The sequence below is a fragment of the Hibiscus syriacus genome, unplaced genomic scaffold, assembly GCF_006381635.1.
Source record: "Hibiscus syriacus cultivar Baekdansim isolate YM2019G1 unplaced genomic scaffold, ASM638163v2 tig00110949_pilon, whole genome shotgun sequence".
Lineage (NCBI taxonomy): Eukaryota > Viridiplantae > Streptophyta > Magnoliopsida > Malvales > Malvaceae > Hibiscus > Hibiscus syriacus.
The window spans coordinates 380329-504059 of NW_024062929.1; the positions used below are offsets into that span (position 1 = coordinate 380329).

Genomic DNA, 123731 nt, shown 5'->3' on the forward strand with positions numbered 1-123731 from the left:
TTTTAAGAGCATGGTTTTCAGAACCGGACCGGTTAGTGAACCGGTCTGACCGGTCGGAAGAATCGGACGACGTCATAATTATTTAAAAAATTAAATAAAAATACCAAAAATATTTAATAAAAAATAATTTTTTATATCACAAGTCATATTCAAAGCAAGTCATAACATATATAAGTTAAAAACCATAAAATCAAGTGAAACAAAATGATTCAAATTAATTATAACATAATATTTAAGGTAAAACATATTGAATAATAAATATAATTATATAACTATAATTAAAAAATAAATTTGGGGCTAAAAAAATCATAACAAAATGATATTGTTTGGTTTAATTTTTTTTAAAAACAATCACACATGGCTAAGAAACATAGAAGAACATCCCAAAAGTCTAAAGAGTAAAAATATGAGAACAAAACAATCTCACATGGCTAAGAAACATAGAAGAGCATCCCAAAAGTCTAAAGAGTAAAAATATGAGAACAAAACAATCTCACATGGCTAAGAAACATAGAAGAGCATCCCAAAAGTCTAAAGAGTAAAAATATGAGAACAAAACAATCCCACATGGTTAAGAAACATAGAAGAGCATCCCAACTAACTTCTATAAATAATAGAGGTAATTTGGCATTCAAAATCATGGAACCTTTTGGTGAGCATTGATTGAACTATTCTTTTACTTCAATCAAGCTCGAATTTTAGGCTTCAATCGAGCTTCTAATTTTTTTGAGTTTAAGCCTTTTCGAGTTTAAGTTTCAATATTATATTTCGAGTTTGAGTTGAACTTGATAATTTCTAGCTCGTGAGTTTGAGTCGAGTTGAGCTTACTTTTAAAGTTTTCAAGTTCGAGTCGAGCTCAGCAATACTCGAGTTCGACTTGGCTCGTTTAACAAATGACGTCGTTTGGTTTAATTTAAAAAAAAAACAAAATTGACGGTTTTTTCCGGTTTTCAGTCGGTCCGGTTCGAACAGTTTAGCGGTTTCGGCCGGTTCACTAGTAGCGGTTTAACCGGTATAGATTGAATCGGACTAGACAGTAATTTCCGATTGAACCGACCGATCCGGTCCGATTTTCAAAACACTGCTTAAGAGATAGAAACTATTCAAATATTTATGTATGATTAACGCCAGTAGTTTATACTTTGATGTGATCTCAAGTAGGACACACAGCTTTTGTCAAATACCTGAAAAAGGATGATAACGAGTTAAATAAACTTTCAAATGCCCAAAATTACAACAAACATAATTATTTGAAATAAGAAAAACAATAAATTACATCAGTTTACTTTTATTAAGAAAAATATTTTTCCTTCCTTTTTAATGTAATTTCGACATGTAATCGATATTTAATCATATTATAAATATAATAAATGTAATATCCCCTGTATAATTTGAGAATCAAATAGACATAATACATTACATTCGAAATTGTTCCACGTAAAAATAGAAATGAATTTCGGCCAACTTGTGATGGATTGAGGGGATGGGTGAGGTAGGGTGAACATAACTCGACTTGAAAAATCAATTTTTTGAGTTGACTCAACTCGAATTAACTTCGAGTTGTAAAATATGACTTATCAACTCGAATAACTCAAAACTTTTTTACTCTACTCGATTGAACGCTCACCCTTAGGCGGGGGCAACCATCCTCCTTGAGAAATTAAAATTATCATAGAATTTAAATTGTTTTTATGTATTTTATATTGAAAATATGTTTTTTCACCCCTTGAAATTTTAGAAGTTCAAGTTTGGCCTCTTAACATAATATTTTGTGCCCATCCTTAGAGCCAATAAGATGTATTTCATTTCATCCATATAATAAATTCGAATAATTTTATCTAAAATTAATAGTATATTGAACTCATTTAGTAGTCTTAGTGATTAAAAGGATTATTATTTTATCTGATATCAAATGATATGATCTGGTTTGATGTCCCGAATCATATACGTAGTTGCCCGATCGTAATTCTAGTAAGAAATCTCCTAGTGCTAAATTAAACTCCAAAATTGCATAAATATAAGCATAAGAATGAAATGATAAGAAATAATAATTGAAATTGATGGAATGGAAGGATTGATGAAGTTGTTTGAAGGTGAAGGAAGAGTGAGGGTTGTTGTGGATTAATGATAATGAAGGTAGATGGTGAAGTATGAATGGTGTTGTCGTGGCGAGTGGTATAAAGTTAAAACGGATTGTGCCCCTCTAACTATATAAGAGTTAGGAACCAATAATATAATAAGGTGGGAGTGAAGTGGGGGATATGGAATGCGACCCACTAGCTATAAAAGAGCTAGGTAGCAAGGATATAATGAAAATAAATCAACGAAAAATAAATGGTTAGAACAAGTAAAGAAATTGTAAATACAAAAATGGTGCAAATATAACCTTTGATTTTTTTAAGATGAAAGAACTACTTCATTTCTCTTTCAACTTTGCTTTGTATTTTTTTTCTTTTTTCGAAACTTTTTTTGAACTAACCCGGGAGAGATAATTTCACAATCTCACTAAATCAACCTATGCTCTGATACCAAATGATATGATCATGATTTTGTGTCTGAGTCATATATGTTGTTGTCCGATCATGATTCTAGTAAGCGACTTATTTGTAACTTGAATTCTTGAAAAATAACGCTGGGAAGAAATGATAAATAGATATGAAAGTGATTGTTGATGCTTGATATAAATAAGATCAAATAAAGGAAATGATAAGGATGGTTGTTAGGATTGTAAAGGTGGAAAAGGTAGTAATATGGTAAGTGATGGATTTATAGTTTATTAGAAATGAAATAGTGAAGTAGGTCGTGATGATATTGGCATGGATTTTGTAGGAATTAAAGGAAGGTGAATTGTGACCTACTAGCTATATAGATCTAGGAACCAACAATATAAAATGATGGATTGAAATGATAAGGGTGAAACGTGACCCACTAGCTATAGAAGAGCTAGGAACCAACCTATAAACAAAATGGAGAAATACCACAAAACAATTTTGAAGCTGATAAAGTTCTCAAAAGAACTATCAAAAAGTGCAACTCTCAAAGGGGTATTTTATAAATCAAATTGTCATATGTATGATAGTTAAGTCTAGCTCCACTTAGTTTCTCACTAAAATAGGCTATAGTGCATTACATTCCATTTCAAAAGTTAGATTAAAATCTGGTAAAGCATGTAAAGGAGCATGTATTAAACACTCTTTAATGTTATTAAAATACTTCTCTTATTCTTCCCCCAAAAGAAGTTAGAATTATTCTTAATAACACTTGTTAATGGGGCGGCTATAGTGCTGAAGTTGGAGACGAATCTCTGGTAAAAAACATGCGAGTCCGCGGAAGCTTCTTACTTGTAAAATATTTGTTGGTTGTGCCCACTCTTTTATGACTTTAACCTTCTCTTTATCAACCTCCAAGCCTAAGGAACTCACAACAAAACCTAGAAAAACAACTTTGTCATAACAAAACGTACACTTTTGTAAATTAGCAAACAACTTGTCCTTTCTTAAAACCAACAAAGCTGACCTCAAATGTTGAACATGTTCTTCCATTGATTTACTATAGACTAGGATGTCATTAAAGTAAACAACACAAAACTTTCCCAAAAAATGGTCTAAGAACATGGTTCATTAACCTTATGAAAGTAATTGGTACATTAGTAAGGCCAAATGGCATAACCAACCACTCGTAAAGTCCTTGCTTTGTTTTAAACACTTTTTTCCATTCATCACCTTCCCGTATCCTTATTTGGTGGTAACCACTCTTAAGATCAATATTTGAAAAGAGGTTAAAACCACTAAGCTCATCTAACATATCATTCAAACGGGGAATGGGGTGACGATACTTTACCGAATCTTATTTATCGCTTAACAGTCCATACATATGCGCCAAGTTTCATCTTTCTTTCGCACAAGTAAAACCGGTACAACACATGGACTAAGGCTCTCCCTCACGTAGCATTTTTCCATCAATTTGACCACTTGCCTTTGTAACTCCTTAGATTCCACAAGATTGCTTTGGTAAGTTGGTTGGTTAGGAATGACGGCACCGGGAACAAAGTCTATTTGGTGTTCAATGCCACAGATTGGTTACAACCCACTTGGTATCTTCTCCGGAAATAGTTCATCAAATTCTTGCAACAAAGATACAATAGAAGAAGGCAAAGTGTGATCAAATTAGTTTGTGTTCAATAACAATAAACTTTCCTTGTACAGCGAGTACAAATAATTCGTCACTTACCTTTGTAACTCCTTGGTTTTCTCAGGATAGCTTCGGTAAGATGGTCGGTTAGGAATGACAGCACCGAGAATAAAGTCTATTTGTTGTTCAATGCCACAGATTGGTGGCAGCCACTTGGTATCTCCTCCGAAAATAGTTCATCAAATTCTTGGAACAAAGATATAATAGAAGAAGGCAAAGTGTGATCAAGTTGGTTAGTGTCCAATAAACTTTCCTTATACATGAGTATAAGTAATTACTTTCCCGACATCAAACACTTCATCAACTATGTTTCTTTGGTAAGAACACTTATTTTTAGTCCCTCACTTTGCTCACTCTATTTTGTTTTTGCCTTCATTCTTGTCTCTCTCTTTGGCTCTTTCAAAACTCTCTCTTATGTGGATTTGGTATTTGTGAACTTGTTTTGGGGAAAGTGGAGCTAGAGTAATCTTTTTTGATTTGTGGGTGAATGTATACCAGTTGGTATACTCTTCATGCACAAATACATATCGAACTGCCATAACATCCCAAGTAAAAGATAACCAGCGTGCATTGGAACAATGTCACAAATGACCTCGTCTTTATACTTTCCAATGAAGAAAGTAATAAGGACTTGTTTGGTCACCTTGAGTTCACCTCTATCATTGAGTCACTGCAACTTGTAGGTATGTGGATTCTTTTGATGTTGCTAATCTGAGCTTTTCTACCATAAGAGTGCTAGCAATATTAGTGTAACTCCCACATCAATAATGACAAAGCATACATTTCCTCCGATGTAGCATGAGTTTGGAAGATGTTCTAGCGTTGTTCGTCTCTTTCGTTGGATTGCACGCTTAGGCTCCTTTTAACAATATGGGCCTCTACTTCTGCTGCAAACTCTAATTCTTCTTCATCTTCTTATATAGAAATAACTCATTATATTCTTCTTCTTCTTGTTCTGATTAAACTTCCCCATCATCATAAAGAAACATGGTTTTGCAATTTGGGCATTGGCTTACAATATACCCTCTTCCCAAGAACTTGAAGCATTATATGTCTCGAGAACAGTTTGGAATTATCGGAGCCTTACCTTTGCTGGTTTCGGCAATGGCCTTACTTTCTTTGGGTGGTGTGCCTCTTTTATTAGGTGGTGTTGGAAGACTCCTTTTATAGAAACTTTTCCACTATCTTGATGTTGATCCCCTATAGGTTCGTGTGGCACCCTTTCGCTTGAGTTGCTTTTCCACTTTCATGGCCATATGACCATGTCTTCCATATCCACGTACTGTTGCAACTCAACCATGTTCTCAATTTCCAGATTAAGTCTTGTAATGAACCTCGCTATAGTAACTTCTCGATCCTCATTTATGCTGTTACAGATCATAGCCACTTTCATCTATTTGTAATAATCTTCAACACTCCTATTTTCTTGTGTAAGCCTTTGGAGTCAGTTGAACATCTCCCAATGGTAGTGGGTTGGAATGAAACGCCTCTGCATCACTGTCTTTATTTCGTCCCATGTTGAGATAAGACATTCACTGTTGCGCCTCCTACTAGATGTCAACTGATCCCACTAGATTAGTGCATAATCCGTAAACTCAATGGTAGCGTGTTTTACCTTTTTTTAGTTTGGAGTAATTGTGGCACTCAAAGATGTGCTCAATCTTCCTTTCCTATGCAAATTAAACTTTGGGATCTACTTTGCCTTGGAACGGTGGAATAGTGATCTTGATATTGTCGAAGTTGTCATCCACACGAGGACAAAACCTTTGAGGTCTCACGCCTTGATTCTCTTGTTGTGAGGTGTGATTTGCTTCTGGTCCCTCAACTTCTTCTCCCTCGAAATATCCTTGGTATGCATCTTCTTCATGCCCTTGCTCTCGGATTCCTTGAGTGCGCTCTTCTTCAAGAAGATCTATACGCTCATGGAGTGGCTCAAAGTCTTCCCTCAGTATTCTTGTCAACTCTCGCACCATGGCTTGCATTTGTAAGTTAGGTACTCCTCCGTATCCTTGCCCTGAAACTTGAGAATTGTCTCTTTATTATTGAGACGTAATTATAAAACAAAAGAAATATAAATCCTCACCAAACACTCCAAGGAAAAGTCACTCTACTCGTGTTTCACTCGAGATGGCTTTTACCCTTAATATGCTTTCGTGCCTTTTTCCGCTCTTTCTTTCTTTTTAAGTTATTTGAGAACTCTCTCAAGGTTTCAAGTGGTCTTGTGGCCTTTTGGCTGAATCAAGTGTGGACATTCATCCTATGTTTTCATTCATCATCCTTTCATTCATTTGCAAGCAATGCAAGGTAGCTCAAGTCATCCCTCTTTTTGGACGGTATTAAGTCCGGTTAGGATCACATCATCGAATAACTGCATCTATAAAATGCATTTACATTATCAATGGTTAATATATTTACATAATCTCTATACCTGATCCTACGTCAATTTGACTACATTTTGATTCAATACATGATTGCTGAATTGAAGTTCAGAGTAATACATAATAGATTTTTCCCAACCCTTAAAGTTACAGTCGTCCAAACAATCATAAGCTTCGAATCTAGACATTTCGACTTTTAGCCCTACGTGGAGTTATTTTCCACTTCACATTTGTGATTGGAATGTGGTTGCACTGACCGTTTATTACCAAATTTTTTAACAATATAGCCATTATTATTACGTTTATTAAAATGATAACACTATTATTTCAATGCCAAATTCTCTACCACTTTACCAAATTTTATAATCTTGACTAATATTTATATTATTCCACCAACTAGCCCAAATATTTACTACATTTTCTAACCTGGCCCACTATCATATTGATAATTAACTTTGAACGGAACTTTCTAAGCATAATGATAAAATTACCTCTTAATGTTTGTATAAATGATTATTTTAGTTCTTATTTTTTTGGAATATTTTAGTCCTAACGTTTTAATTTTTTGTCAAAATAATCATATTAGAAGAAAATCATTAGTTGACTAACATTCAAAATATATTGATGTATGATATTTTTATATGTATTTAATTACTGACGTGATATATATCACATCATTATTATAGATTTGATAGAAAATATTAACTAAATCCAAAATTGTATAATTTTTTAAATAAAATAATAAGACTAATATTTCACGTTAATCTTATAATTATAATTAATTATTATATTCACATATTATAGAAATTAATTTAACTCAAAAGTTAAAATACATCATTAACATTATTTTATACATTAAAGTCTTCATGTTTAAACGTGCAATTATTAATTTATTATAGTGTGATCTTAGTTTTGTGTGAAGCAACATAGTGTGAGGAGGAAATTAACTATTTCGGGAGTGAATCATGGTTAATGAGTGTGTATACGGTCCGGAATTAATTTATATTTTTCTAGTCAAAAAGTGCACCTTACCTACGAAAGGTACGACCTTTCGCCTTATGTCTAAACTCGGACTTTAAAAACCAAGGACACATGACATGTCAACAATTAAACACTTGTGAAAATTTTATGTCAACATGTGTTTACCATTAGTCAACTAATGATTTCGTTCAATAAGAGTATTTTAACCAAAACTGAAAACCTTTAAGATTAAAATGCTAAAAGAAAAAAATTTGAGAATGAAGTAAATAATTATGCAAACGTTAGGCAGTAATTCTGCCATTATACCAACTTTCTAGTATTTTACCATTCAAGCTGTATATATACTAGAATTTCAAACCTGACTGCCACAATCAGCTACCTGTTTTGCCCCCCACCCCCTGGAGAATCTCGAAATCTTTCCTAAAACGGTATGGAATGGGAAAAAAGGATTTACAACTTGATATGAGTAAAATGAGAAAAGTAGTATACTTAAAATGAATGAGAAGTAGTATACAACCAAAACAATTGGAAGAGTGGGTTAAGCCTAAATGTTGCCATTTTAAGTTCACCATGTCTTTGCAACCAAACCCTCATTTACCGGAAAAACAAAGGACTGATTATATGCATACAAACAAACTTGATTCACTTGAATCCTGATGATGACTAAAACACATACTTTTGAAACTTGAAACTCGGTCTAAAATGAAAGCATACAAGGTAATACAGAGTACACATTTTAGGTTAACCAAAATATGGCTGCAAATGTACTTCCCTGCCGATATCTTGCGAGGAAAGGCTCAACCTACTGCTGTTTGTCTCGTCTTTCCACGGAATTCTCCCCATTATTCTTGGGCGTCCCAGGTGCGACCTTGGTGGGAGTTGAACGCTCAGACTGAGAGAAGAGAATCATGATTTGCATGAGAATGGTAACAACGGCTAAGCCAACTGCTTAAAACGCAATCCCTTTCCACGAGGATAAAAGTGAAGACCACAGCAGAAATTTGAGAGCTCCATAAGCCAAGAGACATGCCCAAGAAGAAACAACCTGATCCAAGAAAAAGAATGTTATCATGTTTAGTTCGAGAAGCAAAAGCATTTGAATAAAATCAAAATGAAGATTCGTTAATTTAACACAAAGAATCAAACCAAAAGTGGTTTAATCGGCCAACCAATATCTTGTAATGGTTGGTCACTAAAAGTGTCCTCAGCTACATGTTTATCCAACAGCTTGTCCTATACGAGAAATCGAATAGAAACAAAACCTTAAGTAGGAAACTAAATGCTTGAACTAGTATGCACAAGAACAAACATTGTTAACCATTATACAAAATAAGACAGATTCTCAACTTTTTCAAGGTGACAGAAATCCTTGTTTTCCTTTCAATCATAAGATTATTTCAGACAAGCAAACAAGAGCACCTAGAATAGCACCATGCTACAACAGCAAATAAATAGTACTCACTTTCTCAATAAACAGATCTTTACACCATTGTGCAACTGCCTCGTCTGTTTCAGGCAGTTCCTTCATAGGATGTCGCTTAACGTGTACATGCACCTGCAACCAACAGTATATTTTCATCAACTGAATGAACCAATAGAAAAGTCACTGATTCAATTATCAACTAATATATTTGAGATCAACCAGGTACTTTTTCATCAAAACTCCAAAATGACATGTTTCAACCATATGAAAAGAAGAGTGTGACACAAACATTTTCCTAGACTCAATTAGTTGCTTCACATAAATGATAATCCTAGCGACACAACCAATTGAAGTCGCCACACAGTATGAGCAAGTAATTAACAATTCTTATCGTGCCAATGACCAACAAAATTTTTGGCTTTCACCATTAAATTCTAAACCGAGAAAATATTAAGTTATGAAGCCTGCACATTTACTTCATGCTATCTATGGTCTCATCAGAGATATTTGACAGCATGATATGCCTTAAACTGAAAATAACTTTCATCATCATGTTGAATTTAGAAGCAAAACTTTCTAGCCTTGAGGAGATGTGGAACAAATTCTCCCAGGGCATATCAATATGAAACAAAATGAAAGCAATGTTAACATTCATATCGATAAATAATTATGCAAAAATGTTAAACTTGCTTTACAAAGCTTGAAGTCAAAATTACCACTGAAGATTGCCCCTTGAAAAGTCTAAGCATTGTAGGCGAGGGTGCTGTCATATCGTAAACAGCTGGAACAAATGAACGCATATGACTTACAGCTGAAACAAAACCTGAAGCAACAGAGACAATGTTATCAGGCATACATTTTCATATAGAATTACTATCAGTAAGGCCCACAAGATAAGTGGTCAAGAGGAAAATAACAAACTTCCCCATTACAAATGAGAAAATTAACACCTAGTCCAACATGGTTGACTCTCAATCCTAGGACTGGGTACACATATGAGGGTGCACAGATATATCATGGTTGAGGCAGGCTAAGGCGCTAAGCATTGAATAAGTGTGCCAAAATAGCAAGAAACTTACATTGGGTAGAAAGTTAGTATCAGCAGGAGGTTGCAACAAAATCTACCTAGATTAAACAGAATACTATATGGTATTTCAGGGAAGAAAGTTATCAACATGAATACCAGAACCTAAATTCAGGCACCTACATATCCATAAAAAAGTATAATTAAAAAAAGAGAACCGAGTTAGAAGGTAACAATGATTTCAAGAAATGGGAGCAGCAAGAATCTGACCTTTGTACGAGGAATTAAAACATTTCTAGGCACAGGCAATCTTTGTGAGGTTGCATATTCTTGAGCTGCTAGTAGCTTTGCTTGCATAAAGCGTGTTCCTTCTACAAAAAGTGCCAACAAAATGGTTGTGGAAAATCCTTTACACGTTGAAGACCTGCATGCAAATATAATTTCCACAGGATTCAAATGAGATGAATAAGGGTACTTTAAAAACAAGCATGAACGAACACACAAGTAAATAAGCAATTTTCATGGTCAGGCATATGCATAAAACCATGAAATTTCGACATGTGTATCCCAAATTTGAAAGCAAACTTTTACCTTCATCGTGCTTTCATCCTTGGCCCAGCTTCGTTCCAAAAACAGATACTCAGAGAACCACATTGGCCAACCTATAACCTGAACATATCGGACTTGAACTTATTATCATTCTTCACAAGTACACAAAAATGCAACATCATTTCTTCTCTAATAAACAAATTTAAAGATTTAAAATCAGAAGCATGCAGTGAAAACATCACATAGTGGGATGCCATGAGGGTAAGGAAGGCAAAAAATAGTTGACTTCAACCACTACACTGCACTACCTACGATGAGAAAGACTGACACTTAACTTTCACTGTTAAATATACCAGGCACGTAATAGCCTTTGTTTATGATGTTGTAGTTCAGATAAAGAAAAATTACTAGCTAAACAGAACTGCTTCTGAATCATGCAGACTAACTTCATGAATAATTTGCTAAAAATAAAAGATTTTCAAGAGACCAACCCTACTGCAGTGTAAAAAGAAGAAGCTAATGTGACAAAATAAAACAGAGGAATCTTGACTAGAGTGACTAGCTAGTTATCTTAATTTCCCTTTTCAATTTCAATTACAAAATAGCATGTTTATGTAGTGAAGATTAGCATCTAAAACGTTTACATAAATGAACATGTGCAGTAGAGGTCTGTCTGCAAAGGCGTATGGAAAAACATGTACACAGCATGGTCATCAGCTACAACCAATCAAAATTGAGGATTACATCGAAATATCAGCTGAAAATAAAGAGTTCAGCATGAAAACTATCTCACTGTTCAAATTAGATTCTTCAAACATATAATACCAACACATACCGGCAGGAATTTTGATGATTTCTTCATGACAGCTAATGTGCTGCCAAGACAACCTGATCGCTGCGAAAAGCAAATTCAATTGTTTCTTAGCCAGGCAGCACTTAAAGGGACAAAAGATCATGAAGTTAGAATGTCAAATAGCAAATTCTGGAAAGCGTTATGGAAGAAAAAATAATAATGGACTACTCAACCGAACAGGATACAAAAAAATTGGAATTGGAATAAATTAATTACAGACCTGTGCTAAAACCCATCCAAATATCACTTCTGTGATTGCATATGACAAGGGTATGTTCCTTACCTGGAAATTTTTAAAATATCAGATGATAAGTACACCATTTGAAAGAAAAAGTTTGGGATAGGGCAATACCAATTACCCATATAACTTGAATAAGTGAGAATAAGTTTCCCAGAAAAAAGAGATTAACATTACCCATTAAACTGAAGCTTTCACGATCAGCGAACACTTTAATCTGCAGAGAACAAAAGCTCGTTTCTAGGAGACTAGTAGACTTCTTAAGCTATAACATTCATAATACCAATTTTTTCATCATGAAAAGAATTTGGCTCACTAGCAGCCAATAATTAACACCTCAATGGCTCAATCAATATCTAGGAACATCTATCAGCCCTTGGAGAAGATAAAACTTCATAATAATTGTTCAACAGTTCAAGTCATATTTGCGCATATTATTGAGCCGAATTAAAAACTGCCAAATCTTTAAGCCTATGGACATCAAAGATACTAGTTGGACAACAGACTTTCAACCAACTAAATACTACTATCAAGTGGAGTTATCAGTCCCTGGAGGCATGAAAATTTCAACATTGCGCAAAAATCTCATTGTCTAACACATTTAAGTAACATCCCATCTCAGGTTGAGATGGAAAATGTCATTCCTATTTTTTGAAAAAAAAAATATGGCCAAACTGGAGTCTCAACGAAAGCAGTGAAAATCTTGGCATGGATTATATATCTTATTGCTAAGAAATAAGATTACTTTTGAGACTAACTGTTTGCAAGCATAGTAGGAAAAGGAAGGAAAGAAGATATTTCATCATCATAAATGGTTTTAGCATCTACAATATCTCATAAAGGATTTCAGCATTATATTATAAATTTTCAAAAATGCCCAAAAAAGAACATTGAATGATTAAGAACATACGACTTTAAACAAAAAAATAAAGGAGCTCATTAACACCTTAACTCCTGCCCACCAATCAATAAGCCAAACCAGTTGCAGCCACAACAATTTTGCCACCACCCTATTGATCTTTCTATATGTGTTCTTGGACAGTGGTCGAATGAGAACAAAGCATACTGCCTGGAATAAAGAGGAAAATCAATTGCATAACATAAAAAAGGTCACCAACAACGAGAAAATTTACACATCAGCCAACTATCAATTGAAACAACTTTGTCTAACAAACTAAATTCTGATTTCTACCCAAAAAATAAATAAAAGGCAACAAAAAGGGACTCTTAAACTCTTAAGTCTCATTTATAGCATCAAATGGTATCGTGAGGTAAGGCAAGTAAAAACGGTGACAAAAGCTGAATGTTTCATCAAGCTGAAACCTAAAGATTCTGATTTAATTCTCTATTTACAAATTCTATTAGCTAAGAAGTAAAGTAGATTCAAAACCCGGATCAAATGCAAGCTTCTTAATAATATCAGCTAAGAAACATCAAGTAAAAAATGAACAGAGAAAACATTTACCGGCATTTTCTTTCAATGCAACACGCAAATTTGAAAAGAAAACAAAGAAACCCAGAACCCAAAATCACCAAAAGAGGGAAAAAACCCACAAAATCGAATCAAAACATGAAGCAGATCACCTAAGAGGTTAGAACAAAAGCAATCCGAAAAAGAACCTGAATGAGATTAACAGCGAGGCCGGAGACGAAGAAAAGAAGGCCCAGTGGGACGATGACAGCTGCCGCTGCAATCGCCATGGACACCACAAGCACTGAAGCGCTCGAGATTCGCAGAGAAGGGAGGGTTTTCAGTGAGATTTTAGATTATAATTTAGAGGGTAAACTACACGGGATACCACCAAACTATGGTCATTAATTAATCTGACCATCGAACTATTTTTTATCTCAATTTGACCACCAAACTTTTTAATTGATTCAATCAGACCACTCTCCTTAAAAAAACGGAGAGTCCAACGTGGCTGCTGACTAAGCTCATTGTTTCCATGTTGGACATGCACCACGCCACATCATGGACATGCAACACGCCAAGTCAATTAAAACATAAGAAAAAAACCATTTAAAGGGCACCCAAAGTTTAAAATTCAAATGTTTTCTCATTCTAAAAACCCTAACATAGCTTCTGAAAATAGAAGAAACAAAGAGTGAAGGAAGAAGAAGAGAAGACTGCTTTGAAACATGGATGAAGAAAATGAGAATCAGATGTGCTTATGTGGAGTTCGTTCGATGCTAGCAACCGGATGGACCGACAAAAGTCATGGTAGGAGATTTTAAGGTTGTGAAATTATGGAAAAAGGGCTCGGGTTTGCAAGTATTTTTGCTGGTATGATCCACCAGTAAGTTATCGGTCAAAAGCTATTATTTTTGGTCTTCTAAGAAAGATTCGAGCTATGGAGGAGGAACAAAGGAAACATAAATCTGCTTGGATTTTGACTTATGTTCATGTTTTCTTTGTGGGAGTGATATTGGGAATAACAATCACTTAAGTCTTCTTTTTTTGTCTTCTTTGTGGGAGTAATTTAGGGTAATATTATGCTATGTGTTGTTAACTACATTGTATGGGTTAATAGACTTGTGTTAGAATTGAAGATGCAAGACTTGTGTTAGAATTGAAGATGCAAGACTTGTGTTAGAATTGAAGATGCAATGTATGTAACCTGTTATTTTCAGTGTAATGCTTTAAGTATTAATGAAATGAAATGTTAAATTTGTGAGATAGATTTGTATTAAGGAAATGCTTCAAATATAAGGATATAAAACATAAAAAAATGTCATTGAATTCATTTTCAAGCCAATATATGGCATACATCGAATGTTTGACCAATACACATAAGCAAATAAACAAAAGATTTAGAAAACAATTGTTTGGACATTCATAAGCTCTTTTCAGCTATCACCAAAAAACCTAACATTACCAGCTGATCAAAGTACTATAATGTGTATGGTCAAATGCACTACTTAAAATATCAAACAAAAGGTCTAGTTTTGTGGAGATGGCTGGCAGCCAGAAGTATCACATTTTTGCCTCTTTGGAGATGACTGGCTCAAAAAAGTTTACTGCCTAATGTGGACAGTGGGGGTGGGCATCCATCTAACAGTATAGCCTTGTGAAGGTGATTGTGCCCTTGGACTAGTTCTTTGATTTTGCATCGCAACTTGATTTGGTGTTGGAGCTTGTTGATGGGGAGACGATTGAGTGACACAACTATCTTGACTCAATGGTACATTGGAAGTGGGCATCCATCTAACAGTATGGACCCCTGCAGGTTGTTGTGACCTTGAACTACTTGTTTAATTTTGCATGACAGCTTCATTTGATCTTCTACACTGTAATAAAAAACATATACAATCAATAAAAAATTTAATCTAAAACAAATGCAAGCTAAAACAAAGTCAATCTAAAACATACTGCAGTTTTGATCTTCTTGCAGCAGATGTTTTGTTGGAGGGGCCTTGTATTGCGACCAACCTGACCCTTGCATGTTCTAACATTATGTCCAGAACCCCCACACTTTCTACATAATATTTTAACTCCCCTCTTTATCACCCTACGAGTATAAGGTGGTGCTTCATCAGCCTCCCTTCTTCTGTTCTTGTGTGGTCTTCCCGGTGGCCTTCTCAAGGTAGGTGGTAAGATAGGCTCCATTGTTTCAATAGGAGTCCATTGATTAGGATCTCTTACCGGGTTGATAAAATGTGAGTATATGTCCAATTGGGTTTTCATTAAGTAGCATTGGTCCAGAAAGTTTTCTGGGTTTTCATGATTCATGACTATGACATAAATTGCATGTATACAAGGAATACCTATATTAAAAATAATTAGTTATTATAAAAATAAAGAAAAAAAAATTAACATTATATTAATAAAACATTAAGTTACCTGTTTGTTGGGATTTTCGGAAGCTCGAATCGACAACTGGAATTGCTTGCAAAGAGGGTTGGGATCAGTTTTTGTGTTTAGGGAGTAAGGAGATTAAAAGATAGAGAATTGCACAGTGATTTAGAGTGGTTCGACTTCTCAACCAAGTCTACATCCACTACCTTTGCTCCTCACCAAGGATTTTCCAACAAATTCACTAATTTGTTCTTTCTTTTGAGGACAAAGAGATAACCTTACAACTCCCTAGTTTTTCCGGGCTAAACTAGAATCTTTCCCTAGCTTTTACACGGGATAAGCTAGAACCTTTCCCCTTTACAAAAGGATAAAATAAGTAAACAAGAAAACCTCTCTAAGGTAGGTGTTTACAAGATTGAGCTCACAAGAACAAAATATTTACAAGAGAAAGATTAAATAAGAATGAAAAACTCTTCTCTTGTGTTTGATTGCTTGGATAGTTGTTCTCTCTCTTCTTCAAGTGTCATTAGCTTGTATTTATAGCTTGGAATGTGTTTGATGTTGTATGTAGCCGTTGGGGATGTTTTGGAGCCATTTGGGGATGATTTTTCTACTCAAAAAGGCTGCCCATAACATGGTGCATCGGTGCACTATCATGGTGCATCGATACCCCTTCATTAAATTCAAATAAACTAGCCGTTACTAGTCGTTGCAGCCTTCGTGCATGGATGCACAGCAGGATGCATGGATGCACAGCAAGATGCATCGATGCACAGCCTTGATGCATCGATGCACAGAAGGATGCATCGATGCACTAATTGCATTCGGTGTTTGAGTGCATGGATGTACTAGTGCAGGTGCATGGATGCACTGCAGGGATGCATGGATGCACTGCAGGGGTGCATGGATGGATGCACTTTGACACCCTTTAGCATTTTGGCTTAAATCCGAATTTAATGGACTTTGAATTATTTTTGAAACCTTTTAAAACTTTGAATAAATTCAATTAAGTCCAAAAACATTATATTTTGTAAATTCAATTCAAGTCCAAAAACAATTTTGCCTTAAATTGTTATATCAAAACACAGTTCAACAATCTCCTCCTTTTTTATATAACAAAACATTTGAAAAATTGTTTTTTGGCAAAACTCCCCCTTTTTTCATTTAGAAATTGAATTTTTCAAACTAAACTTCTCCCCCTTTTTGTTATATAAAAAATAATCGATCTTTGAAGTTCAAAATAACTTTGGAGAGTAAGTGGTAAATTTGTGTAACATCCTTAATACTGGGTTAGTGACCAAATTGTAATATTTCAAAATTTGGTGATTAAAGTGGAATAGTTGAAAAGTTCAGTGATTTATTTGAAAATATTACCTTAAAGATGTTAGTAATTATAAAAGGTATTAAAGGGCAAAAGGGTCATTTGACCAAGAGATGAATTAAAATAATGATATATACATATATATATATATATATGGATAAGGATGAGAGATTTTCCAGAAATCTCTTCTCTCTTTTCTTCTTCATCTTCTTCTTCCTCCGTGAAAGCTCCAAGGCAAAGGTAAGATTCCTTGTTAGCTGATGATTTGTTGATTTTAAGAGTGGGTTTTGATCCTTAGGTAATACTTAAGATTATGGAAAGCTTAGGTTGTCCTAAAATCAAAAGTTAAAGGAGATAGAGAAGATTAAAGATTAGTGGTTCTTGAATGAAATTTTGAAATAGATTTTATAATAAGAATTGAAAGTTGGATTTGACTTGTCATCAATCTAAGTAAGAGATATGAAGTAATAGAATTGGATTTGAAACATGTTGCAAAATTGATGTAATTATTGAATTACATATGGAAGATAGGATTTTGAGGTTTAAGATGAAATAAATGAGTATAGATTGGTTTAAGTATGTGTACTAGAGTTAAGAATGAAAAAGGGGATGAAACATGAAGGATTTAAGCCAAAATGAATGAATTTTCGGGTTCAAAAAGAGGATTATGGGCAGAGTGCATCGAAGCATATTCATTGTACATCGATGCATCAAGGTTAAAACCCAGAAATTGTTTGAAGGTGTATCGATGCATTGGTAGTGCATCGATGCACTCTTTTAAAATAGAAACATCGAATGCAATTAGTGCATCGATGCATAAGGCATGCATCGATGCATCCCAATAATAATACAACATCGAATGTATTTTATGCACCGATGCATCAGTAGTGCATCGATGCATACCCTCATTGAAAGAACAAATTGGCATTTATCTTAATCTAAAGAGTGAACCATTAGAGTATATTAATTATAATACTAATATAGATCTATGTATGATTATGTAGATATAGAACGTGATCCCGTTCTGAATCAATTGAAGGATTAGAATCGAATCAAAGCAAAGCTAAGGTGAGTGCAATTTAATTGTATTTACGTTATCTGTTGAAAACATTTTGATATTTCGATATAACAAATTAAGTTAAATGAATTTTAAGATTTTCCAAAATGATTTTCTAAAGTATATTCGATAAAATTATTCGAATATCAAAACATTACTCCAAATATTTCAAAAATCATTTTTAATCCTTACTTAAGTGTAAAATTAAGTTTTAATCTTAAAACAATTTCAAAATAATCTTTCAAAGTATTTCGAACCATTTCAAAGCCAAAAATTCCAGATTGCTCAGAGGGAACCGATTCCCCCCCAAGGGGGTACCGATTCCCCCATGAATGGTTTGGCTCCGAGATTTCCAGAATGCTCGGAGGGAACCGATTCCCCCATAGGGGGTACCGATTCCCCCCTGTTCAACATTTGAATTTTACACTTAGGGAACCGATCCCCTATGAGGGGGAACCGATTCCCCCCACGCTCCAAGCTATTTTATTAATTGTTTTCACACTAAAACGGCTATATTATCTTCATTAATTATCCCCAACGTTCAAAAGTGATTCAAGGTGTATTTAAACAAGTTCTGAAGCCCTTGATCAACAAGAAATCATAGAGAAACAAGAGAGAAAGCATCAAACATCAAGTTTGTGCAAATCAAGCCAATTTTCCTTTCAATATTCATTTTGCTTTCAAGAACACCATTTGTGCTCATTTGTAATTATCTTTGAGTGTTCTTTTCTTGTTCTAGAATTGTGCAAACATCTTACCTTGTGAGGTTTTCCTTGTAAGTTTGCAAATTTGTAATCTTCTCTTTGGGAAAGAGTGTTCTCAAGAATTTGGGTATATTCTTGAGGGTGTTGTAAGGTTATCTCTTTGGCCTTAAAAGAAAGAACAAATTAGTGAATTTGTTGGAAAATCCTTAGTGTGGATAGCTAAGGTAGTGGACGTAGACTTTGATTGAGAAAGTCGAACTACTCTAAATCGTTGTGCAATTACTTTCAATTTTCTGCAAAAGCTTCCACCAAATTTTTAATTGCCAATTCACCCCCCTCTTGGCTAATTCCGTCAATCGATTAACTCAACAATTGGTATCAGAGCCTAACTCATTTGAAGGTTTAATCGCCTCTTGAGTCAATTCGGGAAGAGTTATATCGATTATCAAAGTCATCAATGGCCTCCGCTTCAAACTTCGACTCCGGTCTCGATTCGATGCCCGTCAACAAGCCTCCTTTCTTCAATGGAGCTAACTATGCTTATTGGAAGAATAGAATGATGTACTTCATTCAAGCAAGTGACATTGGAGCATGGAATGCTGTAGAAGAAGGATACATCAAACCTCTCACTCATCCAAGGTTGTGGAGTGAAGGAGAGACAAGAATGTTCCAGCTCAACTCCAAAGCCATCCATATCATTTTTTGTGCTCTTGGACCAGATGAATACGGAAGAGTTTCATCGTGTACAACCGCCAAAGAAATATGGGACAAACTTCAAGTCACTCATGAAGGTACCGATGAGGTAAAGAAATCTAAAATTAGTATTCTAACGCATAACTATGAAAATTTCAGGATGAAACCAAATGAAGATATCAAAGCTATGACGGATAGATTTTCAACGATTGTCAATGGTCTCAAATCATATAGAGAGATCATTTCAAATGAAAAGCTTGTGAGGAAGTTAGTCTACTCCCTCCCAAAATCGTGGCAATCAAAGAAGACGGCAATCATCGAGTCTAAGGACTTAACGTCCTTAACTCTTGAAGAGCTAATTGGGTCACTCCTCACTCATGAAATGATGCTCGAAGATGAGGTGGACCTCGACAAAATTGACGAGACACCAAAGGAGAAGGAGAAGAAGAAAAACATTGGAGTTACTCTCAAATCCACAAAAGATGAGAGTGATTCGAATAACGATGACGATGACGAGGAAATGGCATTGTTTGCTAAACGGTTCAGAAAAATGATGAGACCTTATCGAGGAAGAAAATTCAAACGAAATGAAGGCCTCAAAAATGAACCGAAAGAGAAGGACCCAATCATTTGCTACGAATGCAAAAAGCCAGGGCATGTTAAATATGATTGCCCACAATTAAAGAAAAAGGGTCAATCAAAGAATAAGCACAAGGCTCATGTGGCTACATGGAGCGATGAAGAAAGTTCCGATGAAGAGGAACAAGAAGTAGCTAACTTGTGCTTGATGGCATTTGGGGAAGATTATAAGGTAACCTCTAACTCATCCGATTTTGATGATTTATCCTATGATGAGTTATTAGAGGAATATAATGGGTTGGCTTCGGATTATGATAAATTATTTTTAAAATATAAAAATGATGTTTCAAAATTGAAAAATGAAAACAAACTCATATCCAAAACTAACAACGATCTTGAAAGTAAAATCAAAGACTTGCAAATCAAACTAGAAGAGGTTGAAAAGAAAAATTTAGATTTGCAAAATTTACTTTCAAAGATCAATGATGATCATCAAAAGAAAATTGATGATCTTAAAACTTCTTTTGATAAAGTTGGAACAAAATATTTTGAAAAATGTGGAAATTCAAAATCCAACTTTGTTAGAAAAAGTTTTAGAAACTACAATCATAGAGGTCCCCAAAGAACCTCTAATGGAAAAATCATTAGAAGTATGTGGGTTCCTAAAGAACTCATTACTACTAAAGATAAAAATATCCTACACAAATGGATACCTAAGGGGACTAGGATTTTGGAAACTAATGAATATGGACCCAAAAGAATTTGGGTACCAAAAATCAAAAATTAATCTATGTTTGTAGGGAAAGGAGCATTGCTACAAGGCACGGGAAACAAATTCAAATTCATGGTACCTTGATAGTGGATGCTCAAGATACATGACCGGATACAAAAGCCGGTTCATTGAGCTTAATGCCAAAAATGGAGGAGAAGTGACTTTTGGAGACAATTCAAAAGGTCACATTGAAGGTATTGGTACAATAGGTAATACCTCTTCCATACAAATTAAAAATGTTTTATATGTGAATGGATTAAAGCATAATCTATTGAGTATTAGTCAATTATGCGATAAAGGATTCAATGTCTTATTTGAAATTAATGGTTGTAAAGTCATTGACATTGCATCTAATCGGATTATGCTTATTGGTCATAGAATAGGAAACATTTACATGGTGCATTTAGATTCTTTTGATATGAATAATTTATGCCTAGTTTCTAAGGATGAACATGATAGTTGGTTATGGCATAGGAGACTAGGACATGCTAGTATGAGTGTTTTGCAACGGCTAATTCAAGGTGATTTAGTTCGAGGGTTGCCTAAGCTTAAATTTGATAATGATAAAATCTGTGATGCTTGTGCTAAAGGAAAACAAAAGCGAGTTTCTTTTAAATCCATTAATGATGTATCAACTAGTAGAGTTTTACAATTGATCCATTTAGATCTTTTTGGGCCAACTAGAACTACTAGCTTGGGTGGAAAACAATATGCATTTGTCTTGGTAGATGACTATTCTAGATATACTTGGGTTCTATTTTTAAATACTAAAGATGAAGCATTAGAACAATTCATCACGTTTTCAAAAGTAATCCAAAATGAAAAAGGTTACTCTATAACTAGTGTTAGGAGTGATCATGGAACTGAATTTGAAAATCTTGGATTTACTGAATTTTGTAACTCTAACGGTATTAGCCATAATTTTTCAGCACCTAGAACCCCTCAACAAAATGGAGTTGTTGAGAGGAAAATCGAACTTTAGAAGAAATGGCTAGAACCATGCTTTGTGAAAATAATTTGCCAAAATATTTTTGGGCGGAAGCCACAAATACCGCTTGTTATGTTGTAAATCGAGTAATGATTAGGCCAATTTTAAAGAAAACTCCATATGAAATTTTCAAAAATAAAAAGCCTAACATTAGTTATTTTCATCCTTTTGGATGTAAATGTTTTGTTTTAAACAACGGTAAAGAAAACCTTGGCAAATTTGATGCTAAAAGTGATGAAGGAATTTTTCTGGGTTATTCCTTAAATTCTAAAGCCTATCGTGTATTTAATAAAAGAAATTTAGTTGTAGAAGAGTCTATACATGTTGTTTTCGATGATAATTCCCTTCCGAGGAAGGATTCTTGTGCGAATGATGATGTAGGTGTTATAAATACAAATGACGTTAGACATGACGTTGGAGAACCATCATCAAAGGAAGAAACGAAAAATGAGGAAACTCATGATCCTCTTGAGAATCCAACCATTGAAGAAAGGGAAGTATCTTATCCAAGAGAGTACAACTATGTCAAGGATGGTGAAATTATAGGTGATCCATCAAAAGGGGTAACAACTCGATCTTCTCTTAGAAATATTTGTAATTATGTTGCATTTATCTCATGCATAGAGCCTAAGAATATTAAAGAAGCATTAAATGATGAACATTGGATTATGGCTATGCAAGAAGAGTTAAATCAATTTGAGAGAAGTAAAGTATGGACATTAGTTGAAAGGCCTAGTAATAAATCTACTGTAGGTACTAGATGGGTATTTAGGAATAAGCTTGATGAGAGTGGTAATATAGTGAGAAACAAGGCTAGACTTGTTGCTCAAGGGTATACTCAAGAAGAGGGCATAGACTATGATGAAACATACGCTCCCGTAGCTAGGATGGAAGCAATTAGAATGTTATTAGCATTTGCATGTTTTCATGAATTTAAATTATATCAAATGGATGTTAAAAGTGCATTTTTAAATGGTTTTATAAAAGAAGAAGTGTATGTGGAACAACCTCCAGGTTTTGAAGATTCAAAATTTCCAGATCATGTTCTTAAATTGACAAAAGCTCTTTATGGTTTAAAACAAGCTCCTAGAGCTTGGTATGAAAGATTGTCAAATTTTTTAATTGAAAAAGGTTTTTCAAAAGGAAAGGTTGACACTACATTGTTTTTAAAGCATAAAGGTAAAGATTTATTAGTAGTTCAAATTTATGTTGATGATATAATATTTGGCTCTACTAATGATGTTCTTTGCCAAGAATTTTCTAAGCTAATGCAAAGTGAGTTTGAGATGAGCATGATGGGGGAGCTCTCATTTTTCTTGGGACTCCAAATCAAGCAAAGAAAAGATGGCATCTTCATTAATCAAGCTAAGTACGTCAAAGATATGCTCAAGAAGTTTGGACTGGAAAATGGGAAACCTCATGACACTCCAATGAGCTCTTCAACAAAGCTTGACTTAAATGAAGGAGGTAAATGTGTAGATGTTAAATTATATAGGTCAATGATTGGCTCTTTGCTTTATCTAACTGCAAGTAGACTGGACATTATGTTTAGTGTTTGCTTATGTGCTAGATTTCAATCATGTCCTAAGGAATCACATTTACTAGCTGTTAAGAGAATTTTTAGATACCTTAAGGACACTCCTAGTTTAGGACTTTGGTATCCTAGAGACTCTAGCTTTAGCTTGCATGCTTTTTTTGATGCGGATTATGGAGGATGCAAATTAGATAGGAAAAGCACCTCCGGTACTTGTCAATTCCTTGGAAATATGCTAATTTCTTGGTTTTCAAAGAAACAAAATTGTGTTGCATTATCTACCACTGAAGCGAAATATATTTCAGTCGTAGTTGTTGTGCACAAGTTTTATGGATGAAACAACAACTTTTTGATTATGGAATTGAAGTAGGTACTATTCCTATCAAGTGCGACAATACTAGTGCTATTTGTCTCACTAAAAATCCCATCCAACACTCTAGAACTAAACACATTGAAATTAGACATCACTTCATTAGAGACCATGTCACTAAGGAATATGTAGTTCTAGAATTTGTTGATACTTTGCATCAATTAGCGGATATTTTTACAAAACCCTTAGATAAGGAAAGGTTTTGGACACTTAGGAGAGAATTAGGTTTAACTGACCTATCTTCACTTAGTGTTTAAAATAATTCAGCACTTTTAATAATACTGAAAAATGCTCATAATAGTAATTTTTGATTGCATTCATTGCTATTAGTTAGGGGGAGTTTATGATTCTTGATGAAAAATTAATTTTATGTTCAAATATCGATTAAAGATTAATTTAATTGTTTGAACATAATTATTTTTCAATATATGAGTTGCCTATACCACTAGAGAATATTAATTTAGCATTTTGAGTGCTTAAAAATCAGATTTTAGCATTTTGGTGCAGAGGGAATCGATCCCCCCCATGAGGGAACTGATTCCCCCTTTGAATGGGAACCGATTCCCCCCACAGGGGAATCGATACCCCCTGGGGTTCTGTTAAAATCGGACAGAACACCCCCAAAACCCCAAAACCTATTCCGCCGTTTCTCATCCTTAAACACTCAAATCTCCATTCTTGCCTCAAATCATTGATTTTAATCGGAATTCACTTCAAATATCATCTCCTAAACTTGCAATCATCATTAAAATCGTGCAAAAAACATCTAAATCCCCTCAATCTTCATATTTCAAGGTAAATTTTTCTAAACTCTCTATTTCATTGATTTTGAACATATGATTAGTTTTAATTAGTTCTAGGTTGAAATAGTGATCGGGCATTGATTGTTTAGTGATTAGAAACTAGATGTTACAACTAATTTCATCAAAAACACAAGAATTTTCCAAAATTTTTAATTTTTCGAAATAAAAAAAATGTTAATTTTCAAATTATTGTGTTTTGATTAAATTATGTTGTTGTTATGAAAACTATACATATAGTGTTTCTCAAAACCATATTTTTCAAAAGTTTTTCATAAACTTTGCCCATTAGGATTGATTTAGAGAACTTTGAAATATTGAGGACTCATTTGAGTTTTGGATTAATTGAATTGCATACATTTGTTTTTAAATTTGCAGTTTATTCAATCTATTCCGATTTCCTTCACCATGTCTAATCCTAAACGTGCTAGGTCTTCATCTAGTCGTTCTAGTCGTCAACCAAATCCACCTCCAAATCCTCCTCCTATTCTTCAAAATCCTATTCCAAATCTTGATCCTAACTTGACTATCTAAAATTCTTGTTTCAATCAACCGGGTCCTAAAGATTATCGTTTTTGGTTTTACCAATATTTTGACTCGTATAAGATTAGTGAAGAACGTATCCCATCTCTTCAAACTATGATTGCTATTAACTTTAAATATCTCCCTATCTTGCACGAATGGAAATTTGATAAACTTTTCGAACTTGAACCCGTTGTCTATCATCAACTTGTTCGTATCTTCTACTGTAATGCCGTTTGTATCAAAAATCGTGACAAAACCAAAACCATAGGAGTACGTTCCTACCTCCTAGGTCTATATTTCCATCTTGATCCGGATTACATAGCCAATGCCTTAGGCTTGGATAATGAAGGTTTATCAAATGAAAAACACGTTTTAGGCTCACGATATAAATGGAATGATAGTGCAAGTGTTCTAGATCTTCATGAGCGTTTTCTTCATCTCATGATCACTTGGTGGTTTCGACCATCCGGGGGTCGTTATTCTACTCTTAGAGCTTTAGACCTTTGGTGGTTGCATTGTTTTGAACACAACATAAAAATAAACCTTTCCGAGATTATCTTTGCTGAGATCGTTGAAACCGTTAACCTAGTGCCAAATAAGAAACTCTGTTCTTCACTAGTTTACGGTTGTATCCTTAGTAATCTCTTTTCTAAAGCCGAGCTTCGAGTTGGTCTAGATGCCGCTTTTCCTCTTAAGAAACAAATCAATCTTCTTTCTTTAACAAGAGCGGGATGGGTCAAAAATAAAGAAACCGGTGGATGGGTTCGATCTTCTGCAATTACTTCGGGAGCTAGTTCTTCACAAGCTCCACCCGAAGCTGACGAAGATCTAGAGTTTAACCAATTAATGAGGGATATCGATGAAGCTGAAGATGAGCCTGAGCAACCCGAGGAGCACGCACAACAATCGACTCAAATGCCTCCATATTTTCAATCTTTTATGGAGACATTTGATTACCGATATGCGACCATGGATTCGCGCTTTACTTCTATAGAGTCTCATTTATCCACAATGGGAGCTCAAAAATTAGAAATTCTTCGGGAAATGCGTGCAAATAATGAAACAACCAACGCACGTATTAATGACCTCACTAACGAAATGGTCGCTATGCGAGCTCGTTTTCCTCCTCCTGATCCGGATATGTGATTAAATGTTTTACTTTGTTTCCAAACTTATTGTTTTAACATTTTGAATATTTTTGGAATGTTTGAATTTGTGGATTGTGAATTTGTTTGGATTTATGGATAGTGTGAACTTATATGTTTGGTGTGATTTATTCATTATTGCATCATTTACATCATTATTAGCAATATGACCAATTTTACCATATCACATTGTTTATGAATATTGATTATGGAACTAATGGCTAACGGTTCTCTTGTTTGTGATCTTAGCAGCTTATGCATACATATACCTAATCAATTGGCTAAAAGTTTTTCACGTTTATTTGAATCTTTTTGATTTAACAAAAAGGGGGAGAAGTGTGTGCGTTTTAAGTGTGTTTTAAAATGATAAATGGGAGAAGTGTTAAAGTAAGGGGAGTAATTTCAAAACTTGGTTTCAAAATCTTAAAATTACTAAAATGTTTTGTTATATCAAAAAGGGGGAGATTGTTGAAAACATTTCGATATAACAAATTAAGTTAAATGAATTTTAAGATTTTCCAAAATGATTTTCTAAAGTATATTCGATAAAATTATTCGAATATCAAAACATTACTCCAAATATTTCAAAAATCATTTTTAATCCTTACTTAAGTGTAAAATTAAGTTTTAATCTTAAAACAATTTCAAATTAATCTTTCAAAGTATTTCAAACCATTTCAAAGCCAAAAATTCCAGATTGCTCAGAGGGAACCGATTCCCCCCAAGGGGGTACCGATTCCCCCATGAATGGTTTGGCTCCGAGATTTCCAGAATGCTCGGAGGGAACCGATTCTCCCATAGGGGGTACCGATTCCCCCTGTTCAACGGTCAAAATATTTGAATTTTACACTTAGGGAACCGATCCCCTATGAGGGGGAACCGATTCCCCCCACGCTCCAAGTTGTTTTATTAATTGTTTTCACACTAAAACGGCTATATTATCTTCATTAATTATCCCCAACGTTCAGAAGTGATTCAAGGTGTATTTAAACAAGTTTTGAAGCCCTTGATAAACAAGAAATCATAGAGAAACAAGAGAAAAAAGAATCAAACATCAAGTTTGTGCAAATCAAGCCAATTTTCCTTTCAATATTCATTTTGCTTTCAAGAACACCATTTGTGCTCATTTGTAATTATCTTTGAGTGTTCTTTTCTTGTTCTAGAATTGTGCAAACATCTTACCTTGTGAGGTTTTCCTTGTAAGTTTGCAAATTTGTAATCTTCTCTTTGGGAAAGAGTGTTCTCAAGAATTGGGGTATATTCTTGAGGGTGTTGTAAGGTTATCTCTTTGGCCTTAAAAGAAAGAACAAATTAGTGAATTTGTTGGAAAATCCTTAGTATGGATAGCTAAGGTAGTGGACGTACACTTTGATTGAGAAAGTCGAACCACTCTAAATCGATGTGCAATTACTTTCAATTTTCTGCAAAAGCTTCCACCAAATTTTTAATTGCCAATTCACCCCCCTCTTGGCCAATTCCGTCAATCGATTAACTCAACAATATCGAATAAACATTGGTTGCGATGAGCCAGTGATAGAATTACTATGGTAAAAGTAACTCTTAAAATGTTATTTGATTTGTGAATGATATGATGCTTATGTGTGTATGAGTACTTGATTACATGTATATGTGATATGTGAAATTGAATTAAGTAAATACATGAGAATATGACATGAGATAGGTAATATGAGTTCTGTGGTCATATTAGAAAATATGTTAAGTGATATATAAAAGTGGATTATATGTTTATGTGAATATTGATATAATATGAGATTCATAAATACATGTTTATGAGATATATGTTTACACACACATATGGTATGTGACAGAAGAGAATGAAAATGTGATTATAAGATCAATGATTACACGTACATTTGGTACGCGACTGAAAAGAAAAGATATATGTTCATAAGAGAAAGGATATGAATAAGTAAATTTAACTGTTATAAATGATAATGCCCATGTTATATGATAAGAGAGCTAGTGGTATAGTTGACATGCCAAGAGTCGAGGGTACCTATGTTCTACGGAACATATGGACATAATTACCTATGTCTTTCGAGACATATGGACAATATACCTATGTTCTAAGGAACATATGGACAGTTTACCTAGGTCCTTCGAACCTATGGACAGTTGCCGAGGATCTTTATGACCTCTGGATAGTTACCGAGGTTACTTGTGACCTTTGGATAGGTCCTTCGGGACATTGATCGAGCTGTGGTGACAGCATATGTGTGCACAACCTCAATGTACTCACATACCTTAAGTTCTCACTAGTGTACATGGGCTAATAAAGAGATTAAACAAACATACTGAATGTGATATGTATATGATGGGTTTATAAATGGTTATCAAAGGTAAGTGGTTTGAAATGTGTTACATGAACCATATGATGTTATGTGTGTTTCTTAATGATAATGATAGAGATTATGATAATGATGGTATATGTTTATGTATGCTTTATGTTATATGAAATATTATATGTTTTATATGCCTCACTAAGTCATCGACTTAGCGTGTGATTGTTTCACACGTAGGTTTGGAAAGCGAAAAGAGAAGTAAAGAGGAACAAGACATGTCAGTTCTCTTTACCGAATATCAGATTGAAAGAGGTGAATAATATGTATTTTTGTATATAAAGTTCTAGTTGGCATGTAATCAAAAGAATATATTGTATAAGCTCTGAATAGTTTTGTAAATGTTTTGAATAAGTTAAATGTTATAAAAGTTTTTAAATTACTCACTATTTTATACGAATAAATATTTGAAAAGTCAATGTGACACTTCGGACTCGTATCCGGGTCAGATACGGGTTGGGGGTGTTACATTTAATGGTATCAGAGCTACGGTTTAGCCGATTCTAGGCTTAAATCGAAGTCAGAAGTGTTTTAAAAAGTATACATGCCAAATCAAAGTAAAAAATCTTGTGTTGTCATTTCTTCTAAACTTCACATTATACCTATTTTGAATTGCATACATTCTGATTGTCGCCCTTAATATTGTCTTTTTAGTAAAGATCGGTCCAACCTTTAATTTAGGGTTTGCAATATATATGGCAGTATTAAATTCAGGGTGTTTAGGCTTCCTATGTGAACCATCACCATCTGACTCATCTGCACTGTATAATGAGTCAGAATTTCCATCTTCAGAGTCACTAACAACCCTCATTTCATCATTTTCCACCCCATTATTCAAATTACATAATCCAACTTCTAAATTTTCAAAGTCATTATCACTACCAGAAAAGTCAGTTTCATCATTACTTATCTATGGGGCTTCATACTCATAATCTATCCTAACCTCAGCAGGTTCTGGTTCATCAATTTCAGGTTCATTAATTTAGGGCTCAACAGGTTCTGGTTCATTAATTTCGGGTTCACTAATTTCTAGTTCAACTGGTTATGCTTCATCAATTTCAGGTTCATTATGTTCAGACCAATGTTGATTATGTTCATTAAGTCTTTCAATGCCTTCCAAATAAATGTGAATGTTATGGTCACTAAGTAAAACCCTAAGCATTTCAAGGATATCATTATCAGTTAAGAGTGGTTTGACCTCTAGTGAAATGTTTGACACTTGCCAAAATATCTTAAAAAATTAGTTGACCCTATTCCCATGTGTAATGGGGTAAAGGGGATGTAGAGTAGTAGGCTGCCCCCAACACCAGGTTGAGAGCAGCTTCCGTGGAAGATCTCCATTATGATTTGACACTTGCCAAAATATCTTAAGTGAATAACTAATCCCTAATTTGGTTATCATATCAATAATTATAAAGATGAACATTTCATCAGCATCACAGTTATCAAAGTAATCCACTAGTATGCCAGTGTATTCCAGCCTTTGTCTCTTAACAAAAAAAATCCCATGATATACTACAGTTGTAAATTTTTGAGAATTCAAATATGTTAAAAGAATATTTAACTACAGCTGAATATACTAACAATATATCAAAAGAGACAAAAAAAGAACTTTTCAAATAATAGATTCAAGCACATAACATGTGGGGATCACATTCAAAATACTATACTAATAGCAATAAATAACATGTGGGGACCTAAAAAATTGCAAAGTTACATGTTTGTACATGTGCACTGCAAAACTAATATAAATAGACAAATATAATATGTGAAAAAATTAACTACAAAAGTGCAAAAGTGATATTAATTCCCTAAACCCCAACATAATATTCATGCATTACATATATTCATGCAAAAGTCAACATACTGAAATTCACTAAACACATATATTCATGCAGAACATATATATGCAATACTCACATTCATTGATTTCATGCAAACAAATAATTCTATCACAACATATATTCTATCAGTAAACATAAATTATCCAAATAAACATACCAACACATATATTCTATAAAACATAAGCATATATAGCAGTAAACCCATGTATACTAACAGCAAACCCATTCGTGCAATCAGTAAGTAGTAAGCATAAGAAAAAACCATATAATCTCATATATACTATTCTCATTCGTGTAATCAGTAAGCAGTAAAACCATTTATACTAACAGTAAACCAACTAAACTCATATAAACTCCCTAACATATATACTAACAGTAACCCCACTAAACTCATATAATCTCATATATACTATTCTCATTCGTGCAATCAGTAACCAGTAAAACCATTTATACTAACAGTAAGCAGTAAACCCATATAAACTCCCTAACATATATAGCATTTTAATATGAGAAACCACTAACAGTAAGCAGAAAAAAGTTTTCAAATTTAACATAAGAAAATAAGAGTTTTTAAATTTATTTTGAGGAGTTTCAAAAAAAAATTAAACGGAAGAAGACCCTAAAGATTTTTTAAGTGCTTACCATATCTCGCTTGAGCCTTCTTCCACACGATGATATCTGCTACCCATTGTTAATTTTCAGCAGAAGCCTTTTTCGATCAAGAGAGTGTTTACCCAAAAACCCAAAAAATAAGATTTTTTTTATCTAAGCCTTTCGATCAACCTACAACAATGTTTCCCCTAAAACTCAAGAAAGAAAATATCTTTGTTTCTCTAAATCTATCTAAACTAGTTTGATTTTCATACGAGGTTAAAGGCGAATGAGTTTTCTGTGATGAAGGCGAATCGGTTTTCAGTCTTTCAATGAGTGTAATGCAAAAGGTATGAAGGCGAATGGGTTTTGTTTCAAAAAACCGAATGGTTTTCCACGTGTGTACTTAGCTGGCATTAATAATAATATTAAAACATCGTCGTTAGTTTATAATAGCAACGTCGGACACTCTGTTATTTTTTTAACGGAAAGTGGTCTGATTGAATCAATTAAAAATTTTGGTGGTCGATTGAAACAAAAAATAGTTCGGTAGTCATATTGATTAATGATCATAGTTTGGTGGTCTCCCGTGTAGTTTACCCTTATTTAGAGTAAACTATAACAACGACCACCCAACTATAACTTCTTTTCATTTTGACCATCATTTTTGAATTTTTATCAATTAGACCACCTAACTATATAAATGCATTTAATCAGGTCACTAGTCGTTAATAGTTAACGGGAATGATAACGTGGCAGTTAGTAAAATTAGTATAATTTTACATTTGGTCCCTATTACTTATATATTCTATCGATTTAGTCCTAATTTTAATTTAATTTAAAAAAAACTCACTCTCTAATCAGAAAGTGTCACGTGTTAACAATAATGGCATATATTATGTCAATTTAGTCATAATTTTAATTTAATTTAAAAAACTCACTCTCTAATCAAGAAGTGTTACATGGAAAATAAATCCAAATTGAAAAATGGCATTTTGGGGAATTAACCAATACCTATGGCATCTCTAACAATTCCTCAACCACTAGTGTAAAGCCTACATTTGTTATGTGATCTCAAAATATTTTTATATATTGCGGTTTAGATTATTGCACAAAAAAACAATACGAAAAATGAAAAAAAAAATTGACGCAAATTCAAATTACATATTTGAAAGAAAAAATCTATTAATTGTTTTTCAAAAAAAAATATGTTAATGGCATATATTTAAAGTAAATGTATTTAAGATTTCTATATTTGTAAATTAAATTATGTTTTATATTATATTAAATGATTATAATTTTAAATAAAATGAGATATAATTTTAAAATCTTTTGAAACGAGAATTTAATATTTGAATTATAAGTTTTTTTGTGCTAGTAACTTTGAGTTAAAAATTTTAATATATTTTTTAAATAAAAACAATTTAATTTTACAAATATTAAAATTTTAATTTTAAAAATATATAAAATCAGAAATAAATTTGGTGAATCTAATTTTAATAATTTTTTATATTCTCATAATTATTTTTAAATGATTATAACTTTAATTTTTTCCCGCTAATAAAAGATATTTAATGATATATAAACTAATAATGTAAGTATTTTTCAGAAGTTTTATTTGTTCCGATGGTTAAGGTGCACCCATTTAAGTTAAAATCCTCAAGTTCGCCTTATTTTCATGCCTTTTTATTTATTTATTTGTCATAATATAAAAGATAATATATAAAACCTTTTGCAATCAAACATTCAAAGTGTGGTTTACCTCAATGGTTAAGGCGTGCCTTGAATTGCCTAATGCTCTTGGTTTCAAATCCTTTTGTTGGCATGTTACGTTCCATTTAATCATGTGCTACCACGTGTCACCACCTGATTGGTGAATGATTATTTAATTAAAATGTTAAAATAAATTAAAAAAGTCTCCAATCAAGTAGTTACGCGTGGCACTTCTTGATTAGAAAGTGGATTTTTTAAATTAAATTAAAATTAGGACTAAATCAATAAATATATAAGTAATAGGGACCAAATGTAGAATTATACTAATTTTACTAACTGTCATGTCACCACTTCCGTTAACTGTTAACAGCTAGTGGCCTGATTAAATACATTTAAATAGTTAGATGGTATTGTTGAATAATTTATAAATGTGTAATATTTCACCTCATATTATTCTGTTAAATGATATTGTTGAGTTCATTTCTAGATATTTTTTTGTTAAATGATATTGTTGAGTAATATTTTACATCATATTGTTCTTTTAAATGTGTATATCAGTTTTGTAATGTTTTTTGTTTTTAGTTTTTATTTGACTTGTGATAAAACAGTTGGTATTGATTTAGTATTTAGATTAAAATGATAAAACAATTATATCATTTTGCCTTATTAACTATTGTTAGAATATTTTATTTTTTTATATATATATATATAGGGAAAAATGAGCAAAAAATTCTTCGGGACTGTCCATTATAATGGACAGATTATAGAGAATGAGTTTGATATTGTTTTTCAATTTGAAAGACCTATAAATAGGATGTTTAAAAGATACATCACATTTATATAAATGAAGGAGAAGATATAAAGAAAAATACAAGCTACAATTAATGAGTAGAGGTACAAGTTTATGATATGTCCTAATCCAATCACGTATGCTGCAATTCTACTTGAAGAATAAGATGATATTAGAACCATGATTCAAGTACATGGCTTAATAAATATTTATGTTATTGAGTTATTTGTTTAGGTGCATAAGATATTTGATGTTCATGGGTCGTCAAGAAATGTGGTTGGAAATTCATCTCAAATGACTTTTAGAAGTAAGTTTGAGGACCCGACATATAGGTCGATCAACAATTTTATGGCGATGTTGGAAATAACGAATGCAATCGATAGGACATCAACAGCAGCAAAGTATGAGGCAAGAAGCATACATCTTCCAGAATCGACTGTTGAAATTGATGTTGAAAATAATTGAGGAGAAACACATGATGATTACATCAATGATGAAGAAACTAAAGAACCTGATTTGGTTAACGATGACACTATTTTTTATGGTGGTGAAACTGATTTAGCGAATTATGAACATTCGACCTCGTGTCAACCTTCTCCTCATATTTGCGAGATAGATTATGTTGCGATGACGACACCTGAATTCCTACAGATGCCACATTTGACTTCAGGCTACGTAATTGAATCATCCAAAAACTAGGGTGAATTATCTGTTGGGAAGCAATTTAGAGGAAAAAATAAAGCTACATTAGCGATTAAAGAGTATTGTATAAAAGGCCATGTAGATTACAAGGTTACAGAGTCCAACCAGAAAACTTTGTATGCGAAGTGTGTTAAATATGATCCCGAGTGTAAGTGGCTAATCGGAGTGTCCAAAATTTCTAGGCAAGATGCTTGGGTCATCACAAGGTACAATTACCCTCATACATGTTTATGGAGCTCCGTTGAACAAGACCACCGACTATTAGATTCCGATTTAATATGCCAATATGTGAAGGTGTTGGTTGAACAAAACCCTAGGATCACTTGTTCAATTTTAGTTGCATCTATTCGAGACCAGTTCAGATACAATATAAAATATAAACTGGTTTGGTATATGAAGGAGAAGGCAAAGAGGTTGATATATGACAATTGGCATACATCATACAATGAGCTACTGGATTTGTTACAAGCTATAAAACGGTTCATTCCAAGAACCATAAGGAAATCTCAAACCATGCCTACATGCAACCTAGAAGGTTAGCTTCTTCAAGGGAATAGAATATTCCATATACTCTTTTGGGAATTCAAGCCATGCATTAAAGGATTTTCATTTTGCAAATGTCTAGTCCAAGTAGATGGTACGTGGTTGTACAGGTAATATAAGCATAACTTACTGATAGCAGTTACACAAGATGATTAACGAAATAGCTTTCCAATAACATTCGTCATTGTTGAAGGAGAGACAACAGAGGCTTGAGATTTCTTTTTTACCAATCTATGCAAGTATGTTGTTCGAGAAAATGGAGTGTGCTTGATATCTGATCGAGGAACATGGCTTTTTGGCGGCAGTTGAATGACCAAGAAGTCGATGGACACCTTCAAACGCATATCCTTCATATTATATTCGCCATATTGGTACGAACTGCATCGAAAAGTTTCATAAAGGTCACATTCGTAGTGAGATAATTAGTATGGGTAAGTTTTATTTTCAACATTTGTTTTTGCTTTATGTTAACACAATATATATTATGAAATAATATATGAACTACACCAACCAAATTTTGATAAGAGGTTGGAGAATTTGAAGTTAACACAATATATATTATCATTCATGGGGACTGTTTTAGTCTGTATAGAGGCTTCTTCAATATGCAAACTGCCTATCCAGTATTTGAATTAAACAACAGAGTCCTCTTGTGTAAATACTCCCCAACAGAATGAAGTAGCAGAAAGAAAAAATGGCCATCTTCTTGCCATAACAAGAGCCCTTCAATTTCAAAACATAGTCCTGTTCACTATCTTTCTTGTTTATGGTCTACCTTTAATATTTTGTTGTTCCAAACGTGTTGGTCATCAAGAGAAGCCCTAGTAACCAAGGTTGAACTCTCTGCTTGATTGTTTTCAACCATCATCACTCATATTTTTCCTTCTTCAACACGAATGATAGCAATAGTTTCATTCAGTGAGGGAAAATCTTCTTTTCCTAGGATCTAGACTCTTACTACATCAAATTTTGTATTTAGTCCAACAAGAAAATCATTAATCTTATCTTTTTCGATAAATCTCTTTAGGATTGTTGCATCTTAATTGTATCTCATCTAAATGCATTGATAGTGGTCCATTTACTGCTAAAGATTCTGCAATATATTAGAATACTTTGTAATTGATTTGCTTCATTGTTTGGTGGCTGAAATCTTGCTCTTAATTCATAAATCTGGGCAGCATCTCGAACCTTTGAATCTGTTTGTTTTACAGCCTCTTATATCTATTGGGCTATCCTAAGAAACATGCAGGTATCACTAATTTCAGGAACCATTGAATTCCACAACCAAGACATAACTAACGAGTCTTGTTCATCCGAAGCCTCAAATCTAGGATCTACTTCGTCGGGACCCATTCCGAGGAGATGACTAAGTTTACCTCTTTCTTTTAAGAAAGTTCGAACCAATTGGGATCACTTAAGGTAATTCTTATAATTCAATCTATAGGCGACTTGTATATTTTGTATGTCACTCATTGGATTAGAGTGACTTCCCTCACTCACTGTGCCTCTTCGAGAAGTTTCAGTACTACCGTAATCACCCACATCACCCATCTTTGTTGAAAAGGTACCTTACTCTCTTAAGGAAGGATAGTAATTAAGAGAGGCTGCTTAACAAGAAAATTAAGACCTGAAAACGAGAGTCTCTGATACCATGTCAAAAACATCAATTTTACTACAATTCACTTGTATTGAACTTGTAGGAAACTTACAATTAAATATACAAGCCTATATCTTATCTTTGGAAACTTCTAAAGTAGTAAAGAGACTAATTCTAGTAATAAAAACAATCCCTTAGAGTTAATGATCCTAACTAATAAAAAAATATCTAAAAATCCTACTCAATCTCCTGGAATCTAATCTCTGACATCTTAAACCATCAGAAGTCTTATGAGAAATAAATCACATCAAAAATCTGACGAGCAAGTTAATATTAAATTTTGGACGCATTGGCAGCTATTTCGCGTGATGCAAATGGTAAACTTGCCATGTTATTCATGCATGCGATACCAACACGAACATAAGCAGTAAAGACAACAATCTACTTCTATAACAGATAAATGGCACATGCATGTGTTGAATTATGACAAGAGGACTAACCAAAGGGTTCCTAAAATACTAGTAGAAAAGAGAGGTTAGAATGTATAGTTCTTTAAACTTCCAAGCAAAGAAAAAAATATACTAGAAGAAAGAAGTCTACACCCAACAAAGAGGGAAAGCTTAATTAGAAATATAAAATCATGGGATAAGTACAAGGCGGTCCAAAAATAATAATGTTAAATTTTAGAATGAATCAAAAACAAAGAATTGGTTAAGTTCAGAAATAACCTAAAAACAACAATGAAGAGCAACAAGTAAACAGCCAGCTTGACTAAACGATATTGCTTCTCAGTATTAAGATCTCTGAAAATCTCAATGACATCAAGAAGATGTTTTCGGTTCAAGTACTTGAAACATTCAATTATCAGTCAAACATCAAGCAGTGGCGAATCAACTACAAAAAGTAGTTCAAGGGATAACTATAGTAATTGTCAACTTATTTTTTGAATCACGTATAAGGATCGTGATGCAAGAATTGTCTAAAATTACCATTTTAAAAATAACACTTCCAAGATTTCTTGCTTGAAGACTTTCCTTTAACCCAACCGCACACATGTCTCTCTGAAATGGTGAAAGAATCTCATAGAATCCTCAACTTTCTAAATATAATACAAACTCGTTAGAAAGTAGGAAATACCTTAGTGAAAGGATCTAAATTAAGATCTAAAACAAAAATGCTACCAAGATTCAAATCTTGTTCTTGTATATCAACAATAGATTACATAAGTTGCGTCAACCATCAAAAAATACAAATCAACGATCTGTACACCTTTTCATCGGAATCGACCAATAAAGTAAATGAACTTAGAAGTGTTATTTATTTAGCAAATAAGTAAACATCAAATGATAAGCAGTAATGGGAAGAGTGAAGAGAAACATGAACCAATGACAGGTAAGCAGGAAAGAAAGGCAGAGAAATGCTTGCAGAAGGAACTCCAGGGGAACAATGGAATTAATCCGAGTTGCTTCGAAAGGATTGAGATGGTCAGCCTCAAGATATGATAAAGATAGCAACTATTCCAAAAACAAAAATTAAAGCATATGGGAAAAGAAATAAAAGAGGGAGAAGATTATTAATACCTGATAAAAGGATGAAGCAAGAAGAGCAATGTTGATGAAGAAACAGAGAACCCAGAAAATTAAATCCCTAGCCATTTTCCCCAAACAATGCCAAAGCTTTGATTAGCATATACCGCTTTTTTATTTTCTTTATTACTACAAGAAAGCCCTCATTTGTTTGTTCCATGGTTTTTAGAATTGGATCGATTAGCGAATCGATCATGCTATCGGTTCCAATGTTAATAAAAAATATTTTTTATATCACAAGTCATATTCAATGCAAATCATAACATATACAAGTTAAAAACCATAAAATCAAGTGAAACAAAATGATTCAAATTAACTACAACATAATATTTAAGGTAAAACATATTAAAAAATAAATATAATTATATAACTATAATTAAAAAATAAATTTGGGGCTAAAAAAATCATAACAAAAAGATATTGTTTGGTTTAATTTTTTTTTTAAAAACAATCTTGCATGACGAAGAAACATAGAAGAGCATCAACTAACTTTTATAAATAATAGAGGTAATTTGGCATTCAAAATCATGGAGTCTTTTGTTGAGCATTGAGTGAACTATTCTTTCACTTCAATCAAGCTCGAATTTTAGGCTTCAATCAAGCTTCTAATTTTTTTTTGAGTTCAAGCCTTTTCGAGTTCAAGTTTCAATATTATATTTCGAGTTCGAGTTGAACTTGATAATTTTTAGCTCGTGAGATTGAGTCGAATTGAGCTTACTTTTAAAGTTTTCAAGTTCGAGTCGAGCTCAGCAATACTCGAGTTCGACTCGGCTCATTTAACAAACGACGTCGTTTGATTTAATTTTAAAAAAAAACAAAATTGGTGATTTTTTTTGTTTTTTCCGATTTTCAGCCGGTACGGTTCGAACGATTCAACGGTTCCGACCGGTTCACTAGTAGCGGTTCAACCGGTGTAGATTGAATCGGACTAGATAACGGTTCCCGGTTGATCCGACCGGTCCGATCCGGTTTGCAAAACACTGTTTTGCACGGTTTGTTACTTTATTTGAACAGGATGAATAGCAATGTAGTGTGGAAGAGGGAAGGTGTTTTTTCAGCGTGGGAACGTGTTTAACTTTTTATGTTTGCTCTCACTTTTATTATTCCATTTAACATGCGCCACGTGATCCGATGTCTAATAAATTTTTATATTTGAAATAAATCTAAAAACATACTAGCACTAAGTTTTACTTCTTAATGTATAGACTAAGGCACAAATTAAGTTACCTTAGTGGTTAAAGGAATTGTTATTTCTGGAGGTTATAGATTCGAGCACTAACGGCTGCAGCAGAGTGATTGGACATTTATTGTCAAATAGTTGAGAGTATTAACATATGCTACTTAATAAAAAAATGTATAGTCTAAGAGTGTGTGAATAAATAAAAGATAAGTAAAGAGATTTTCAATAATATTGTAGTGGTTAAGATCTCCATCATTTAACATTTTTCATGATATATGATAGATTTTTGTTCAGTCATGAGTAATTAAAAGTTAAGTTTAAGAAATGACTTTGTATGTAACCCGTGAAATCAATCTAGATATTACGATCAGATTTTGACGATCATTAATCAACAAAATAACCTAGAAAATAAATTATTATCTTAATTGTAATCCTTTAAACTCAACTTAAGAGTATTCAAACACATAAATTATTTATCAAATCTTTTTCTTTTGACAGTTTTTCTATGTCTTTTGACAATTTTTTGTGGTTTTTTTTGTTACATGTTTCATGCGGGTGTTCGGTTGTATGGCGGATATTAATCCAAAAAGGGCTAATTTTCAATGATTGGCTTTGGAAATCAGTTCACCTGAGAGGAGTAAGTTACAAGGTTGGGCCTTGTAAACTGTAACGGGCAAGTATCCGAAGTAAAATCTATTTCAGTGACCAAGACGGATTAAGGCGAAGCAAAGCTAGAGATTATCTCTCATTTTTATTATTTCTTTACAATTTACTTCTTCTATTTTCTTATTATTATTATTTTTTGTTTTAATTTTATCCTATTTATTTAGTTTACTTTATTATATGAAACCCCCATCTTTTTTATTTCTTATTTTACAAATTTCTTGGTTAAATATCAATTCATATTGATATTAGAAATTTTCGAATCCCTGTGGACCGACACATTCTTCTCTATACTACGTTCTTAGAATAATTATTTGACAATTACGATGCTTGTCAAATTGGTGTCGTTGTCGGGGATCATAGCAAAATTACTGATTATGTTTCGTTTTATGACCAGGAAAAATCCAGGTGAACTAGCATTTCAGGTAGCTGAGATCGAATTACTAGCCTGAAGAATACACTCACGCACACTACAAGAAAGACGACAACAATAACAGCAATCACAACAATCCGAATTCAATCCAGAACTTAATCCGAAGACACCTTTGGACGTCAAAAACTTCTCTGACGCCAAAGAAGACTTCGAGAAACCAATTCCAATAGATCAACAGACAATCCAAGAATTAGTTGTGGCACCTGCCGAACAACAATTGTTATGCATCACATCCCTCATGGATAAACACGGTTGAGCTGAAAACGGTTTGATCCATCTTCTACTTGCATACCATAGACTGCCCAACGAAAGTCCTCACAAGCATCGTACAGAGTTTCATGTGGTTTACTCTAGCATGAAACCGCATGGAGTATCTGATGATCAAATTGAACTCCATGCTTTCTTTTTTTTCTTTAGCTGACTCAACTAAAGATTGCTTATTTTATTTACCTCATAATTCTGTTAAAACATGGACTGATATGACTTGTCTTTTTCTTGATAGGTTCTTCTTTGCAGCGAAAGAGAGTGAATTAAGAAGAAAAATCTTAGGAGTACAACAAATAATGAAGAATCAATATTTGATTACTGAGAACGATATAAAAAACTATGCGCTAGCTACCCACAACATGGACTGTCATAACAAACACCTCTTCAATACTTTTACAAAGGATTACTTACTTTGAAGATGAAAATGATTAACATAGCTAGCAAAGGAGAACTCTTTAATATGACTCCACAAGTAGCCAAAAATCTGATTTCAACTATGACTGCTAACTTTCAACAATTTGGCTCTACGAGTGAACTCACTCGACGGGTTCACGAGATAAGTGCAATTTCTTTAGAAAATAAGCTTGATAAATTAGCTGATATTTTTCAAACTCTTATTGCAGAAAAAACGACTACAATTAGACTCTTCGGAATATGCACAATGCCAAACCTTCCCACGGATTGTTGTCCGATGTTATAAGAAGACTCTATCTTGCACAAGTTAACGCAGTTGGAAATTTTTCGGGAACTTTCCAGGGACAATACAATCCTAACGCAAATACATATAATCCAAGGAGGAGAGACCATCTGAACTTCAGTTATGCACAAACCCGAGGCCAACCAAATGTATCAACCAAGGCCACCTCCACCTCAACAATATCAACTGTCGGAATCATCATTGGAGTCCATCTTCGAACGGTTAGCACTGCCTAAAGAACAATTTCAAAATAGAACTGAAGCTCTCTTTTAAGAGCTTAAAAGCAAACAAGTCAACTAGCTCAGACAGTGGGACAAATGGAATCACTGGGAAAATTACCATTTCAAATCAAGGCGAACCCACGAGAAAACAATAGCCATCACCCTTCGAAGTGGCATTATTATTGTAGAGGAAAAGGAAGAAGTTGACGCGAAATCCTAGAGGAAAATAAAAGATGCCACAACTTCTTCCCATGCTATCTCCCTATGCCACGCCACCTCTCTTTCCCTCCAGGTTAGTAAAATGTGATAAACAAGCCGAGGAAAATTATGTTTCCTGAAAAGTGGAAATTAATATACCACTTCTTGAAGTAATCCAAAAAGTGCCAAGATACGCTAGATTTCTGGAAAGATCTTTGCACGAACAAAAGGAGACTTACAAGCAATGAAAAGGTAAATTTAGGTGAACACGTCTCAGTTGTTTTTGAACATAGGCTTCCAGCAAAATTAAAAGACCAAAGTAAGTTTGTTATACATTGTAAAATTGGTAAAATATCAATTAAACAGGCAATGTGTGATCAATAAGAGTGACTCTTCAGCTCATTGATAGAACCATCATTTATCCTAAGGGGCTTCCTGAAAGTGTTCTTGTGAAGGTAAATGAGTTAATTTTTTTCGACTGATTTCTACGTCATCAATATGGAAAATGATCGAACAAATTCTTCTTCTAAGATCCTTCTTGGCCACTTATTCCTAAGCGTGGTTCACACTAAAATCGACGTTGGAATCAGAACTCTTACCATGGAATTTAACAATGAAGTGGTGAAATTTGATGTTTATAAGGCGATGAAACATCCTAACTATGTGGTTAACGTTAGCTTTGTCGATATAATTAAACTTTCTGATAATGAACATATGGATCTTAATTTTTTTGATGAGTTGTATAAGAATTTGATGGTTGAAACTGATATCGTTTCTAACGTGGACTTCGCAGTCATCATACGAAAATCTAGGTAAGAATTTAAATTTGATTTTTTCTCAATATAAATTTTTCCATCTATTTTGCAGGCATTAAAGTTGGAATTAAAATCGCTTCCGAAACATTTGAAAAACACATTTTTAGGTGAAGGAAATAATTTATCTATTTTAGATAAACTTTTAAAGCTAAAAAAGATCCAAAGAAAAGCTTGTGAAAATGTTCAAATCTACAAAGACAAAATAAAGGAACTTTATGATCGAAGAATTTCTTGTGAAAAATTCTTCGATGGAAAAATCTTATGAAGTGGAGGAAGCATCTTTCTCGGAACATGTAGCATGAATTAGGTCGTCAAGCTAACGACGTTAAATAAAGCGCTTAATGGGAGGCAACTCATTCTATTTTATTTTATTCTATTTATTTTTGTTTATTTGATTTGAAATTATTTTCAATTTTATTAAATTTGTTTCATATTCATTTATTTTTATTTGAATTGTTTTAGGTACTTGAATGCTTTGATCAAGCCAAGATTGAGGCCGAAACCGTCACTAAACATGGGTAGTACCTTTGTTCATTCTCTTATGTTTTAATTTTACATATTGGGACAATATGCCTTAAGAGATGGGGGAAAAGAACTTAGATAACACTTGCATCAAATTCTCCCTTGCTTATTTGCATGCTTGAAATTGAGTTGTCTTGATTGATTTGTTGAAATCTCTTATTATATTAACTTTGAATCTTACTTTGTCTCATTGGTTACCATATAAGTTTGTGATCACGCTTTTATCGGATTTAGGGTGCATGATGGTAAAAACATGAGTAGTATTTTTCCTTAAAATTTTTAGCTTTATATTCCATTAAACCGATAGTTGATATGTTTCTTTACTCGATACACATTACCTCTTCCTGTGAGATTTGAGCCTAAATGATCATGTCGTTTCATTCTTGCTCATTTGTTTGATTTAGTGTGTCAGATTAATTTTGACATTCTAGAACTTGTGATTAAATGCATATTGAGACCACATGTTGAAACTTGATGCTTTAAAATGATTAGGGCACTTAGGATTAAACCACTTCTCTACCCAAATTGTCTACCCATTTATTTATATCCCAAACTTGAGCCTTTACCTTTTTATTTGTTTTTTACCTCATTATAAAACCCAAAACCTTTCAATTTTATTTTCATCCTCTCTTGTTATCCCTGTCGAGACATGAGATAAAATTCTTCCACGAGTGAAAAATCAAGAGAATAAAGAAGAAGCATTCAAAAACAAAAAAATAGATCGAACAAAGTGTTCGAACAAAAACTAAAGGAAAATCGATTGTTTGATTACGCTTCTTCAATTTTGTTTACTTTGTTGAATTCGTGGCTTGAACTCATATATTTTACATCTCTTTCTTGACTTTTGAAACCAATCTTTGACTTTTTCCCTACCTCAAACTAAGCATTGTTACAACCTTGCTAAAGACTCTTTGATTATATGTATCTTGTTTGAACGAGTGGTGGAGACTTGATTTCCTTACAAGCCTATGGTAATGTCATTATTAATCATGGCTTTGAGCAGTTTCTTTTACCCTAAACACTTTGAGTGATAATGAGCGAATCTTTGAGAGGTATTGATTTCTATTACATTGAAACTTATGGTTAATTGGGATATCTTGGCTTTTACTTAAAATTCTTACTTGTTATGCTTACCTTGTTTCCAATAATTGATGTGATAATTAGCTTGTTTGGTTTTCCTTGGTACATTGTAAGATGAAAGATTAGAGCACAAGGTTCTTAACCTTGTGGTCGTGGAATCGAGTTCCATTGAGGGCAGTTCATAAAGGAGGCTTCCACGGAAGCTGCTCTCAATCTGGCGTTGGAGGCAGCCTACTACCCTACCTCCCCCTTACCCTATTATATATGGGAATAGGGTCAGCTAATAATTGTAAGATGAAAGATTAATAATTTGAGATTTTTGATAATTGATTAAGGCATGTTTGAGTATAAGCATTGAATAAGTGAGGGAAAATTTGATGAGTGCTTTATTTGGTTAATATTTTGTCACTAATTATTCCATGTTACCTCCTTTTATAATGCTAATTTGGGTTGTTTTTATTCGAATCTGTGAATGACTTTATTTTTCATGCAATAATAATTAAAAGGTAAATTAAATAGATTTTTCCTATTTATTTGGGAAAATTTAACACCAATCATATTCAAAGATCGATCCAAGCACAAACTCTGATTAAATATTCCAAGTAGCAAGATCAAAGGAGGAAAGAAAGGCGAACCATAATTCTTTAGTAATTAAGAAGTTGTAATTAAATTCAAACATCTTAGATTTTATTATTTATTTTATTAGAAATTTATTTTACATAGAATTTTAGTTTACCATTGCTAGAATTTTTAACATTTATTAATTATGATTTTTAGTTTGTTAGGAATTGAGAGTTTGAATATTTTAAGAGTTAGTATTTTATTTTCATTAGGTTAACTCAATACTATAAATACCCCTAGTGGTGAAGCTTGAGAGATGTACAAGTACAAGTTTATAATTTAGTATAGAACTAGTTATGACTTTTTTTTGATAAATAGCGAGACCTCATTAAAAAACCCCTTCATAACCATTGATGTACAAAAGTACATTAACGGACATTGGAAGGAAAAGAGTGTCTCAAATGTCATTCCATAAAAATACATTACACACAACAGTCGGCTAATACAACCACCTTTCCATACTCAAACCTCACCCCTGAAACTCACCTCTATCCATAAAAAACTACCCTCTCCCTGCCTTAGCCAAGCTGTCAGCCTCACAATTCATAGACCTTTTAACCAACCTAAGGATGACACTATTCTTAATAACAACAATAGCAATATCCTTTACAAGAAATGAAAACATTTAAGGACACAATTTTGGATTCTTAATCCAACTAACTGCATTCGTTGAATCATACTCAACAATAAGTCTTCCCTTTCCACGCCACTCTGAAGCCTCAAACAAAGCTAATCCAGCTTAAATAGAATTCAATTCTGCTAAAATCAGGGGGCCATAACCCTCTGAATCTGATAAGGAGTCCAAAACTTTACCCTCTACATTTCGTAGTATGCCCCCAATACCACTCCTTTCCCAATCTCTTTGAACAGCCCCATCCACATTGACTTTAAAGAAACCCATGGGGGGGACTCCACAAGGCTGATGATGGACTAGATTTCTTTGACGAGATATAGGAATCAACCACCCTAGGATCACCAACTAAGCAATCAAAAAGGATTGAACAATTAGGATACTTCGCCAAAAACCACTTTGCTACTCTGTATCTCGATAAAAAGAACAAATTATCAAATCACATTTTCCCTCGAATATCATCTTATTCATGCACTTCCAAACAGACCATGAAACAGCTCCTGGAATAAAATTCCAATTATAGACATTGGCGCAAGACTTTCCCAAGACAAACAAAAGATGTTAGGATTCTCAGAAAAAACCGAAGATAAATTCCACAATTTTAAAAAATACCCCCACAGACCCCATGTAACATCCCAAATCAGGGTCAGTGACTAAATTGCAAATTTTATGAATTATGTGCTCGATTTCGAAACAAGTTAAAAGTTCAAGGACTTAATTGAGAATGTTATTTAAGAGGATTATCTGGTAAATATGAAAAGCTTGGAAGGGTATTATGGTCTTTTTCCTTTAAAAGATATTTTTCTCCTTTTATAAGAGTGAAAAACGTGGGAAGAGAGCTATCTGGAAGCTTTCTTCTTCTTTCTTTCTCTTCTTCACGTGGGGCTTACTACAATAGGTAAGTTGGGTTTTTATAGTTATTTACTTTAAATATTAAGTGGATTTTGATTCTTTGGGTATTAAATAAGCTTAAGGAAAGCTTATATGGGATTTAAACAATAAGATAAAGGAATTAAGAAGGAATTTGTAATATGAGTTTTAAGATGAAATTTTGATATGGTATGGTTGTTGAAGTTTTATGGATGAATTTGACTTGTCATCAATCTAATTAAGAAGTATGAAGTGTTAGAATTGGAATTAGAACACATTGAAAATTTAGTGTGATTCTTGAATGCCATGTAAATGATGGAATTTTGGGTTTAAAGAAGTGATTATGGAATAGAAATGAGTTTAAATATGTGTATGGAAGTTAGGAATATTAAAAGAAGTAAAATATGAAGGTTTAAGCTGAAAAGAAGTGAATTTCGAGCTCAAAATAGGATTTCTGGGCTAGGGGAATCGATACCCATTCAAGGGGAATCGATACCCCCTCAAACGAACATGGAATTCCAGAATGCCAGAGGGGAACCGATACCCCCACATTAGGGAATCGATACCCCCTAAAGGAAAATGGAAATGTTGATTTCTTAAAGTCGTTTAAGCTATTAATATCAAGTTATAAGGTTAGATTTTGATAGATTACCTTAAATTGTATATTTGTGTAGATATCGAGCCTAAATTAGTTTCGGAATATTTGGCAAATAAGATCGATCAAGGGGAAATATGAGAGATCAGTATTAACTTAGTGAGGCCCAGGTGAGTGCATCTTATTTTATAGGATTATAAGGAAATTGGAATTGTGATAAGTCTATTTCCGATAGTTATTTTATTATGCATGAAGTGTGGATTATAAGTAGGTGAATGACATGAAATGTATGTATGATTGATTATATGAGTTGATATGTTTGTATGTGTTATATAATTTATATAAGTATAAAGAATATGTCATATGATAAGATCTACATGATATATATAGAATTGAAAATATATGTCTATGAAGAGTTATAAGAGAATCTACATAATTCATATGATAAAGGGAGTATAGGATTATGAAATAAAATATGAAAAAATATTAATAAAAGAATATGATGAAAGTGAATCCACGAGAAACGATAGAAACTAGGTAATTATGTGGAAAGTTTATATGAATAATAGGATTATGAGTTGTACATAGTGGTATAATTAATTATGAGAATTTAATATAATAGTGTTATATGATTTAATGTGAATTGAAAGAAACTAAATAAGATTGAATTATAGAATTAAATGAGAATGATGTATCAATTAGGAAACTTGAATATGGAGTGATATGAGAAAAATTATAGGAGTTATATGAAATTGAATTAAGTAAATTGATTAATTGGTATATAAAAGAAATAATAGAGTATATATATATATATATATATATATCAGTATAAAATAGGTTATGTAATATAAGTGCATACCAAGGAATAAAGAATAAGATAGATGATGCGATGTAAATTATATTATGAATTAGTGATATATGATGTGATATAAGTATGTAATAAAACTTATGTGGTGTATGATAAATATGAAAATATGAGAAGACGAGATAAGATAAGTGACTTATAATAGGAATTATATGACCATAAATTATGTAAATTAGAAATGATTTATGTAAACATGTTTGATATGTATTACATGTATGTGAATATAAGAGAATAGAACATAAATCATATGAAAAGATATAAGTCCTATGATATTATCTATGTGAATATATGAGAATATGAGTGAGTTTATATGTTATTGATATGACATATAAGAATATATAAATGTATGATGATATGAAAAAGGGAACTAAGTTTAATGATATTGAACCCTATGAGTAGAAGTTATGTGATTATAAGTAACATGATTATATGATCACAAGATATGATACATGATATGAGATATATGAAAGAGAAAATATATGTTATATGAAATATTATATGACTACGTGATTATATGAAAATGTTCTACGCGTAGGTAAACCATGTGTTTATATGTATATGGAATATGTGATTTATATAACAATGAGATATGTGAAAGGATTACATGACTATGTGTATATGTTAATGTATGTTAACATAAATATTAATGCCCATGTTATGTGTCATGAGAGCTAGGGGTATAGTTGGCATGCCAAGAGTCGAGGGTCTATGTGGTCCTTCGGGACATATATGTATTCTTTGGAACATGTGTGAAGTCTAGTGAGACACATATTTGATCCTTGGCATATGTATATGATTCTTAAGGAATAATATGTGGTCCTTCGGGACATATATGTATTCTTTGGAACATGTGTGAAGTCTGGTGAGACACATACTTGATCCCTAGTATATGTATATGATTCTTAAGGAATGATATGTGGTCCTTATGGACATTATTATATGGCACTACGGTGCAATTCTATACGGCACTCCGGTGCAATTATATGTGGCACTTCGGTGCAATTATATGAGTTGTGGTGACAGCATTAGTGCACAACCTCTATGTACTCGCATATCTTTAGTTCTCACATGTGTATCATGGGCTAGTAAATAGATAATATTAATAAAAATGAAGATGATATTATAGTTGCATGGGTGTACGTGTTTTATGATAGTATATATGGTATATGTTATATGATATACATGAGTACATGTTAAGGTATATGCGAATGAGTATAATTGATTGAAATGATGATATAATAATAAGTTTATAAGATATATGATATGAACATAAGAGATCATAGGAACATGAGATAAGAGATATGAATGATAATGACATATATGTATGTATATATGTTACCCGTTTACCTTATATGTTTATTGCCTCACTAAGTCTTCGACTTAGCGTGTGCTTGTTTCACACGTAGGTTACAAAAGCAAGAAGAGAAGAGAAGAAGAGTAAGACAAGTCAGCACCTCCCTTACAAAATTTCAGATCAGAAAATAGAGGATTTAAATGTTTTTGGTTATTTTGAGTATAGTTGGCATGTACTAATTGGTTGAATTAAATATGCTCTGATTGATTTTGGTTATTATGGTCAGTTTATATAACTAAACCGCTTTTACTTTAATGAAATGTTTAAAAATTTCTTTGAATTTTGTCAAGAGTCAAAATTTGAAAAGTCAATGTGACACCTCATACTCGTATCTGGGTCGGATACGGGTTGGGGGTGTTACACCCCATACAATCGAGCAATAAAAGAATAGATGTGATACCGTCTCTTGGTGCACACCACATAACGGGCATAGGTCGTTATCTATCCGACTAACTCCACGCTTAATAAGTTCTGTTTTGACCGCGACTTTTCAATGTAGGATCTGCAACAAAAACGCCTGCACTCTAAGAATAACAAAACCAGTCCACACCAGTTTTGACCAAATTGGGTCTTCATCATATCCTTTTGTCAGCAATTTAACATAATAATTAACCGAATAGATGCCATCCACATTACCCGTCCAAACACATTTATCATCTGCATCAATCTGAATACTAACATTACCTAGAAACGATATTAACTCCATCCACTGTTCAACCTTCCAGTCCAATAAACTTCTTCAAAACTGTAAGTCACAACACCAAACCCGTTGGTATAAAAACCAAACTCGGATATTCTCCCATCTTTATTCAGGGATAGAGAAAACAATATGGGAAATTTCATTTTAAGCGTAACATTACAAATCCACTTATCAGACCAAAAACACAACATTCCCCTTTCCTACTCTGAACAACATGTGATTCCTGAAACAAAATCCGAAATCATCATTCAACCCACAATTAGACACCACTCCTCTCCACATCCACGAAGACTTATATGAAACCCCATTATCCGACAATATAAGAGAGTTATCCAAATTATATTTACAGCTTACCACTTTCTTCTACCATGAATCTTTTTCTTTTGCAAATTTCCAAGCCTATTTCCCCAAGAGAGCCCTATTCATAGAATTTAGATCAATAATACCGAGACCCCCTTGACATTTGGATTTACACACAGTCTGTCAATTCACCCAATGAATCCTTTTCTTTTGAGAAGAGTACCCCATAGAATTTTTTCCATAATTGAGTTTAGTTTCTTCAGAATCTGTTTAGGCATTCTAAACAGCGACATGTAGTAGATAGGCAATGCGCTTATGATCGACTTTACCAACTCAGCCCTCCCTACCAAAGAAAGAGTATTGGCTTTCCAACCCGTCAATTTCTTTTGACATCTGTGAATTATAAGTTCCCACAACAAAGCAGAATTTTTTCATGCACCAAGAGGAAGCCCAAGGTATTCGGTTGGGAAGTTTCCAACCGAACAACCAATTGAATATGCCCACCCTTTTAAACAAGAATCCTCCACATGAATCCCAAAAATTCTGCTCTTTGACAAATTAAGTTGAAGTCCCAAACACAACTCAAAAATAGCCAAAACTCTTTTCACATTCTTCAATTGCCCTTCCGATGCACCACAAAAAATTAACAAATCATCGGCGAATTGCAAATGAGACAACGTAAAAGCCGAATTCGAGCTTCCTAACTAGACCCCACTGAACAAACCCAACTTCACTGCCTTAGACATCAACAAACTTAGCATTTCACCCACAAGGTTAAACAACAAAGGTGATAATGGACACCCTTGTCTTAATCCCCTAGACATCTTAAATTTTTCAGTTGGGGAACCATTAACCAAAACAGATATAGAAGCTGAAGAAATACAATTATGGATCCAAGAACACCACCGTTGTCCGAATCCCATAAATTTCATAACCCGCATCAAAATCGACCAATCTGTTGAGTCATAAGCTCTCCTAAAGTCCACTTTAAATGCTACACCTTTCAAACATTTTCTTCTCCAGTAATCGATCTCTTCATTTGCTACAAAGGAGCAGTCCAAAATCTGCCTTCATGGTACAAAAGCAAATTGAGTCGGACCGATCAAAGAGTCTATGCAAGACCTCAGCCTTCTCGACTAGGGCTGTAAATGAGACGAGACAGATCGCGAGCTACTCGAGATCGACTCGATCAAGGCTCGATAAATACTCAGATCGAATGGACTCGACTCGAGTTCTTAACGAGCCGAAACGAGCTAATCGATACTCGACTCGAAAAGCTCGTGAGCAGTTCGGAAAAAAAATGTTATATTATAATTTTAGATTTTTTAAAATTACATTATTAAAAATATATTAAAAATACACTATTGATAATTATAAAATTTTAAAAATATATTAAAAATTCTATAATACAACTACCCTCAAATTTTAATTTTTTTTAATTAACCAGCTCAAGTCCAATTGTTACATTGTATATTACTAAAAGAAAAATAAAACCCCATTTAATTAAGCACATATTAAATTACACATGTTTGGTTGATTTTTTTATTTTTTAACTTTTTACTACACAATACTTAACAACGTAGAAAAATAAGAAAAAAAAACAACCAAACAATAGAAAAATTGAAAATGGTTAAAAATTATTTTTGAGTAAATATTATTATATTTATTTTAAATTAATAAAAAATTATTTATCTAATGAAAAATATTTAATATATTCCTAATAATATTTTTAATAACTATTTTTTTAAATTGTTGTTATATTTTGAGGTTTCGGGTTCAAATATCATAAATATAAAGTTTGAGCATTTAATATCAAGATACTATATTGTACTTACCTCATAAATCAGTACCAAGCCGATTATTTAATGTATTTGTAATGAACCCTAAACTCTAAAACCATGAACCTAACCCCTAAACCCTAATACATAATCTCTAAACCCTAAACTTGAACATTAATCTCGAATCCCTAATCCATAAATACTAAACCATAAACTCTAATCCCTAAGTACTAAACCTAAACCATAAATACTAAACCCTAAGCCCTTAATTCGATTATACGATAGGGGTTAAATTATGCACATGAAGGTAACATAAAAATTATGCAAAATGATGTTACGTGACTCTAAATAAATCATTCGCATACTTATGTTTAGATAATATTAATAATTTATGTTGATTGTGTTATAAATACACTATTTTATGTTTAAAATCTTCATGATGCTTATTCATTCGTATTTTTAGAAATAAATTTCAACGTATAATTAATATTATGTAGGTTTATTTGATATAATATTAATAATTGATTAAAAATTTATTATAAAAGTTTATAAATATTATGTAGGTTTAATTAATAGTACACCACATTAAAACAACAATAGTACATAACATTGTAATAATAATAATAGTATCAAAATATATAATTAAAGGGTTTATCACATTAAAACAAGAAGAATATACAATCGTAATAATACAAAATCTAATTCATAATTAGTTCTACAACACATCAACCCAACAATATGTAGGAACAACAACAGTTCACATACTTCTTTAGAACTGGCAAACCTTGCCTTAGTCCTTGTATTTCATTTTTTCCTTCTAAAAACCGATGGTTGGAAATTGCTTCGCGTACTCCTCGACTTTTTTCAGAGCTTAGAGATTTCAAATTGAAAGTTCATATCTGATTCCAAGATTGCTACAAAATCCTTCAACTTTGTTCCTGGATTAATAGTAATTCAAGGGAAATGTGCGAGCATATATTCCATTTTTACAACATATAAAAATATTGCCCTTCAGGCTATTGAATAAACAGAAAAGTATACCTTTCGTCTCGGTATTGATTTTTAAGGCTAATTTGACAGCTGGATCGAATTTGATTTAAGATGCAAGCAAGTTCCATACATCTGAAAATTCAAACCGCTCAATTGAAAATCTAACTATAAAGATATAGATTTCTCTTTTGTATGTCAAATTATGCTTAAAAGATGCAGCACATATCAAATATTCCACACAAGTTCCAGCTGTGAATCTTGAAAGGATTGTGGAAAGTAAACAAAACATTGATCAAAAGGTGCATCCCTGGTTTTGTACAATATACAGTTACGCAAGTGTAGATACATAAAACATAATGAAAGAGGAGCTACCTGATCATAGTCAATGTAACATGTACTCTCATCCAATCTATATGGCATTGTCTCAAAGAATATGGACACAGAAGATATCTTCTTTATAATGCAAAAAAGAATTTAAAATTTGAATTTCAAACACAATAGCACTAGTTGAATAGCCTTAAAGTAATGTTGCCTCCTGATACGTTAGTTCTTTAGAAAATAAATGCAGAAAAAATACAATTAGAATTAACAAGAGAAGACAAAAATGTAATCAAATTCACCAGAAAAGCTTTTAGTTAATGGAAATGATAAGCACCTAATAACCGTGTGAAAGATGTCCACCATGGGGTAAATCTAGTGCCATAATCCATTCATGAGGTTTCAACAATGCAGTATAAACTTGAAAGTTAGCAGGAGATAAAAAAGTGACTGAACATTGACTACAATAATGAAACAGATACATGATAAGCTATATGCTGCCTAGAAAGTAAACATCTTCCATTGCCAAGCTTTCTCGAGTTCGATTATGTTAGCAATTTCAGGATCGATTTCCTCGAGTGGAGCATTCAACTGATGTACCCACTACAAAGGCAATCACAATCACAGCAAAAAGATTTAAAATCTAAACTCCAAAATCCAAACCTTGTTTGAATAACAATAATTTTTTAAAAAAAGAGGCTTACGTTAGCAAGAGCTTTCTCTTTCTCTGCGGCAGCTGTTGACTAAAGCAAATGAAAACAAAGATGAGATGGAAATTAAATAAAATATTAAATAAGCAATGAAAGAAGATAAGAAAAAAGTTAGAGACACAAGAACCATGAAGCGGAGGGAGGTGCGACTGAAGAGAGGTCTGATCGGAGACTTGAAGCAAAAAGTTGGTTGTGAGTTGATATCCCACATCGGTGGTTCTTGGGGAATAAGGGGTAAAGTGAGTGTATAAAATGGGATAGGTTTTCAGCAAATCAACATTAACCCGTCGAGCTTGAATCGAGCTCCAAATCGAGCTCCAAATCGAGCTTGAATCAAGCTTGAATCGGTCTCTAAATCAAGCTTCAATCGAGCTTGAGTTCTGAGCTTCAATCGAGCTTTTGAATTTTTTTTTAATCCGAGCCTTTTCGAGTTCGAGTCAAGTTTTAATAGTATCTTTCGAGTTCTAGTCAAGCTTAAAGATTTTAGGCTCACGAGTTTTCGAGTTGAGTCGAGCTTACATTTAAAGTTTTCGAGTTTGAGTCGAGCTCGGCAATACTCGAGCTCGACTTGGCTCGTTTACACCCCTATTCTCGACAGTACCTTAGACAGAATTTTGTAAAGACCACCTACTAAACTAATAGGTCGATAGTCATCTAAACATTTTGGGTTCAATTTTTTTGGAATTATCGTTATAAAGGAGTGATTAACCTCTTTCTCCCATCACTTCCCTGAATAAAAATCCCAAAAAAACTTCATTACTTCATCCTTTAAAGCCGACCAGAACCTTTTAAAAATCCCCCAAATTTAACCCATCTGATCCCGATGCCTTGTTGCCGTCTGAGGAAGCAACTGCTTCCCAAATCTCCTCCTCCGAAAAGGACCTTTCCAACGACAATCTTTGCTCTTCCGATAACCTTGCAAAACCAAGATCCACTTTCTCCACTTCAACCGTTGGATTCCTGTTATAAGCATCTTTGAAAAAATTAAAAACACTCTTTAATTTTATTCGGTTCAGAGATCCAAATACCATCCACTTTCAGAATCTTCAACATGTTTACCCTCCCCCTATTCGTTGCACACTGATGAAAAAACTTGGAGTTACGGTCACCATCAGAAAACCATTTTTGTCGAGACTTTTGGAACCATATTAATTCCTCTTTTTTGTACAAGTCCCATAACTCCCTCTTTGCCTTTGCGATGTCAACCCACGAAATAGAATTCTGCTCCTGTTGTATAACAACCTCCATTTCTCCTATAGCCTTCTCAAGTTCTAGAATCCTTCCCGACAACAAGCTATGTCTATTGTTCGACCAATTCTTAATTACAATCTTCGACTTACTCAACATTTGCGTAATCCCTTTCATCTTTTTATCCTTCTTTATCTCTTCGAAGGTTGAACCCATTATTTTCTGAAACCCCAAGATAATTGAAAAATCTAAACGGTTTCGGACCACAATTTACCACTCTTTTCAAGTGAAATTGCATTATGATCCGATAATGATTTTGGGAGAATAGTTTGGACCACACCCGAATAAATACTCAGAAACCTGTAATCCACTAGGAACCGATCAAGTCTAACAAAGGCGGGGGACTCCCTGTTACTACACCATGTAAATTTCCCTCCAGCAGCTGGCAAATCTGTAAGCTTAGCTTGAAAAACAAAATTACCCAACACTCTCATAGAATGAATATTATGATTTTTCCCAAGTTTCTCCTCCGTGAACAAGTAAGAATTGAAATCCCCCCCACACATAAAGGACAATCCATTTGATCTAAGAATATTAGTAGTTCCTCAAAGAAACTCTCCTTTTCTGATTCTACGACCGGCCCATATACATTGACCAAATAGCAAACCTCACCAATATCCTTTATTTTGCCCTTGATAAGCTATAAACCGACTGAAAATAAAATGTTGTTCGATTTCAAACCAATTTTCATCCCAAATGCTAATTAAACCCCCCGCTGCTCCTATAGAGGGAGATGACACCATCCCATTCAATTTCCTTCCGCCAAGCTTCCTTAATAGCGCCTGATTTACAACCTCTAATTTCGACTCCTGCAGGAACACTATAACAGGTTTCTTCCTTAAAATCAAGCTCCTTACTACCCTCACCTTTTCTTTCCTTCCCAAACCCCTTATATTCCAAGAAATGCATGAAAATATTGACATTAAAAAAGATTCGACTACCCCCTCCAGCTTAGTGGCTCAACTCACACCTCCTCCCACCTCACTTAAGCCTGTCTCTTCAAATTTCCTTGCAAATGCCTTCTTCCCACCACAAAAAGTTATACCTAGCATATTACTCACCTCCCATGTTGCATTTAACTCCTCGTTCTCTTCTTGAACCCTCACCGAAATAACTCCCGATTCTGACCTGCACTTGTCTTTTTTCCCCTTGACATGCAGTAGACTCTTTCGAAAATTATCCTTTTACCCCTTCCAACCTCTTCATTTCTTTTCGAAGCATTACAAGCTGCCGACAAATTACACCCGCTATCAATTTTTCGGCCATCAGTTACACCACTGCTAGGATGAAATTCAATCTCATCTACTCTGCGAGGACCATCCCCCACAGCCGCCGCTATGATATGATCCAAGTCTTCACTCGCATTTCTGGACTCTTCAAAATTTAATTGAACTGCTGGCCCTACAGGAATGATTCTGGTCTCAAGCGAGCTTGTATCGCTCATTTCTTGTAATTGGTCTTTCTTGTTACCATCTAGGCCCACACATCCCTTAACCCAAGGCCTGTATACTCACCAATTAATCCTTTATTCTCCATCAGACCGGTCCCCTCAAAGCCTCCTCTACATTCCTTACTTAAGTCAAAACATTTTGACACCCTTCTCTCATCCTGTTCCCCATGAGTTTCCTGTTACTTTGACATTAAGCTTCTCCAGCCGCCTGGATTTCCAGCTACCCCAGTCCCATCAAGCCACTTGTCAACCCTTTGACGTGTTTCCTTTGCTGATATATCACTACTTCCAACCACCCCAACTTCTCTACCTTCATCCTCCTCCCCTATCGCTGCACCATCACCGTGCCTTTGTTCCGATCCCCTCTCTGAATTTAATTTTGACGGCTCCACCGAAATCTTAGAAGATGACCCTTTTTTAACAGTAACTTTGTATGATCTCCCATAAGCACCTAAAGTTATCCAATCCGGTACGTCGAAGGGGCTTCCCACCCTCAACAGCACCCTTGCCACCTACAAATCCAGCCTGTTCAACGTGCTGTCCTGAATACACATCAGTTTCCCCCATCTTCCAACCAGCTTCTCTAAAAAGGAAGCATTCCAACATAGCAATGGAATGCCATATAATTCCACCGAGCAGAAAGCCATTAGAATACCTTCATCATTCAGAAGGGGTTCCAGCCAATCGAACCAGAACATTAACTCATCCTTCTTCTTCGACCAAATTTCTTCAAGCTCTTTAACCGAACCAAATGTGACCATGCATGATTTCCATGCATAACCCCATCTGGCAACCTTCACCTTTATCCCATCACTTTCCAATCCCTTTTAAACCAACCCCAACTCAAATAATGGTTTAACAATCCCTGTTAGAGAACGTTTTACCCAGTCCGAATCACCCGAGGGGATGTGCATCTCCCATACATTTCTCACCCCTAAACCCCTTCTCAGACATCCATCTCTTTTATCCATTGGAATTTTTTCATTCCTCCAATCATTCGAAATCAGTACATCTTTATACGATCTTCTATCCCTTAGTCAGTTCAATGAAACTATTTCTTCTCTCTTCTTACCATCCTCACCCCTATTCAACTTCTCAGTAACCAGCTTTGACGTACTTCCAACTGCTAACATAGCCCTCTTACTCTGATACTTCGCAACCCCAACAAAGAATCTCTTCCCATCAATCCATGATCCGTTTACGTTCTCAATCGCTTTTTTTAATCCCTCCTCTTTCTCGAACTGAACAAAGGTAAAAGTATGGTTCCTATACCTTGGTTTAATGGATTCGAACGGAATGTAAACCCTTAATACACGACCATGGTGTTGGAAAAGTTCCTTGACAGCTCTCCTAGACACACTCTTACTCAGACAGTCCACAAACGCCATCCATTCCTCACCGAAAGACAAAGAAGCATTCAAATTTTCTCTTTCACTCTCACTTCTATTCTCTCTTCTAGACATTCTCTCTCCTAGACATTCTCTCTCCTATGTATATTTACTAGTTATGACTTTTCGTTGTTTTAGGTTTTTAGATTAATAAAATTATTTTCCTTCTACACGTATGATCTCTACTATGCTTAGCTAAATTTTTGTTTAGCTGATAGCTAAGTGAAGACTCGATCCATTCTCGTGGAAATTGTAAAAGCGCTTCATATCTTCAGATTTCTTTCTTGACTTTCGACAGACAAGTGGAGGCAATCGACCTTCCTTCAAATATCTTAACATCTTCGATCCAAAGAGTGCACATTGGTTTGATCGAATTTTGATCTACATTTGGGGAGAATAATCAGCTTGTAGCAAGTTCAATTCCCTAATAACAAACTTAGTTGCAATCAGTAAGGGAAATCAAGATTGGGTACGATTCTCATCGAGACACCATAATCCGAGCACGGGCTTTTCCAATTCCAAACCATGATAGCCGATATTAATCCAAACAAGGGCTAATTTTCAAGAATTGGCTTTGGAAATCAGTTCACCAGAGAGAAGAGCAGGTTACAAGGGTTGGGTCTTTTGACTGTAACCGAAAAATATCCGAAGTAAAATCTATTTCAGTGGCCAAGACGGATTGAGGCAAAGCGAAGCTAGAGACTATCTCTCATCTTTATTATTTCTTTACAATTTACTTCTATTTTTTTTATTATTCCTTTTGTTTTAATTTTATTCTATTTATTTAGTTTACTTTATTATTCAAAACCTCCATCTTTTTAATTTTCTTATTTTACAGATTTATTGGTTAAAGATCAATTTAGATTGATATTAGAAATTTTTAAATCCACGTGGACCAACACCTTCTTTATACTATGTTCTTAGCATGAATATTCAAGAAAAAAGAATAATTATTTGACAATTATGACGCTTGTCATCGATTGTCCAAGTAGGTGCGTATTCTTATGTGGAAGTTTTTGTTTAATTACGTACCCACTTTCCAGAACCTATTTATTAAAAGAATTGCCCATAACCCTCTCTGCCCTAGATGCCTCCAGATTGAGGAATCAATACTTCATGTTAAACGGGATTGTCCCTATGCTCGAAGTGTTTGGAGTAGTTTGGGGTTTGAGTGGTATGCTAATGTGCTTAATCTCAGTTTTCAAGAGTGGTTTAGTTGGATATTTAAAAACTTGGACAAAAACAAGATGAAAGACGTAGCTATCTCTATCGGGGCCCTATGGTTTTCTAGAAACAAATATGTTTACGAAGGAAAATATCAGAGTCAAAATGAGATTTTTACCTTTGTGCGCGGCTATATAAAGGAACTCAAATCTTTGACAAGTACGTTCCATCACCAGAAGCCAAATTCGAAGGTGTTGTGGAGTCCCCCCATCGATCCCTCAGTAAAAATCAATGTGGATGCAGGCTACCTACAATCATGAAATTTAGCTAGCTCTGGTTGTGTGATTAGGGACTCTAATGGGAAGATTTTGGGTTCAAGTTGTAGAATATCTTACCAGGTGGTCTCCCCTTTTGCTGCAGAGGCGATCGTTTTCCTGCATAGGCTCGAATTTGCAAAGGATATGGGTTTCACATTTTCATTGAAGGAGACGCTCGAACCATTATTGAGAAAGTTAGATCGTCAGAGTTAGATTTATCCGAAATCAGATCCCACATTTCTGATTTAAAAAACAAAAGAACTCAATTTGGAGAATGCCTTTTCAAGTTCATCCTGAGACATGCAAATAAGGTAGCCCACGCCCTAGCTTCCAAAGGATTGAAGGAGCTTATGACCTGTTTTGGGTAGAATATGCGCCCCCCTCCGCCTATGTTCTTGCAGCTATTGACCGGCGACACCTCGATCCTCCCTGGAGATCGTTAAGGCTGTCTCCTGGGGTCCGTCATTTGTTTTTCTTCGAACCCCGTCTGGTTGTCTTCTTGCTCGGTTCCGTTTGGTTTATGCAGCATGGGAGTAGAAGACTCATCGCCGTCTCTCTTTGGGGGTTTCATTTTCATTGGTTTTTCTTTTGTGTTTTGTTTGGTTTGGCAAGCTTTTCTGCCTCTTCGTTTTCTTTTTTTTGTTTGGGGTTAAGTGTTAGCTTTCTTACCCAACGTTTATTATTTTGTACTTTCCAGCTGTTTCCTCTCTTTTGAGTTAATAAATACCCAAAACGGCAGATTAAGTAAAAAAAAAATCAACTTGCGAATTTTAACCAATTTACAGACGGCCACAGAGAACGTCTACTACCCATGCGTCTTTTTTATATTATTGTTCAAAATATCCTATTTGAGGTAATAATCTTTAGGCTGAGAATAGGATTACGGAACGTTATATTTTGTGTTTGGTTGGTTTAGCAGGAATATAAGATTATTGTGTTTGGTTAAAAGAATAAAAGATTATTGGAATATATATGTTATCAAATTGTCTTATTATATATTTGTTTTTTAAAAGTTAAAAATATTTATATATTTTCTTTGAAAATTTTAAATTCATAAAATTTATATAATTTTTTTACAAAATTAAAAATATAAAAAGGTATAATGAAAGAATAAAATTTTATTTTAACTCCTGAATTTCATATAAAATTTTAATTATAGATTTTTTTGTAAATCTAAAATAGTTTAAGGATAAATTTATAATTTAAAATTCATAAAATTTTATTATTCATTGACAGAATAAATATATTTTTGAAGAAACAAAATTTAAAGGCATTTTAGTCTAAAACGCCGGTAATCCTACAATACCTAAGGAAATGGAGGTGATGACATTCCCGGTAATATATCCAAAAAAATCACTATTAGTAATGTAAGATTACCGGGAATGATTTTCCCAGCCAACCAAACGGAGAATGTGGATTTCATTCCCATGAGAATCTCACATTCCCCCAACCAAACACACCGTAAGAATACAACATATAGGGTTTTTTTTCCACTTCCCTATTGGGTCGATGCAGAATATCATTTCTAGTTATGTGAGAGTACATCTCATTATTTTGAAAAAAAAATTGTAAAAGTTAGTCGAATGTGTAATGGGAAAAAGGGGAAAAATGAAAATTTGCATACCTAAATTTTTTGAGAAAAAAAGTATATTAAAATTTTAAACATTTATTTTAAATTTTTGGATTCGTCACTGATTTTATATAACTCAACAAAATTAGACCAAACAGTGTCTTGATTTTTAACATAATCTACTCGTCCGATTATATTCAAATTTATAAATAATATCCTACCAACCTAACCACGAAAAGAAAATATCACTCCAAAGTGCAAACTAGAAAGAAATGTCCTTTCTTATGTCAAAATTAACTCTTTGATTACACAAAACAGGAGAAGGTACAGAATTGGCCAAATGAAATCTCAGCATCTTATTAGCAAATTATATCCAAAAATTGCTATTAATTCAGTCGGTCACAATTCGTCATCGGTAGCCCGTTTCCGTCACTTGCATTGCAGACGTCGGTTCATAATCGAGTCGCTGAAAACATATTATGCAGAGAAGGCCAACTCCTGGAAAAACATCCCTCGGTGCTCAAAGTTCCTGAATTCATCAAAGCTAGCGCATGCTGGACTTAGCACAATGGCATCACCTGTGTCAATGTTCACAATGTTAATAAATAAAATGAATGCTGTCACCAGTTACCAATATTCCCATCTAAACACCTAAAGCACCTTGAGACGAAGTCAAGTGCTAGAACTAGAAGCAAAATATTTTAACCTGTCCCCCGTTTTCTCTTCTGCTAACTCTCTTTATAATGAAAACATGAGCAATGTTTTAACAAGGATCATGCATCTGAACTTGTTCTGATGGTTTGTAATGGTTGATGGGATTAATAGGAAAAGTGGGGTAGTGGCGGCTGTAAACGGTTCACCCATTTTTATTTGGACAGTGAGCCGCAGCCGATGGTTGGTGAGATGTAGAAGATGATGAATATGATTGGTGAGTTGTAGAAGATGATGAATAGTGAAGTAAGTTCCAAGAAAGTCATTCAAAGAGAGACCTCTCTATAGTTTGCATTGTGGTTTATATACTGGCCCTTAACGCTAGTGTCAGGACTAAGGTCATTATGACTATTGGTAGGTTGACATACTGAATAGTTCTTATTGTCAAATAGTAGATTTGACTCTGATAGATCACGTGGGTCTACTGATGAATATTAGGCATGTAAACAAACCGAATAGACACGAACGTTCGTTACTTTAACCGAACAAATGAATGAACATGAACAACTAAACGAACAAATTTTTTTGTTTGTGTTCATTCATGTTCGTTCGATAAAATAATAAACGAACGTAAACAAACACAAACAAAGACAAAATGTAACTTTCTTTTAAATCAAGCAAAAATTTTTAAAGAATATAAATAAACGAAGATAAATATAAATAAACAAATGGACTTAAACAAACGAATTACCGAACGTTAACGAACGTAAATGAACGAAAGAGCCCTTTGTTCATGTTCATTCATTTAATTAAACGAACAGAAAATCTTGTTCATGTTCATTCATTTAATAAATACACGAACTTCTAGTCGAACAATTCACGAACTGTTCGCTAAACGTTCAGTTCATTTACAACCCTAGTGATTATGTCAAGGGATCGTAACTGACCGGAAGCTATGGAACTCCGGAGGCTTTAAATAACTCTAGAGGTGTAAAACTCCGGAGGAATATTCGAGGAGAAAGTCTTTTGTGGAGGACATCCAGATGAAGTATAACAGATATACAATTATACGACAATTGGAACAGAAATGACTACATGAGGAAACAAACACATTAAATCGAAATTCATCATTAAAAAGAACAAACCATGTTTTGCCATCTTCCTAGCATGTTGAACAGCATCCTTCAGATTTGTGGCTTGAATACAAGGAATGCTAAGACCGTTGTCAGACAATGTCTGATGAATCATTGCTCCTGAAGACCCGAACTTTGGCCATTCATGCAAAAGCAGTTTAGAAACAAGCTATTAGAAAAAAGAACAGAAAAAAAAAAAAGAAAATACAGGAAGTAGGGATTTTGAATCGGAGATTGGCGTATCTCAAGAAGAAACATCTCACATACAGTTATCACACATCTATGGCCCTTCAATAGTTCGACCAATTGTTCAAAACCATTTGATGCTTGTCCATTTAAGACCTGCAAATAAAAAAATAAAAAATAAAAAATTGCCTGAGTATAACATGGTTATAGTACGAGCAAAAGCCTACTAAGCCAATAGCACGTTTCAGATGGTAAGCAAAGTCCAAGTTCAGCCACATTCAGAAATCTAATTAGACACTATGATGCAAAGAAGGGGAAGCAAATTCCAAATCAATGGCACCAAAGAACTTATGAAGAATTTTCATTAAAAGGAAAAGATATATACCCGACCTTAGCAAGGCCGCCGAGTAGAATCACCGACTTTTTCCCCTTCAGACCCGTAAGCCCTGTATGTGTAGCGCAATGTTTGTTGCCTTGCTATCATCCACCCATGTAACTCCGTGAATATCCTTGTGGACTAGATGATGAAAGCCAAGAATCACAAAGTAGCAGTCCAAATACAAGACTGTTAAGATTATTAAATCTTGCCTAGCAGAAAAATTACAACCATCATATTCTTTTATCGTGCCAGTAGATTGATTATAAATATTACAAGTATAAAAGGGCTAGAAGAGTAGTCGAACCAAGATAATTTTAAAAGACCTGGTACCACTAAAGAAAAGTAGAAAAAGGGAAAAAAAGTACCAGGTAATTCCTTACCGACTTGCATTCGATGAGGTGGAGGCCTTAATTTCTCAATTGTTGAATTGATGGCTTCAACATGCACGCCAACATCCAGTCCAGCCACAGACAAAGCAGCCACTGCAGCATTATAATAGTTGTGATTCCCTATAGCTCTCATGCCACCAAGTTGCAGTTGTGATGCAACTCCTATGTCCGGAACTTTGAAGGTGGCAATTTTTGCATCTGTATCAATCTTTTCCAAACAAGCAATCATCATCAACATCACAATGACAATGATTGTTATGAAGCTGTAAATTAGGAAATAATATGTACAGATTCTTAGGAATTTTATTTTCTTTAATTTGTTTCCTTCTTTCAATACTTGTAATTAGTATTAATAGGCTAACCTATGATGTGAATAAGCACGTTTCTCTTCTCAAACATTCTTTATAGTCTTCTAATTTCCGTTGCATGTTGTCAAAGCCATTTGACATGGTTTTAGAGTTTGGGTTTCATCAATGAAATTGCTAAACAAAGATTTCAGTTGGTTTTTGTGTGAGCCACTTCGATGAGTGAAATTTTGTTCGCACCAACGTTTATAGGGAGGATCGTCAATATCAGTTTAGTCATTCTGTAGATTCCGGTGACTAGAGTGCAAATGGGTGAAGCTCGCACACCAATCATAGTTTTTTAGTTTTCTTCTGATCTTCCACTTAAAGTTTTTGGTTGTTCAACCTTTGTTCGCATTCACAAACAATATCGAACTAAACTTGATCCCAATTCAATACAGTGTTTTGTTAAGGTATTCTTCTTACCAAAAAGGTACAAATGTTACTCGCCTATTTCTAGGAAAATATATAAATCCATGGATGTCACCTCCTTTGAAAACCAACCTTTTTTTTTTCAAATCCTAATTCAAAGGGGAAAAAAAGAATTAAGTTTTGGGTCAGCCTTCAAAACATTCAATCCGAGTAAAGTTTACCTTCTCTAACTCCTTAAAATAACACATTCAAATCTCCTATAAATAAGTCCACTCAACCTAAATCTCAACTTGACACAAATCATCAAGAACTTCGTGTCTACTCAAGGAGAAGGCAATCTGCTGAACATCTAGAGAACATCACAAAAAATCAGAGATTGTCAAGAACTTGAACCGAAACCTCATGCTTCAAAAATTAACACAGGTAAGGAATCTCCAGCTCGTGAGCATCTTGTTCTATTAATTGATAATTCAGATTTTACCTATTACTCATAGAAAAGGTGTTCGTGCATGCTCAAATTATCCTATTGAAAGATATGCGACATATGAAAAATTACAGTCATCATATGAAGTATTTACTTCATCTCTTGATAGTATTATAATTTCAAATTCAATTCAAGAAGCTTTGAAGATTTCTCGGGTTGATTATATTTGTAACAAGCTGGACATGATTAATATTCATGCTCTAGCTTGAGGGAGAGTTTTATGAAGCTGTAAATTAGCTATAAATTAGGCTAAATCACAAGTTCTTCAGCATTTTATTTTATTTTTGTTAATTTCTTTCCTTACTTCAATACATGTTTTTGGTATAAAACTATAAATAGGCTAACCTATGATGTGAATAAATTCAAGTTTTCTCTTCTCAAACATCCATCTCAGCCTTCTATTTTTCGTCACAAAGAATAACAAAAATGGTACTTTCCATACCAATTATCAAACCAGAAATGGTTCCAAGTAAAAGGGTGTGATTCATGGCTTTTCTTGGCATTTTCATTTTACCCCTGATGTTTTTTCCTATAATCAGAATACATTATATTCAACCATGTATTTGGCCACCAAAACATCATTTAGGGACTTGAATTAGAGCTAGGAAGATGGCATTAAAAGAGGTAAAAGTAGGAATAAAATGCCCAAACTTTGTTCAATAACTACAGGTCAAGTAGTAATTCTTACTTTCACACCCGGAAAAGCTCCGATCCAAGCAAGATTGAATTTGTTCCAGTATTTCCTAACTGCGTCATCCAGGTACTGATTCCCTACAGATAATTATTTGATTGGCTGTTAAACAAAAAAGAACTGCAATCTTCATGATAAAGTAACCCTTAGACACATCATATGCTTACAAGTCCAACTCACGCTTGTGGAATGGGTCAGAATGGAATTAAGAATGAAGTGTTACTTTATCTGGTGTCAAAAAGGAACATACCAAATGAAAGAAGTCCCAGCTTGGTGTTGGCCATGTGAGAAAATAGACGACATTTGGATTCGGCATAACTTAGCATTGTCTTGTGCCTTTCTAAGTGATCAGGGGTAAGATTTAGTACCACAGAAACCTACAAAGGATTTTTATATTACCAGATTAAAAGCCAAAAACAAATGAAAGAACCTCAACTGTTGTCAAGCAATCTCTTAAGTCTACTCACAGAAGGACAGAAGTACACACAGGGAATTTCCATTTGACAGCTGCTGACTTCCACTACTGCAACCTGGAAAATGTTGGCATGTTCAGTCTATAAGCGCTTATATATACATATATATATGCGGGGGGAAATGAAACATAAAGTTAACATTGACATCAAGGAAATGAACAGATTCTTTATGATACATAAATTATAAAATAGAAGATAGAAAATAAGTAAATCAAACTATTATATATTACAAACAAAATAAAAAGGTAAGAGAGAAAAGATAGATTGGACTTACCTTAAGCTCACTTTCTTGTGAAGGCGATCTCAAATGCTCAAAGGCCATCTCAGAGAGTGGAGTTCCAAGGTTTCCCCCCACAAATGTATTAATACCAAAATGACTAAGCATCTGTCACCAAATGATCAAGATAAAAATAAATCACAGGAAGTGTGTAGCTGAACTCATATCACACAATGTAATGGCAAGGAAAAATAGGAATATAGAACTGTCCCATTGACTATAGCTTTTATCATGTTGATAACAACACGGCTATTGGTTCAAATTACATCTTTTCTTCCCCCATGTGAACAGGATGGTGGACTAGGTCACAGGTTAAATTGCCTTTTGCTCCATGGATTATTTCTTATACAAAAAAGAAAGGGAGATGAGAGTGAGAAAACCTTTTTCCATATCAAGTGACAAATGGATAATAAAGCCTCCATTTATAAAAAGAGCTAAGTAGGTGCCTATTGAAGAAAATAAATGTTAAGGCAGTATTCCGCTAATACTGAGCCTCTTTTTAGGAGTGCAACAAGGATCTTCTATAGCCACTAATCTTAAGACATTCTGCAACATGACGAGACATTTTGTATCAAGAATAATAAACAAGTGCAATGTGTTCATATATTCAAATAGAAGAGAAACCTGTCCAGCAAAAGTAACAACAGTGGATTTTCCATTGGTTCCTGTCACTGCCAAAATTTTGACACTTTTTGGGAGAACTTCAGCTGCAAAATCCAACTCAGACATGACCTGTTTTCCCTGCAATTAGACAGAAAATATAATAAAAAAATGTTTGCATAAGAATAACAGGAAGGCAAAAAAGTTTATGGAAGCATAATAGCAGTCCATTTTGTTTGATTTGCAAAGAAGCTTATGCAGCCATGCAAGAATGCGAACTCACAATTTGATCCTTCATTTTTTGTAGGAAAGAAGGTGCAAAATGTAGTAGGCCTAATGTTAGGTACTTCATGTGAATGAATTGTAAATGAACATACCACAACATAACAAAAGCAGAATTCCCCCAAAAAGTTATTATTTAACCCAGTCTGATAATTCATTAAATTTTATAAACTGGTTTTGTGAGCGATCAAGCTCTCATTCATTATTTTTGTCATCCATGACTACCCAATACAAACTTAATCACCATTTATTACTATTCATAAGTATGGTTTACGCAATCAATGAGGGTCCTCCACATGTATGTTAATGATTAATGTATGGGAAAATAATGGACTAGATTTCAACCCTTTTGTGTTAGTTTCCAACTATTTGGAAAATGAATCTTGTTGGCTATAATGAAGAGGGCTACAATCACTCCTGCTGTTGTTTACAAACTAGAAATATGCCCGCCAAGTCTTCTTATGAAAATGGATGCTTAGATTAAGACATAAACTTACTGACTGCAACAAATACATAAGGCCATAATTTTCCAGGGAAACTCCAGGAGAAACAACCACCACATCTGCATCATTAAGAAGCTTCCAATCAAAGTGTCCAAGGATTGTGTCTAACCCATTATCTTTCAGTGTCACAAAAGAAGAATCTTGCTGTAATCAAGAGCAAGTTATGCATTAAAATGGGCAAACAAGGAACAAGTGTGAGCATGCATGTATGACCACAATAAATTACAGAACATGAAGGGGTAAACAGTAATATACCTTCAACAAATTCTCATTCTGGTCGATACCTACGACTGAAGCCCCTCGAGCTAGAGCAAGCCTTGCAGCAGCCTTTCCAGATATTCCCAAGCCAACTACCTGCAATTCAACTGTGATGTGAATCACTGTTGGATTTAATAAATTCGTTCAAGAAAACATTGCCAGCCAATTTGACAAAGACACAATAAAATGACTGAAAGGACTTAACCAACTTTAGAATTTTGGAATAAAATATTTTCTCAAATTTTTATTGATCAACATTATGGGTATATACAAGTATAAAAGTCCTATAATATGCAAAGTAATACCCTACATTAAGCACATTATTATCAATTAAAATTCAAACAAGTTGTACCTTAAAAAAATCCATGTAGAAATCATTCGTGAGAAAATCAACAAAACTGGAAAAAGTTAATACAATCAATTGTGATGGACAGTGACTCCCTTTAGTATCAAACTATTGGTTCATTTGTAAATAGGACTGTAAATGAACGAAAGTTCAACGAACCATTCGTGAACCATTCGGCGAGAAGCTCATTTATGTTCATTTACGAAAGAACATAAACAAGATTTTTTGTTGCTTAATTAAATGAACAAGCACGAACAAAAGGCTAGTTCGTTCATTTATGATCATAAACATCCGGTAATCCGTTCGTCTTTATTTATTCACATATGTATTTCCCGCCCTACATCTCTCTATACCTTTCATTTCACGATAGATTGAAAAAAATATCCGCTTGTGCTCTTTAATCATTTTAAGGAATGAACTACAGTATCCTTAGGAACGAACACAAACAATAAATTTTGTTCATTTAAACGAACAAACATGTAAGCAACGTGGTTCGTAGTCGTTCAAATCATATACATCTTAGGCGACTACTTTTACTAAAAAAAAGACGGCGCATTAATCCAAAACTAAATATCATTCACTTCCTTTTTCCAAATAGAAGCTCCTTCAACTAAAAACCCAAAGGTTTTTAGCGAAAGCAAATGGTAAATGCTAGTGCATGTGAGAAAACTCCTCTTATGATTATATGCTTAGTGAAAGAAGATAGTATTTGGAGATTAAAAAGAAGAAGAATGTCATAGAAAGAAGAAGATAATATTAGCAGAATAAGAAGTGCTTACTGCAACAGTCCGGCCTTTAAGGTCCTGTCTGGGGGAGCAAGCTGTGATGGTTCTCAAACAAGAGGATTTGGGAGAGTGAATGGATTTAAGAGATAGGAGATTCATGGGTTTCTGCACTCAAAATTTGTCTGTTTGATTCCTCAGCTCACAGAAGAAGAAGATTCAAAGTGACTTTGTGTTTTAATCAAAAGAATTTGGGCGTCAATAGGTGTTTCGAGTATGGGTGATGGAGAAAACAAAAACAGAGAATCAATGACCCACCTAACAAACCAAACTTACTGGGATCGACTTAATCATGCTGACAATGACAGAAACTTTAAGACGATGAGAGTGAGAATGACCAAAGTGTAGTGGGTAAACTATAATGTATTACCTAAATTATTACTTTTATTTTATTTTTAAATCTTAATTTTTACCTATAGTTTAAACTTTAATTTGATATTTATCGATAAAAAAAATAATAGAATTATTAATGTAATACTTTTATTTTTTTAATGATAATGTGACATTATCATATGGTTATACCTCAACATTATCTTTAAATTTTTAATAATAAATACTAAAACGAAATATAAACTAACGTTATACATAGTTTTAAAAAATGTTATATATATATATATATAGTGTCTTTTTTCCTTCTAAAAGTTTAGGTCAATGGTGAATCCTTCAATCCAGGATCAGGGCATATCTAAGATCGAATTAGAAATTATATAAGAATTTACATATTATAACCAAGAGTAACTTTTTGATTAATCTAAGTACATAACATTACATATGTTACTATCTTAAGTGACATGAATGTAACGATAATTAAAAAATTCTATTAAGTGACATCTGTCACATTTTGAAATTTTTAAAAATTTTATTTAAAATAAAAAATTAAATATATTTTTAAAAAACTCAATTTAAAAAAAAATAAAATTACTCCAAAAAATTTGAAAATCTTAATTTTAATCTTTATATGCACGCCAATCATTTCTGTTACTGTCGAACCTCCACCTATTAGGACGATGCCAAAACCTCATCTATTGAAACCCCTTACTTTCTGCCCAGTTGTTGCTACCAAAATCCCTAAATTTTAATATCCAAATCCCTAACTCAAAACCTTAAATCCTTTAATGTGAAAACTCAAAATTTGAAATCTCAATCTAATTAAAAAATCTGTTTTCCGTACCCATCAAAACTAGGTGTACGACCCAGGTCGATCCAAATTAGTCAAGACAAAGTCTTAAAACTAGATGGCAATAAAAAGTGCTATATATATAGTGTCTTTTTTTCCCTTAAAGTTTAGGTCAAGGGTGACTCCTTCAGTCCAGAATCATGACATACCTAAAACCGAATTAGAAATTACATAAGAATTTACAAATTGTCACCAAGAGTAACTTTTTGGTTAATCTAAGTGTATAACATTACATATGTTACTATTTTAAGTGACCCGAATGTAATGATAACTAAAAAATTCTATTAAGTGACACCTGTCACATTTCGAAAATTTTAAAAAGATTATTTAAAATAAAAAAATTAATATATTTTAAAAAAACACAAATTTTTAAAAAAAATAAAATACTCCAAAAATTTTAAAAATCTTAATTTTAATCCCTATATGCACATCAATCATTTTTGTTATTGTCGAACCTCCATCGACTAGGACGACGCCAAAACCTTATCCATTGAAACCCCTTCTGCCCCAATTGTTGCTATCAAAATCCCTAAATTTTAATATCTAAATCCCTAACTCAAAACTTTAAATCCCTTAATGTCAAACCTCAAAATTTGAATTTCAATCGGATTAAAAAAAAATTGTTTTTCGTACCCATCAAAACTAGGTGTACGACCCAGGTCGATCCAAATTAGTCAAGACGAAATCTTAAAACTAGATGACAATCAAAATAATAATAATAAGCAACATTTATAGCACTTTTTAAAGGTAAAGTGAAACCTGTGTTAATTTGCTTTGATAAAATGATTCAATTAATTTAAATCATAAAAGATGAATTTTATGCCATGTTTGAGGACCAATCAGGTTCATGTTTTCCAAAGCAATCAAGTTTATAGATCTACGTTAATTACAAACTTTCAGCTCAGATTTACTTATTTTCATCGATTAGAGGTTATATGTTGCTGTTGTTATACTAATGTTTTGCTAAATGCATGCATAAACCCCTGCTTATAACCCATATTGTAAAGCAATAAATTGCAAATTTAAATCGTCTTTTCAACCCATATTTATGAACATTAAATTGTAAATTAGTGTTATAATTCTTTAACACGTGTTTACATGCCCTCTGATATAAAAATTTGTTTACACATGATTATATTATAAGGTAAACTGAAAACGTTTCAGCATTTCAAATTGATGAGAAATGCCCTCTAATATAAAGTAGAAGGACGATTTTCCCATTCCTAGAAAGAAAAAAGAAGCATTGCCATTTTCCTTTACAATCAAATGTTGTATTTATTCCATTCAGATTATATAACAAACATAAATTTTTATAAAAATTATCAAGCCTTTAAGACAGAAAAAAGAAGTTCAAATATTTATAAATATCGAGACTAGACCATTTAATAGGGTCAAACAGTCTATGAAGCTTGAAAAAATAGAAGATTTCAGAGAACCGAAATAGAAATATTCTAAAAAGTCTAGCAATTGACTATGTTACTTGCATCATTTTCTCCGCATCTGATCAAAATGCCAAGCCACGAAAGAGGGGCATGTCATAAGGTTCACAAGGACCGAGAAAAAAAAGAATGACGAATTGAAGAAACAAACCTCAAAATTTAGGTAGCTAACCTCAAAACCAACCTGTCAATCATGACACTTGTCAAAGAATTGTAACTATGAAATATTAAAAGAGCAATTATTCTTTTGATATTCAATGAACTCATGCTTTGTGATTTGCTTCAATTGTGATCCTAAAGATGGGGCATTATTTTCAAATAAGATAATCTCTCTGGAAGTATATATTCGAATTCAACAAATATCCCTCAGACTCGAAGTTAGGGCAAGGGAAGCTGAAATTTTTGGGGCAAAATTTGATGGGGCAATCAGAACAAATTGTCGCACGTCGAAGTTTGCAAGAGTACACTCTGGTGGAAAATGAAGATAAACGAATCAGGAAGAGAATGAAATATGCTCGTGCGTCCATTGATCAAGAAAACATGCATCAACATAAATATACACGCCACATGAATTTTCACCTTTGCATCATACATTCATCATCGCATGCAATAAAAACTTTGATTACCCTATAGTAAAGACGCCTTTATAATCTCTTTTGAGAAACTAATTTTGTTTTTCTCAAGATTGTTCATCTAAGAACATCAATCTAGTCTTTCTTAAGAATGTTTTTCCATGAAATCCTTATTTCATTTTTCTTAAAGGTCATTTTTCTCCTCTCACGAGGACATCATCTAATTTTCCTTTCTCAAGATCATTTTCTCCTCTCATGAGGACAAATTCAAAAAGTCATTTTTATTAAAATAAAAATCAAATCAAATACATGAAATAAACTTCATCTTGACATCCATAAAAAATCCAAGATAGTCATTCATAAATGCATCATTTTTTTATACATCTTTCAGGAAAGAAAAGTTTGGTGATGACTAGACGTCCTCAATATGAATGAACAACGTCATTCACAGATTTGATGTCCTAAAGTGAATGATCAGATTTTCTAAAGGAAACTATATCTCCTCAACGTGAAGAAGCAAAATGTTTGTCTCCCTTGAGATTGTTTCTCTCGAAACAAAGTTTCATCTCGCTTGAGACAGTTTCCCTTGAAGCTCAAATTTCGAAGTTGTTTCACTTGAAACAAGAAATTGTTCTCATTTGAGATTGTTTTCCTAAAAACAAATTTCATCTCAATTGAGACAGTTTTCCCTCGAAACATAAATTTTGAAATTGTTTCTCTTGAAACAAAATTGATCTTATTTGAGATTGTTTCTCTCGAAACAAAGTTTCGTCTCGCTTGAGACAATTTCTCTTGAAACATAAATCTAGGAGATTGTTTCTCTCGAAACAAAGTTTCATCTCGCTTGAGACAGTTTCTCTTGAAACATAAACATTTAAGATTGTTTCTCTCGAAAAAAAGATTCATCTCCCTTGAGACAATTTCTCTTGAAACATAAACTTTTTATATTGTTTCATATAACTTCTCTTGAAACCAATTTCTTTTCACTCATTTGTTTTCACTCAAATGTCGAATATTTGACAGGAATTTGAAGATTAGCAGAGAATTTCATTTCACAAACCCATGTTAAAGAAGAAGATTTCATTTTAAATCAATCGCAGAAGAAGAGGGATCAACATTTCCAATGGAAGGGTTCATAATGAGAAGAACTTGTAGCTCATGAATTCAAGTAGTTCGGGACTAAAAAGGTACTTTAAATCTTTTTTCCATTCATGTTCCACAACAACGAGCAAAGTAGGGCATCTGTAATCACCATTTTTGTGTTGCCACCACCAACTTCACAACAACCCCATACCCAAGCCATCCCTGCTCCATGCCAATAGCTTCCCCACCATACCCTGACTGCCAACTGCCACGAGATGGCTCCCCTCTCCTCATTAATAACCAAATCAACAAGCAAAGTCACCAAATCAACAAGTAAAATTGTTATTTTGATTTTTGACAGATGTGAGGGGATATAAAAACCCAAAAAAATCATGATGTTAGAGAGGTCTTTTCTTTTCTTTCTCTTCTTCATGAAAAGCATGGTATTCTTTCTCTGGGTTTTCTCTCTAGAAAAAGAGAATAGCTATAACAACTTTCTTCTTCCTCATTCAAACAAATAGAAGCCAATACAAAGAACATTTTGCTCAAAAAGGTCTCAATTTTCTTCTTTCTTTCAACATTGACGGTAACTTTACTTATCATTTCGAAATAAAGAATAAGAGAGGAGAGTTTCATTTTTACCTTAGCCTTTCGAGGTCTGATCATCGGGGAGGAGGTTGTCATTCGTCGGGGTTGAGCGTGAGTGGCCGGTTTATTTTAGAAGAGTTTTTGTTTTCCTTTTGTCTCGATTCTATATTTAGTTGAGAAGAGAGAGAAGTTATAGTCCATTTAGGGTGTATTTGAGCTCCCCTCGGCCGGATGGAGAGTTGACCAAAGCGTGGAGCGGCCACCAAGGCGATGGCCGACCGTTTGGCCTTTGGTTTCCTTTGGGTCGACGTCGCATGGTGAAAAGAGGAAGAATGAAATGCTTTAGTTTTAGTTTAAGTTAGGTTTAGTTTTAGTTTATTTTTAGATTTTAAATTAGATTAGATATTAAAGCTTAAGGTAAATCGTGTCTAGGTCCCAGTAACTTGGCCTTATATTTGCATTTTGGTCACAGGTTTGGGCCATTTTGGCTTTATTTCAAATTTGCAGGTCCTGATGTGTTATTTTCCCATTATTATGCTGTTAGGTAATTGTTAAGGTTTAAAAATAGGGGAAATCATGTCCAGTCCCCCTAATTTAGGTGACTATTTACACATCAGTCACTAAAGTCACATTTTTCTTATTATTTTTAATTTAGCTACTTTTTATTTATTTATTGCATTTCAGACATTTTTTTCTCTTATTGTTGTATTTTAATATTGATGTTGTTTTATTATTTGTTGCAATGGGTAACTGTTGTTTTGTAATATTATTGATTAGCCATTAAAGTTTATAATTTTGCTATTTAAATTTATATTTACTAGGCATGTTTAACTATTGTTTGTTTATATTTTATTTACTCGTTCCACACTATTTGTAAGCATTATTATTATTATTATTATTATTCCTTTAGTTTATATAATGAAAATATATATGATTTATTTTCTTTAATAACATGTTTCATTATTTTATTCGACATTTTATTGCACGAATATTCTATTTATTTATTCTTGTTACCATGAATAAAGAGAGAGCATTCTTTTATAGAGAAGAAATCTATGAGATAACATTCCTATTAGTTGGAGTGCAAATCCCGTGGTCTCTTCTCAAAATAAAGAATGTTTTTTATTAAATAATTCAAAACAAGTTAATCAATATTTAATAAAATAAATCATACTTTAATTTTGACTCGAATCTATATTTTCCACTATTACGTTAACATATAAACGACTAGGTATCAATTTTGGGTGTTATGGGGGTGCTTACCCTTCTTCATGCGTAATCGACTCCCGAATCCTTAAAAAATGAATTTCTGGTAAACATAGACCAACTTGTTTTAAAAGGCATTTTTAGGTTTTCGACCTACCTAACCCAAAGGTCGATATGGACTCCTACTCAATTTAATAAAAAAACACAAAATTTTGATTTTTCCCAAGTAAGTCGTAAATTCGAGGTTTTCATCGAAAAATTACTCGTTTATCAACAAAACGTTACGACATAGACCATGCACATGTTGTAACCCCCCAGACCAATGCGGGTAGCCCGATCCGATCCGGGAAGTCACATTAGGGCCACCGGAGCGACCCACTGTAAAAATAGCGGAAAATTTAAAACTTTTTTTCAGAACATGTAAACTTATAAAATCAGTTTTCACTATTTAAAAATAAAACAGATTTCCAAACTCGTATATAAATCAAAATACAATTACATGCCCCCTAATCACATGTACCATACTCTGCAACAACGCCGGACGAATTCCTTTACTGATGTCGATAACTGTACTGGTATAATTCTTTTAACCTGAAAAGGTGAGTAATAGAGTGAGCTTTGGAAAGCTCAGTAATACATAACTACCAGATGATGCTGATGAACGTGCAGATACAGATAAACATACATATCCTTATTATTTCTGAACATTTATAGATTTTTATACTGAGCAGAGATCCTACTGATATTTCAGATGGTAACGGACAATGAGCTTTCAGTTCAGAGAAATATTTCGGATGATTGAGTTAAGGAGATCATAATAGGTTTTCTAGTGTGTTCCCAAAAACCATGTAACTTGTCAGATCTTTTTAAAACATATATATATATATATATACCCCCATCCATCACGAACAAAATGTGTAGGTTCCCCAGAACCATACAACCCCGTCACGTCCAGTAAGGCCCTGAGCACACAGTCGAGGAACCGGTAAGTAAGGCCCTGAGCACACAGCCGAGGAACCTCCAAGTAATCTTCCTCCAACAATACCCCCCAATAAAACATGTTCCATCCGTAAACGGATATATCAAAAATCAAAACATAATTCAAGTCAAGTATTATATCAGAATCCAGGTCATGTATCATATCAGAATCCATGTCAATATCAGATCAGAATCCAGGTCAGGTATCATAACAGAATTCAAATTTGAAATCATATAAAATATTCATGTAATTAGGGAACACACCAGAGTTTACATGTATTATTTAGAGGTACTATATCAGGCAGAGAAACACAGTTCTTCAGTATGTTGATAGAATGTTGGAATTTAGAATCACTATTGGAAGAGTTGATTAACTGACAGAATCATCAGTTATTCAGAATGTGAATTATCGGGATATTATCTTATTCGGACAATTTTCAGAAGTTGTACGTAATCAGAAGGGTATTCAGAATCCTTTACATCCATGTCAATTGATCGGATAATCGAACAACTTGAGAACAAAGATTCAGAACCTTAACAATCTATGTCGACTGGTCAATTCATTTTCCTTATAGGGTATTTACTCTTTAATACCACAAATTCTTGTCCGTAGACCATTTTCGAAATTATCGCTGAATAAATCTTCCAATGTCTTTATTTCATTTCCACGCTTCCACAATATCATGAAATGCTGACGTACTTGATTAATTTGTTCATAACCCATTGTAATTGTACACTACATAAACTCATCAGAGTTTCCAGACTTATTCAAATCACTTATTAAATCCTCAGTCATTGAGGTTACCTAGTTCATTTAGCAGTCATGTCCATTCCAGTTACTTCAGGATTTTCCAGAGTAATTCAAACGTTCATGAATTTCAGATACGTGTTGTACTTCCATTCTATTCAATTTGGTCTTCGTGGTTGATTTGTCGAACAAATGTCTAATACTTATGCTTACTTGGATTCCTTAATTAATCCAAGACATTTACTTAATTTAGGCCATAAGGGTATTTTGGTATTTTGATGTTCAATTTTATTCCATTCATTTCAGAACTCGAGGATATTCAATCATTCCTGAGCTTGGTGATATTCTTGAGTCATTTACATTACAGGGGTATTATGGTCATTTTACAGATCTACAGTATTTCAATCTTTTCCTTCCATCCGGTCTTATTATTTAATTCAATCTTATCATTTACTTTAGTCCTTACGAACAATTCTGACAGCAGAATACCCCCGATAAATTATTCTTCAAGTATTTACTCATTATTCAGATATTTTCGAGTCAAGTCTCTTCTCAGATTTTACAAACGGAATATCATGAATTTTTTGTACAAAGACAGGATCTTAACAATTAAATTCTTACTTAATCGAGTTAAGTACAAATCCTCAAAGTACTTTCTCATTCAAGGTCAATTCAGACTATTTTATCTCTCAAGGGCATTTTCGTAATTTCTTAACCAGATAATTTCGATATTGGCTCTTAACGAAAATAATTATAATTTAAAGATCCTATGGTTAATTGCTTTCTCCAACATTCTCTAATCTTGAAAAGATTCATTAACAGACTTCTAGCATCTTGCTCAACTCCTCTTGGGTTAAAACCGGTTATCCAAAATATCCAAGTAAAACTAACATTTCTTATGCACCTCAATATTTTTTTATCAGATCAATATGTTTGTAAAAACCTCTTATCCAACTTCCATATTCCAATCTTGTCTTTTTATAACACAAGGGTATTTTCGTAATTTTACCCTACCGGAGTATTCTCATAATTCCTCATCCAAATACCTTTAACATTTAACCTTTGATGAAATAAATTATAAGTTACAGATCCATGTTGATTTCTTTATCACTAAGCACATAACTTGTAATTTAATTCTAACAATCCCTTAATTTCTTATAAAATTCATCTGAACCATAATCAATTACTGAACCTTTTTACCGTATTCAGATCGAGTGTAGAACTTCATTAATTACACATATAAGACCAAACATTTCCATTCATGCATTTACCAATACCAACATGTTCTATAAAGCATAAAGAGGTAGTAAAGTATTACCTCGATTTTCGTGCAATACTGATCGACCATAAAAATTCCATTCGAACGCCTTTGATCTTCAATTCAACTTCCAATAATTCCTCAGATACATAACAACATAAATTATATCAGAAAAGGAGCTTAATTGCAGTAAACAGATCGAATCGGGTGATAAATCAGTGAAAAACAGCTTACCGGGTTCGAATTTGGCGAAATGGACTTCGGATTCGGATTCAAGACGTCGAAAGCATAAAATATGACTTTTCAGAAATTTGGAATTTTCGGTCAAAATCGAAGTCAACAGGTTTGACCGGAAATTACGGGGCCTTTGGGTTCGAATTTCGAAAAACATACAGCGGAATCGGATTTGGAACGTCGAAAAATGTCAGGATAGGTATACTCGGTCGAAGTCAAAGGTCGTTTAATGCCCGGTCAAAGCCAGTCAAAGTTTTGGTCAACAGTGGTCAACGTCGGTCAACGGTCAACAGGTCAACGGGTCAACGGGTCGAGTCGGGTCAACTGGTCGGGTAAACGGGTCGGGTAAACGGGTCGGGTCGGGTTATGACCGGTCAAATCGGTCAATGGGTTACAAAACCGGTCAAACAGGTCATTTTTTCTTCCCCACGAGCAGTGGCGGCGCATGAACAGTTCTAAATTCCCGGAAAAATTTCTAAAAATTATTTTGAGCGATTTCGATATACTTACAAATCTCGGTTTACAATTTTGAACGGCGGAGAGCTCGATTTCAACAAATCGGAAACTTTGACCGCTTCACCTCCTCACGCGTCGCCGTCGACGGAGACAAAGGATGACACCGGAAAACTCGGAACGATGCAACGAACACGATGGTGCGGGAGGTGTCGTAAACGGATGACCCGATCGTCGTGAATTGATGAAAAACCAATTAAAACTGAGTTATTACCGACGATACTTCCGACTGAAATTAACGACGAACGGAGATGATTCACGACGAAAGGTTTGAGGGGTTTTGTTCCTCGGTTGACAACGAACACGATGGTGGTTTCGGCTCGTCGATCGGAGGTCGGACGGCGAGTAGATCGGAGTTGAAAGGAGGGTTGTTAGAGAAGGGAAAACTGTAAATTCTGCAGAAAAACAATCGGGGGAAGATGTTATAATTCATGCCTAAAGAAAAATGGGTAAACCATGAGTTTAGTCACTGAACTTCCTGTACTTCTTAAAATGGTCTGTCAACTTTACGATTTTATTATTTAATCCTCAATTTTCTTCCAAAATACCAATTAAATTCACCACTTTATAATTTCTTAAATTTAACCCCTAAATTGGGGTGTTACACATGCTATTTTTTATGAGTTCTCTAAAGATATCATCACGAATCTCATAAAATCGGTTCCACTTCACACTGATATAGACCAAATTATCAATTGTATTATGCAAGTCAATACATCACCCATAAAGACTATGAATTTGATTAAGAGTTTTGCTCTCATCATCCTTGCATGTTAACACTACTTACACCATAGGAGAGGCAAATGTAATTTGTAGTGCTCACCGAATCAATCAATGACTTGTTATGAACCTTATTCATGGGTTAAACAATAATGCAAGTTGGGTTACCATCATTGTTGATTTATTATATTGTTACAAGTCTCATTCTCATCGAAATTTCACTTGCTCATTTTCTCCCTAAGAGTTTAGTCGGAGGATTGGTCAAAATCATTTATAACTTGTCAATGGATATAAATATCTTTGCAACAACTTCATTACTAAATATATGGAAAATTTTATTCTTTGGAATGACTATTACCGCTTGACAATCACACTACAAGGGTTTTTACCTATTAGCTTTATGCCTATTAAAATACACACTACAAGGGTTTTTACCAATCACAATGCATGTACATCGAACCTGTTGATTTTGTGCCTAATAGAATACATGGTTGCTAAGTGAAGACAATTATAATAACATCATGGCTAATAAGTTCTGTCATTTTGATAATATCTTTTGATCTAGAAATACTTTTAAGGTTATTCCAGCGGGTAAGAAATTAAAAAACAAAACCCAACAAAATTGAATCAAGATTGAAAGTTGAGTAACTTAAATGTAAACTTCAAAATTGAGTGACCAAACTGTAAACTAACTAATAATTGAATGACCTCTTATGTTCAATTTACCTAAAAATAAATGTCAAATGCACACTTAGGTGATATTTGGTTCGCTGGAATGTTTATGAGGGAATTGGAATCTGTGAAGGAATTCGAATATGTCAAGAATTGGAATCCAATTCCATATTCTGTTTGGTTGGCAGAAAATTGAATTGGAATCCAATTCCATATTCTTTTTGGTTCGTAGACATGTCAGATGAATTTGATTTTAGTAATATAAAATGACAAGATTGCCCTTCTTATTTTTTTGCTTAATTTTAGTTTGTTTTATAAATTACATGTAGCAATATATTATAAAAATAAAAAAAATTAAATTTTAATTAATTTTATTGATTGATTATTCATTTCAATAAATTATAAAAATCATGCTAATAAACATCATAAGTTAAAATCATCCCAATTAGGGATGGCCATAGGTCAGGTTGGGTTGGGTTTTTGGTCCACCCGACCCGACCCGAGAACAAGGGAACCTCCATCCGAGACTCGACCCGAAAAAAATAAAGTTTCACCCGACCCGAATATATGAATTAGAAACCCAACCCGAAATAATAAAAAAATATTTTTATTCAATAAAAACAAAGACTTAATTGGAAAAAATATATATAAAGGGGTATTATTGTAATTATTAATAAATATATAAGGTAAAATTATATATTTTTGGGTCGGGTCGAGTATTTTTCACCCTAAACCCGAACCCGACCCGAATATCACACTTAAAAAAACCCGACCCGACTCGACCAAAATAAAGTTTAACCCGACCCGACCCGACCCAAAATAATAAAAAAAAATTATTTTTATTCAATAAAAACAGTGACTTAATTGAAAAAATTATATATAGAGGGGTATTATTGTAATTATTCCTAAATATATAAGGTAAAATTATATATATTTTTGGGTCGGGTATTTTTCACCCTAAACCCGAACTCGACCCGACCCGAATATCGCACTTTAAAAAACCGATCTGACCCGGCCAAAATAAAGTTTCACCCGACCCCACCTGACCCGAAATAATAAAAAAATATTTTTATTCAATATATGAATAAATTACTAAAAGATTGATGAGGGTAGTATGGTCAAATTTCAATTCCCTCCAACAAGGGAATTGAATTCCATCCATTTTTTGATGGAATTCACTTTCCCTCGTTTGATAGAAAGTTGAAGCCATGAGGGATTCCAATTCATTTAGAAAACTTGAACTAAACATGGGAAAGTGGTGGAATTGGATTCCAATTCCCCCTAATTCCAAGGGATTCATGCCAACCCACCTTAATGACGTAGCGGCTTCTTTGTTATGAATCGATAAATAGAAATGATAAAATTGTAATTTTTTGAAGTGCAATTACCAAACCATAAGCTTACTCATAGGTAATTGATCTATGATGATTTTACCCTTTTAAATTTGGCTAAAACCACCAGCCTCTTCCTTCTATCTACAATGCCGCCCAATTTTCATTTTGAAAATTTTGCCAAAATTCACTTCACTCCCAAACGCCAATCACCATTATATGCCTGGGAGATCCTTCATCACGGTAAAACCAAATCAAGCAAGCCCCCATTTCTTCCTCCTCCAATCTCTTTTGCTTTCATTGTTGAAATCCATAAGCAATGGTAGAGTCAAGAGATAGACTCATTAGAGCAGTTGATCTAGCTCAACTCTTCGTTCGAAGACTATTTGGAATCTTCTCAGATGAAGCTCGTGAGTTGTTAGTCTTCCCTGTCGTCACGCCTACACTGCGTTGTGGAGGGCGCCATAGGGAGAGCAGTTTTGTCACACCGAGATCCGTTGTTAGACATGGATTTCCGTCCATTGGAAGGGAGAACACTCCTCTGACAGTGACAGGGCATGGAAGGGGGCGAGGGACGAGCAGTGTGTTACCGTCTTGGTACCCAAGACCTCCTCTCAATGACATTACTGCTGTTGTCAGGGTACTGATCCATTTTTCTTCTCATTTTCTTTGCTACTTTTATCTTCACTTGAAGAGAAAAATTTACATAGTTTTGCTGATTAGGGAATCTTGAAATAATGACCATTCAACCGCTGGTTACTTTTATGGTTGGGGTTTTATTTCCATTTGGCTCATGTTTTAGGCAATGCGACTAGTCTGGGTGACCTTTGTTTCATTTCGCTATTTTAATGATTGCTGGATTTGCCATACTATACAAGCTACTTAGGCTTGAATGAGCTCCATTTTGCTTTCTCATATTTGGACTCGATTCATTCATTTGCCTTTACTAAAATTTTTAATTATAGTATATTTTAGATTTTCTTTTTATACTTTTTATTGATAATTTATTTTCGTGTCCTCCCCTACAATTTTAAAAATTCACCATCAGTCCATATCTTTAACTATTAGCACATGTCTCCTGATATTCTACGGACCTTCTTAGTGTCATAACCATTTTTTTTGTAAAACAATTAAATATTATTTTAAAAACGATTACGACTTTAATTTAGAAAATTGGTGATTATGAATTAATTAAAATTAAATTGAAAATGAGTCGCCATCGACCTTTGGGTTAGGTAGGTCGAATACCTAAAAACGTCTTTTAAAAACAATTTTAAGAAAAATAGTTTTATAAGACAAAAATTTGAACTACGTTACCAAAGATTCATTTAAAACAGGTTCGGGAGTCGGTTACGTGTGGGGAAGGATAAACACCCTTACAACGCCCAAAATTGGTACTGTGTCGCTTACACATCGTTGTAAATGGTGGAATTTATGAGTCGAATATAAAGTTAAAATGTGATCTATTTATCGAACGTTGATTAATTTGCTTCGAATTAAATAATTAGAGAAAATTCTTTAACTCGAAAAGAAATCTCGAAATTAGCAATCCTCCATCGGGAAAGCTAACTCGACTATTTCTCATCCATAAAGAATATTTCCCTCCTGATAAAATGTGAATCGAATATAAATAAAATTGACGTTTGCATACAACAAAATAAATTGATTAACTAAAAATATGAATTGAATACAAATTCAAATTTTGAAATTGACATTTACATAAAATAAAATAAATTACTATTTAAAATAACACACATTGCATCATTTGCACAAATTAATTAGTGATATATACTCGACTTGTTGCAAGTTCCTATGTCGTTAAAATGCCGTATCGGATTGCACCACTTCGACCAAGTGATATTTTCCACGCTCATTCTACGCATACGTGTTCTTAAAAGTATTTGGACAATATTCAAATAAAGAAAAATGGAAATAAATAGAAATAGAAATATGTGAAATAAATATTTACAACAAATAAAATTAAGCATATTTAATTACATATGGTACAAATAAATACATAACATGAAAAATGTACATACATAGGGGATTAAAAGAATGTTACAACCCAAAATATAATGGTCAAAAAGTAAGTATTTAATAATTACAATGACTAACATGGTAATAATAAATTAAAGGGCTAAAACAGAAAAATAGAAAATTAAAAGACTAAAATGGCAAAAACAGAAACGTAGGGACTAAAATAGTAATTAAACCGAATGCAAACTAGTGACTAAAATAAACAGATTTACAAATCTTAGAGTCAAATTTGAACATCAGCCAAAATATACAACATACAAAAATCAGTGACTAAAATGAAACTAATACAAACATTGTGGCCAAAGTAAAATATGAGTATAATAATATAACATGGGTTAAAATGTAAACATGCAAACATTGCAAACCATAACGCAAATAAAATAAAATAACTAAGCTTTATAGACAAGTGACTAAACTGTGTAAATTGAAACTATTGTATCAGAAACATAAAATAGAGAAACTAGATTAATCAATGGCTACAATAAAACAGAACAAAATCAGTGGTCAATTTTAGAATAAACAGAAACTTAAAGATTCAAACAGTAATTACACCAAATACCAAACAGTGACTAAAATATAAGAAACATAAATATCATGGCCAAATTCTAACATTCACAAGAAATAAACAACACATAACCAATGACTAAATTGAAATAATTATAAATACTATGGCCAACGTTCAACATTAATAATAATAATAAAACAAACAAGTACCAGACCAAAATACCAATATTGAAACATTAAGGCTCGAAATAAAATAAATATAATTTTATTTAATGACTAAACCGTGAGGTTACAAAGCAGAAAGGACTAAAAGTGGGATTATCCCTTTTAATATGAGAAACATGGGTAAGATGTTACAAAGATGCGAGGACCAAATAGGCTATTTACCCTTTCATGCTGAAACACGCATACCCTGAACCCCTAAAACGGCGTCGTTTCGGTTTGGAAATATAAGCCCAAAACCGGCTTATTTCCTTCCCCATTTCTCATTTGGTTTTAATTAATAAAACAGAGGGAGAGAGAGAGTTTCAGAACTCTCTCAACTCCCACGTAAGAGAAAAGAAATAACGCCGTCGCCGGTGGCGCTCACGGCGGCGACGATGGCGGCGCATGGCGGCCGGAGATGCCCAACAACCCTCAAAAGAAACATCTCAACCCCTACTACTCAAAACCCCACTCCACTTTGCCTAAACACTACCCCAGTCTCCTAAATCTACCGATTTACCTCTCGAAACAACAAGACACGGTGACCTTTGAACTCCTTGCATGCCTTCGCCGAACCTCCCTCCTCGGTAAGCTTTTATCTTCTCCCTTTTTCTCTCTGTTTTCTTTATATTTTCTTTTTTTTGTTCTGAAAACTCCCCCCATCTCATTTTTTTTCTTTTCTTTGAACCCCCTCCTCCCTCTCACCGAATCCTCCTCTCCCTCATAATGGTTGCCTATTGGACTTTTAAGGGTTTTTTCGGTGATAATGATATCTAAGGCTTAGGGAAATTATGGGTTGTTGATTTAGGGTGATTGAATCCCGGATTTTCGGGATTTTCGGGATTTTTTATTTAGATTTATTTTTGTTTTTTTATTGGGGTTTTTCTCTGATTTGCTGATTGATTTGGTATGTTGTCACTGTTGACTGCTTGAGGGATGGGCTCGGGAAGCTTTCGAAGATGGCTCGTCGACTGGGAAACTGGACGGTGTAGTGCACGCGTGACTGAGGAAACTGGAACTCACTGGCGGCAGTGGCTTGATGGCTGTTGGCTTGAACGGCTACTGGAACGTTGAAGAGGCACGACGGCTGGATTGGCTTAGGGTTGTGAAACCCTATTTACCATCGATCTGGACCGTTGAATGGGTCCAGATCGAATGGTCTATGTTGGTGCGGCGCTGGGATGTTGATACCCTAAGGTTAGGGTTTGCAATCGGGCTGCTGAGTGATGGGTATGGGCTCGGGTCAATTGGGCTTCGTTTGTTGGGCATGGGTTGGCCTGCAAAACAGTGTAACATGTAAATTGTAAGTTAAATAATAATAATAATAATAATAATAATAATAATAATAATAATAAATATATAAATGATAATAATAAAAAAGACCCGGACAAAAACGGGTGTCTACAACTGCCCCTCTTTGCACATTCTTGTGTTAACAAGAATAGGGTAAAGACGACAATACAACACGTTTTTGTCTGGTTCTCTTTCTTTCCTATAGATTGGATATGCGTGTTGGTGGGGACGACACTGCTCATACGTGATGAAGAGTTCTGGTCGTCTAAGGGTGATAACTTGGTTCCTACTTGATGAGGACGGCTGGTTATCTATGGTTGACACGGCTCCTACGTGATGAAGAGATCTGGTCGGGGAATGACACGGCTCATACGTGATGAAGAGTTCTGGCCATCTAAAGGTGATAACACGGTTCCTACGTGATGAGGACGGCTGGTTATCTATGGTTGACACGGCTCCTACGTGATGAAGAGATCTGGTCGGGGAATGACACGGCTCATACGTGATGAAGAGTTCTGGCCATCTAAAGGTGATAACACGGTTCCTACGTGATAAGGACGGCTGGTTATCTATGGTTGACACGGCTCCTACGTGATGAAGAGATCTGGCCATCTAAAGGTGATAACACAGTTCCTACGTGATGAGGACGGCTGGTTATCTATGGTTGACACGGCTCCTACGTGATGAAGAGATCTGGTCTGGGGATGACACGGTTCCTACATGATAAGGACGGCTGGCCATCTTTAGGAGTTATGGTTTCAAGAGAAACCAAATTAAAGATTTGTTTCAAAAGAAACAAACCCAAAGATTTGTTTCAAGAAAAATAAACTCAAAGATGATGTTTTTAAAAGCAACTGTCTCAAAAGAGACAAAATTCGTTTAAAGGGAATTGATCTCAAAGATCAGTGTTTCGAGAGAAACAAACTCAAAGATGTTTTTGTTTCAAGAAAAACATACTCAAAGACTTTGTTTGTTTTGTTTCAAGGGAAACAGATTCAAATGATGGTAAAATTTGTTTCCAAAGAAACAAACTCAAAGATTTTTCTCAAAGAAACTGTCTCGAGAGACACAAAATTTTGTTTCCAAAGAAAGAGATTCAATGATTTTTTTTTTTTTGAAAAGACATTGTCATAAGAGACAAAACTTTGTTTTTCAGAAAATGGTATCTTAGTGAGACAAAATTTTGTTTCCAAAGAAATAGACTCAAAGATTTTTCTTCAAAAGAAATTGTTTTAAGGGATAAACATTGTTTCCAGAGAAACAAGCTCAAAGATGATCTTGTTTTAAGAGAAAATGCTTCAATAGAAAATGTTTCAAGTGAAACGACTCAAAAATGGTTTTATTTCAAGTGAAACAAACTCAAAGATTTTGTATTTCTAGAGAAACTGCCTCAAGAGAGTCAAAATTTGTTTTAATAAAAACAATCTCAAAGGTGGGTAGTTTTAAAAGAAATTGTCTAAACGATCTCAAATGTGGGTATTTTCAAAAGAAGTTGTCTCGAGAGACAAAATTTTGTTTTAAAGGAAACAAACTCAAAGATTTTTTTCAAAAGAAATTGTCTTTAAGAGATAAAATTTTGTTTTTCAAGAAACAGACTCAAAGATGGATCACATCTTAAGTAAGACCAAATTTGTTTCAAATGAAACAATCTCAAAAGTTAGTTTTTCATTAGAAACTGTCTCAAGAGAGACAACATTTGTTTTTAAAGAAATAGACTCAAAGATGATTTTGTTAAGAGAAACAAACTCAAAGATTTTCAAAATTAACATATTCAAAGATTTACTTCAAGAGAAACTGTCTCAAGAGATACAAAATTCATTTTAAGAGAAACAGATTCAAAGATTTTTTTTTCAAAAGCAAATATCTTAAGAGAGACAAAAATTTTGTTTCCAAAGAAACAGACTCAAAGATTTTTGTTTCAAAAGAAATTATCTTAAGAGAGACAAAATTTTGTTTCCAAAGAAACAGACTCAAAGATTTTTTCAAAAGAAACAATCTCAAAGATTTTTTTTTTCACAAAATTGTCTCAAGAGAGACAAAACTTTGTTTCAGACTCAAAGATTTTTCACAAAATTGTCCTAAGAGAGACAAAACTTTGTTTCAAAAGAAATAGACTCAAAGATATTTGTTTCAAAAGAAACAACTCAAAGATTTTTATTCAAAAGGAACAGACTCAAAGATTTATCTCAAGAGAAACTGTCTCCAGAGAGACAAAATTCGTTTTAAGAGAAAAAGATTCAAAGATTGTCGATATTGTTTATATGGAAATAATCTCAAAGGTGTTTTCAAAAGTGTTTATTTTGTTTCAAATGAAACAATTTCAGGATTTATTAAAAGGGGAAACTGTCTCGTGCGAGACAAATCAGCTTTGAAAATCTCAAGTGATATTAATTTTGCTTTAAGTACAACAACCTTGAAATTTGTATTATGATAGAAAATGATGTCTCAAGCGAGACAAAATTTGCTTTAAGATATAGTCTCAAATGAGACAAAGTTTGTTTTTGAGGAAACGATCTCAAGTGAGATCAACTTTGTTTAATGTGAAACAAATTCGAAATTTGGATCTCAAAGGGAAAAGGTCTCAAGCGAGACGAAATTTGTTTTAAAAGAAACAACAATCTAAGGTGAGATTAATTTTGTTTTAAGTGAATCAAATTCAAAATTTGTATCTCAAAGGAAAAATGTCTCAAGCGAGACGAAGTTTGTTTTAAGAGAATTTGTCTCAAACGAGACAAAATTTGTTTTTAGAAAGCTGTCTCAAGCGAGACAAAATTTGCTTTGAAAGAAATTGTCTCAAGCGAGACAAAAATTTGTTTTAAAATTCTCAAAATTTGTGGAAAAATATCTCAAGTGAGACAAAAATTTTGTTTCAAGAAAAACACCCTCAAAGGCGATAAAAAGTCTGTTTGTTCATGCACGTTGAGGAAATGTCTTGATTGTTGACTTCAGGAAGCCCAAATCATTGTTTCTGTAAGTTAGACATCTGGTCATTTCCGAGCTTTGATTTCCTGAGAGATCAAAATGATGCATTTTTGACTGACTATATTGGATGTTATGATGGATGTCAAGATGAAATTTATTTGATTTTTTGTCCAATTTGTCCCCAAGTGAGGAGAAAAATGTCTTTAATATATATGATGATAAATGTTTGATGCAAATTTTATGTATTATGTATGTATATGTATATATGTATGTATATATGTATGTATGTTTTCTCGATCTAGAAGGAGAATGATCGCGAGAGCAGTCTTCACTCTATCATTGATTCAACTTGTCCGTATTTCCACCAATGTGTACTCTTACAAACCTGGACCATCAAATTTTGCCCCAAAATTTAGCTTCTCTTGCCCCAGCTTCGATCTTGAGCTTCAGATAGATATTTTTTGAATTCCAAGATACGTCTACAGAGAGATTATCTTGTTTGAAAATGTTTTGCTTCTTCTTTTATTTTCAAAAGTCTGACAATATCAATAGTTTTGAAAAATGTTTAATCAAAAGATTTGAAAATATTTCCCCTTTTAAGGTTTCACAATTAACAAATCATAGAACAAGAGTTCATTGGATATCAAAGAATTAATTACAATTGTAATCCTTCAATAAATTATAGCTATTTGACAAGTGTCAAGATCAATGCTATCTTTGAGAGATGGTTAAGTAAGGAAGGATAAAAAAGTCTCAAGTGGTTAATTTTGGTCAAAAGTATAGTGTTCTCATTTATTTGATGTTCTCTGATTTGATGGAGTAGCTTCTGTACTCAATTATTGGAAGTGTGCTCTGACTCCCAACTCTCATGTTCTCATTCATGTTGTGTGATGCCTCATCAAGGGATTTGAGCAATCGTCTCCTATGTAATAATCTTCATATTCGAGCCGCCCTTTCAGGTTTTCAACTCGAATCCTCCTTTGGTTTCAAGACGTTACTCAGAATTTTACGTCTTTAACCCCCCTTTGTTATTTTTCTCTATCACGCATTAAAGATTTTAGAAAATCTTTAAAAGTAAAATATTAATCCTGATAGGCGGGATGAAATATGAGGATAGTCTCTTCCGCTTAGAGATCCATGTATGATTAGAAGGGACTTGTAAGGCACGTAATGTAGGCCATGGTTCAGGGTTATGAAAGAAAGGGATAAAAGGCCCAAACATGTGTTTTAAGGGTATTTGAACCAAGGATCAATTAACTCTGATGCCTTCGATCTTTTTTTTTGCTCAATTTGAATATGCTCGTATGAGTCCTTTGTCTTCTCTTGATGTTCTATGATCTTCTGGTGAACTAATTCTGGATCAATCTCATAGTTTGAAACTTGATGTGCCATTTGAGTCGAGAGACTCTTTGTATGTGCTCTTTGTCCACTTTTTGTTCTTTGTTTTTTCTTTGCTTTTTTCTTTTTTCATTGGATCTTCGCACTTGGCATTTGGTTCACCTTTCGGTATCTCATTTGGATCAATTTTCTTCACTCAGATTTCCTTCACATTGCCCCCCAGTGTGGAGGGTGATCCTTGGTTAGGGTTGAATCAAAAGAAAATATCATTCAGGCTCAAAGGGGACACAAGGGATATATTTTCTCCTTTTGTGAAGGGATAAAGAAAGAAAGCCGTTCATCATCTCATACACAGAAGTCCTTGCAGAAGAGGTATCCCCAGGGGGATAGATTTTCAGGATTAATTCTTATTTAAATGAAAACAGTAATTAATGCATGATAGAATTATTTTGAATGAATTCTATTTTTATCTCTTCGCTTCTTGCTCTCAACATGTCTCAATTGCTCATGCTCGTCTTCAGAAAATTGATGCGAGATGCCCCACACTGTGTCTTCTTTGTAGGAAGGTTTATGTTCAATTGAACATCTTGTACTCAATGTCTGTAGGTTTTATTGGTAGAAAATGTTGGTTTTACATCTAAGAAGACGATGATGACTTTATTGGCTCAAAGAAAGGTACGGGTATAACTTTTGTGTCTCAAAAATAAATACAGTGTTTCAAAGTGGAAAGAATGTTTCAAGGTCTCAAAGAGAGGGAATGTTTCAAGGTCGAAAAGAATATTTCAAGGTCTCAAAGAGATAGAATGTCAAAAATTGGTTATTTGGTAGTGACCAGGAATTATTTCGGGTAAAAAAAATCGAGAGATTTTATTTTGGGTTTAGACAGAATAAGAAAGGGTCTAATCTTGCCATATGTCAAAAATCTATAATTCTTGAAGAATTAAAAGGATTCCTAACTCATTTGATATTCAAAGAACTAAAGATTAAAATTTGTTCAATTATTTAACCTTAGAAGGTAGCATCATTTCAGTCATCAAAGATTAAAAATATTTAAGCAAATATTGAAGATATAACAAAACAAGTTCAAACAAAACAATCTCTTAGTTCAAGTGTTAGATGCAATGCCCCAATTTTCTTCGATTGTACATGCCCTGAATTCATCAAGTTCTGGATCTTGATCTTCAGTGTCTTACAATTCTCAGCGGAATGACTGAAGCTTCCTATGTTGTAGTTGTACCCGAGATCAACATCATGGACCTCCAGGAACGGGGACTCTTTTCTCGAACCATCCTGGAAGACTCAATCGAACAAGCTTCTATCGTGTTGATTTCAGCTTCTTGTTTATATTCTCAATATGGTCACGTGATCAGGATTACTTCCACTGACTTCTCCACAAATTGATCTCATGTTTTTATGAATGATGCATATGAAAATGCTTAAAATAAAATATATATGCAAAATAAAAAGATGCAAATGCAGATAAAAAAAAATGTTGACCCCAACGATGAATATCATAGAATAGTCTTCACCAGAAATAAAAGTTTTCACATTACAAGGCAATCCAATTTACAAACATGTCTTCGCTTAGATGGTGAGCCTGGAATGGATCACTGCTTCATCTCGGATCTTCGTCCTCAATAATGATGCCCCTCAAGCGCTCTGTAATCTGACTCCGTTAATGCCTCGGTGGTAGTGAGGTCGGTGTGTCGCTCTTTGATAACTAGCAATGAAATGATTGTAGATAAGACTCCACTGCTAGATTACTCCTTGAATCAGTGGATCATCATCTCAGTATTAAATGATGCACGATCTTCGAGCTCACTGCTTCGTCTCGGATCTTTGTACTTGGAACCGATGCCCCTCAATGCTCTGTAAACTAACTCCATCAATACCTCGGCTATGCTGAAGTTTGTGCTTCACTCCCTGATGGTTAACGATGGAATAATTGTGGATGAGAATCTACTGCTGGATTATTCCTTAGATCAGTAGATTATCATATCAGTCTCGAATGATGCACGATATTCGAGAAAATCTCATTCTTGTACTCTGGACTTCTTTTTAGCCCTCGATGCATGTCTGTGTATGCGATCGCTTGATTGAAAACTTTTATCTCTTCTTGTGAAAATTTTCTCTCGAATATCCCCTCACGGATCAACACTTTTGCATTATGATGATGCAATGCAATGCAATGCAAATGACAAAATGACACAAACAAAAGAGAAGAAATAAGTTAGTATACACAAACAAAAGAGAAAAATAAGTTAGTATACACAAACAAAAGAGAAAAATAAGTTAGTACATGTAAAATAATTGATAAAAATAAAAATGTAATTCAGAGATGGATATAACACCTACCCCCGTCATGATATCTACCCAAACATGCTTTCAATTAAATAACAATCCTACCCGGACATGCTAGCTACCCAAAATGATCTATTTTCAAGAAATTGGTCCTAACCGCATGGTATCTAGTTCGCATGCTTTATTCGGAAAAAAAAATATTCTACAAATTTAAATGGTTAAGGTTTAGAATCGTTCCTCCTTCGTGTACACCTATTTTGGGTACCTACTGACGAACAAAGGTTCGGTATGACTATACCTAGGGTGATCGTTCGACGGTTCACTATATGCTTGGTTTCGGCTCTAACGGGAAAAAAAAAGGACTCGAATTGTCCTTGATGTCAGTGCCCCCTTGGGCTGCCAGACCCTCAATCCTTACCCATTACAGGTTTCAAATGGACCGAGTTCAATTCGAGGGGATTCACTGCCTTATACCCATACGAGGAATAAATTCCTACGAAGGTATAAGGTATGTATCCCATGGGTTATTTGCTAAAACTCATACGAAGAATAAATTCTTACGAGAGTAAAGCATTCACCCCAACTAATTTGGATCGAAGCTCGTGTCTAGAGCTTATGTTATGCCAATGCGAGTGATGTGTGTGAGGAGGAACATACTTACCTTCGACTCAAAAGGAAAACAAAACAAGGAAAAATGATAAAATCATGACAAAGCTGAAAGCCAAATATAAAATGTTAGTACGACAAAAAAAACGACAATTAAAAATTTCAATAAACGGATCATAAATTAACTAAAACTAGAAATCATAATTTCCACCAAGATGACAATATGTAAACGACATACAGCCTGACTCTCTAAAAAAAGTCCCCAGCGGAGTCGCCAAGCTGTCATAACCATTTTTTTTGTAAAACAATTAAATATTATTTTAAAAACGATTACGACTTTAATTTAGAAAATTGGTGATTATGAATTAATTAAAATTAAATTGAAAATGAGTCGCCATCGACCTTTGGGTTAGGTAGGTCGAATACCTAAAAACGTCTTTTAAAAACAATTTTAAGAAAAATAGTTTTATAAGACAAAAATTTGAACTACGTTACCAAAGATTCATTTAAAACAGGTTCGGGAGTCGGTTACGTGTGGGGAAGGATAAACACCCCTACAACGCCCAAAATTGGTACTGTGTCGCTTACACATCGTTGTAAATGGTGGAATTTATGAGTCGAATATAAAGTTAAAATGTGATCTATTTATCGAACGTTGATTAATTTGCTTCGAATTAAATAATTAGAGAAAATTCTTTAACTCGAAAAGAAATCTCGAAATTAGCAATCCTCCATCGGGAAAGCTAACTCGACTATTTCTCATCCATAAAGAATATTTCCCTCCTGATAAAATGTGAATCGAATATAAATAAAATTGACGTTTGCATACAACAAAATAAATTGATTAACTAAAAATGTGAATTGAATACAAATGCAAATTTTGAAATTGACATTTACATAAAATAAAATAAATTACTATTTAAAATAACACACATTGCATCATTTGCACAAATTAATTAGTGATATATACTCGACTTGTTGCAAGTTCCTATGTCATTAAAATGCCGTATCGGATCGCACCACTTCGACCAAGTGATACTTTCCACGCTCATTCTACGCATACGTGTTCTTAAAAGTATTTGGACAATATTCAAATAAAGAAAAATGGAAATAAATAGAAATAGAAATATGTGAAATAAATATTTACAACAAATAAAATTAAGCATATTTAATTACATATGGTACAAATAAATACATAACATGAAAAATGTACATACATAGGGGATTAAAAGAATGTTACAACCCAAAATATAATGGTCAAAAAGTAAGTATTTAATAATTACAATGACTAACATGGTAATAATAAATTAAAGGGCTAAAACAGAAAAATAGAAAATTAAAAGACTAAAATGGCAAAAACAGAAACGTAGGGACTAAAATAGTAATTAAACCGAATGCAAACTAGTGACTAAAATAAACAGATTTACAAATCTTAGAGTCAAATTTGAACATCAGCCAAAATATACAACATACAAAAATCAGTGACTAAAATGAAACTAATACAAACATTGTGGCCAAAGTAAAATATGAGTATAATAATATAACATGGGTTAAAATGTAAACATGCAAACATGGCAAACCATAACGCAAATAAAATAAAATAACTAAGCTTTATAGACAAGTGACTAAACTGTGTAAATTGAAACTACAGTATCAGAAACATAAAATAGAGAAACTAGATTAATCAATGGCTACAATAAAACAGAACAAAATCAGTGGTCATTTTAGAATAAACAGAAACTTAAAGATTCAAACAGTAATTACACCAAATACCAAACAGTGACTAAAATATAAGAAACATAAATATCATGGCCAAATTCTAACATTCACAAGAAATAAACAACACATAACCAATGACTAAATTGAAATAATTATAAATACTATGGCCAACGTTCAACATTAATAATAATAATAAAACAAACAAGTACCAGACCAAAATACCAATATTGAAACATTAAGGCTCGAAATAAAATAAATATAATTTTATTTAATGACTAAACCGTGAGGTTACAAAGCAGAAAGGACTAAAAGTGGGATTATCCCTTTTAATATGAGAAACACGGGTAAGATGTTACAAAGATGCGAGGACCAAATAGGCTATTTACCCTTTCATGCTGAAACACGCATACCCTGAACCCCTAAAACGGCATCGTTTCGGTTTGGAAATATAAGCCCAAAACCGGCTTATTTCCTTCCCCATTTCTCATTTGGTTTTAATTAATAAAACAGAGGGAGAGAGAGAGTTTCAGAACTCTCTCAACTCCCACGTAAGAGAAAAGAAATAACACCGTCGCCGGTGGCGCTCACGGCGGCGACGACGGCGGCGCACGGCGGCCGGAGATGCCCAACAACCCTCAAAAGAAACATCTCAACCCCTACTACTCAAAACCCCACTCCACTTTGCCTAAACACTACCCCAGTCTCCTAAATCTACCGATTTACCTCTCGAAACAACAAGACACGATGACCTTTGAACTCCTTGCATGCCTTCGCCGAACCTCCCTCCTCGGTAAGCTTTTCTCTTCTCCCTTTTTCTCTCTGTTTTCTTTATATTTTCTTTTTTTTGTTCTGAAAACTCCCCCCATCTCATTTTTTTTCTTTTCTTTGAACCCCCTCCTCCCTCTCACCGAATCCTCCTCTCCCTCATAATGGTTGCCTGTTGGACTTTTAAGGGTTCTTTCGGTGATAATGATATCTAAGGCTTAGGGAAATTATGGGTTGTTGATTTAGGGTGATTGAATCCCGGATTTTCGGGATTTTCGGGATTTTTATTTAGATTTATTTTTGTTTTTTTATTGGGGTTTTTCTCTGATTTGCTGATTGATTTGGTATGTTGTCACTGTTGACTGCTTGAGGGATGGGCTCTGATCGGCTCGGGAAGCTTTCGACGATGGCTCGTCGACTGGGAAACTGGACGGTGTAGTGCACGCGTGACTGAGGAAACTGGAACTCACTGGCGGCAGTGGCTTGATGGCTGTTGGCTTGAACGGCTACTGGAACGTTGAAGAGGCACGACGGCTGGATTGGCTTAGGGTTGTGAAACCCTATTTACCATCGATCTGGACCGTTGAATGGGTCCAGATCGAATGGTCTATGTTGGTGCGGCGCTGGGATGTTGATACCCTAAGGTTAGGGTTTGCAATCGGGCTGCTGAGTGATGGGTATGGGCTCGGGTCAATTGGGCTTCGTTTGTTGGGCATGGGTTGGCCTGCAAAACAGTGTAACATGTAAATTGTAAGTTAAATAATAATAATAATAATAATAATAATAATAAATATATAAATGATAATAATAAAAAAGACCCGGACAAAAACGGGTGTCTACACTTAGTCTTTCATTAGATGAAGGAAACAAGGTTTGGTCGAGTTTCTCTACCCGATCATGAAGAATTCAAAGAGATTTCATAAGTTTTCTAGTCTTCTTTTCTCAGTAATTCAACCTTTGATGTCCAAAAAAATTTCCCCTTTTTTGTTTCTCTTTATTAATCATCCTTATCATATGGTAATCGAGTTGGATGAGGATTGAAGCAGGCCATTGAAAGGAGGAGAGCTCGAAGCGAAGGCCTAACAATACCTGAGGATGAAGGGGGTCTTAGTTCAAATGTATCATCTGGTGTTCAACTTGAACACAATTTCTCAACTCCAGCTTCAACCGCCAGATTGAAGCCTTGCCCTCTATCAGTCCCTGAAGTGTCGAAAATTTTGCTCGGCGGCATAAACATGAATGCCGAGGAATCGGAGCTTCTTACGCCTCAAAAGAAACTCTTGAACTCCATTGACACTGTGGGAAAGGCTGTCATGGAGGAGCTACAGAAATTGAAGAGGACCCCCAGCTCAAGAAAGCAGAAAGGCAAAAGAAAGTCCGCACACTGATGTCAATCCGGTGATCTCTACTGCATTTGGATCAGAAAGACAGCATCAGTGAGGATTTCCAGATATTTCAACACTTGGAAATTAGTCTATTATTACATAGCATACACGATTTCCATCTTTCATTTATTTTAACAAAAGTCATTAGTGTAATAGTAGAAGATTTATGTTATTACCACAATGAGTGTTGATGTATAAGTGGTTAAGATTCAGGAATTTGAACTTGTAAAACAAGTTTGAACTCTATCATTGTCACTTTTCGTGGATAATCTGTAAATTTATATGTAAATACCAATAGGTTTTAAGTATGCTTCGACCTTGGATTGGGGAGCCACCTAACCTAAACTCTTTTGTGCAAAAAAAAAAATTATGTTACTATTATTAAGTTTTCGGTTGAAATCTAACCTTAGGTAGTTAGGTTCCAACAATATATTTATAGGCTATATTTATATGTATATATGTTTATATATTCTTCAAATTTTGTTCAACATGCATTATGGATCCAGGGTTTCTCATGTGTAGAGATGCACAGAAGCCGGATTTCAATCTGATCCGGATCGGATAAAAATCGATCCGGTTTTTTCCCCAACCCAAAAACCGGATTTTAAAAAAACTGGTTCGGATCCTAACCGGTTTGGAGGGTCGGATGGTGTAACCGGTTTTAGTTTGCAAAAAACCGGTTTTTAAAAAAAAACCGGATTTTTTCGAATAAAAATCCAGTTTTTTTAAAAAACTGGATTTTTTTTGGATAAAAAACCAGTTTTTTATCTGGTTTGAAAAAAACTGGTTTTTAATCCGGTAAAAAAACCGGTCGTTCAATTTTTTCCCAAACCGGTTATACTATCCGGTTTTTAAATATCTGATCCGGTTTAAAAAAACCGGTTTTTCCAAATCTGGTTTCGGATATTTTTTATCCAAAATCGAATATTCGAATTTTTTGTGCACCTCTACTCATGTGTATGTTGTGTATCTGAGGCTGAAATTTCTAATTTTCTGCTTTTGTCATTGTCTATTTCGGTAAAAAAAATTGTTGTCATATTCGCTGTTTTATTTTTTATGAATATCATAAAGGATCCTCTTAAATCAAAGTTTGGAAATACTATTTTAATGCTTATTATATTTACATTTTAATAGTAATTATATAAATAAAATAATATTTTAATATCATTTCCCACGTAATATTGCATTTTAAAAAGTAAATAATATTAAAAATATGTCAAAATGATACAATATTGTTAATGACATTATTCCCAAAGCCCGTTTTTATTATTCCCAAAATACAATTAAAACAAAATTAAACTTAGCCCTTAATATTTTCAAATCACAATGAAACCCTCCCTTATTATTCCCAAACAAAACATTATACGAAGCAAACCGATCAGAAGCAAAAAATTCTCTTTTTCTATGTAGAAAATTCTCTCTCGTTGCGAAAAAAATTTCTATCATTTTTATGGAAACCATTTTTGGGTGATTCAAAAATAGTCATTGTAAATATATATATTTTTAAAATGGGAATCGTCATAAGTCGTTTTAGGTTTGGTATGACCGAATACCTTTAAATTAGGTATACGTTTAAAATCGATAAAATAAGTTTCGAGAGTCGATTACGTGTGAGGAATGTTAGAGTATCCCACAATTCCAAAAAATTGATATCTTTAGAAAATACATAAAGTTCATTTGGAAAATAATTACGAATACAATGTAACTAAATTTAATGTCACATGTGTATACAATTTTTAAAGAAATATAGTAAACCTAGTTTAGAAGCAACAATTTATGTTTGCACTCATTTAAAAAGAAGGTCCACATCATCTAAGGAGGATGTCACTCTATTACATACAACTAAAAATGTCGCAATCCAACCACTTAGGACACTACTTTTAGCCGACATAACAAAGTAACATTGCCTGAAATTTTTTAAAAGACGAAAACAATTTCCGTGTAATGCAATTTTAAAAACCATTACCACGAAGAAGATCACATCATTATTAGTCACATATAAAAATAATAAGAAATGACTAGGCATAAAGACTAACAAAGAATGAAAGTCTGATTTATTAATCAATTTCGAATTATGTCTAACTTGAAACTAATTAAGAATTTTAAACCACATCTGATAATTAGGGGTGAGCATTCGATCGAGTCGAGTAAAAAAATTCAAGTTGTTCGAGTTGACAAATCGTAATTTACAACTCGAACTTAACTTGAATTTTTTTTCGAGTTGAGTTATTCGAATCGAGTTATTCGAGATTCTATACTAATTTTATTAGAAATTATTTTGAGGGTAGAATATTGATGAGATTATAAAAGAGTCAAGGAATTGAAGGGGAAAAAAGAATCTGTAAACAATTGTAGTCAAAAGACCAAATTGGTTAAAATGAAAAGTTAAGGGACTAAATAAAAAAGAGACTACAATTTTAGTAAAAAATTAAGAATTGAAGTTACATATGTATTCTATTGTGGTATATGAGCATGTGGTTCAAATTTAGTAAACAATGACTTAAAATAAATGATGAATCTAAAAAATAAGGAAAATATGAAAAATTAAGGGGATAAATTGAAAATAAAAAAAATTGTTATATAAAAAGAGGAATTGAAAGTACATATGTATTCTACAATGGTTTATGAGCATATATTTAAATTTGGTAAAATATTAACTTAAAATGAATGAGGAATTGAAGGAATATTGAAATTAGAGACTAAATCGTAAAACTGTCAAAATACTTATTCAAATATTTAGTTTTTCGAGTAACTCAAAATTTCAACTCAAACTTGAAAACCGAATTTATAATTTGAGTTGACTCGAATTACTCGAATCGAATAACTCAAAATTGATTTTTTTCGAGTCGAGTCGAGTTTTGCTCACCCCTACTAATAGCCATCTTAAATTTATGGATTAAATTGAATTAATTAAAACTAGGCCAAAGTTCATTAATCAATTTTGAATCATGAACATAATGAGAATCAATTAAGAAATTAAAGTTAAATTTATTAATAAATTGAATTAATCAATTACAAATTTATTAATCAATTGCAAACTAGCCTAATTGAATCTAATTATGAAATTTAGATCAAATTAATCAACACATACTAAATCAGGGACCTAATTTAGAAAAATAGAAAATAAATGATCAAAAAGATAAAAAAATGCAAGTTAGGGCTCAAGTGAATTGCACATAAAGTTAAAGGACTGAAACGTAAATTTATCCATATAAATGAAACACCTTATTCCTTCTCCGGATGAGTGAGCTGTGGTTCTTCCAAAGGCCAAAATGATACCGCCCATAAAACCACCTTTCATTTCTTCAATTTTCAATTTTTATTTTATGTTTTCCCTCTTCATATTTCTCCTCTCCCTCTCTACAAATTCAAACGGTCTTTCCATCCCTCATCCTCACCATCATTACTGGCTGACCGCTATCGTCGGTGTCCGTTTGTCATCAAAATGCACAGGAAGACTAATCTCGGGCTCCTGACCACGATTTTGGGATGATTTCTCCGGGAAATATTTCATAGTCATCCAATTTAAAGTCAAACATCTCAAATTCTCTTATTCGATATACCAAAATCTGTCGTTGGACCATTATTAGTCTGAAATATGTTGCTACTTCGTTTCCAAACTTCACACCGTTCAAATTGATGTAACAAATCATCGATCCTCGATGAGCATCGTCGCAGCAGGATTTCCAGTACCTATTCCAAAGTATTGTACCGTGACTTAGTGGGTATGTGTATTCATATGACCTTTATGTATTATAATTCCTAAACTTTGAGTTGTATTAATTAATTTAAAATGTGTCATAGAGCACCACTTTATAAAAATGATTTTATTATCGTTTTGAATTATTGATTTTTAAATCATAATTATGAGTATTGATTTCAAAAAAATTGTTAGCCACTTTTGTGGTTCCGTGTGAAATTTTGAAATACGTTTATGAAAAAATTGGTTTTCGCTTAATCAATTTTGAAATGTTCAAACATTAGTCCTAATGGTCATAAAATGACATGCATATCTCCCCCTTAACTTATGACATGAATTCGAGATGATTAAAATTCAATATAGATTATAAGGACTTTATAATCTATTTAGAATCATGCTAAAATGGGATCATGCTAAAACAAGAATCTATCATGCATAATGATTATAAGGACTTTAGAATCATGCTAAAATATGATTAAAGATGTACGACATGAATTCAAGAAAATTTTCAAAAATATTTTCTTGAAAAATTTTGGTTTTGGCATACTTAATCAATTTTGAAATGTTTAAAAATTAGTCCAAAAGGTCATGAAATGATATGCATATCTCCCCCTTAATTTATGCATTGGATAACCATATAGAATCACTTAAGCATGTATAATAATCAATTTTAAGCCAAAAATTTATGTAAAAGCATAAAAATTCAATATTTTGAACTAAGCCATAGGGAATGCTATAAGTTCCTAACTCTCTCCTAAGTTTCCAAAATCTTTCTTTATCTAAAGGCTTTGTGAAAATATCATCTATTTGATGCAAAATATCAACATATTCTATAATTACATATTCCTTAAGGACATGATCTCTAATGAAAGGATGCTTAATTTCAATGTGTTTAGTTATAGAGTGTTGGATGAAATTCTTAGTGAGACAAATTGCACTAGTATTTTCACATTTAATTGGAATGGTACCAACATCAATTCCATAGTCTAAAAGTTGTTATTTCATCCATAAAACTTGTGCACAACAACTATCGACCGAAATGTATTTCGCCTCGGTGGTTGATAATGCAACACTATTTTGTTTCTTAGAAAACCATGAAATTAGCATATTTCCTAGGAATTGACATGTACCGGAGGTGATTTCTCTATCCAATTTGCAACCTCCAAAATCAGTATCCGAGAAGGCATGCAAGCTGAAGTTTGAATCTCTAGGATACCAAAGTCCTAAACTAGGAGTGTCTCTAAGGTATCTAAAGACATGTAAATGAGATTCCTTAGGACAAGATAGATATCTAGCACACAAGGAAACACTAAACATGATATCCGATCTACTTGTGGTAAGATAAATCAAAGAACCAATCATTGACCTATATAATTTAGCATCTACACATTTACCTTGCTCATCTTTGTCAAGCTTTGTTGAAATACTCATGAGAGTAACTTGAGTTTTCACATTCTCTAAGCCAAACTTATTGACATTTCCCTTATGTATCTAGCTTTATTGATGAAGATGCCATCCTTCATTTGCTTGATTTGGAGTCCCAAAAAGTGAGATCTCCCCATTGTGCTCATCTCAAATGTAACTTGTATCAACTTAGAGAATTATTGGCAAAGAATATCATTAGTACTACCAAATATAATATCACCAATACAAATTTGTACTACTATATGTCATTCTCTTTTCTTTTAATAAAAAGTGTAGTATCAACATTCCCTTTAGAAAAACCTTTTTCAATTAAAATTTTTGATAATCTTTCATACCAAGCTCTAGGAGCTTGTTTCAAACCATAAAAAGCTTTTAAAAGTTTGAACACATGGTTTGAAAATTTTGAATCTTCAAAATCGGGAAGTTGTTCAACATACACTTCTTCATTTATAAATCCATTTAGAAAAGCACTTTTGACATCAATTTGATAAAGATTAAAATAATTAAAACATGCAAAAACAAGTGATAATCTAACGACTTCCGTTCTAGCTACGAAATCATATGTTTCATCATAATCAATCCCCTCTTCTTAAGTGTAACCTTGAGCAACTAGTCTAGCTTTATTTCTCACTATGTTACCACTCTCATCTAGTTTGTTTCTATAAACCCATTTAGTACCTATAGTAGATTTATTATAAGGCCTTTCAACTAATGTCCATATTTTACTTCTCTCAAATTGATTTAACTCTTCTTGTATAGCCATAATCCAATGTTTATAATTTAATGCTTCTTTGACATTCTTAGGATCTGTACATGAGATAAATGCAATATAATTACAAACATTCTTAAAGAAAGATTTAGTGGTTACCCCTTTGGATGGATCACCCAAAATTTCACCATATTTGACATGGTTTTACTCTATTGGGTATGAAACCTCTCTTTCCTATAGAGTTAGATTTTAGATATCATCTTGATTTTGCTCATTCTTTACTTCTTTCAATCATGATTTACCAACTTCATTTAAATTTCAGATACCTAGATCATCATCAACACAAGAATCCTTCCTCGGAAAGGTGTTATCATCGAAAACATGTATAGACTCTTTTACCACTAGAGTTTTTTTTATTAAAGACTCGATAAGCTTTATAATTTGAAGAATAACCAAGAAAAATTCCTTTATCACTTTTTGCATAAAATTTGCCAAGATTATCTTTTCCATTATTCAAAACAATATGAAAATAACTAATGTTAGGCTTTTATTTTTGAAAAGTTCATATAGAGTTTTCTTTAAAATAGTCCTAATCATTACTCTATTAATCACATAACAAGTGGTATTTGTGGTTTTCACCCAAAAATATTTTGGCAAATTGTTTTCACAAAGCATGGTCATATCCGTTTCCTCTAAAGTTCTATTTTTCCTATCAACAACTCCATTTTATTGATGGGTTTTAGGGGTTGAAAAATTATGACTAATTTCATTAGAATTACAAAATTCACCAAAACTAAGATTTTGAAATTTGATTTCATAGTCACACCTAACACTTGAAATTGAGTAACATTTTTCATTTTGATTTATTTTAGAGAAAGTGATGAAATTTTCCAATTCTTTATCTTTTGTACTTAAGAAAAAAACCCCAAGTAAATCTAGAATATTCATCTACTAAGACAAATGAATATTGTTTTCCACCCAAGCTAATAGTTCTAATAGGCCCAAAAAGATCTATATGAATCAATTTTAATACTATACTAGAAGATACATCATTAATAGTTTTAAAAGATCTTTTGTGTTTTCCCTTAGCACATGCATCACAAATCTTCAAGATCAAATTTTATCTTAGGCAAACCTCTTACTAGATTACCTTGAACAAGTTTTTGTAAAGCACTCATGCTAGCATGTCCTAGTTTTCTATGCCACAACCAACAACCATGCTCATCCTTAGCAACCAAGCATACATTAGAAGTATCAGTATTATCTAGATGCACCATGGAGATATATCATATCCTATGACTAACAAACATAATCAATTAGATGCAATGTTAATAATTTTGCAACCATTAGACTCAAATAAGACATTGTATCCCTTATCACATAATTAACTAATACTAAGTAGATTATGCTTTAACCCAATAACATACAAAATATTTTCAAATGAGTATGAAAGAGTTGTTACCAATAGAACCAATTCCTTAAAATGTGACATTTTGAGTTGTCACCAAAGGTTACTACTCCTCCAATTTTATCTTTAAGCTCCAAGAAACAACTCTTATCACCAGTCATGTGTCTTGAGCATCCACTATCAAGGTACCATGAATTTGAACTTTTTCTTTGTTCCTTGTAGCAACCCTCCACCTAGAAACATTGATTAATTTTTGATTTTTGGTACCCAAATTCTTTTGGGTCTATTAACATTAGTTCCCAATAATCTTGTCCCCTTTGGTATCCATTTTCAAGGATATCCTTATCATTAGTAGCAATGTGTCCTTTGGGGGGGGACCATATACTTCTAATAATTTTTCTATATGAGGTTTGTTGAGATTTCAAGAGGCTCAAATTGATAACCGAAAAAGTATAAAGGGGTAATTGGCAATAATTTTGACAAGAGAGTAAGGAGAGAAAAAGATATAAAGATAAGGCACAATGATTTAAAGTGGTTCGACTTATCAACCAAGTCTACATCCACTACCTTATCTATTCACTAAGGATTTTCTAACAAATTCACTAATTTGTTCTTTCTTTTTCAAGGCAAAGAGATAACCATTACAACTCCCTATCTTTTCAATTGGCTAAGATAGAACCAAAACCCTTTACAATAAAGGAAAGAAAAATGTAAACAAGAAAACCCTTTAAGGTAGGTGTTTACAAGAATTAAGATCACAAAGAACAAATATTTACAAGAGAGAATGAAAATAAGAATGAAAGACTTCTTCTCTTGTGTTTGAATACTTGGATAGGTTCTCTAACCTTCTTTAAGTGTCTTGAACTTGTATTTATATGTTGGAATCATGTTGTGGCCGTTTCTAGCCGTTAGGGGTTGTTTAGAGCCTTTTGGGGATGAAAACTCTGCAAAATAAAACTACCAGTACAAAGGGTATCGATATTCCTAAAGGGAGTATCGGTACTACCTTTGTTTATTTTAAATAAACTAGCTGTTAACTAGCCGTTGGGACTTATGTTATCGACACTACACATATGGTATCGATACTACTATGTAAAGTAGTATCGATACCCCTTTGGGTATCGATATCATTTTTGCATTCTGAAATTTGAGCAATGCTGGTAGTATCAGTACTACCTAAATAGTATCGATACTTCCCTTACCTTTGGTATTAGTACCATATGAACAATATTGGTACTTGTTCATTAGGTATCGATACTGTAAGAACAATATCGATACTACTTGTACAAAAACGTATTTTGTGCTCAATTCCACTTTTAAGGACTTTGAATTATTTTTGAAAACTTTGAAACTTTTGAAAAAATTCAATTCAAGTCCAAAAACATTTTTCCTTAATTGCTATATCAAAATATAGTTAAACAATCTCCCCTTTTTTGATATAACAAAACATTTGAAAAATTTGTTTTTGGCAAAACTCCCCTTAATAAAACGTTTAATGAAAAAGATACCAATGGTTGGAAAATGTATGAAAATGTTCAGCTCCCCCTTTTTCATTAAGAAATTGAATTTTTCAAACCATACTTCTCTCCCTTTTTGTTAGATCAAAAAGAATTCAGCTTTAAAGTTCTAAAATAACTTTTGAGAGTAAGTGATAAATTTGACATTAAAAGGATTTGAAAAATCAAAGCCCCCCCTCAAAAAGTGCATTCCAAACAAAATTAGTTTTAAAATCTTGACACTTAAACAAAATTAAATTTCAAAAAAGAGTAACAAAAATGTTAGTAACACATGAAATTCAATATATCCAAGTCTAAAATACTTTATGCAATACCAATAATTGAAATTAAGTACATGTGCATAAAGATTTCAAAAATGTTATGCATTTGAAGAATTTGATATCAATTGTTAGAGAGATATCTTTAACATTTAAAACATATGCATAAACATTTAAATTTATGTAAAAAATTTAAAATTTGTACAAACAAAGCATTTGAAAAATTGATATCAATTGTTAGAGAGATATCATTTGCATTGAAAATCAATTTTGACCAAAATTCATTATGATGAACTGAAAATTATGAAAAATCATTAAAAATTTAAAATGTTAATCATAAAGCACTTTTGAACATACATGAGATTAAAAAAACAACGCATAATCATTTAAAATCAAAACTCATGCATGTTTAAATTAAAATGAGCAACCAAATAACAAAAATAAAAGCATTAAGCTTAGATGTTACCCATTCATTTTCAATTGTGACTAGAGCATCTCAATTTCTTCATTTTCATTACCATTGCTCCCACACACCTACAAGAGACATGTAAGTAGATTTTGGTATCAAAATTGCTTTGGATCCTTGGTCGTTAGTTTTAATGCCCCTTGTTTCCTTAGGAACTCATACTTGTCTAATTTTAAAAGCTTTTCTTTTCTTTATGGGACAAGTATGTTCCAAATAACCATAAAAATGACAATGTGAGCATTTTGCCATTTTCAAACATAACGAGTTGTTTTTAGAAGTTAATTATTTTTCTTTTGTTAAGCTCTCAAGCTTAACTTTTAAATCAAAATTTTCTTTTTCTAAATCATTGATTTTGACTTTTGAAATCTCTAAATAATTTTTCAAAAGTTCATTTTGATTTCAAAACCAAATCATTTTCAACTTTAAGTTTTGAAATTAATTTCTTATATTTGGAATTCATGGTCTCAAATTCCAAATACAACTCATTATAAGCATCTTGTAACTCATCAAAAGAATGTGAATTTAAATCATTAGAGTTAGAAGATACCATTGAATCTTCTTCGATGGCCATGAGGAATAGGTTGGTTACTTCATCTTAATCATTGGAGTCATCTTCATCACTCTAAGTCACCACAAATTCCTTTTTCTTGTTTGTTCCCTTCTTCTTTAGGAGAGGGCATTCATGCTTGACATGCCCATTTCTTTGACAATTGAAGCACATCGGGGGACCTTTCTTCTTGGTTGATTCATGCTTCACTTCCTTGGAAGGCATGAATCTCTTGAACTTTTTAAAGAGTTTGACCATCTTTTCTTCTTCTTAATAGTCTTCATCCACTTCTTCACTTGAATCTTGATAGCTCTCATTGGTGGCCTCGAAGGTAATGCCTATCTCCTTCTTCTTCTTGTTTTGGTTCTCTTCATCTTCTTCCACTTCATTCACCATCAACTCATGAGTGAGAAGAGAACCAATTAGCTCGTCTAGTGTGAGAGACTTTAGGTCTCTAGCTTCGATAATCACCGTCTTCTTTGATTGCCAAGACTTTGTTAGAAAGTAAATCATCTTCTTCACAAGCTCTTCATTGGAGAATACTTCTCCAAATCCTCTGAGACCATTGCAAATCACAAAAAATCTATCCGTCATAGCTTTGATGTTTTCATCGGGTTTCATCTTGAAATTCTCATAGCTATGGTTGAGAAGACTTATCTTGGTTTCCCTCACTTCATCGATCTTTCATGAGTGACTTGGAGCTTATCTCATATCTCCTTGGCATTGGAACAAGAGGAGACTCTTCCATATTCATCCGGGCCTAATGCAGAAAAGAGGATCTGCATAGCCTTGGCATTGAGCTGGAACTCCTTATTCTCTCCATCACTCCATCACTCCAATCGTCCATCTCGTCGGTTGGAATGGTGTATCTTTTAATGATCAAATTCCAAGCTCCTAGATCATTGGCTTGAATGAAGAGCATCATCCTATTTTTCCAATAGGCATAATTTGCTCCATTGAAGTAGGGTGGCTTATTGACCAATTGTTAATCTTCAATGTAGTAGGCATCGGAGGTTGAAGCCATTTCTTTGTTGGTTCCTTTGAGAATTGGTAGACCTTCTTCTAGGAATGTCTCAATGTGGTTAAACCTTCTAAAGAGTTAGGCTCTAATACCAATTGTTGGGATTTGAAGAGGCTCAAATTGACAACCGAAAAAGTACAAAGGGGTAATTGGCAATAATTTTGATAACGGAGTAAGGAGAGCAAAAGATATAAAGATAAGGCATAATGATTTAAAGTGGTTCGACTTATCAACCAAGTCTACATCCACTACCTTAGCTCCTCATTAAGAATTTTCTAACAAATTCACTAATTTGTTCTTTCTTTTTCAAGGACAAAGAGATAACCTTTACAACTCCCTATATTTTCAATTGGCTAAGATAGAACCAAAAACCCTTTAATGAAGGTATTTACAAGAATTAAGCTCACAAAGAATAAATATTTACAAGAGAGAATGAAAATAAGAATAAAACACTTCTTCTCTTGTGTTTGAATGCTTGGATAGGTTCTTTAACCTTCTTCAAGTTCCTTAAACTTGTATTTATACGTTGGAATCTTGTTGTGGTCGTTTCTAGATGTTAGGGGTTGTTTAAAACCGTTTGGGGATGAAAACTCTACAAAATAAAAATGCTCAGTACAGAGGGTATCGATACTCCTAAAGGGAGTTTGGTACTCCTAAAGGGAGTATCGGTACTACCTTTGTTTATTTTAAATAAACTAGTCGTTGGGCCTTATGGTATCGATACTACACATATGGTATCGATATTACTATGTGAAGTAGTATTGGTACCCCTTTGGGTATCAGTACCATTTTTGCATTCTGGAATTTGAGCAATGCTGGTAGTATCGGTACTACCTAGAGAGTATTGATACTTCTATTACCTTTGGTATCGATACCATATGAATAATATCAGTACTTTTTCATTATGTATCGATACTGTAAGAACAATATCGATACTACTTGTACAAAAGAATATTTTGTGCTCAATCCCACTTTTAAGGACTTTTGAATTATTTTTGAAATCTTTGAAAACTTTTGAACAGATTCAATTCAAGTCCAAAAACATTTTACCTTAATTGTTATATCAAAAATATAGTTCAACAAGGTTCTTTGGGGACCTATATGCTTGTAATAATTAAAGCAATTTTTAACATAGTTGGGATTTGAGTGTTATCCTTTTTTTGTCCCAACATGGTTAAAACAAGCTTTAAGATCATCAAGTTTCTTTTAAAGATCATCATGAACCTTTGAAAATAACTTATGCAATTCTTGATTTTTCTTTTCAAACTCTTTAAGTTTGACTTGCTTATCTTTGACTTGACTTTCAAGTTCAAGATTAGTCTTTAAAAGCATATCATTTTTGTCTTTCAATTTTGAAATATTTTCTTATGCTTAGAAATCATGTTCTCAAATTCTAAGGCTAATTCATCATAAGCCTCTTCAAATTCATCAAAGGAATAATCATTTGAAATAGATGAATTAGAGGTTACCTTAGAATCATCCTCTATGGCCATGAGACACAAGTTGTCTACTCCTTCTTCCTCATCATTAAAGGACTCATCATCACTTCATGTAGCTACATGTGCCTTGGTTTCTTCTTGGAGGATCCATTTTTCTTCGATTATGGGAAATCAAACTTGACATGCCCGAGCTTTTTGCACTCATAGAAAATAATATAATCATTCTCCTTGGATTTATTTTTGAAGCCATCCTTTCTTTGGAATCTCTTTCCTTTGTTAGACCTCATGAATCTCTTAAATATTTTGGCAAACATTGTTATTTCTTCATCTCCATCATTTTCATTTGAGTCACTTTCTTCCTTTGTAGACTTAAGAGTAGCACTAACATTTTTATTTATTTTCTTCATTTTTTTTTCTCTTGTTCTTCTTCTTCCTTCACCATCATCCCACGAGTGATCAAAGACCTAATGAGCTTATCTAGATTGAGAGTTTTTAGATTCTTTGTTTCAGCAATGGTAGTCTTCTTAGATTTCCATGACTTTGGAAGACTATATATCATCTTGCTAACAAGTTTCTAATTAGGAATGACTTCTCCAAAACCTTTTAGACCATTGACAATAACAAAAAATAGATTGATCATGCTTTTAATATCCTCATTCGGTCTCATATTGAACTTTTCATAATTATGATTGAGAAGACTAATCTTAGTTTCTCTTACCTCATTAGTTCCTTCATTAATAACTTCAAGTTTGTCCCAAATCTTCTTGGAATTTGTACAAGATGAAACTCTCTCATATTCATCGAGGCTAAGTGTACAAAATAGAATGTGTATTGCCTTTGCATTGAGTTGGAACAATTTTCTTTCTTCTTCACTCTATTCCGCCATAGCTATAGTTTGAGTAGAATATCCACTCAACATGATGCTCCAAGCTTCCAAATCACTATCTTGGATGAAAAACATCATCATATTCTTCTAATAAGCATAGTTGGCTCCATTGAAGTAAGGAGACTTGTTGATAAGTTGGAAATTATTGACAACATCAAATCTTGGTAAATAGACCATGGATGACTTGATTTATGACTTGAATCAACTAAGATCTTCTCAAGAGGTGGTAAGAACTTCTAATAAGCTTGGCTATGATACCAATTGTTGAGTTAAATAATCAAGAAAAATGGTGAAGAGGGGGTGATTTGGCAATAAAAATTTGTTTGAAGCTTAAGCAAGAATTGAGAAATTGATACAAGAGATTTAGAGTGGTTCAACTTCCTTAATGAAGTTTATATACACTACCTTAGCTTCTTAACTAAGGATTTCAACAAATTCACTAATTTGCAAAGTTTAACCTTACACAATAATAGGACTTATACCCCAAAGTCTTTAATGTTCAACCCTTCCCAAGAAGTAATTACAAATGAGAAAACTTTTGAATATCTTCACAAAGGTATTTGTTTGCAAATTGAAGCTCTAACACGCCCAAGAACACTAGAATAAAAATTACAATGAAATGAATAATGTTCAATGTAAGAAAGACAGAAAATGAATATGAATTTTCCTTTCATTGATCTTTGATTGTTAGAATAGCTTTCTTGTCTTTTCTTAGCTGTTTAAAGACCCCTTTTATTTGTCCTCATTGATTTCAAGCTATTTGTGGTTATTAGAGGGAGTTTGGAGCCGTTTGAAGCATTAAATTTGCGTATTGAATAAAACCTGCAAGAGGTTTCGAAACTATCTAGGAGGTTTTTGAAACCTTCCTTTCAAAAAATTGACCGTTAAGCAGGGGGTTTCGAAACCTGTGAGGGGGTTTCAAAACCTTAAGGCCAATTTTGGCTACTGCCTTAGGGGTTTCGAAACAACCTAAGGTGGGCTTCGAAACCAGGTCCAAAAATTCTTAAAAATATCCTTTTTTTCATGTTTAAAAAATATTTTTAAAAACTTTAAAATTTCAAAAACAATTTTAAATTTATTTTTGATATTTTGATCCTTAAAAATTATTTTTACAAACTTGAAAATTCTTGAATCCAATAAAATATTAATTTTACAAAATTTGCAATTTAATCCTATGTTATATCAAAATCATTTAAGTACATTTATCAATAATGTTATCATAAATATGATATAAATTAAGTGACCAATTATGTTATAAAGTCATAAGGTATTAAAAATGTCATGTAAATAAAAGTGTAGATACTATTAATGTTTTATTTATAATTTGATGAGGGGTAGAGTTACAAGTACAAACAATAACTAATTCTTAAATCAGCTATATAAAGAGGTTATGATCCCCAAGAAATAGAAAATCTCGTATTTTACTCTTATCACCGTCAGAGAGTTTATACTTAAGAGAACTCTATCTTCTTGGAAGATATACTCAAGGATTCCAACCTATCAATTAATTCAAATACGCTTCCAAAAATCTAGTATTTATTATTCTTGGTGATTTGGCATGATTATATCCTAACTGATTTTCATATATTATGATTCCAGTTCTAACAAATGCATGTATTGCTGCAAAAATAACATTGTTAGCATTAACTACCATGTAATAATCAATTAATGGAGGAAATAGAATAATTTATTGTGTCGTAGTATGAAAGGCAATGCCTTATAAGTAATTTCGTCTGAATTGGTGTAATCCCAAAAATGGACGTTACCCATTAAGGGTAACACAATCTTGCAAACTTCGTATGCCCAAATCAAGGAAGTGAGAACTCGCTTGTGTTGCACTCTTCAATACAAAAATTCCGTAAGGGAAATAATAAAACTATTTGTTTCTATGTATTCTATTAGGAAGAGAGATTTCCCTTTTATAAGAACAGTAGAAAGTTAAAGTTGTCAAATAACAACCACCTACTCCAGTTACTCCCTAAAAATGCATAACATATTCGCTAAAATATCTCTCCATTATCTGCATTACCAACAATAAGGTGTGATAATTGACCAAGTTATAACAAATCGATAAAATTAATGGTCAATTTTTTATTTTCTAGACCTCAAGGGAAACAAAAACTTACTCAAACATTAATAATTATTTATGTATTTTTTACCCTTATTTTTAGCCAAAAAGGAAAATCTATTAGTTTTGTGTTTTATTATAGCAAAAGCTAAAATACGAAACAATAGCTTTCGTCTATACTCTCAACTATTCTTATGAACCAATTCTCTCTCTTTTCTATGAGTCAGAAATGGCTGCAAAATCACTGGTTTTCTTTTTTCAAATTCCGTCTACAAAAATCATTGTAATATGAAAGAGGGATTTCTAATTCTTCAGTTTAAATTCTGAATCTATTTTTAATTATTGGTCTATCTATACATCTCTCTATGTAGAAAGGGGGAATATATATATAAGGGTAAGAATTAATAATGATAATTATAATCTGGAGTAAAAAGATACGAAAGTAGCTAGGTCGGTCGAGGTCGAGCCAACCAAACTGAGCTGAGATCTCTTAGGCGATGGAAATACTGGGTGATCGCCAACAAACATCTTGCAGATTGATGGATTGTCAACATGTGATGTAATCGGAGGATAGCTTGATGTCTCAGATTATCTGCCTGCAAAAGTAAAATATATGTTAAATTAAAGGGACAAAATATCAAGTCAAATTAATTTATATGAAGTCCAAAATCTCTTTCAATAACTTGGACTGCAACATTAAGACTAACACGTGCTACCTTGACTTTGAGGACAGAATTTAAGATAGATTTGCTTAGTAATTGCCCATCCACTTGTGTACCTTGTCAAATTCTAGAAGAAGACACCTCTTGAAAATTTAAAATTCTCATATAATTTAGATATATATTTTTTATTTTATATTAGTTATCTAATTTTATCACTATTAAATATTTAATGTAATTTCCTAAATTTCACGCTTCTTGATATGATATAAAATCTTACGTCCGGCTTTGGTTTTAAGAGATAATTCCAAGCTGATCATTCACTTAAAGCTTGTTAATTTCATTTTGAACCCATTCTTCGAAGGTACTTTGCTTACAGAAACTTGAAAATCTAATAAGCTATAGTTCTGCAGGTGACTCTTGACTTATCATGCTTTCCATGGATATCGCTCAGAATTTGACCGAAGGGATCCTAAATCCTTATGATTTAAGGTTTTTTTTGGACGCATAATTTCAAAAGGCTTAGGACCCACCTACCTAAACCGTCGACAAGTTGAACAAGAAATACCCTGATCACCACAATGACCAAGTTAACTAAATGCTCTATCAAAGATCAAACAACATCATTTATTGATCAAGTAAAGCTCAATCGTTTTCAGAACCATAAAAGAACATACAATACTTCTCCAGTCTGAAAAAAAATTCAAATTTGAACTCCAAAATCCACATAAATTCGTTGTTTTCTTTTCTTTTTATTGAAAGAGTTGGGGTTTAAATCTTTCAGCCTCATTAATCACAATAGCCCATTTTTATTACTTGAGATAAACATGAAAGATTGAAGGGATTTTTTAACAGTATGGGATGATTACGAGGTAGTATCTGTTTAAAACTTTCTCAACTAATCGACAACACATTGCAAACACAGTTACTCAAACTTAAATTTTTTAAGCAGAAGAAGATGGGTTCAAAAGAATAAAATTAATTGACTGTGGATAGACTTGGACATGTTGGGGAAGACTTGGCCTAACGCAAAGAAAGTTCAAGAAAGAACGTTGTGTCTTTAAGTCAAACCGTTACGACTATGACATCAACATATATATATAACATTATTTAAGAGATAGAGAGAGAGAGCACCAGCATGTGAAAATGCAAATATTCTTAGACTTGGTGGTAACAATCAGGTGACAAGTTCATTAATCTCTCTACAAATTGTCATGATTGCTAATTGGAAAAATAATATGCCCATTGTTTCAAATATAAGAAATTCCTACAGGTGTTTTAAGTCTTGAATGCTATAAACATACACTAATCTATTGCATATGTGAACCAAAATATCTGATGAGTTAACCTAGAAGATAGGTACCACATATGTGAACCACCAAAGCCATTATAAGGATGGAGTAATTTCATGGAAAGCTTATATATGCTGATCATGAATTCATCATCATTCATGGGGCTGGGGGTCCACAAGCACATCATCCATGATAACAGAATAGGAGTAAATACCTGTGTAACAAAATCTTCAAGGGTGGAGAGCTTGTTGATGGCCATAGCCATTTGGCCCATGTAGTTAGTCATGCTAGGAGGGCAGCTCAGTGAGTCAGATATGATATCTGAAAGAGATTTGTTCATTGCTTCCAGGCCTTGTGTTAGAGCTTCTTCTGCTTCATGTGTCGACTGCTGCAACCCACATATCCCTATTATCTGCTGCTCCGTCAGTGCCTCTATCTCATTCAATATAACCTGAAAAATAATAACAAGAAAACTATAAATCTATGGTAGTGATTACATAATTTAAATAACATCCACTATGTCCGTTATCGTGATAAATTCAACGTAACCGAGCAACTGCAATTTATATCCGATTTTAGACTTCAAGTTTGGGTGTTATTAAGTTACCTTGATGAGTTGAGATGGGCGAAACCCGCCCATCCACATGAAACATCGTTCAGCAGGAGTCATCCACGTACCAGACACAAGGTGAAAGACGTCGGTTTTAGCCAGCATGCTTTTAAGGTTCATCACATGGTCCAAGTGTGCTAAACAGTTGTCGACCAAGATCCCAAGCTCATTCTCCGGTACATGCTGATGAACTGCTGCTCTAAGCTCGCACATTACTCGATCATGCTCTTCTCGCCATCTTGCGTACTCCATGTCAAACATGGCAGCATCTGAAGCATAAAATCCCAGTTCATAAACATATATATAGCCATTATTAAAAATCCAAAATATGAAGACGGCTCATTTATATTTATAGTATATAAACCTGGGCTTATGTTGTTAATACCAACAGGAAGGCTTTGGTCTCCTCCTAGGGCTAGGATATTACCACCGCCAAAGAACACGCCCTAAACAGAAAAACAAATAATCTCAAATATATAGAGAAACAACATATATAATATCAAATAATCTCACTTGAGCTCTGGCTCTTTGAATTTCTTGTTCCAGTTGGGTAAGCTTAACCCTACTCGACTCTAACTGCTGAACATATGCCTGTCATCGAATTAACAGCAAAAATAAATGAACGAACTCCAGAAATAATGCTTTGGTAATTTCTTTCATTAAAGCTTTGTTTAAATGAGATGACCTTTTTTCTTAGCCGGCTTTTCCTTGCTGCTTCTCTATTCTGAGCAAGTCTTCTTAATGTCTGATGGGAAATGATACAGATAAACTACATTAATCAAGACTTGTTTTCCATTTAAAGAAACCAAGAATAAAGGTCCTATATAGGAAGAGGGATTTAAATGAAAATTGTAATCGTGTTTTTGGTTATGTTTATTGCGGTCACTGACATATTAAATATTATTGCGGTCATTGAGTATGTGGTCATATAATAACTATTTCATATGACACAAATCCATTACGATAACGGATTGCTATTTAAATTCCAGTCAGAAGGCAGAAGAATTAACCTTAGTGTCTGGCGTGTTGGGTCCTTCTTGCTCAGAACTTGATGTTGGCCCTTTACTATTCCCCTCACGCTGCCAAATTAAAACATGGATTTGTTAGTAAATCAAAATCAAAACATATGAATTAATTCATTTGTTTTTTTTAATATGAAGAGCTAGCCTATCATACCTTGACAACTTTAACTGCCCCATCATTTCTGGCGTTGGCCAACTCCATCGACGACTCTGATGGTCTCTTTGAACAACTGTTAGTTGCTGGAGAAACTAGTCCTGTATTTGTCTACCAAACAAATATCAGGTAAAAAGAAAATAACACTTGAGAAAATTATTAGTATTTGCAACATCTACCAACATAAAACTTTTTTTTATTAGTGTAAGTTTATTGCAAGGTTGTACTTGTTCGAAATATTCTCAATCATAAGACAATAAATACTCAAACACCCCTATAAACACCCGGCTTGAATCAAAGACATCTAGGCCGTCTGATGGTGCGTCTGATGGTGCACCAACATACAACTCTAAATACTCAATAATAATAATTTTCACCTTTGCTGATGATGGTGGCTCAACATGCATAGGCTGAGAACGGAAAATGTTGAGAGTGGGAGGCTTCATTCCAGAGTTATCTGCGTATATAAATCCTCAAGACCCATTAACTCAACAATAAAAAAGAAGCGGGAGTGGTAGAGACAGGACTCACTTGTCTCGTGTTGAATAGTAGAAAGGTCTTGTCCGTCAAGATAGAGTAAAAGGGATTGATCTAATTCACCCAAATCATAAGATCCACTGTCTTTGCTTCTGCTTACCCTCAACAAAAACAAGAAACATGATATTAAAATCTTTAAGCGTTTCCACTAAGGAAAGAAGAAAATAAAAAAAGAGGGGTTGGGTTTGTGTAGTTTTGCACTGAGAAAGAACTTACATTAAGTTGTCGGGGATGGAAGATGAAGACGACGATTGCATCATTGCATAAGGAAGCTGATTCAGATGATGTTGATTATTTTGTTGACGTTGTTTCAGTAGGATAGATTGGTTCATGTAATTGTCTCCACGGGTACCCATCAACCAAAGTTAAGCTAAACTTGTAGTACTTGAAGATCTCTTGAATTCAGAATTAATAACGAAACCAGCTTCCTTTTTATATCATTTTTTTTCACCTCCACCACCATCATCTAACCAGTCATGATACATACAGTCAGAGAGAACACAAAAACAAGGAAAAGAAAAAAACAAGTGGAACTTGTAATCACGGAAACAAAAGGAAAACCCCCTTTTATATCTCTATAAATGAGTATGACTTTCTTAAAATAAAATAAGACCAATTTGTTAGAATTTTCATTTATTTATTTTTAGGATAAATTACACGTTTAGTAACTTAACTTTCATTTTTTTTCTATTTTAGTCATCCAACTATTTTCTTTCGAAATCCTACCTAATGTTTTTTATTTTATTTTAGTCATCCAACTATTAAAAAAATAATGATGATGTTGATGTGTCGCCATAAGATAATGTCACATCATCGTTAAATAAATAAATATCACATCAGTGGTTCTGTTAATTTTTAAATGATGGATGATCAAAATAAAACCAAAACGTAATATTAAGTATGATTTGAAAAAATATTTGAATGACCAAAATGAAATAAAAGGATAATTAAGGTACTAACCGCATAGTTTACCATTTAGACACCGCTTATTTGGAATGTCTATAATGACCTTACCAAAAATCATATTGATTATTGGCATTTTTCATGCATACACGTAGATGTTGCGGTGGCAACAAGCCAACAGCAGTTCCTTTTTTACATTATATATATCTTATTGATTAAAAATATTTGAATAAAAGTATAAACACATTAAAGTAGTTTGGTTTTGGAAGATTGGTGAACCCAAAAAGTCAATGCACTAGAATAAGAGAGTAATCATAGACTATTTTATTATAGGGAAAAAATGAGGAAATTAAGTTGTTCATTGAATTCAACCTTAACTTAGACAAGATATCATGTAGAATTTTGGACATTTTGGACTTAAGAGAAGTTCTTTATTTTCTTAGGGTTTAGTTGGATTAAATCAATCAACAAATACATATTTTGAATGGGAATTCAAATTAATCACCTGTTTCTTTTCAAAAGATTGGAATGATATTTATTTTTCGATAAAATAAGTTTGATTTATCATTACAAAATAAGTTCGTTAACATTTTGCTCGTCCCGTGCTTGTTTAAAAAATTGTTACTCGACTCATTGCTGGTTAAACTCTCTAATGTTTTTACCTTATTTTCTTAACTACTTGTAAAATCTATTAATACTATATAGAGCTTAACATAAACATAAATTAATAAATTTAACAAAAAATTATCAAAGATTGTATGAAGCAATTTCACAGTCTAAACTTCAAAGCTACAATCAACAAATATATTAAAATAATAAATATAGTTTATTTTTGGGTATAGTAAAATATTAATTAATAATTTAGTATTTTTTATTGTTTATTAGAAAATTAATAGATTAACAATTTACCATTTTTTATTATCTATTAGGTGCGTTGGTTCACGGAATGTAAGATTACCAGTGGAATAAAAGATTACCAGGGAATAAGATTACTGGGAATGTTGTATTTTTTGTTGGTTGGTTTAGCGGAATGTAAGATTATCGTATTTGGTTAAATGAATAAAAGATTATTGAAATGTATATTTGACCAAATTGTCCTTATTATATATTTATTTTTTTAACAAGTTGGAAAATATTTATATATTTTCTTTAAAAAAATTAAATTCATAAAATTTATATAATTTTTTTACAAAATTGAAAATATAAAAAGGTTTAATGAAAGGGTAAATTTTTATTTTAACCCCTGAACTTCATATAAAATTTTAATTAGACTTTTTTTGTAAATCCAAAATAGTTTAAGGATAAATTTGTAATTTAACCTTCGTAGAATTTTTATTATTCAATGACAGAATAAGGATGTTTTTGAAAGAAAAAAAATTTAAGGGCATTTTAGTCCAAAACGCCGGTAATCCAACAATACCTAAGGAAAGGAAGGTAATGACATTCCCGGTAATATACCCAAAAAAATCCACTTTTGGTAATGTAAGATTACTGGGAATGACATTCCCGGCCAACCAAACGGGGGAATGTGGATTCAATTCCCATGGGAATCTCACATTCCCCCAACCAAACACACCCTTAGTAAATTAATATTTTTTTAATGAAATTATATGATAATACACACCTTAATTGATGTTGAAGACCCCTTTGATTGTTGGATCTAGGAAGGTAACAAGTAATCATGCAAGATAGACTTAAGAATAAAGGTTAAAGGTGGGCCGATGTTAAGGTGATAAGGTGGGCTAAAAATCAAATAAGAAAGAAGAATAAGAATGATGATAAGTGGGTTGTTTGGTGATGATATGGGCATGGTGACGGTTTAAGAAATAAAGGATTAATGGTGATGGAATAGTATGAACAAGAACAAAGTAGAACCTAGGCTATAATAAGCCTAACCCCACACCTTATAAGTTCAAGTTCGGCGATAAAAATGACTTGGACCTTTTGGTTATATAACAACTAAGAACAACAAGTATCAGGATCGAATAGAAAGTGTGACGCCACAAGCAAAATGTACTTGATAAGTCGATATAGTTCTAAAAATAACTTGAAGAGAGAAAATTCTCACAAAGAAAAATTTATTTGATAAAAATGAGATGCCTTACAAAGACAAAGCATTGGCTATTTATATATTTCAAATGGGTGTGGCAACAATGTAATAGTTCAACTAAGAGTGATGCCTGTATCATCCTCAATACCGGGTTAGTGACTAAATTATAAAACTTTAGAATTTAGTGAATAAAGTAGATAACTTGAAAATTTCAGGGACTTATATGAAAATTTTGTGTAGGATAAAATAACAAAGAAGGATGTTTGGAAGGATAAAATGGTCATTTGACCAGTAATGAATTAAAATGTGATAGGAATGAGATATATACACATGGGATATGTAGAATAGGAAAAAGAAAGGTTTCCAGAGTTATCTTCATCATTCTTCTTTTTTTTCCATCGTGAAACCAAGGCTGCCAAGGTGAGTCTTCTTGTTAGTTGATTTTGGATTGAATTTAAGTTGGTTTATGATCCTTGAATGATACTTAAGCTTAAGGAAAGCTTATGTTGTCTTAAAATTATAAGATGAAAGAGTTAGAAAGGATAAAATATAAGGGGTTGCTAAAGTAAATCTTGGGAGAAGGGTAGTAATCAGATTTTGAGATTAGAATTGACTTGTCATCAACTAAATTAAGAGATATGAAGTGATAGAATTGAAATTAGAACATATTGAAAATTTGGTGTGATTCTTGATTTTCATATGGATGATGGGATTTTGAGGTTAAAAATGTGTTGAATAAATAGAACTTGGTTTAAGTATGTGTACTTAAGTTAAGAGTATTAAAGGGATTGAAATATGAAGGATTTGAGTTGATAGGAGTGAATTTCGGATTAAAAATGTAAAAATCTGGGCTTGGGTGTCGGTACTGCTTCATCCAGTACCGATACTTCAGAGTAAATAGGGACTTTTGGTATAGGGGTATCGATACTGGTTGAACAGTGTCGATACCATAAGTCTGAATTTGATAAAGGCATTCATGAGGTATCGATACCAATTTGGAGGTATCGGTACCATAGCATAGTAATATCGATACCAGGTTAAGGGTATCGATACCAGAAAACATCGAAGTTAATTTCGGTATCGATACCAAGAGGAGGTATCAGTACCCCATAATAGAAGTATCAATATTGTGCTTGTAGTACCGATCTACTTAAGTTGGAAGTTGATATTAGTATTTTGGTTAGTTTAAATTAGTATGAATCTTTTTTGGATATTTCAAATTCCGATATTCATTAGATTACACTCAAAGAATTAGAACGGTCAAGAGACAAATAAAGTTCTAGAATTGATTGGAATCAAGTAAGACTAAGGTGAGTGCATATCATATTTAGTATCGATATTGTGTTATAGAAATAAGACTTGTGATAAGTCTATTTCCTATAGTTGAGTTCATGATTTCAAATTTATGTACATGCATATGTTATGAGTAGAATAAGTATGTGCATAATTCATATATGCTTTGATATGATATAATATGTGATGAATGCAACTATAACATAATAATTCAAAGTATGTATGAAGAGATAAATGATCATTTATGTACATGTGATTTACTATATGAGAAGTGATGTGAAAATGTAACAGGTATTATGTTTAAGCCCATGGTATATTATATGAGGGATATAGATATAATTGGCATGCCAAGAGTCGAGGGATTATAAGTGGTCCCTCGGGACATAGTGGCCATTCGGGACAAATTTGAAGTGCCCCTAGTGGGAATTGATTCAAGCTGTGGTGACAACATTTGTGCACAACCTCAGTGTAGTCAAGTACATCATGTTCTCAATAATGTGCATGGGCATTGTCGTAACCGGTTTTCGTCCGGGCACGAAATATTATACTTGGCGGGAAAATTGATATGAATAAATGGTTTTGAAAATAATTTGAGAGTCGCCATCGGCCTTTTGGGTCAGGTAGGTCGAATACCTAAAAATTATTTTTTTTAAAAGAGTTTTAAGAAAACATCAATTAAAAAAATGAACTGATCTGCGTTTATAACCAAAAATTCGTTCTTTTTAATAATAAAAAGGGATTCGTGGTCGGTTACGTTTAGGGAAGGATTAGCACCCCTACAACGCCCAAAATTGGTACTTTTTAATTATAAATTGTCTCTATTATTAAAATTTAAAAATTCAAAATATATTTAATTTATAATCCTATTATTTCAAAATTATATAAAAAATATTTAAAAATATCGGAAAAGGACTTCTAGGTGCCTTAAGACAGCTCTTTTCTTTGATATTAATAATATTAATTTGAATAAATTAAATAATAATTTTTACAATATTTAATTTTAAAATACCAGAATAGGACATCCAGTTGTATTAAGACTGCCCTTTTCTTTGATATTGACAAATAAATGTTAAAATAATTTATTAAAAAATAATTATTATTATATATATATTTGACTACATAATAATAATAAAAATATTTAAATATATAAACAAGTAAAATTAAAACAATAAAAATACAATTAGAACTATATATTTAAAAGCAATAAAATAAATGAAAGATTTAAAATTAGTGACTAAATTATAGGAAAATTAAATTAAAAACCTAATTCCTAATTAATCAAAATTATAGGGATTAAACATACTATTTTTATTTTTTTAATTTAGTGACTAAAATAAAACTATATAAAATTCGGATATTAGATTAAAATAAATTAAAACATATTATTCAGATTAAAATATTATTAAAATTATAGGACTAAATCTGTTATTTATCCTATATATTATTTTAATATAAAGGACTAAAACAAATAAAAATAAAATTAAAGAACCAAATTAAAAGGATTATAAACTCGATTTAGTGACTAAATGTAAAAGTTACAAGTTATAATGGCTGCGGACGGGATTTAACAATTTAAATTTGCACAAATAGTCCTTCCCGAAACGACGTCGTTCGGGAAGGCCTATTTAAGGTCTGAAACGGCTGGCCCGAAGGTTTTTTAGCCTAAAATACTACTGAAATGCGTAGATCTAAAATCTATACCTTCGACCTTTGACTTTCCGACAGCTCCAAAGAGGCTCTGATGACCAACTGTTCCCTCGGTAAGTTTCTCTTCTCTCTTTTCCTTGCTGTTTTAGTGATTTGTGGTTGCTGGATGTGTTTTTTTCTTTCTCTCTGTTGGGTTGTTGTTCTCTGTCTTGTGGTTTTTGCTCTTGGTATTGTTTTTCTCGCTCTATCTCGGTCTGTTGTCTCATTTTTTTCTTTGCAGGTTGGGTGATGGCTTTATAGCCATCACCGGTGCTCATCTCGGAACAGTCCGAAGGGTAGAGTTCGGTGAGTCACCAAACCGTAGGTGGTGACTCACCCCATGGTTGGAACGTGGACGGCGTTCCTTGCTTCCTCTGGATGTTTCTGTTGAAGCGTGGCAGCAGTTGATGAAGGGGTCAGAGATTCGGCCGGTGTCGTGGCCCTAGGGTATCATAACCCTAGGGTTTCCTGCTGGAACCATCTGGATTGTTGGATCTTGCCAGATCCAACCGTAGCAGGCTGAGGCGGCTGGGGAAGAGGGAAATCCTAATCTGGTTTAGGGTTTCCATTGAGCTTCTGGATTTGGGCCAGTTGGGTCCTTTGTAATTGGGCCGGTCCAATCTGGGCCTGTTTGTAATATTAATAAATATATATATAATAATATATAATAAATATAATAATATAATAATAATTAGTATCTTCAGCTGCCCCTCTTTGCTCATTCTTGTGTTAACAAGAATAGGGCAAAGACGAAAAGATAAATTTTTTTTATCCATTTGGCTTCACTTGATAGCAATGTTGAATAAATTCTTCTCTTTCTTCAGATGAGTTCTTCTCATTATGAACTTTCCGCTGGGGATGATGTTGACATATTTCCTTCTGTGATAGAGTCATTCCAAAGGTTGAATAAGTTCTTCTCATTATGAACTTCTTCTTTCTTTTTCAGATGAATTCTTCTCATTATGAATTTTCTCTGTAAAGGTTGATCTATTAAGTGATGAATTCAAGCAAAAGTTGAACAAATTCTTCTCATTATGAATTTCTTCTTTCAGATGAGTTCTTCTCATTATGAACTTCTTATTTCTTTTTCAGATGAATTCTTCTCATTATGAACTTCTTCTTCCTTCTCAGAGTTCTTCTCATTATGAACTTTCTCTGGAAAAGCTGATCCACAAGTGATGGATTTGAGCATAAGGTTGAACAAATTCTTATCATTATGAATTTCTTCTTCCTCCTTCAGATGAGTTCTTCTCATTATGAACTTTCTCTGGAAAAGCTGATCCATCAAGTGATGGATTTGAGCATAAGGTTGAACAAATTCTTCTCATTATGAATTTCTTCTTCCTCCTTCAGATGAGTTCTTCTTATTATGAACTTCTCTGGAAAAGCTGATCCATCAAGTGATGGATTTAAGCAAAAGGTTGAACAAGCTCTTCTCATTATGAACTTCTTCTTCCTTCTTCAGATGAGTTCTTCTTATTATGAACTTCTTCTGGAAAAGCTGATCCATCAAGTGATGGATTTGAGCAAAAGGTTGAACAAGCTCTTCTCATTATGAACTTCTTCTTCCTTCTTTAGATGAGTTCTTCTTATTATGAACTTCTTCTAGAAAAGCTGATCCATCAAGTGATGGATTTGAGCATAAGGTTGAACAAATTCTTCTCATTATATTTATTCTTCCTCCTTCAATAATGAGTTCTTCTCATTATGAACTCTACCTGGAATTTTAATCCATCACATGATGAAT

General features: G+C 33.4%; 5 protein-coding genes and 1 pseudogene across 5 annotated transcripts; 1 reads left to right on the forward strand and 5 right to left on the reverse strand.

The window, feature by feature from the left end:
- Positions 1 to 8146: 8146 nt before the first annotated feature.
- LOC120148121 lies at positions 8147 to 13401 on the reverse strand (annotated as a pseudogene).
- A 23022-nt stretch (positions 13402 to 36423) lies between these two features.
- On the reverse strand, positions 36424 to 37756 carry LOC120148120 (protein cornichon homolog 1-like). The gene is made up of 4 exons (XM_039161305.1): positions 37642 to 37756; positions 37397 to 37575; positions 36790 to 36909; positions 36424 to 36657 (listed from the first exon to the last, which is right to left on the reverse strand). The coding sequence occupies exons 1-4, from the start codon at positions 37714 to 37716 to the stop codon at positions 36597 to 36599; spliced, it is 435 nt and encodes a 144-aa protein (XP_039017236.1). The 5' UTR covers positions 37717 to 37756; the 3' UTR covers positions 36424 to 36596.
- Positions 37757 to 52493: 14737 nt separating this feature from the next.
- Positions 52494 to 53986, reverse strand: LOC120148115 (serine hydroxymethyltransferase 2, mitochondrial-like). Its single transcript, XM_039161303.1, has 3 exons — positions 53583 to 53986; positions 53450 to 53488; positions 52494 to 53348 (listed from the first exon to the last, which is right to left on the reverse strand). Exons 1-3 carry the CDS (start codon positions 53664 to 53666, stop codon positions 53247 to 53249), a joined length of 225 nt encoding a protein of 74 aa, XP_039017234.1. The 5' UTR covers positions 53667 to 53986; the 3' UTR covers positions 52494 to 53246.
- Positions 53987 to 60963: 6977 nt separating this feature from the next.
- Positions 60964 to 68894, reverse strand: LOC120148114 (UDP-N-acetylmuramoylalanine--D-glutamate ligase-like). Its single transcript, XM_039161301.1, is given in 14 exon segments — positions 60964 to 61170; positions 62389 to 62509; positions 62644 to 62718; positions 62953 to 63023; positions 63026 to 63079; positions 63322 to 63538; positions 65219 to 65301; positions 65472 to 65598; positions 65689 to 65751; positions 65969 to 66079; positions 66596 to 66712; positions 67351 to 67500; positions 67612 to 67710; positions 68740 to 68894. Coding segments are annotated over 14 exon segments (1494 nt in total). The 5' UTR covers positions 68845 to 68894; the 3' UTR covers positions 60964 to 61069.
- A 12686-nt stretch (positions 68895 to 81580) lies between these two features.
- LOC120148119 (protein POLYCHOME-like) lies at positions 81581 to 96353 on the forward strand. Its single transcript, XM_039161304.1, has 2 exons — positions 81581 to 81901; positions 95997 to 96353. Exons 1-2 carry the CDS (start codon positions 81581 to 81583, stop codon positions 96336 to 96338), a joined length of 663 nt encoding a protein of 220 aa, XP_039017235.1. The 3' UTR covers positions 96339 to 96353.
- Positions 96354 to 112164: 15811 nt separating this feature from the next.
- On the reverse strand, positions 112165 to 116531 carry LOC120148112 (bZIP transcription factor TGA10-like). The gene is made up of 11 exons (XM_039161299.1): positions 116269 to 116531; positions 116047 to 116144; positions 115893 to 115972; positions 115516 to 115626; positions 115350 to 115418; positions 115025 to 115084; positions 114853 to 114930; positions 114704 to 114785; positions 114337 to 114608; positions 113944 to 114180; positions 112165 to 112374 (listed from the first exon to the last, which is right to left on the reverse strand). Exons 1-11 carry the CDS (start codon positions 116406 to 116408, stop codon positions 112225 to 112227), a joined length of 1377 nt encoding a protein of 458 aa, XP_039017230.1. The 5' UTR covers positions 116409 to 116531; the 3' UTR covers positions 112165 to 112224.
- Between the last annotated feature and the right edge of the window lie 7200 nt (positions 116532 to 123731).

Bases quoted from the DNA above. Each gene is read 5' to 3' on its own strand.
- LOC120148120 (XM_039161305.1), bottom strand. From the start codon at position 37,716: ATGGCTAGGGATTTAATTTTCTGGGTTCTCTGTTTCTTCATCAACATT. The intron at 37,576-37,641 runs GTATTAATAATC...TTTTTGGAATAG, and splicing joins TTGCTTCATCCTTTTATCAG to TTGCTATCTTTATCATATCT. The intron at 36,658-36,789 runs GTTATTTCTGAA...TGTTGGGTGTAG, and splicing joins CTCTTCATTGTTGTTTTTAG to ACTTCTTTCTTCTAGTATAT.
- LOC120148115 (XM_039161303.1), bottom strand. From the start codon at position 53,666: ATGTGGGATATCAACTCACAACCAACTTTTTGCTTCAAGTCTCCGATC. The intron at 53,489-53,582 runs GTTCTTGTGTCT...CATTTGCTTTAG, and splicing joins GCACCTCCCTCCGCTTCATG to TCAACAGCTGCCGCAGAGAA. The intron at 53,349-53,449 runs GTAAGCCTCTTT...TTGCCTTTGTAG, and splicing joins AAGAGAAAGCTCTTGCTAAC to TGGGTACATCAGTTGAATGC.
- LOC120148119 (XM_039161304.1), top strand. From the start codon at position 81,581: ATGGTAGAGTCAAGAGATAGACTCATTAGAGCAGTTGATCTAGCTCAA. The intron at 81,902-95,996 runs GTACTGATCCAT...GGATTGAAGCAG, and splicing joins ACATTACTGCTGTTGTCAGG to GCCATTGAAAGGAGGAGAGC.
- LOC120148112 (XM_039161299.1), bottom strand. From the start codon at position 116,408: ATGGGTACCCGTGGAGACAATTACATGAACCAATCTATCCTACTGAAA. The intron at 116,145-116,268 runs GTAAGTTCTTTC...GAGGGTAAGCAG, and splicing joins TCCATCCCCGACAACTTAAT to AAGCAAAGACAGTGGATCTT. The intron at 114,609-114,703 runs GTTTATATACTA...TTTATGCTTCAG, and splicing joins TATTAACAACATAAGCCCAG to ATGCTGCCATGTTTGACATG.